This window comes from Synchiropus splendidus, chromosome 18 (assembly GCF_027744825.2).
Source record: "Synchiropus splendidus isolate RoL2022-P1 chromosome 18, RoL_Sspl_1.0, whole genome shotgun sequence".
NCBI classification, from domain to species: domain Eukaryota; kingdom Metazoa; phylum Chordata; class Actinopteri; order Syngnathiformes; family Callionymidae; genus Synchiropus; species Synchiropus splendidus.
Genome location: NC_071351.1, coordinates 6,974,051 through 7,095,946, shown reverse-complemented (window position 1 = coordinate 7,095,946; position 121,896 = coordinate 6,974,051). Strand labels below are relative to the sequence as shown.

Below are 121,896 nucleotides of genomic sequence, written 5' to 3'. Positions count from 1 at the left end.
GTAACACATGGCTCCCATACGAAGGGAAGAATCCCAGCTCAATATGAGGGGGGGCAACTAAACCTCCACAAGAAGAACTGTAACCCCATGGTGGCTCTCTGAACGTGGGCACAGTCAGCTGTGGACCTCCCCCCGATCCAGCAGCTTCAGATGGTGAGGGGGACCCTGGAGAAGTGGAAACACATCACTTTCTCGTGACCTCCTGACCTCTGCGGGTGCCGGTCCTGACTACTCAGATGCTGGTGTCCTTCAGTGGACCCACGTGAAGAACTGCAGCCCCTCTGACAGGTTTCTCCCTGCACGCTCTACATCGCTCTGCCTCTTGTTGCCATGGAGACCATCTATTGTTGTTGCGCCTCGCTTGTGTATCCTGAAGAAGCGTGCGGGTCGTGAAACAAAAGCCAGAGGAGACCAAACGTGACTGGATCTGTGGGAAAGATAAATACAGGCCAGCCGCGTCCAAAGTGTCGCCCTGACAAACACAGTGGAGTAAACGGCGACGGCGAGGACGATAATATTTACGTCTGTGCTCCGGAGATGGCACACTTACCTGCTGCCGGTCCATTAAGGCCGAGCTGTTTGCCACGAGGCGACGTCGCGCTGTGATTGGATTTGAAGAGCGTCGTCTCCGTGCCCAGCTATTTGTGGCTCCGCTCTGATGCTTCAATACATCGGACGCAAGTCTTTGAAGAGCTGACTTCCATTCAGCTGAGGAGGAGCTGGGAACATGGAGGGTGAGCTTGTTTGAGAGTGAGGACCGAACGGCCAGTGATCTGACCTTGAGCTGCTCACGTCGTAGAAAAAAGGAGCGTTATTTCAAAAGGTGAGCATGATCCACAGAGCGACGCCCACTTCCTGAGAGCGTCTCCGCTCAGTAAATGAAGACAGAACACCAGCTGATGACTTGGTTTCGTACTTGTTTTTGACGGCACAGAATGACAGACGACAGATACAGACACGCGAGCGTCCCGCCACCATGTCGGGCTGGCGACTGCCCTGCAGTGTGGGGTCGGGTCGCAGCAACAATACACAGAGAGAAGGGTGTTAGCGACGGCAGAGCACACCCAGCTAACAAGGCATAAGGCTAACAGTCTGGGCTACATCACAGTTTTTCCACTCGTGGTTGGCAGTTTTGTCTGGTCGGCGTAAATACTGACTTGTCTGCGATAAAAAGAGCTACCTGATCTGTGGGGCGCGTCCCCCACATTAGCAAGGAGAAGCTAACAGATCGACATTCTGAAGTCCGCCTGGTCACGTGGTCGTCACCCCATCTTTGACGCGAGTCACTAGAACTAGCTGTCTGTGACACAATGAAGACAAAGAAACGGACTGACAAACGCTCAGCACATAAACCCGATTGGATCCATGAAAGTCTCTGGGTCCCCCTGCCCCCTCAGCTCAAAAGCAAGGTGTAACAGGAAGTGAAAGTCCGTAGCGTTGGCAGGTGACATCACAAATGGGCGTGAACTCTGGAGGGGCGAGTCAGGCCTGACTTGGGCTGCTGCTCTGCTGAAGGACAGAGATGATCCTGGAAGCCCCTCACTCCACCTGGCTGGAGGTTGGAACAGTGCTTGACCGAAGGACCAGGACAAGGTCTTCTGGCGTGCTCCGTGGCGGGTCCTTGGGTCTCCGCTGCGTCACAGAACCCGTTGCTCCTGACTTCCCTGAAGCCTTCCGTAGACTCTTAGGCACGCGGCGTCGCTTAGGTCCGGGTTGGCAGTGTAGAAAAGAGGGTGGCCCAACAGGAAGAGCAGAGCGTCCATGGAGACGGAGGTCACATGACCATCCACCATATCCACACGGACCATCCCAGCTGAAAGACAAACACAAGTCGATTAAAAGTCAAAAAGAATCCCAGGCAGTTTGCTTTACGAGCCGCGGCTCTGCCTCTGCTTGTTTTGCGAGTGCTCCGGGCCTGTCACCCCGAGTGGCTGGGATGGATCACCGCAACAACTGCGACAGGCCTCAGGGCAAACTCCTGCCTTCACGCCTATCTGTACAGTGCATCCGGACTTGATCCATCATGCACACGTACACACAGCTGGCTGTAAACAGAAGAGGCGACGGTGGTTAAGATCTGCTCTGCTGGAGCAGCAAAACAGTCTCAGGTTAAACGAAACAGAAGCCGCTTGCTCAACAAGGACAAACTCAGGAAGCATCTGCCGTCCATCAACAATGAGTCGCATCAGAAGCAGATGTGTCCTGATGTTGCACGTGGGCTTTCCCTCACGTGTCAAAGGTCAAGGGTCAAGTAGGGGCAATCAATGGAGAGGCCATCCCTCCTGCTGCTCAGCAGCTAATGGGAGTGGACCTGAATCCAGCTGAAGAAGGTAAATCATCCATCTGCAATATCCTCCAGCTTCAGTCATGACTTGTGACGTCTTCACACGCCAGCAGAAGATCCGGACAGGAAGTCAGACAGGAGCTGGACTTCCTGCTGGGATGGAGCGAAGCTTTGCAACAGATGTGCTGAAGCGTAAACAAGGCGTCCCCACCCCCCGGCGAAGGAGTGGTGCCAGCCATTTCAAGTGAATAAAAGCATAAGAAGAGGAACGAAGGTACAAGGGTGAAGGAGAGAGAGAAGCTGGGCTCAATCCCACCTGACAGAGACAGTGACGAAGAGAGCGCAGGCAGGGTGGAAAGGTGTTGGACACACAGAGGGAGACAGGAGGAGGACAGCCATAAGGTTAATGGATGATGGAGACGTGGTGGGAGAAGAGTGAGGTCATAATGTTCCTGCTTATTAATGGAGCTCTGAAATGACTACACTGACACAGGAGCGGTGAGTGGTTGAAGGTCGCGCAGCGGGCTGCTGGCACCGCAGCTTCAAAGTCAGGTGAAGGGGAGCTAAACCGCCACAAGTGCGGACACATCGCCGGCTGAAGCACACCAAGATCACGTGCTCCTCGGGAGGAGCTCACAAGCGCGCGTAAATCTTGAGACAGTAAAAAATGTTTATGAGCTCGGGAAATTAAACACAGCCTCTTCAGAAGATTGAAACAGCGCCAGCAGTTTTCTTTCAGAAGTGACAGCGATAGAGCTCTCGCAGTATGACGTTCACCATTCAAGTGTTTTACACCAAACTAACCACTTTATTGGTCCCGTGTTTGAAATAAAAACACCCTCTATAGTTGAATGATATGCTAATGAACAATATTATATGAAACATGTTTTTTTTATCAATAGAATCCCAAGCACATACGTACAACTCAAAGGTCATTTCCCCAAAATGAAATGTTTTCAAACTGTATTTCTGAGATTCTGTTTTTGCTCCCACACGAGGTTAAAAATACAACTCACCAGCGCCATCGTGGGTGTAGAGCGGCCTCTTCTGGGCGTTTGCAGAACTCCACTCCAGACACGACGCGCCTCCATTCATGGTTCCTCCGCGGCGCCTCTCCTCCCTCCTGTGGGCCGGCAGTGTTCTGGGGTCCAGGCTGGGGAAGGGTCATCCTCGGACTGCGCACGAACAACAAGCATCAGATGCTAAACCTTCCGATGTGGCTCCCGCGCCATCGGGGAGGTAACTGTGGAAACAAGGGTGCCATGGCAACGCGGTTACCGGGGAAACCAGCGTCACCATGGAGATTGCATCCCAGCGGGCTCTTTGTGAGAGCAGTCTGGTGCCGACTTTCCCCGCATCACGTGTGTTTACACTGTCCAGTGGTAAAGATGGCGGCAGGGTGACTGTTTTGGAGGCGCACGGACACATACAGTATTTAAATGTTGGAATATAACACCATCAACTCACGACGACTAACACAGTCAGCTCCGTGCGTCTTCAGGGAGCAGCTTCACCTGCTGCTTCTCCAGAAGCCAACAGGTGTCTCGCCTCACACGTCGGTGAAGATCTTCTTGTTGATGTTGACACAGTTCTGCGAGTTGTTCTGCTGCTTGAAGGCGGCGTGCTCCTCGATCACCATGTACTCGCTCTTGCTCAGGGAGGAAGAGGAGCGGCCTTTCTTCAGCTCCTCCGCCTCCGTCAGCGGCTGGCAGCTCCCCACGTGGAGGTACTGCGCCTGCTCCTCCCCGTCCGTCTCGCGGTGGTAGAAGTAGTTGAAGTTGGAGACGATGACGGGCACCGGGAGGGCGATGGTCAGCACGCCGGCGATGGCGCACAGAGAGCCCACGATCTTCCCGCCGATTGTCACGGGGTGCATGTCGCCGTAGCCCACGGTGGTCATGGTGACCACAGCCCACCAGAAGGCGTCCGGGATGCTGTTGAATCCAGAATCCGGGTCGTCCGCCTCGGCGAAGTAGACGGCGCTGGAGAAGAGGATGACGCCGATGAAGAGGAAGAAGATGAGCAGGCCCAGCTCCCTCATGCTGGCCTTCAAGGTCTGCCCCAGAATCTGGAGCCCCTTGGAGTGACGCGAGAGTTTGAAAATGCGAAAGACTCGCACCAGTCTGATGACCCGCAGGATGGCCAGGGACATGGCCTGCTGGCCGTTCCCCTGGCGCTCCGCCAGCTCCGTGCCCAGCGTGATGAAGTAGGGGATGATGGCCACGATGTCGATGATGTTCATGATGTTCTTGGAGAAGGTGGCTTTGCTGGGGCAGGCGAAGAAGCGCACCAGCAACTCGAAGGAGAACCAGATGATGCACAGGGTCTCCACCACGAAGAAGGGGTCAGAGAAGGGGCTGACCATGTAGGGGAAGGTGCCGTTCACCACCGGGGCGACCACCACCGGGTCCCGGTTCTCGTCCCTGAACTCTGGCAGCGTCTCCAGGCAGAAGATGACAATGGAGATGAGGATGACCAGCACGGACACGATGGCGATGCCCCGCGCCGGGCCAGAGCTCTCCGGGTACTCGAACAGCAGCCACACCTGCCTCTGGAACTCGTTCTCCGGCAGCGGGCGCTCCTCCTCCTTGATGAAGCCCTCGTCCTCCCGGAACTTCTCCATCGCCTCCTCGCCCAGCTCGTAGAAGCGGATCTCCTCGGAGAAGATGTCGATGGGCACGTTGACGGGTCTCCTGATGCGCCCGCCGGACTGGTAGTAATACAGGATGGCGTCGAAGCTGGGTCGGTTCCGGTCGAAGAAGTACTCATTGCGGAGCGGGTCAAAGTACCTCATGCGCTTCTTGGGGTCCCCCAGCAGCGTGTCCGGGAACTGCGAGAGCGTCTTGAGCTGGGTCTCGAAGCGCAGCCCGGAGATGTTGATGACCACGCGCTCGCAGCACTCGTGGTCCGGCTCGTAGCGGTCCAGGGAGTGGTGGCCCGGCAGCGCCGCCGACTCCTCCAGCGTGTTGTCACACGCCGCCACCGTCATGGCGTCGGCCTCGGTGTAGCCCGGGTTCACCAGGGTTCGGGTGGCGCTGGGCGGGGTTGACTGCAGGAGGCTGAGGTGGTCGTCCATGCGCGGGTGAAGACGCACACTGGGGCGGCCGCCGCGAAGCAGCCGCCACAGCCTCGTCTCCTCCGTCTGTCTTCGCGCTCCCTCCGCTCTCGCTGCCGCTCCCGCCCACTCTCACCGTTATAAACAGGCCTCCACCCGCCCACTCCGCGCTGGAGCTGGGTACCAATCGCAGGCAGCACCCCCCGAGCCCCCTCCCCCTCGCCCCGTCCCGCCGCGAAGAAGGTCGTCGAGCGCGCAAAAGGACAGTGGAACCTGAAGACAGCGCTGCTGCTCCGCCGGTCTGCGCGAGGCTCAACATTGAGATGTGTCCAAGGAAGCGCACGAAGTCGACCTGCAACAGACTCTAAAACTCGTGCGCACAAAACACACTCGCATTTGAAGTGAGCCACATGTGCACAGGCGCACATCACCACCACATGTCTCACCGCCCGAACACACGCCGAGGTGGTGTCAGGAGGAGGAGGACGAGAGCAGCGTCACACACACACACACGCACTCACGCGCGCGCCGTGAAGTCACCCAAACGGACTCGATCATCAGGTGCCACCACTGACAGCGCCGAGAGGAAGTCAGCGGAGCAGGAAGTGTTGATGGAAAGTGAAAGTGAGCCTGGTGACACTGAGGATCACATGTTGTGACTGAGAGTTCTGTGGCGAGTCTACAGCAGGACAGCAGATGGAGAGCTGATGGCAGAGAGTGCTGGGAAGGAAGTGGCAGCCAATCTCCGGTGACGGTGAGCGATGGCTGTTTTGGACATCTGCTTCCTCCTGATTCAATCAGGGCCGCTCTGATCAGAGAAGTCCCTCATCACGGCTGTCGCGGGAAACACTCAGCGGATGTTTGGAGAACTCAGAAACGCAGAGGGGAGATTGTGAGAGAGAATCACGGCACGTTCCCCTCCTGCTCACCTCCATCTCAGTGACATTGGAGGGCAGCCTGTGGAGTGAGGGTCACCAACATCTCAGCCATGTTGGAGGGCAGCCTGTGGAGTGAGGGTCACCAACATCTCAGCCATGTTGGAGGGCAGCCTGTGGAGTGAGAGTCACCAACATCTCAGCCATGTTGGAGGGCAGCCTGTGGAGTGAGAGTCACCAACATCTCAGCCATGTTGGAGGGCAGCCTGTGGAGTGAGGGTCACCAACATATCAGCCATGTTGGAGGGCAGCTTCTGGATTGGGGGACACCGACATGAGGGTTCAATGGCAGACTCGGAGCTTGAGTGAAGGAACGTCAGTGTTTATTGTGGTTAGCTCTGTGTTTTTCATGAGCTCCATTCTGTTTTCCAGGTTCTCACATCACCAATTGACGCCTGGATTGATCTTGTTTGTCTCCAGCAGCAGATGAAGCACCAGCCAGCTACAGGTCACAGGTCAAGGTAGGTCAGCAGGTTTGGGACAATAAATGTAGAAGTCCAACAGAGAGGGGGGCGGGGCCTATATGGAGCGGCTCATCTGCGAGATGAGGACCAGGTTTGAGGGGGAGGAGCCTGTTAAACCTCTGTGGACTTCAGTTACAAACGGAACACTGCTTCCCCAATAAAGTTCCATGTAGAAACATGTTTGTCTGGAGCAAAGGTTTGGGGCTGCAGAGCTTCAGTCCACGAGCCAGAGACTGGGAAGGCAGGAGCTCATGCTTGGTATCCAGCTGCGGTGTGAGGACCGGGACCTGCACTCCTCCAGTTTCGGTGCTGCGGACTCAATTGCCCGGGTGTGGCCTGAGGGAGCCAGAGGAAGTCTAAATTTAGAACAATGATCAAGTGAGACAGAGATCTATTATTCACAGGGCTGTGAGGACCAGTCCTCCGGAGCCAGGTGCTGCCTGAACACTGGCCTGATGAAGAAGAGGAAGACAGCGTGATGATGAAGGTGACCAGTCACAGAGACCCCGCCGGCCTGACTGGCCAGGGACATCAGAGCAGCTGCTCCTGACACGGAGGACCATCTGGAGAACAACGGCCAGGAGCTGCAGCAGGCGTTGCCCCGGCAACCGTTATTGTCTCGTGATGACTCGCAGATGGGAACCAAACCAGGTCACTTCCTGTGACGTGTCCTGAGAAGAGGCAGTCCACCACTCCTGCAGAGCCCCTGCCACGCCACTGGGGTGGTGTGTGTGTGTGTGTGTTGGACCTCCTCTCACGTTGCCATGGAAACAGCTGCTTCCGCTCTCCCATGGGTCGGGTCAGGTCAGTCGTCACCTGAGCGGAGAAGGAAGGAGGACCAGACCCGAGTCTCACCGCGTCAGGGCCTTGTGACCTCCGCTGTGGAGGCGCAGCAGGTGAAGAGGCTCAGGCGCTCGTGAGTAGTCCAGCTGGACCTTTGAGCAGCAGACGTGGCAATGACTCAGCAGAACTGAATGATTCTCTCATATGGACTGAACACAGAGAGACAAGCGAGTGAACGTCTGTATGAAGAAGTGGGATGAAACCTTCACCAGCTGCGCGCCTCAACTGTCACCGTCCGACAGACTCGGGATCAAATGCATTTTTTAAGAGCGGCATCTGAAGAAGACTGTGAGGATGGGGAGCGAGCGGAGCGTGGGCCCTCCCATCCATCACACTCAGCTGCCTCCGTCTGTCTGACGCTGATGCTGGACGCTGCTCTGATCAATTATTCACGTGTGTGTGTGTGAGATGGCCTCACCGCGTGACTGGCAGCATGGGTCCCAGGGCCAAACACGGACTTCTAAATCCCCAGCACAGCATGAGTCGGACCCTGTCTCGGCTCCTCCTGATGAGTCGGCATTTTCCTCAGACGTCTCAAGCGGCGTTCTCTAGAAGACGGAGGCGAAGCCAGCGGAGCAGAGGGCGCTGCTGCCATGACACGCCATCATTCCCTCGGGCTGGAGGCGGCGAGCGCGAGGAGGGAGCGGCTCTTCATTTCAGAAGTGGTCGTGGTGACCCGATTCATGGAAGCAGGGACTTGTTGCCGCCCCCAGGGGGAGACACGAGCGACAGGTTTGGGTTATTTTTGAGGAGAATTCAGGCCAGAAACTAGTTTGTTCAAGAATAGATTTTAGGTCTCATTGTTCCGGAGAGAGGTGGACGTGATGAAGCTCTTCTGCGACTCAGTCCGTGGCCATGGTTCCTTCGCATTGGGAGGTGCCTCTCGGACACGCAGCGGAGAGTCTCAGCGACCATCAATACTCACTGGATTCTTATGATCTCATGGTTCCTGTGAAGCTGATGTTGTTTCCTTGGTTCTAATCCAGAAAACTGTCATGTTGGACTTTTATTTTGGTTTCATCTTGTCCAGTCTTCCTGCGCCTCCCCCCACTCTGCCTCTGTGAGCTCCACAGGTGGTGGCCCACACCTGGATCAAGCCGCTGCTGTGTCTTTGCTCCTCTGTTTCTCTTGTGATCTGTGGTCTGCTACCTTCTGCCACGCCCTTCTGTTCCGTCTCTTGCTCTTGTGATATCAGTTGTTTGCTCTGACTCTTTCTCCTCTGTCTTCTGACCTGCACCTTCTCTAGTCTTCTGCTTCAGCTGCGTGTGTCAGCATGCTCCATCTTCCTGACCCTACTGTTCGCTGCTCCTTGACTTGGTTCGCGTGTTCCTCTCCAGGTTCAGTGATGACTCGCTCTTCCAAGTTGCCTCTTTATTCTCTGGGTGTTTATTAAACAGCTTCACTTTCTTGCTGAGTCTCAGTGGGCTCCACAGACCACAGGCACGTGGATTCCTCTTGGTACGGTTCCTCACAAAACCCCCCTCAAAGTCTTCTAAAGGTGTGGACTCAAAGTAGAAACACTGTGAAAGTACAATCCAGATGGACATTTTCCATGAACAATTCCTTTCAGGGAATCTCATGGGAAAGGGAAACGTCTGAAAAGGATCATGTTTCAGACTCATTTCAGTCGATGACCGTGCTGTTTGTGTGTGTGTGTGCTGAGTACCCGGGTTGGCCGAGAGAGGGCAGTGTTGTCCCTCAGCTGGGGGAAAGTGACAGCTCTCCCCTCTGACCTTCAATCCAAGTGAAAAGGCGTCTGAGGGCTGGGCCTCATGAATAAACCAACGCCAGAAAAAAATATTGCGTCAGGATGGCGACTTAATGTGTGGGGCCAGTAGCCGCCGTCGCCATGGCAACGCTGGCCAATAGAAGAGCCTTAATAATGCAGAGGACAAGAGAAAGAAGCTGCCGATCAAAGGCTGAATTATACAGCGCCGGCTATGGTTAGAGGGAGGCGGCTCGCCAGGAGAAGCTCCGTCATGCAGGAGAGACTCAGAGCGGAGCCACGGATGAAACACAGCCCTCACTCGCCGGCCACAGTCACTGTCACGCTCGGCTGAGCCTTGACTCTCCCTCTTCCCCTCAGTTGCAGCAGCCTCCCGCCACGTGTGCGAGCGAGGCGACATGTTGCCGTGAGACGCCGCCGGGAACCAGATGCAGGGCGGCTGCGTGAGACCCTCAGGTCCTCACTGAAGTGGAACTCTCCATGTTCTTCATTGAGCCACAACTGTCAGGAGGAGGCAGGAAGAGGAACTGAGCTGGAGCGGCACGAAGAGGCGCGTAAGTGAAAGCAAACTTCACGATGAAGAATTTGCCGTGCTTACAGCGCCTCCTCACGCCAGCTCTTTTCACTGACCTTGAAAGGAAGCGTGAAAAACACAAAAATCTTGCAGCTGTGTGACCAAAAGAGGCCGCGAGCAGCGCAAGCTAAACGCAGCTAGCACTCGCGGCTAAAACGGCTCAAGACTTTTTCAGCTGTAAACCTGATGAATGATATTTAAATGGACAAACCTTGTCGTGTGTGGGGCGCCACACATCGATGACACTCTCCTTCAACCATTGGGCAGAAAGAAAACGGGTGCTGAGCTGTGCTGTTAGGACTTTTCATTGCCACACACAACAAGCCACAACAGAGGAGATGGGCGACTGAATGGGGAGAGCTCAAGTGTGCTGTCTGCGCATGCGCGGAAAACTCTCACTCCCAAGTGGACCAGGAGAGACGCAGGTCAACAGACGCTTCATGCTCATGTTTCTGCGCGAGGGGCTGTTGCTCCCCTTCACCACAAGAGGGCAGCAGACAACACGGGGTTACGAGAGGTCACCAAACGTCTCAAACGCAGAATCAAAATCGCCTCCAATCTCCGTGAAGTATAAAAAGGAAAGTGAAGGCTTGCTGTCGCGCGGCGGGGCGTTGTTCCGGAGAAGCAGCGCGCGACTGACCGCCTCCCCACTAGTACCCGCCCCCCTCAGATATAGCCAGACGCCCGCCGGGGGGCTCCATCGTCTTTAAGCGTGATGCCAGGGAAACCAGTCGAGAAACCCCCAGCCAAACAGGCTGCTCCGAAGGAGCCGGAGCCGGAGGTGGAGGCTCCCGCCGCGGAGGAACCTGCGGAGGCGCCGCCCGCCGGGGTGAGCGCGGACGCCCCCGCTGCAGATGCCAGCGCTCCAGGTATCCGACATATTTACAGGATGCGCACATGATAGAAAAGTGTTGTTGTTTGACGAAGACATGAATCAAACCTTTAATTCCGATTTGTTTTTGTGAAAAAAAACTTAATTTGAAATTTAAGAAAGCTGGAAGTTGTTTTTATTTCGCACTGCCATGTTGAGGATTGAATTAAGTGAATATATATATAAAACAACAGCTCGCTAGTTTTCAAAGTATGATGTCTGGGAGAAAGGCGCAGGTAGTGACGTCACTTCCGAGTTCATGCGGCTCACCTGTGCGCGCTGTTTGCGCCCCGAGGAAGCGGTTTCTCGTCCAGAATATATCAAAGTTCCCGACCATGTGCGAGTTGATCAACTCCTGAACAAGGTTTTTGCAGTGTCTGATTCGATCAGATGTCCCTGAGTTCAGTGTTTATTCAGAAGCTGAGCGTGTGAGGCGTGAGCCCACATCACACTCTTGACCAGACAAGATCCATGCCGGGTCTGGTACCAGCAGAGGCGGCTCATTTATCGCTTTTGTTGGTCACCGAGACAACCTTCACCTCCACCTTGTGTCTGTCAGACCTGGACCTTGCTCAGGCTGAAGTCGGGCTCCACATCTGACCCCTGACCTGCTGTCACGGATCATCCACATTCATCCACACGCTGAGCAGCAGAATGTTTGGGCTCCTGCTGATGACACGCTTCTCTATTTATAGCTGTTTTTTCTCATGACCGTGGTGAAGCCGTGTTTTGGCCAGTTGAAGTCACGGTCACCCATGAGCCTCTGTCATGGCCGGCGCTCCAGCCACACATGCTCAAGTTCCACCCAAAGGTTTCCACTGCTGTGTTTGTGGCCCTGAGCCCGAGAACGGATGAAAAATAACCAAGCGATTTGGATTGGAACGCTCCAAAACGTCGCATGGAAATAGCAGAAGGAGGGGTTCGGCTTAACAGTTCAGGCAGGGCGGGGTGCGGATCAGCACCTCTAAATCGGACACCTCTGTCTCAGTTAACCAATGGAGGCCCCGAGATCAGGCCCCAGATTGTGCGCTGTGCTGATCCTGCAGTGTCGGGGTCACATTCGATGAACTTGCTGATGAAGCGAAGGCCTGTGCGCCGAGGTCAGAGCGCGAGCTCACCTTCTCCTGGTCTGTTCTCTCCGCCAGCTGAAGCCTCCGCGGTGGACAACCCCCCCGAGGCCCCGGCCCCCCCGCCTCCTGCAGGTACTGCCTAACATCTCACTCAGCTGGTGGCCCTGATCTTGTGGCTGACAGAGCGATGACATCACATGATGGAGAGGGTGTGTGTGTCCAGTGCCTTGCAGCGCTCCTCTGGACTTGTCTGTGGCTGACGTCAGCCACTGCAGTCTGACCCTCACCTGGAAGACACCGGAGACCATCGGAGACTCGGGCCTGGACGGCTACTCCGTGGAGTACTGCAAGAGTGGCGGTGAGTGTGAGAGAGCCGTATACGGCCGCCTGTCGCCGCCTCTCCCGACGCCACTTTTAGAAGAGCTGAGCTTTCAGCACGGCAGGTGTCGACAGGCTGTGAAACGCTGAGCCGTCCTCATCACGACTCCTCTGTCCTCGCAGCGTCGGACTGGGTCCTGGCCAACGAGGAGCCCACGCCCACCACCCGCTACTGCATCCAGAACCTGAGCAGCGGCGACCTGCTGCTGGTGCGCGTGGTGGCCGTGAACCCCGGGGGCCGCAGCCAACCCTGCGCCCTGGCAGAGCCGGTGCCGGTGCGAGAGGTCGGAGGTAAGACGCGCCGCGCCAAGCGGGTCCCACGTCTTCCTCCGCAACAGTAGAAGGTGTGAGGAAGCCTCTGGCAGATGTCGACTCAGCTCACGTGTCCTCATCAGTCCTGCGGCCGACGACAGGAGCTGTCGCCTGCTTCAGGCCCAGCAGACCTGTGCCGCTCCTGCCCGGTCATGTGACACGTCTGCGGGAGCAAGTCCTGCCTGGTCATGTGCTGGGAGGCGTCTGGTCAGGTGACACGTCTGCGGGAGCCAGTCCTGCCTGGTGCGCTGGTGTCACTCCGGGTCACTGGGTCCATCGGAGCACACGAGGCTCAGATTTGGCCTGTGAGCCCACCTGCCTACCTGTCGACGTGCTCTCCCTGTCCGCTGAGGAGACCTGATCCTGGAAGGGAAGGAGGTGCAAATCTCCGCTCTCAACTTGCAAGTGGATCTGCCCACTCTTCTAATCATTATTCCCATGTTCCGGCTCCACTGAGCTCCGGGGGCAGGGCTCCGCGCTGGTCCTCCCAAGGCAGGGAAACAGGAGCCGGACTGAGGGATTTGAGGACTTGTAGCAGTGAAACTGAGCCCAGGGACCCTCTGAAGTCGAGGGTCTTCAATTACACGCCGCCAGCGGCTCGGGCCGTGCGCTGGCGGCGGCGGGACATTGTTGGGGAAGTGAGCTGATTTGCAGGGATCAGTCCGGAGCCAAATCTGGAAGCAAACCTCATAGCTGCAGTCCCAGCGGCCGGAATGTCCCCAGATCCCGACTTAAGCTTCCAAACGCCCGGACAAGGAGAGTGGTGGGCGAGGCGGGTGGGGGGGGGCAGAGGGAGCCTGGTCCGGACCATCCCATTTGATCCGGTCCAGTGGCTCCACCTGCCGCTGCTCTGGTGATAAGATGATCCTGGAAACGGTCCCTGTCCACGTCATGACCATGTCGTCCTCTGGTGTGTGTTTCAGAGCGCCCCAAGATCCGCCTGCCCCGGGCCCTCAGGGCCACATGCGTCCGGCAGGTTGGCGAGCAGATCAACCTGCTCATCCCCTTCGTGGTGAGGCTGCGACGGAAGCCGTCCGGCGGCGGTCCACCAGGGGCAGCACTCACCGTGTCTCCCTGCGTCCCTGCAGGGCAAACCCAGACCCGCCGTGTCCTGGCTGAAGGACGGTCAGGCTCTGGACACCAAGAGAGTCAACGTCCGCAACAGCGATAGAGACAGCATCCTCTTCATCCGCTCGTCGCAGAGGGACGATTCCGGCGTCTACCAGATGTCGCTGAAGGTGGACGGCTTCGAGGACCAGGCCCAGCTCACGCTGCAGATCGTAGGTGGGTGGTTCAGTCACTTGACCTATGACCTTCGCTGCCGAGCCGAGCAGGAAGGACTGACTCGCTCAGCTGTCCAGGCACCTTCCTGATGCAGACTGTGACGTCCTCAGGTGCGAGACCTGAGCTGTGACCTGCTCCTCTCCACAGAGCTGCCGGGTCCCCCGGCCAGCATCAAGCTGGTGGACACGTGGGGCTTCAACGCTGCGCTGGAGTGGACTCCTCCCAAAGACGACGGGAACTCCCAGGTGACGGGCTACACGGTGCAGAAGGCCGACCAGAAGACCGGGGTGAGAGCTGGCTCTGCCGTCTGGCGCCTCCTGCTGCGTGCTGACGGCCGTGTGTCTGTCCCGCAGGACTGGTTCACGGTGCTGGAGCACTACCACCGACTGACCGCCACCGTCTCGGACCTCATCGTGGGCAACTCCTTCTCCTTCAGGGTGTTTGCTGAGAACATAGTGGGGGTCAGCGAGAAGGCGGCCGTCACCAGAAACCTGGCCCACATCCAGAAGACCGGTGAGTCTGGCCGCCACGCGGTGTCTCCGGGGTCAAAGGTGACGGACCTCTTGCGTTGTCAGGTATCACCTACCAGCCGCCCGAGTACCAGGAGCACGACTTCAGCGAGGCGCCCCGCTTCACCACGCAGCTCACCGACCGCGCCGCCACCGTGGGCTACACCACCCGCCTGCTGTGCTCCGTGCGCGGCAGCCCCAAGGTCAGTGGTGGTGCTAACCTTTGACCCTCAGAGCTTGTGGCCTTCACGCTTTATTGCTGCCATACTACTGCAGCCCAAGATCGAGTGGCTCAAGAACCAGATGGTGATCGGAAACGACCCCAAGTACCGGCAGCTGTCCAACCAGGGCATCTGCTCGCTGGAGATCAGGAAGCCGTGCAGCTTCGACGGGGGCATCTACACCTGCAGAGCCAAGAACCAGCAGGGGGAGGCAGCCGTGTCCTGCAAGCTGGAGGTCAAACGTGAGTCCCTGCTGACCACTGCTGCCTCTGGCTGCTCACTGACCGCTTTCTCTCACAGAGGTGATGCTGGGAGACACTGAGAAAGGAAAGTGAGGTCAGTCCACTGCACTGCAGGTAAGAGAAGGGAGGGGAGAAAGCAGTACACTCATAAATCCTTACCAGTAAAGCAGAGACTTCTTGTTGTCCAAAGGCTTGAAGACCTGCTGAAGCAGGAAGTGAACTTGCAGCGGGACTCACCTGAAGCTGGAGGTGTTGGCTCTTGTGGCTGAGGAGGAATGGGGACAATAAAACAGTTGAAACCATGAGTGTGTCTCCAGTTCCTACCTGCTGCTGCTTCTGCTGCCTGTGGAGAGAGAGAGTGAAGAGAAGACAGACTCGCCTGTCAGGACCAAACTTCAGAGATCAAAGTCACCGTGCGTTACTATTGTTGCCATTGTCGGGAAGTGAAACATGACCATTCGCTTTCTACGTCTTTAGGCATGTCGTCGTGTGAGGGACACGCCAGTCACGTTTCCAACACGCGGGCAGCTCAGGTGTCAAGCTGCCGGCTACACGGCAGTAAATAACAGAGACGTGAGGAGAGAGATGCACGTTTCTAGCCACCACTTTGAGTTAGTGTCTGCTATGGATGACGGTATTAACCCTGCTGTCCACCAACGCGCAGAAATCACCGGTTAAAGAGAGTGAAATAAAGTCGCCTCACAAATGTGTTGAAAGTGCGAACTCAAAAAACTATGTCGCAGTTTTTTTAAATCCTCTTGATAGGTCAAGTTAAACAACACTTATGATCGATGTTTAGACTTTCATAGATTATTCTTTCTTTGGTGCAGGAAGAAACGGTACAGATGTGATGTACTAATGTTGCATTTTCTCCTGAAAGTCAGAAATAAAATGATCCTCTGGCGCGGACTGGCGAGGAACAGCAGCCACTTAAGTGCAACTACTGCCAAGTGGCCAACAGGAGACGTGACACTACATTACTTGTTGAGGGAGTCATCAGTAGTTGGATTACTTTTTCAAAGTAACTGCAGCAACACTGTTCACACCTTTGTTTAAAATTATTATTAATCCTTCAACTGGTTTCGTCAAGCTTCCACCTATATTCCACTTCACTTCAACAATTTAGAAGGAAAATAAAACACTGACTCAGGAGTTAGCGTAAAAAACAATGAACCAAATGTAGCATCTTCTGCCTTCTGACATTTGGAGACATAACATCAAAAAAACAATCTGACATGGGGGTAAACCAAATGAGCGCACAATGAGGGGCAGATGAGAATTGTTCCCAATAAATTCTGATGCATATGGAATAATATATCAAATGTTTTATATCTTCTTAAATGTCACTGGGTAAAATAGAAACGAACAAACAGAAGCAAACATGAAAAGCTCCTACTGAAAAACAATACAAGACAGACTCAGATCGGCAGACTCAACTCCACTGCTGACAACACCCAGTTGTTTCGTGGCAAAAACACATCATGTGACTACATGCATTTACACACCACTCTCAGGTTTCGAGGTGAAAACATAGAGCACACAATTGTTTGTCATGTCAGCCTCACTAGCAGACGGCGACACGTGTGTGTGTGTAGTTGTAGTTCACTAGTTCTAGTTCTTCATGTGAACTTGTGACGGAGCAATGCTGTGTTCAACAGATGGAGCTCCAACCTGAGCCTGATGGAAAGGCTCTCTGGTGAGGATGAGAAGGAACGAGGCTGGCAACGTGAGGAGATGGAGCTGGAGATGGAGCTGGAGATGGAGCTGGAGATGGAGCAGACATGTGGACACGCCGCAGCAGCAGCAGCAGCAGCCCTCATCCGGCCTGACTGCACGGCGGGACCCTCTTCCAATCCACCCAAGAGGAGGGGGACTTCAGGTCAGTGGCACCATCTCACTGACCTGAGGCTGCTCTCACCAAGTTCTCTCAGGACACAGTGAAGCATGTGAGCAGCAGCAGCTTGAGAGGACCCAGGCTCCAGGTGTGCTCCAGCCTGAGCCATTTCACTGTGAACCACTGGAAAAGAGACTCTTGGGAAACAAGCAAGGTCCTCAGCTCAGCTCCTCACTCAGCAGCTTCACGACATTGTCCGAGAACTCGTCTCTGGGCCGCCCGGCGCCGCTAAGCAGCACTGGCAGCAGGTCCGGGTGCGGCGGCTCGTAGCTAGTCGGACAGTGGAGCTCATTGAGGATGAACCAGACCAGGTCCGGGTCCAGCCGGGCCAAGATCCGGAACACGCTGCAGAGACGGCACAAGTCAAACCCGAGTGTCATGGTGTGGACGGGGCAGGCGGTCCCTCACCTGAGACAGGCCTCCTGCAGGCCGGCCGGCTGTCTGCAGCTCAGGTAGGGCAGACAGGTCTCACACACCTGCTCCAGCTCCAGCTCACCTGCAGACACGCCAGAAAGGGAAGCAGCTCAGCGACCACAGAGCAACGGGGCGAGGGCGCCCTCTGGTGGTGACGCTGAGTGACGCTTGAGCTCCTTCCACTCACCGAGATCCAGTCTCTGGCAAAGCGAGCCGAGCCCCTGCAGAACCGCCAGCTGTAGCTTGTAGGCCAGCGTGTGTGTGTAGACGGGCCCAGCCCGGGCGCTGACCGGAGCCTGGTGGAGCAGGGAGCTGCTCACTTTGGGCAGGATCTCTTTGGACACGCGTCTCCGCAGGAAGTCGCCACACGCGTCCCCCAGCGAGCACAGAACCTGTCGGGTCAGGTGAGGTTTGCGTGGGTTCCACAGGCGGTCCCGAGCCCAGACTCACCCTGAAGGCTCTGAGGATGGCGAGTGGATCGTCGGCGGTCAGCCTCTGCAGGAGGGCAGGCCAGCAGCGGTGGACCATCGGCAGCAGCTCCTCCTCCTTCTCGCTCAAGAGGCACACGCACAACTCCAGCACGTCCAGAACCTGCAGCGACTCGGGTCAGGCTCAGAACCCACACTGCAGCACACCAGCTCCCTCTAGTGGTAGGCACGAGTCATCACCTTGAGTCGCACTCGGAGGTCAGGGTCGGACAGCAGGTGGACACAGCGCTCCATCACATCCTTGGTCACACTGAGGTGAAGAGGAAGCTCGCCTTTCTTCTCACCATCATCGTCATCATCATCATCATCATCAGGAGGAAGCTCTGAAGGAGGAGGGACCTCTGCAGAGACACGCAGGCGATAAAAATACACACATACTGCTACAAACAAATAAGACAGGTGGAAAGAGTAAAGGCTGCCAGAAGAGGGCGCCCCTCGCTTGGCTCCAGCATCTTACCGACATCTTGGTCATCCACACCTTCCACCCAGCGGCCCTCAGCCAGGTCCTTCTGCTTCTGGTACTCCAGCAGGAACTGCTGCACATCAAAGTGGTCCAGAGGGGTGGGGGGCGGAGGGGCGCTGGAGGCAGCGGGGCAGGGAGCGGGTGGGAACCAGCGAGCTGAAGGAAGGACAGGGTTCTGTTGAGGTTCTTATGTTGAGAATGAACGTAGAAATAACTGGGCAGGAGGTCAGGAGAAGAAGATGACACCTCGACTGACCCAGAGCCTTCATGAGCGCCAGCAGCACACAGCAGAAGAGCGGCGCCGTCCTCTCGTAGCTCAGGTCCAGAGCCGTCAGTACGTCCTGCACGATGTCGCCCACCAGTGGGAGCAGGTTGCGGTCCGAGTGGACCAACATGACCGTCAGCACGCGGGGAGCCTGGACCAAGACAGGACAGTGAGGTCCAGAGTTTTGAACAGGGAAAGTTTCTGGGGGTCAGCGGGGTCACCTCGGGGTGCTGTGAGAGTCTCTGCAGGTTGAGCGAGACGTCATTGAGCAGATAGTCACAGTTGAGGTTGATCATCTCCATCAGCGTCTGGTACCGGCAGGACCGAGCCACGTCCCACAGGCAGCTCAGCGCCGCCTGACTGACCAGCAGTGTCTCCTCGCCTGCCTTCTCCAGGACAGGGTAAAGTGATGTCATCAGCAAGGGACGGAAGTCCACGCCCAGAGCTTGAGCGCAGCAGGACACACCTTCCAGCTGCAGACACAGCTGCCAGATGTTGCTGTTGAGCTGCAGCAGAGAGCAGGACGAGGAGGAAGAGGGGAGGACCTGGAGAGGACCAGCTCCAGAGTCGGAGATGGAGAGCAGTCTCACTGAGCTGTGGGGCTGAGAAGAAACCATGACAACATCATCATCATGATCACCTCATCTCACATGACCGCGTCATCGCTTTTCCTGTCTCACCTGCTGGTCCCAGGGGTCCTTCTCTCGCTCCTGAGCCGTTGTGAGCAGCTGCCAGTTGTCCACGCTCATGTATTCGTCCAGGACCATCTGCACCACAGCAGTCAGGTCCTCCAGCGAGGTCGAGGGTCCAACGCCCGCCGAGTGTCCTGCAGCGCCCCTGACTAGCTGGTTCAGAACCATGGCCGCCTGCTTCCTGTACGACTGAGACTGCCGGTACAGGTCCAGGAAGTGGTCACTGAGCAGGTAAATGTTGCCATGGTAACCTGAGGCCGTAGAGATCAGGACAAGCTACATTAGAACTGCTGACCTCAAGAATGCGATCGTGTCAGAGTGGTGAGGGTCAACAAGGTCACCTAAGGTGCGGCAGATCTCCATCAGCAGAGAGAAGATCTTGTCGTCGGTGAAGAGCAGGAAGTGTTTCCTCTGCGTGTGAGCGAAGGAGAAGTCAGATGTTCCCGCTTCAATGGCTGTTCCCAGATTTCTCTCCTCAACGATTCGAACGTCTTTCACGTCCAGCTCCAGCACCTGAGCAGAGCAGCAGGTCACATTCCAAGCAGCAAAACACCAGAACATTTTGGGCTTCAGCAGAGCACAGGTGTGTCCTACCTGCATCAGAGCTTTGGAGATCCTCTCCAGATGTGCAGCAGAGTTCAGGACCATGGACACCAGAGGCCCGAGGAGCTTCAGATAACCCAAGAAGACGTTCAGGACAAACAGTTTCTTCTGATCGTCAGACGTGCGCATCAGTCGGGGCAGTGAAGTGCACAGCACGTGGAGGTTCTCAGACAGGACGTCTGTGAAGCTCTGGCTGTTGCTGGAGGCCTGGTTTCTCTCGGACACGTCCTTCAGAGCTTCCTGGCAGCGCTCCTTCACCCTGGACTCCTCGTCGTTGACGGCCCCCACCAAGGCTTCAAGCAACAGACCCACACACTGGCCCAGCGAGCGCTGGCACCGGCGCAGCAGGGCGTCAGCCAGCTCCACTGTCTGCAGACGCACCCTCCAGTGACGATGGGCCGAGGTGCAGGAGATGATCTTCTTCAGCAGCACCGACAGTTTTTCAGCCGTGCTCTTCACCCACCCTACAGAGCGCTGGACCACCAGCTGACCGATCCTGCCGAGCTCGGCTGGAGGAGCCTGATGGGAGTCACAGGTCTGGAGCTGGACATCTTCCAGAACCAGGCCCACTGAAGACGTCCAGACCTGAGGGAGGGCGAGCATTCAGATCAAGCAATGATGCCAGACTTTTCCTTGCTGAGCATTACCTTCATGGCTCCGACTGTGACAAGGTGTCCTTGCCGAAGGTCTCCTGTGATCATGCGGGTCATGGTCGTGGTGACCCCAGGCAAGAAGGAGGCCATGGTGCCTCCGACAGCCCGTCTCTCCTCTGAAGACGCCACAAAGTGATCCTGACCGCAGTCGCACTTGAGAGTCAGAATCAGAAGACACTTGAGCGCCGCCGTCTGTATCTCTCGACATTTCTCCTTCTCCGCCAGACTCAGCAGCAGCGACACTGCGGCGCCGAGCCCCGGCAGCATTGCGGGCTCAAACAATTTGAAAAAAATGTCACCATATGCCGCGTGGAGGAGCGCGTCCAGACATCGGAGCACGCTCAGTTTCAGCTCCTCCGACGTACAAGCGGGTTTCCCCACATCTGTGCGGCTGCAGACGCACATGCACAGCTCCGACATCAGCTCTCGAAGAGTCTCCCAGCTCGCGACACACGTGCGCTCCAGCACCTGACTCATGGCCTCCACAGTCACCTGGACCAGTGCATTCTTCTCTTTGGAGCCGGGGGTTTTGAGGACAAAGCGTAGCGGGAAGAGAATGTAGTCTTGGAGCTGCTGCAGCGTGGCGTCGTCCACTTCCTTCAGCTGCGAATGCAGTCTCTCCACATTGTCCACGGTGGGCTGACGGGTCAGGAGGACACAGGCCGGTCGCAAGTAGGCGAATGCAATCTTTGGATCGCTGATCTGAGTCATGGCGGGAGGCATCGCAGCTGAGCTCTGCAAATCAGAAAAGTCCATCACACGACGACATACATTTGTTTAAATGGGCGTCGTATCACTCTTGAGTCTTGAACGACACACAAGCTCAGTCAATTACAGGCAAATATCCGCCTAATACACCTCGTTTTTACATAGGTTTGGTCAAACAGCTACGCAAAACACATTCAATGTGGTCCAGTTAAGTAACATATTACACTTCAATTCTCACGAAAATAACCATCACATGCGTCCTACCTACCTGCAAAACAGTCAGGATTCCTGGAATTTACAGAATACACCAAAAATAAAACGCTAAAGACACGACACAAAGAATGAAAACAACTTCATGGCTCCGAGTTCTGACGCCATTAGTCTGCCACTGCGACGCGACAATATGACGTAATCAGTTAGCGACGAGCCGGTTGTCAAAATAAAAGTGCGCCGCAGTTTCATAAATAAATTTTAAAAAGAGCTTAAAATTAATTGACTGGTTTACAGTGAACTCTCATTAATCGTTTTATTCCGTCATTTCATTCCGTCCCTCGTAAAAGGAAGAGAAATAGATTTAAAAAAAAAAAGTAAAATTAAGTTGCTGTAATAGCTGTTGTCCGGAAGATGGCGCAAATCTTCCATTATTGATCTCAAAGGTAGCAACAGCTTTACGCCCCTCGAAACCCATTGATCGATTTCAACATTCTGAATTGAGTCGCGTCTCTCTCTCTTCAGCCTCCAGTGAAACCAAGAATGACTGGCGCCTCAACATAAGGGGCCCCATCACATTAAAATGTGACCCTGAAACACCAAAATACATTGAGCTTTACAGCAGAACCTCCAGTGAGAGATGGACACTGAATATCTCTTTCCATTCCCAGCATCGAAAGCTTATATACTTGTCTAAAAAAATAATATTTATATATTTAATCTCCTTGAGTTCCAGTTCCATTAAGTTGCAAGTTGTACTGCAATCTGCATCAAAAATAAAAGCCTTGGAATAATGAAAAATTGCTTAAAAAGGGGTAACTTGACACTCCATTTCCAGATGGGAAATTATTATTAACTTTAAATGCTAGTCAGAAAAAAAGGGATTCATTCCTTTTCTGGGCTGAGAAAGATTTGACCCAATCCATTCCTGCCTCATCGAAGCCATCGACATGGGTCGCTTCTGCGCTGACATTCTTTCACCCTTCTCTTGTCTCTGGAGGCTGTCAGGGCCCATCATGAATGGGGCGACTGCACGGCTTGGAACCAAACAAGCACAGACCACAGGACGCCTGCGAGTAGACGGCGAGTCAAAATAGTTTATTACACAACAGGGTTTTTAGTTGAGGCACTGCCTCACATTGAGTTTAGGCACTGAACTACTGCACAGCTGCGACAGGCGCCCGCTCCACTGACAAGAACACGAGTGACGTTACAGTCCAACAGTAGATCCTGGTGTCCACTGACACAGCCACCATTTACAATGTTCCACCTGTTACGATTATTAAACAGACACGTTTGTCAGGAACAACCGGCAACCACTGGTCAAGGTGAGTCTTTCGATGCACGTGATCTCTCTCTTATGGCAGGAAATACAAACTTCTGATGCATTATTTCATTGTTTTAAATGAACCTTCCTGTTGTTTTTTTGTCCTTGATAATGCCTGTAACGTTGACCTGATCGAAACAGTGTCCTGAAAATGAATGGAATATATTTAAAAATAAAAGTACAATAGTATAGTTTTCCCGATTAATGGAATACCAATAAACTCACAACCCCATTTTTTTTCCGCAATAGCACAACCAGAGAATTACATGGGAAATTTCGATGAGTGTCTTCCTGCTGATGCTTGTCGCGAAATGACCGAGAGCTGACGTAAATGGCAATTTTTGTGTAGATAAGAGCTACGTCCTGTGTTGGGGGAAGGTCTGAGTGGCCGCAGCTTGGCCTGGACATTTTTTGATCAGAAATGTGTGACTGTCCGCCCCAAAAAATGTGGCCGGGGCAGCGGGTTAGTGAAATGTTGTTCACACAAAGCTGCTGCTTCCTTCCAAACAGGACATTTGAGTCGCAAAATCGATGAGCGGAGTGTAGCAGCGGCTACAAATGGACGGCATGGGATGCTAAATATGAAAGAATTCTTCCGAAATCAAGTGTGATGATGCCCACTTCAGTCTCACAGGTCTGAAGTCACGCTGTCCTACCTGGAAAACAACTATGTCACCGTGGATTTCACACCAGCAAGAGAAAAAGAAACACGTCGTGAGTGGAGCGACTTGCACAACACCAGTAAACAGCGGTCACCACCACACACGGGTCGCTCCGAAGCAACACAACAACATGACTATCCAAGTATTCCACCTACCAATACACAGAAAAGGCCTATTCACGTGAGGTCGGGCTCGACGTGGGCCAAACCTGTCAATGCTACATTTTGGGAAACAAACTCTCCTCTGTTGAGCTGCGGTTCCATTGTAGCGTGAACGTTTGCGTCACAAAACCGCCACTTTATTGACACCACCTGAGTCTGTGTGTTTAGTCGGGGACCCTGAATGTATTTAGAAAAGTGTTTCATGAAGCCTCATCTGCCCAAAGACACACTGTGCACCGAGGCGCTTAATGCTAATAATTCAGTGACCAAGCTTGAAAAAGGGAAACAGAACTGGACTCTGCTGAAGTTGCTGCTGTGCCGTCGCTTTTTCCTGTTTATTTTTCTTGAGCCAATTAAAATTAATGATCATTTTCCCCCAAAGCTCAGCCGGGCTGAAGAGCCAGCTCTCCAGCACACGCACACACACGTGCGCGGCGACACAGTTGGCTGGAGCAGGCTCATCAGTGTTGGACGAAGTTCTGGTCCCAGACCGGCGCACAAACACCAGGGAGTCTTGGTGTTTGCCAGCGTTTCTTGTTGGGGTTGTTAGCTCTGCTGCACCACCACCACCACGGCGCCCCCCGCCTTCTGATCATCCTCAACTGGGGTCCCTCCCTGTAAACATCATGAAGACCTTTGTGGCTGACTGGGAAGTCAACGCAGCGTCTTTGTTTTTGGGGCATTTCCCACCAGGCTTCACTTCACTTGACACTGTTTTCATGCTCTGATTTAAACTTTGCTTAAGCCAGTACAAGTCTCTGATTCAGTCTTGTTCATGGAAATAAGACTAGATTTGGGGCGTCGTCCTGAACCTCCAGTGTTGATGGTCGTGGCTTCAGTAAAGCAAGTGGTCAAGAGAATCATTCCTTTCTTTCTTGGACACAATGTCATATGAACGAATGGGATGTATCTTATGTTCAGTTCACATCCTCACGCAGCCATTGACGTCTAAAAGTTGGAATGAATTTCAATAAGTCAGAGGTCGATTATAACCCCCAAATCTCCTGTCATTTCCGCTAGCAAGTTAAAACTTAAATGTAAACTACTGATCAAAAAGTGATTTAGGAATTCCTTGTGACGGCCAACCATTGGGTGAGTTTGGATCCACAATCTGGGACATGGCTCGGTCGCTGTGGGCCGAGGTGACACAAAGTGATGGCAGCTGTCGACACGTCTGACCACAGTCATCTCAACTGAAGGAAACACAGTGACTGTGGTCGTAGAAAGGCTCATAGAAATGGATGACTCAGATGAGCAGGTGGGAATGTTAAAGGCCATGGATGTCGCCAGTATTGTCCTGTCAAACCTGCAGTGTAACAAAGTTGTAAAAGTGAAAGCTTCTGAGAACATGTAGAAAAGTGTCCCACCGCAGCAGCTGCAGGCAGAAGAACCTACAGTATATGGCCCTAAGTTCCTTAAATATCCAGAAAGGTACCCTGCTTTTATTAGGAAAAACTCTCCTCAGTGAAAAGAAGTCTCTTTGTCAAACACAAAACACTGTTTTTTGGCTTCGATCTTCATGTGGTGTCCCCCCCCTGAGAAGGACAGCTCTCTGTCCATGCTGCCCGACTGTCCTTCATGTTGCGTTTGCTGACCCAGAGAAGCGGCTGCTTGTTGAATTTAGATTGGTCTGAGAGGAGGCATCCGTCATGACAGCGTCTCTCGCTGTCACACGCTTTCTTGTAAGCACAGGGCTTCCACTGCGTTGCTGGGTCCCTGGGCGACGCCGCCGATGACAACCAGCATGCTGTTGGTCTGGAGCAGGGCCGAGGAGCAGCGTCCCGTGGGCATGGCCGCCACGGACTCCCAGCGCCGCTTCACAGGGTTGTAGCTCTCCACCGAGCTCAGTGGCGCCGGCTCGTTTCCTGCAGTTGAAGAGAGCACAGTTCACTTTGTTGCTGATAAAAGACATTAGGTTTGAATAGTTGAACCGTCAGATGGGATGCTACAGGGCAGATCCCTGAATAACATCACAGAAAACCACAAGACAAGACTATGTTTGTGCTTGTAACTCGTGATGTGCTGGTGAGGCTTCATGAAACACTGTCGTCTTTTTCAGAGCTCAGTTGGTTTCAAAACAATGTGAAATGTTCGTTCAAAACCCAGCATTTTCGGGCAGAGACTGCCATCTAGTGGGCTCTGAAAAGGGCAACTTGAAGCCTCACAAACCCTCCACCACACAGCACGGAAGTTGCTGAGTCCGAGATGCATTTTCCATCTCATGCCACATTGTAGTTGTGGAAAAAGACAAATGAAGCAGCTCAAACAAATGGATTTGTCTGGCTGTATTCGCTCGACCAGACATGCCACATGCGGCAACATCTGCCCCCATCTGAGGATTATTTCCCCCTCCTCTCATGAAAGAGCTGAAATGACTCTGGGATGTTAATGCAATATTCAATAGGAGCCTGTGTCTGCAGCTGAAGGGACGGTTCCTGCATCACAGCAGGGGGTAAACAGGTTTATTTGCTGATACCATGAACTTCAGAGACGTTCTTAAACACTCAGCTTTAGTGGGAACGTTTCCTCCATTTGTAAATCCAACTTCACAGACACAATGTTTTGGATTTAGCATAAGCGCACAGCCTTATACGTCAACGTGAGTCTAAACTGGGCTGAAAGTTTCACGACTATCTTGGAAGTAATTCAGGTTTTTGACTGTGGAAGTGTGGGATGTAACTCAATATCGTAGTGACCAGCAACAGGACTCAAAATCAATGACAGGTTGGATCTTCAACGTCAGCGTGGCATTTAAGCCACAGTGTGGCCCAGGTGCACTTGTCCTTGTCCCCCTTCATCTCGTCCACTAGAGAGTCACTTGCAACCTTCTTTCCCTTCGCAACTTCCAGTCTCTCTAATCCTGTCTATTACTGTCACTCACACAACACTGCCAAGACACACTCACTTCTTTGAGAACATTTACAGCTGAATTTCTACTCTTCTAAAAACCGTGGTCCCCACAGACAGGTGTGATGCAGCAGGACAAGAATAAATCCATCCAGCTGCACGACATTCTTGATGGGTCCTGCTGGCTGGATCTGTGGGTTTCCCCTCTAAAACTTCTTCTCCTTTCAGTTGGACTACCTGGGTGAGCTTGGTATCTTCGGTGGAAGTGTGATGTTAGACATGACATCTGACAAATATGAGCAGCCTGAATCCTTCTATCCGTCTTTGAAAAATCCTCCGGTTCCCTGTGTGAGTTCCACAAACTTTTGTGAGTTGTCTATTCTTTTGACTACAGTAGAAATGATGACATTAGTTGGGGAAAAACTTCTCCTGTTCCTGCTCAAATCTTTCTTCATTTAATTTTGACTCTTAAACCGCTAAAATATGGCTGAGAAAGTGTTCCTCCATCGTCCACTAGATGGCACTCTCTGCTCTGACACCTTTAGATTGGAGCAAGTGAAACTCACTTTTTTTTTTTTTTTCAACTGAGAGCGCCCCCTGCTGAGCTCTGAAAATGACCACATGTGAGCACAGAACGTAAGGGCCAGGGTTACTCTGATCGAGGGCCATAAATGGCGCCCGGGGCCTGACTTTGGACACGGCTGGGCTACAGCAGAACACGACGCCTTCAAAGCATCTTTCTTCAGCAGCAAACGCAGATCATCTTGTGATACCTATTTTTAACTGGGTGGTTGAAAGGGAGCCGGACACAAACCAGCTGTGACTCACCCACCCAAATGATGAGTGCAGATCAGACGATGAGTCAGATTGCTGTCACTGGCTCACAGAGAACTACTGAAAGGTGGCGTCCTCACCCAATATATATATATATATATATATATATATATATATATTATGAACCTGCTCTGCTCAAGTGGACATTTAAGTGGACATTTGGCTTTGCCTCGAGGCTCAGTTTCACTTTCCATCCATGCACAGACACTGACCCAAACCGCCGACCGCGATGACCCGTCCGCCAAGGCATCCCGCCACGAAGTCTGCTCTCTTCTCTCTCATCCTTGATGCGCGGCCGGGCTTGATCCAGACACCTGGCAAGTTCAGAGGACAGAGTTTCTTTGTTAGACATTGAATGAGGATTTGTTTCTCACCAAATTGTTCCATGGAAACCTCACATCTCATTTTTTTTTAACGGAGAGCACCACCTACTGGGCTCTGAGCATATGGACAGTGTTTCAAGAAGCCATCACTTGTTAAGAGGGACTGAGTGGATTTTTATTTTTATTTTTACAAAAGGAACAGTTAATTTCTTTTCAGAGCACGAGTGACATTTGTGAAAATAAAAATACAAATATTACAAAAGGGCAAATACACAAGAGATTACATACATATACATACACATATTACAAATACAGGGATTTAATGTTTTAAAACACAATTTCTAGTTCAAATTGTGAAGCAGCTCTCTTCAATTTTCTTATGGTATTAATCGGTCATATATAAAATTATTCTCAATGTTGTAAAGATCAAGACTCTTCACTGTATGAACCCAGACTGGCAGATTCACATGCCAGCAGCTTCACATGGACAGAATATCAGGTGGAATATGAGTGCGACAGATGTTCACACAGACCTGAGATGCCTTTTATGAAGCCCATGTCCAGTTTCTAAAGACAAATAGCCTTTCAAACACGCCATTCCAGCCTCTCCTGACACACAGCAAACTGTACGAATGCAGGTTTTTGGATGGAGAACCTTCTGTGTAAATGTGTTTTTGGAAGAGTCCGGTTGCAGCCGGGATCCAAATGTCATTCTTTACTTGTAACGCAATGACATTCTTGCTCCTTTACAACTAAGCACCGTAATCGGGTCACGTCTACTAAAGTTGGATCAGAAAGGTCAGTGCAAATGCCATCGTAAATGGCCGTCATTATCGCTACTTGTGAGCACAGCTAGCTGTCCGGCCATTCTCATGAGAAGTTTTGAAAATACTGGAGATGACAATGTCTTCCATTGAAGGCTGCGGCTCACTGGAACCTGATGGGTTATTGAGGCTTCACGAAACAGTGTTTTTCAGGGCTCACAAGGTGGCGCTCTGTGTTTAAAAAGATTGCAAAATGGCTGTTGCCCTGTGAAGAATATAGGGGTAAAGGAATGATACCCTTTACTTTTTTAAAGAAAAGAAATACCGTGTATATTGTGTATGAAAGACAAATAGTCCCAGATGACAAACTTCGGCGCGAACACGGCCACGAATCCTCATAAAAAAGGACAGGAAACAATGTAAAAACGTCAAACTTGAAGCTGTGGGCCGAGGCTTCTACTTTAATCTCATTGCTCCTCACAGCTATTAGAACCATGTTTCTTAAAGCCTGGAGGGCCTTTTCAACACCTGTCTTCTGTCTTGCAGGATTCACTTCACGGCGACTCCCCTGGGCAGCTGCATGTATGAAAAGCACTTGTGTGTGAAGGAAATCCCACAGCATTAACAGGGCGTTGCGCGTGTGCAGGTTCCGCCATAGCAGCTCCTCACAGAGCTTGTCAAGCAGAAAGCTGCCAGAAGAGCCAAGCGTTCTTCTTAGACACTTTGATCCGTACGGTGCAATGAGACCCAAGGAGAGCGAGCTGAGAGCATGGCTGGACCAATAGGTGAGGCTTTCCTCTTCTGCAGTGATCAGAGCATCACGGCGGTGCGTGAGCGAGCGCGAGCCACGTGTGTGTGTGTGGCAGGTCTGCGTCCGCTGGACTCAGCTGGAGGAGCGTGGTTTATTTCCAGCTCTGAGTCACCGCTTCTCTGTTGTGCTGGAGCTACGTAGCAACAGCCTGCTGCTGGCGAGGTGGCACACCTGCTCCGCTTAAAGCGCTGTTTACATTTCCCCCAGGATTGAAGAGATCATTCCTCCTTTCATGACAACAGCAAAGTAACACAGCCCGTGCACTTACGATCCGACTATTTTTGGCTGCACAGTTAAATGTGGCTATAGCAGCAGCACATGTGAAAACCAGCCCCAGCACGCGTGCAGCATCTCTGCCAACCTGCGCAGCGTGAAGCCTGACATGCTCCGTGCACGTCTGTGGGACTCACTAAGTTTGGCCTGACGACACAGCGTGTGTCCCAAAACCTCCTGGGGTCACTGCTATTCCATCGAGGCATATTCTGGGCAGATATTAGATAGATATTTGCGTATTGCTGAAGAAAATACTGATAAAGAATTCGCAAGAAAATGTTCCACTTCAGAAGAGTCAATTCCAGATCAGCTCTGACAGCGACAAAACAAGACTTTTGACCCATTAAAAACCAGTTTGCAGCACAAGTTGACCAACTTGTCATAGACCAATAGACAGAACTGAAACAGCTGCAATATGATGCGTATCCCCAAACTGGAGTGGTGATACGATACTGTAAGTTCAGCCATATATGGTCATAACAACCATTATTTGAAGGGTCAGGAAGAGGGACTCTCTCTGCTGGTTCACTTGGTGCAACAGTGCATGATGGCACCAGCAATAACAACAACATTTCACACCGCTTAGGAGAAAATTAAACAAACATTTCAAATCTACTTCTCTCCCCACAGAAAACAGCTCAGCGTGTTACTGGTGAAACAGCTGATCGAGCTCCATAAAAAGCCCCTCAGGAGCCTGGCTCCGCCTCTTCTGACAACAACATTTCTTCTGCTGCTAACAAAGAGTTTTTGGAGTTTCCCTGCATTTCCCCACTCTCCCAGGGATGAGATCCTGTGCTCTGAGTTTGCATCTTCAGGTGCAGCATGGAAACACTGGCGCGCTGTGCAGGAGAGCTGCAGTGCAGGAAGGGAAGTGTGCTGCTGTGGGCTCGATTCCAAAGATCGATGCACTAATCCGCCTGTCAGATGAGGATAGAGGGGACGTGAAACCTCGGAGAGCACCAGGCGGGAAGGCCAAGTGTAGAGGTCGGCACAAGGACAGAACCTTGTGGAGCAAGTTGTACCTCTGTCTGTGGAGAATATGGCCGCTTGTGGAACTATCAGACTTATCTGCTTGGTCAGGACAGTTTGACGGCCTGGAGAGGAGCCAACACACGAGCTCTAGCCTTCTGGACTCCTTCCAATGTCGTTGGATGTTTGCCCTGGTGGCGGTGGACTGTTAAAACATTGGTCTTAGTCCTCCTTTTATTTCAATCTCATCTCCGGAGCAGACTGAAGAACACTTCTCATTCAGTCCGAGCAGACAGACGGTGCATGGACTCTTTGCCATGTGAAAGACAGAAGCCACACCTCCAAGTGTGGGCACCACCTCTGGAAGAATAAGCAGCATCCAATTCATGTTTTTCACACAACTAGTATGTTGAGAATTAATTCTGCCTTTGTTGACATCAAAAGACAAACAGAAGGCCCAGGCTCAGAAGAAACAGGCTTCCAGCGGCGCACAGCTGGACGCTCTGCCACGGCGAGTCGGTTGGGAATGCAATTGTCTTCATTCCATAAAACTCAGTCTATAAAGCTGATGTCATCCAGCCTGGTGCTAGAGTGTGACTGTGTGTGTTGGTTACTGATAAAGGAATTTGGCGAGACGGAACACAAGATGCTGCAGAACTTTAAAGACGAACGGTGTTCATTGGTAGCAGTTTGAAAACAAACACAACAGGACACAGAGCAAAGGAACGGATGGGAGCAGAGCAGGCAAATTTGAATGACACCACCTGAAACTCGGCTGTGTTGTTAACACCAGACACAAAACCAGTCGGAAAAGCCTTTTGATTCCAGCAATCACTGGATGATATCTGGGCGAAAAACTCCAGTGAGGCTGACAACAGCATGATCTGGAACTGAAGTGGGAGCCTTTCGTGTCAGCCATCTTCTCCAGTTCCTATTTTACTGCCCGGATTTTCTTCCTTTGGAGACAATCTGTTACAAAAGGCTTTATTACCAGGCTCACGACGTGCAGATCAGGAGACAAGGCTCCTGATCTGCATGAGGCTCAAAATATGAAACTGGAGTTTGTGACTGGCTGCTCTGTCAAATGTGTTTCAGAACCTCCAAGAGCCGTGATGGCACTGACTTCAGAGGTCGATCTGCTGCGGGTCTCATCTGAATTTTACTCAGATTTTTGCAGTTACAATGAACTCCAGCAGATCACTGTTATTACTGATGACTGTTTGCCTTAAAGTGACTGTTTTCTTGCCTCTGGAATAAAAAGTGATGTCCAGTGAATCGAGGAGATGAAGAAGTAGCTGTAGGAGGAAGCTGTGATGCAGCTCCACTGGAGCCTAACAACAGTGGAGGGACAGGTCTACTGACTCAGAGCGCTGACCAACATCTCCAGTCGGTCACAGAGGACTCACATTGATGGGGAAGAGAAGGGGATTCCAGCCAGAGCCGCAGCCCGCAGTGAAGTGGCTCTGCTGCCAGTCCTTCTTTAGCTCCACCACCTCACATGGTCTGAGACACCAGCAAACAAGCTGGCATTGACTGAAGTGAGCTGACCACAGGTGGACTGACCTCTATGATCTAAAGACCTGAGCCCCACCCCATCAAAACTATCCAAGCCTCGTGACGGCTTCACTGACAGCAGGAGAAGAGAGCTGCAGTCAAGGTCACCTGCCATTCAACATCCAACACACTCACAGTGGCGGGTTCCACTTCAGAGGTCAACATCTGATATCCACCAAACTCTAATGTTAAAGTTGAGACTCATGGTCCAAGTCAGACCAGATATAACTCACAGTGAGCTCGGCCTGGTTATTGAATTGACGGGACAGTTTTCACCACTGTCACGAGCGACATGCCATGCGATATTAACAAACAAGTACAGAGCCAGCAGAGCTGCCAAACACGGTAGTTTTCTCCTCACAACATGTTCAGAAAAACGCTGCCCGGGCAGTTTCGGAGATTGGACTGTCACACATTCCGCTCTTTACTGTCCAATTTTTTAACCTGTGTAAATACATCATCTTCCAGACAAGTACGTCAGAACAACTTTCTGCCAAGTCACTCTGCATGTCGGATTTAAGCCCTTTCAATGTACAACATTCTCCTAAACTCAGTTTTCCCTCCACATTTGTTTCAAAAGTGCATCTTCATCCTCCTCCCTCTTCACCCACAGCGCCGCCGTCTCCACGTCCTCATTGACCCTCCACGAACTCTATTAGCTTCCGTCCTCTTGCAACACAATACCCAAGCGCACCGCCTGCCACGATACATTAAACAGAATATATGACAAGGGAATGACTCTCCTTGCACAGGCTGGTGAAAACAATACACTCCGTTTATGAGCATCCTCCACATAGGTTCCCCTCTTGGACAGCAGGGGGCAGTAAATTCACTTCATAAGACCACAGCATCTTTTCATGCCTTCATTTGTAAGGACAGCAGCATTTAATATTGTTTATTCTCAACTTAAGCTCTTACAACAGAATGCCACTACACATTTAAGATTTTTGAAAAACAGGATAGATGTGTTTATTTCACACTAAAATGTATCACAGTCAGAGCCAAAGGTTCCTGCAAGTGATACACAGACGAGGCTTCATGAAACAGTGTCCTCCTAGCCCACTAGTTGGCGCTCTCTGCTCTAAAGCCTTTGGGATTGAAGAACCATTTCCATCAAACCTTGGATCATTTTCAAAAGAGAGCGAAAAGAGAGACAGTGTGCCATGAAGCCATCACCACTTCCAGGTGTCCTGTCCCCCCACAGCAGTTCTCGGTCGTTCACCAGTTCATACCAAGTTTCTTCAAGTATTTCTCTGAGCTTATGGCTCTTTCACAGACACCAAGTGGCCTTGACAAGAGCAAGCGCTTCTTTATAATCTCCGCACACAAAACCCAGCTGCCTTCCGGCTTGAAATGGTTTTATCATCCAGTCGAATTGCATCTTCATTGAGCCATGATTCAGGGACGTCCTTGGTGACACGGTGTTTCCAGGCTGAACACGGGCCGATGGTTACGGAGGAAAAACCGACAAGGCTCTAAACACAGCGCACCGAGCGTCCAGCGCTCAGACGTGATCGACACAGCATTGTGTTCCTCTGTTTCCAGCCAGAAGTGTTCATCGCCATGGCGACCGTCCGCCGCGCTCCAGTCGTCTGAACAAGCACCACAGGAGCACTTTTGGTAATGAAGCTCATGATAAGCGGCGGCTGAAGCAAGGAGGATCATCGAGGGAGAGACAGCGAGGCAAGTGAGCCGGCCTGAATTGAGTCAGCAGGTTTAATCAATGGGGTTTCACGAACATCTCATCTTCACTCTTCGGCAGAAACTCTATACCAGAGACGGACGTGAAGAATATTCATTGATGGCTGTTTACATCAGCCCCATCTGCTGAACTGAGTTGCCTTGTTTCCCTGAACCTCCCGTCCACCTGTCTCTCTCTCTCTGTCTCACGCGTGTGACGGAACATTAGTCCATTGATGTTGGACTCATTGTTCACTCAAATAAATAAATCTTTCTTATCAAATGCGAGGGCGGCAGCATGAATACATGATCTTAAATACACGTCATCGGAATGCGGAGCCACTCGTTCTGCAGCAAGCAAAATCCCCCACAAGATTTAAAGATGAGACGGGATAGTTCAATGAAGATGTCAGTCAAATAAATGCATCCTGTTCGTGAAATAAGAGGATGATGGAAGTGAGCGGCTAAACGCTGAGCGGAAGCCTCAGCCTGCCGGTGGACCGGGGTGTTTAGAGGGAATATCTTGAAGGTGAAGTGTGGGCTCACTTCAAGATATCTGCTGGCAGAACAAAGCCCCCCAGAGAGGGGGATGCATGACTGGCACATTATCTGAGGAGCGAGGCCGGGCGGAGGATGGAGTCATTGCTGTGTGAACCCTTCAATCCAGCTTTTCATTTAGGCTTCAGGCGAGTGCTGCATGACCTCAAGATATAGAGGGGGAGACTTGAAGAGCATTTCCACCCCCCATCCTCTGGAAGAACACACCATCCAACCTTTTCAGTCTCTCTGGCCAACAGTGGGGTTGAGGCCCAACAAAACAAAACAAACAAATGTGCACTTTAAATGCACGTCACTGAACTTGAATCAGAAAACTAGTGAAGATGTGTTTTGTGAGCTGAAAAGTAAGTCATCGTTTCAGTGCAAGTGTGTCTGCTCGACACAGATGTAGCGAAAATTTGCTGACGTCGGCGTCATTTAAGCAGAGTTGGCATTTTTTTTCCCGCCAAACTCTATCACTTTCTTCCTATCTTCTAAGAGGATAGGAAACCACTCTCTTCTTTCTTTCATTTCTGTTTCTTGGTCTTCATTTTATCCATCATTTCTCACCACTTCAAACATCTCAATTGCTGCGTGTTATAAGTAGCATCTTTAGACTCACCCAGACTGAACCGTGTGTTGGAACACGGCAAACAACATTAGCATCAGGGGTAAAATTCCACACCCCCATGCAGTTTGAGGGTTTTCTCATGTGACCATCCTTCTCACGACTATCATCCGTCTCAGGAAAAAGCCCTGCGCTTGTGAGCTTCTACATCCCCGAGTTTAACAGAGGGAGAATGCCATTTGTTCTGCTTCCATCACGCACACAGCACTGCACCTCTGTCAGGTCATCAGGACTAAACCATCCCAACAGTTCACAGTTTCAGGGGTGGTAAATTGACCCCATCAAAACTATCCAAGCCTCGTGACGGCTTCACTGACAGCAGGAGTGGAGAGCAGCAGTCAAGGTCACCTGCCATTCAACATCCAACACACTCACAGAGACGGGTTCCACTTCAGAGGTCAACATCTGATATCCACCAAACTCTAATGTTAAAGTTGAGACTCATGGTCCAAGTCAGACCAGATATAACTCACAGTGAGCTCGGCCTGGAGGCAGACGTGAAAACTGCAGTCGTACTTCTGACAACAGTAAAATCATCAGCGGCAGTTCACAATAACATTCATTACAATTTGGTTTTGATACAAACGCATGTGCTCAGAACTAAAAAAGCCATCAGAGCTGCGTATTTTCGTTTTTTTTAAACAGTTGTACGGTCCTCCGAACCCACTGCCGCTGCTGTTTAGTAGGCGGAGATGAAGATAAGCCACAAAACTGGAGCCATCGGCCGCAGTAGAAGGGCGGGAAATGACGCTGTGACCGCGACTGAAGATCGATGAGATGCAGCAGATGAGATAGCTTTGTCACGTGTTAGCTTTGCAATCTAATAAAAACAAACGGCTGAGACCAAAACCTTGTCTCATTCCTCAAAGCTACTGCATGCGAGAGCCAACCGTTTTGGAGAAAGTAACAAGACGCCCACGCGCTACATTCAGAATGTACTCATTATAGAGGAGTCCAGTTCAGTCTCAGGCAACTGCTCGCTGTGGGGAAAACAAGCGACAACATTATCTCGCGCTTCAGAGCAACTCATTACTTTCCGCAGGGAAAATTAGAGACTCATTTTTCTCACAGTGACTCTCTGAACTGTCAATCAGAGGGTGCCCTGTTCTGCGCTGACCTTTCTTCAGTTTAGATCAGATACTGGAAACGCAAGTGAAAACTAATCCAGCCGCACAGGAAGAAAACCATAGCACATTTTCATGAGAGTTGAGAGGCATCACTGGCCATATAGAGACTGTTCAGAGACTCCAGCAGGCCCACACCCATTTCTGCCCCTTTTTCCTTCGTGAATACATTGGAAATTTAACACTCCCAATGAAAAACAATTTAACAGCTCCGTAGCACAGCAATGTTTAACTAACTTAATATAGTTTCAACAACTACTTCAACTCAGAATTTACAGGTATAAACAAGTTCAACATGTCGAGACAAACTGTGGCAGCAACTTCCTGTTCTGAAATCTGTGACACAATACATTACACAATAACAAGTCAAAAGTTTTCAAACAATGAAACGATAAACAGGGAAGAGGAAACCCCTCCGGCAGTGTCTGGTGTCAGGGCACGTTCATGCACCTTTTGTCACTGGTTGTCATATATAACAGAAGAGAATGAAATTGCTACAACACTTGGATTAAAATGAGTTGAAATAATGGGAGCAAGACCATTAGGAGATTTGGAAACCATTAAAGGAAATGAAATAAAAAGCAGCACAGAGTCAGCGGTGGCCAGTGCAGACCGGCACCATGAGACTCTTTATGACCAGCAGACGTGTATCCCACACCAATTGTTACTTTCCAACTGGCATTTGGGGCAGAGAACAATATAGGAATATTGTCTGTCATATGTCATATGACAGAACACCACTCAGTTTCATCCAGGTTAGAGCCAAAGGTCGGCCCAGGATCAGCTTCTGACAGAAGGGGAGGCTCTGCAGAGACCACTCACCCACCAGCTACTTGCTCATCAGCTCCCCCTTCAGTTACGGCTAATGGGCCATTACTTATCACGCCTGTTTGATGTGCGTCCAGCTGTGAGAAGCAGAGGAGCAGCAGAAATGGAAGCGGAGTCAGGAACCTCCTGGGATCCTTCTGCCAGAGCAGAGTGAGGCGGCACAGACAAGGAAAGGCGGGTCAATAGCACATGAGCCACCGCTGACTAGTACGTTCAAAAACCCATGGAATTTCCATCTACTACTGCTCCTGAATATGAAGGACAAAACGCATTCTAGCTCCCAGAAGCAGCAGTCTCTCGCCGTGGCACCTCAGCTGCAGACAGGCAGTCAGAAATAGCACCCTTGAGTTTGTCTGGAAAAAAAAAAAGGTTGTGGAGGAACACTGTGTTCAAGATGATGTGAAACAAAATGATTCTGCTCGGCTGTGAAGGACTGGAAATGCTCTCTAGTTTTTCCCTTTCTTCCCAGGCACTGAACCGCCTCAACTCGCGAAGGTTGTCACACAAAAACGGGGAGGAAGGGAATGCATTTGCTGGGCAGAAACACTTTTATATTTAATGTATAAATGGCGAGAACAAACACAAACAGCGAGTGGAAGCAGGGCTGTGATGCACTCAACATCAGACACGACATTGGCACCACGTGCTTGGAGCTCTTCTCTCCTCGGAGGCATCAAGGAGCCTCGCAGCCACAATCTGATGCTGTGGAGCAGCAGCAGCTTGCATGTCCTCTTTCTGAGAGCCAAAAAAATGTCTGGAATTTTGATCATGTTGGCAGCAAAACAGCATGTCACCTTTCATGTTTTTATGTTATTAACATGTTATTAACATTTTACCTGGAACTAAAACAGATCATACAATAGGGCAACCTCAGTAGTAGTAGTGCCCATATACGCTGATATTGCACCATCGCTTTCAAAAGTAAAGTACAAATGACAAACAATTCTGAATGATCCAAGTCTCAACACTGGCTAGTTCTGGCTTGTCACTTCAGGAGCTCAACAGAGCATCAGTCGCTCTTGGAGCAGAGCTTTCTCATCATGCGATCTGATGCCAGTAAAAACACGTTTCATGTGCGAGTACTGTGGGGGCCGGCAACACTGAGGGACAGATTTCTGGCTGAAAAGCTCACGTTGCCTCAAGGTGAGTCCCACTCCCCTCCTACCATAAGATGTCATCGCCTGAAACGACTCCAGGGTCTGTGTGGCTCCACCAGGACTTCGGTCCAAACCGCTATTAACGGCTATATATTTCTTTTCTGCTCCATTATTCATGGACAAAACTTTATGACAATCCTTAGGTCGGCAAAAATGAAAAAGTATGAGATGAATAGAGCAACAGGAGGAGTTCACACACCAGTGTGCAGAACACAAGACCAGCAGCTCCTCATGCATGGACAGTTATATGAATACATGTCTCCACCGCCCACTTACCCTGCGAGGTCAACCCCACACTGAGAAGAGACCCGGCACTTGTTTGTGCTGGGCTTGTGTGCAAGGCTTTACCCCTGGTTTCTAAAGCTAACCTGTCACGTCAGCTTTACGTTCACCAAAAGCTCCTCCCACTTTTGACTTTTAAGCCATGACCTTTGTCATGTGACCTTTGGCCTTTGTCATGTGATTACAGCTGTTGGATGTTGAATCAAATGTCTCAATTTTCCAATGACTAAAAAACATTACAAAGTTCAACAGTAGAAATGTATTCATTCATGCAGCATAAACCCAACAGAAACAATGATAATGATGAAAAAAACAGGCATGAACATGCGAGCGGGTGGGCGGGAGCATGTACCAAGTAGGAACAATTCAAACTGGTGGGCTGATCACCATGGAAACTGATGAGTCCACATCACCAAAGGAAATAATGATTTTGGATATTAAAAACATAATTGGATTCATTCCTTAAAGTGAGCTCAATTCATAGATGGGTTTTGTTTGCATGGCTGCAGGAGAGAACTCCTGGGTCTTTGTTACTGCTGAGGTGTGTTGGGACGCTCGTCCTCACCTCCAGTACACGTCAAAAACATCTGATAAATGACAAACATCTCATGTAGTCAAACACAATGCAACAGCTATTTCATTGTCACTCACTTCCTCCTCTTCAATGCAGCTCACACCATCACCATAAACAACATCTTTATGACCATGAACAGCAACTGACCACCTGCCGAGCATTCGGGAGGCAGTAACCAATCTGTTGTCCTCACACTACGTACTTCTATTATTTATTCATTTATTACACCGCTTCCTGAATATTTTATCACAGTGAATATGAGCTTGGTTAAATATTGAAGAGCCAATCCTTGGGTTTCACCCATTATTCTTCAGCTCCCTAAAATTCACAATAGTCACGTGGCGCTGAAGTCAGGAATCCACAACTGCTGCCTTTGGATGACAAGAGGGAAGATGCACAAAACAGTAGGTTTGCATCACCAATATATGACTGTTAAGTCAGAGCAGCTCTGTAGTCACTCCAGCGATGGTCATGATCAACTCACATCCATCCTCTCTGCTCTCTTATCCCATGATTCTATTCAGGTAAAACCCTGACACACAGAGACAAATTCACAGCAGTGACTTCCACAATGATCACTACCACCCACCCACACAGCACAGGAAACGAGAGCCTCCAGGCCTTCCCACCCCGCGGGAATACCGCAGGAGCGCGGCACTTACCTTGATCCAGATCATACTCCTCCATGGTGTTGACAAAGTGAGGCCGGGAGTAGAAGTTGTGGGGCCCCGGCTGCTGGAGGCCGCCCAGACTGAAGAGACTTCGCTCATTTGTCGCGCAGCAGGAAAAGGCCCTCCGGCTGGGGATGCAAGCGTAGCGCGTCCAGCTCTTCGTCTCCAAGTCGAAGGACTCCAGCGCTGTGACTGGCATCTTTCCCTGGCGACCACCTGGGACGAGGCGCAGAAATGATGACTCAGACATGTATATGACTGACTGAACAGCATGCCTCGCCCACTTCTCCTCCTCCTGGTGGAATGCAGAAATGTCTGACCATTTTGAAGCACCAAGGTCATGTTTTGGGGTGCAGTGAACATGCTTCAAACCAGTGGAGGAAGTGAAAACACAGAAACGTACAGTAGCACTTGGAAACTGAGGACTAAAGGTGGAGGAGAAATGAGTGTGGAAGAGGGTCAAATGAAGTGGGAGGCGTGGAAATCAATAACAACAGCGAGACAGACTCAAACCGAGTGGGATGGGAAGCATTCAGAAATGTGAGAGCATGAGGGCTGAGTGGATCACTGTGGAGATGCACAGAGCCTCTGCAGCTGCTTTAAAATCAACTCTTCTTTTGTTGCATGTTAGGACCGCGCTGTACTCTTGAAGATCATCCAGGGTTGGAACCATCATCAAGTTCACTGAGACGTCGCCCACAGCGCTCTTTCCACATCACTGATCTTTTGAGGAGCTGTTTTGCACTTGCTGCATGCGCCAAAATAAATCAAAACTTGGGAGTTACAGGGCCTGGATATTGTTCTTCTCGACGCAGGGTTTAAAGGACAGCTGCATCATTAAGTCTTGGTGCTCTGATTTGTGTTTTCTCATCTCTTCGACGGCAACAAACAAGCCTCCTGTGCTTTGTTGATTCGTACATTTTCCAGTTTGTCTTGACAGCCGCTCTCCACGAGCTCTCGGGGCTGTAAACAGCAGTGGGGAATCTCAACATTTCAGGAGCCATCAATACACGCGCACCACGATCCTGGCAGAGCGATGCCTCTCAGGGAGTCAGTGCGTATCACTTGCATCAAAACTTCTCTATTGGATGTCTCAGATCACGGAGAGCAACAGAGACTCCTTGTGAGTTACATCATGCTTTATGGTGTCTGATGCGGAATTTAAATCAGTTGAAGAGAAGGAACGGATTGAATTTACGAGCCGTAATAAAGCAGTGGTGATAGCATCAGCGAAGAAATGACACACTGTGGAACCACACAATGCTGTTCTAAAAATGTGTTTCCAATCCCTCTCAGTGTAATGTGATGCGATCAGGCCTTGTCTGCCTGCCCACACTTGCCATCACAGCGTGTCTACTGCGCTAAGCAGGCATCATTGGATTTTAACTTTCTGGGCCAACAGATTTTTTTCCCCCTCCTTCATCACCAGCGTTCAATTCTAAAGAGTTGTGCTGAGCAGGGCGCTCCAAATGAAATTCCCGGAATTCGTTTTTGTCATTCTCAGCAGGAGGATACATCACCTCCAGGTGACATACATTCATCAAAACCCAAATCATTTGGTTGCTTCGAGACAGTCTTCTATTAGAAACTATGTGAGATGAATGATCTGCACTTCAGCTAAAGCTCATGAGGCCCACGTCTTCAAATAAGAGATGTCCCTCATTCAGGGACACTGACAGCGCCACCTTGCCCTGACATCACTCCACAACGGTTGCAGTGAATGCTCACTTATATATGTTGCTTAACAGCAAAACAGCACCACTGCAGCAGCAAGGGACAGAAATGTCTCCTGTTGGGATGATGATCGACAAGTAGACTGCGGTTGCAGAAGGTGAAACCCAGAGACAGACGCTTCCTTCCAATCTCCTTTCTAGATGAAGAGGCAGGGAGTTGGGAAATGAGTTTTTGCTGTCTAATTCCTCCAGTGCTGCATCGAGCCTCCCCCTCCACATATCTGTCCTTTAAAAGAAAAGAAATGAGGCGATGTTAAAAGGTTTCTGCAGTGAGAGTTGTTTGCTGCTAATGAATGTGGGGCCTCTCAGGACGTCTGCCTTCGGTTTACAAGCTTCATTTTCAAAACAGGTCAATCTGCCGTCAAGCGCCACCTTGATGTCTGGCAGGGTTTGGTTTTCATGCTCATGTCTACGATCATGTTAATAGAACATCATTCCCTGCTCTCACAAAACAAGCCTGCAACACACATCTATTCACAAGACATCACACATACTGCGGCTGTGTAGCGGCTGGTACCTTGCGATACAATACAAATACATTGTGGTATATTGCGAGGCTTTAAGTTCAGCAGTATATTGTAATATTTGTGAACAAGACCCATCATTCTAAGGGGGTAAATTCTGAGCACATTGTTATGTTGTTCAGTTCTATATTGTGGGCCGACAGAGCAGCTTGCTTAGATCAGTGAAATAACTCGGGTGTAGAGAAAGAAAAATGCCACAAATGCAGCAGCATATTGTATGGAGCGTCAAGTGCCAGTGCAATATTTTATATGTCAACAAAGCGCAGCTCCGTCACTGTGAGGAGTAGCCACGCAAACATGCTCCTCGGTGAGATCCATACCCATCAGGTAGAGTTTGTCGCCCTTGACGAAAGGTGTGGCTCCATATCGGGGCGTGGGCATGGACGTCAGCGGCTGCCACTGGTCCTTCTCGGCCTCATAGGTCCTGACCAGGGCCTGCGGTGTGGTGTCCACTCCCATTCCTCCGAGTGCGTAGACCTTTCCATCTGCACACACAGGACAAGACCACTTCAACTTCAGCCACACCCTAAAGTACGACAGGATTAGGATCTAAAACAAGCTGTGGCGTCTTGTGGGTGCTTCACTTCAACCCAAACAGAAGGTTCTCTAAGACAAAAAGTAGCCTCCACCACAAGACATTTGAAGGTGCACATTGTGTTAACCAGTCGAGAGGCAGGATTCAGGGTCAATAAGACGACTGTGACAGAAACAGAGTTATTCAATGTGAGCAGGAGAGAGGAATAGAACTATCCTGAAACAATAACCAACTCCAGCTTTGTGGAGAAGTGATATGTTGGGATGAGGGACACAAACAAACAAACTTCAGAAACTCCCAAGGACCATTCACTCCGTCAGTCTCATTCCAACATGCACATGAGAGAGAGAGAGAGGATGCTTCTCATGTGAGGCGACCTGTGGGGGAGGAGGGGTGAAGCAGGGGGGTTGGAAAAGAAGGGCATGAATGAGTGAGACTTCAGCTTCAGCAGTTAATGTGTGTGCTGAAATGCCACGGAAAAACAGAAAGCAATGGAGGATGTGCGGATGAGACGGCGGCGGGGGGGGATTCTCAGTCAGCCAGACAGACGACACCTCCGCTTTGCTGTCGAATCAACTGTGAAGAATAAAGCAATAATAAATCTGTCACTCAGAAGCAGGATCAACACAAGAGCCACCGCTGCACTTATTAGCAGATATGAGTGTGAAAATCCCATTTTTAATATTAAACAGTAGCAGGGACATGTCAGAGTCACCAGAGGCTTGAGCTGCAAAGCTCTTCGGTTCGTTTCTGAGGTTGATGTGAGGAGCCGGGTCACGGTTGGAGGCACCGCTGGCCTGTTTTTAGGTCTTACTTTTCCCACTCATTCTGATGAGTGCAGCAAGAGGAGCTACTGAGAAGGTCTCTCTAACTGACACATGTGTAAGACTCAAAAGACAATAGCTATTGAGTGAGAACATGCCTCGCAGAGACATACGGAGAGTGATGCAGTCTTCGGCTAATTCCTCACCTCCAACAATCCAGGAACATCGTATTAGGTCTGGCTCTCTTAAGGGTCACCGAAGTCAAGAAACTTTGTGGATGATGTTTGACCATTTCAGACTGCATATTTATGCCCAGTTCCACAGCCTTGACTCTTAAGTCTAGCATGAGGCTCCACTGAATGAAGAGAAAGAACCTTCTTCTCTCGATTCTGCTCCCGTCCACTGCATTCATCCATATGTTCTCACAAAACACCAGTGAGAGGGACAAGAAAGAGACAACTTGATGATGCAAGTATCTCACAAGACAACGGTGCACGTCCACGTGGACATTGGTTTGATATGAGTGAGTACATTTCTGGGAAAATGAGCCTCACAGGCAATTGAGGACGTCCACAACTCGCATTCACCAAGAGCTGCTGTGCCAAAACAAGTCAATAAACACATAAAAAATGTGCAAAGATTCTCGTTCATGTTGATGTATTACCTTTGCATAAGGAAGGTGGACCCTGATCCAAGGGGTCAGACCAAAGCAGTGGCAACACTGAAGCCTAAAATCACCGCTCAAGCACAGAAATGAAGGGCCATTTCTTATTTCAGTCCCCATTCAGGGCCACAGAAACAACCAGAAATGGCTGAGCGCAAATGGGTCGCATGACGTGTTGTACACAGCTTGTCAAAATAAATAAATAAGAAGTCACACGGCCGGCGCTTCTGCAGCTACAGTCCATGAAGTGTCCAAATAGCTGCTGATATCCTCATCAACAAAATGGCTGCTGAAGCAGCACTGTAAGGATTTGACAGCTATTTAATCACAAGTGCTCCTGCAGCGGCTCCACTGAAAGATCGGAGAACTCCCACAGTGAAACCGAAAGGTCACCTCGCTCTTCCACATAAAGATTAACCAGTCGCTGATCAATGGAGCCCCCTGCCTGGCTGAGGCCGCGCGACTTTAGAAGTAGCTGTCACTAAAGTGTCCACGCCTCTTCTCTATCGAACTGCATTGCCACTTTGTTCCTTCCCTTCAGGCCCCTTCCAGTATTGAAAAAGGGTTGATCCGCGACACAGTGACAGACGCTCACACAGAGGGGTCGGTCCTGACATCACATTGTGTCTTTGGCGAGCAAAGGGTCAATCGATGAGCTCCAGCTCACAGAACACCTGGAGAAAAACACACGCTCCAAGTGGATTTATCGGCTCAAGGGAAAGTGGTCAAATGTGGCCTTAAATAAAAGAAGAGGCTGGAGACAGGAGGCAGGCGGAAGGTGAAAACAGATGCTTTTGAGCAGTGTTCGTGGAGAAAGCACAGACCTGCCGCTGCAGCAGAAGCGGCCACTCAATTTGTGGAAGTGTCACGGTTCTGTACACAGGCGACGGCAAACATTCACTTGGAAAAACCTCGATTAAACTGATGCACCAAGTCTGTGGACCCTGTGAAACCTACAGTCATTTAAAAATAGTTTTTTCTCATATCAAAGAGATTCACAGACAAACAAACAGAAAATAAAAAAGGGCTATGTAATAATAATAACAACAACAATAATACAAGTATTTCACAATGTTTTGTTCAAAAAGTACATTCATTTTCATGGTCCTTTATCACAATGACAGTCACCTGAAGTGTGTCTCACAAATGAAGTGACGCACTTCCATCACGGCAAACGCTGGAGCTGATACAACATTTACGAGGAAATTAATCCGGAACATTTCAGTATTAAATATTCAGCTCATTATCTTTACATCACTGCTGTGTGCGTGTGCCAGTATAAATTACACTTATGAAGGGGGGGGAAGTTGGGTTGACCATAAAAATGGTCAAATAAATAAGCAAAAATTTAAAAAGTCAAAAGTAAATGTACATATATAAATACATACACTTGGCCTCAAAATGAGTCATATCCCATGCATAAAGCTGTGTAGTTTAGATTCTTCATTTAGTCATTTAGTCAAGTCATTTTTGGTTTTCTGTGGTTTTATCAAGATGCTCCCATGGCATAAACAGTTTTTTGTTGACCAATGAAAGGTTGTCTGTCTGAGATCTGACCTCTAGCAAAGGCCAGTCCAGCATCCAGGTGTTTCTCCTTTAGCAGCGGTGTTTTCCTTGGCCTCACAAGACAATGTGAGATGATAAAAACATCATGTTCTGTTGCAACTTCACCTGAATAAAACAGAGGGGTGAAGAGCTTCATGGCGGAAGAAGCTTGACACAACACACCTCCATTGCACCTGAGCCCCGCCTGCACCCATCCTCCTGCTGATGTTTTTGAAAGCACAAACAACCGTAGGTCATTGACCTCTCTGTACGGGTCAAATGAATTCTGGGTAAAATCCAACAGGGAACGTTGAGCGCTGCTTCCGGACCTTCAGTTTTCTTCACTGCTGTCATGATTTTCCTTCCACTTTGCTCACACGACTGCAGCCGTTACTTTGGCATGCAGACGTGTCAGAGTCTCCGTGAGATGAAAGATGAATACAGCGCTGAAGAAGCAGCAGCAGAAACACTTTTCATCTGAGGCAGGGTTTTTGTGCCTGTTCCTCTCACAAAGGAGAGAGTAGGACAAGCACAAGAGGAAAACAGAGAACTCATTAGACGTCTCTTAATAAAATCTAAGGCATCTTATTGATATTGGCAGCCACCCCCCGCCCCCCACGGGTGAGGAAATTGAAAGTCAGGGCAGATTTATCGACTGGAACATAATTTCGCCTGCTGCCATTTGACTTTCCGTTTTATCGCAGGAGTTGAAGCCGTGAAGGAGCAAATTAATGGCAAGGTTTTAGTGTCGGTCAAGTTCTAACCAGCAGCTCCAACACAACACAACACAAAGCCTCAGAACAACAGGCTTCAAAAACAGCTTTTGTTTTTCAATCTCTTTCAATCGGAGAGTCTGCTCAAAACAAGTCATTACCGAATCAACACGGCGATGACAGCAACACCTGTCGCGGTGGGAGGAAGCTGGACTGGCGCTGCGAACACCTGGGGCTCAGCTGTGCGTCCCACACAGACTCAAATGAAGGGCACATGTTGGTTGCGTAAGCTGCCTGAGAGCTTCGAGCTGGCAGATGGACGTGACGATAAGACGGAGAGACGGGTCTGCTTTGGTCACATGACTGAAAGCTGGAGTGGCAGCCCTTGTCACGGCACGTTCTCACAGCAGTTGACACCTTCACTCCTGCAGCTGTTTGACAAAGCCGAAGCTCGGGTTGGCTGCGACCTCGGCCTCACTGCTCAGTGTTCCACGGACACTTCCTGCTCTGATCTGAAAGCAACGTCAACACCATCTGAGGTTGGGGATGAAACTTGTGGCATTGTTTTACAGCAGTGATGTACAGCTCTTGTGCCTCAGACCACAGTGGACTGTGTCACAGTCGGGTTGAGTTGCACTAACACTCACTACACTCCGTCCTCAGTATAGCTATTAGTTATATATAGTTATTGGGTAATTTTACTTTAAAACCCCAAATATTTACAGTATTCATATTTAAAGTTTCTTACCGCATTGACAGCTGTTCACACAATTTAAAGTAAAGCAGTGAAAATACAGATATTTTCCCTCATGACTATCACTCTGAACAACTTACAGTATTGCTCAACGCAATGATCATTTTTGCGATGCCATGTAGCCCGAGCATGCAGTCTGTTGTCAGCGGTCCTCTGAGTCCTCACTCACTAGTTTGTGTCAAGATTCGTGACCAGATATCGACCTGTCTGCTCCCTTATCCCTGGCAATTGAGTCTGAGTCTGGTTCCTGCGTCAGTCTGTCGTTCTACCTGTCTCCGGAGCATCATCAAGTTCCCTTCTATTTCTGGACTTGTGAGGACCTGCTTGTCAGATGACATGTGTACAAGACATTTTCCACCCAGATGACGCCCCACCTTTGCCCATCTTTGAGCTCAGTGTCAGCTCTTTGTTCACTCCTGCCAGTCGCTGAAATTAAATTCAAGCAAAATCATTTTAAAATAATCTTTAAAAAAAAAATCTGAAATATGCACCGTAATATTTCTCCACAAACTAAACTAGGTGAAATATTCAAATGAGTCCATCATCCATCCATAAAACATTTTGCAGGCCATTTTCCAGTCGACTGATTTGCATGTGAGAGGGGAAGGAGCGAGCGAAAGCGGGAGAGAAGACCTTTCCTCCGTTTAAATAAGCAGTGACCAGTGAAGTGTCTCTGACTCAGACTGCTGCACTCGTACATATATTACCACCGGAAGTTCAAGTGGCATCGCAGTTTTAGCAGCTGCACTGGACTGGAATTTGAGCAGTTGCGGTCCAGAATTTGGTCATGACCAAAACCTAAACACAAAAATCATCAGGAAGTATTTGACATTGTGCAGTGATGCGAATGATCCTGAGCAGCACAGTGAAAGTCGAGACGCGGTGAAGTATTGAATGCCTCTCACTGAAACAGCCCCTGCACCGAGCTTCAGTCTTCAGAGATGAAAACATCTATAGCTGACCTACAACACACCATCATGGTGAAGCGGATCAAGGCAGTGGACCATTTGCTGAGGCTGCTGGGAGCTTCCCAGAGGAGACGCATGTCACCATGCGAACACAGCAAGACATGAGCAAGAGCCTCGTGCCACTGAAGGCCGTGGGCATCCTGTCCACGCCTGTTTGTTATGATAGGCAATGTTTCTGTTTCGCATAAAAGGCTGTAAAAACACATGAAGATCAGCAGTGAAGGTTTATCAAATATTCATCGCCAAGGTAACTGCCAGTGATCAAGCTCTGACTGCCTCCTGCTTAGCGACAAGAACATTGCGTTTCTGACGACCTCATCTCCAACACGAACACCTTCAGTGGTGTGGTGCTGAGATGGCTGGCTGCCATCACAGAGTCAGCCTCTCCACTCCCTGCAGGACAGACGCACCGCTCTGTGTTCCCGGCCCTCACACTCCTCTCAGGCCTCTAGTTTCCAGTTGAGAGATTGTGAATCATTTCCGTTACTTGCTCCCAGGGAGTCATTCCCAACAACAAGTGACCTGTTGCTGTCCCACCAGGAGCAGCAGTGATTCATACAGGACACTGTTCCACAGATATTATTTCACGGTTCAGTTCCAGGGCTCCGTTTTGCTGTCCTTATAAAACACTTCCTTCCGGTGATTAAATACTTGCGTAAATACTCATGTGTTAGGTTATGGAGTGACTCTCAAGGCTCCTATGCTGAGACTTGTTCCTGTAATGGAGCAGTTGGACCAGCAGAACTCGTCACTGATCCGCGCTTCGGTTCCAGTCCCAGAGAGGATTCTGCTGACAGCAACTGTTCTTGATGCTGATTATTTTTAGTCACCTGTCAAGAACTAGAAAAGTCATATAAAACACACCCGTTCTGCACTTTCCTACATCCAAGAATAGTCACCCTCTCTGTCAAAACCTGCCTCTCAGCTTGTAAAAGGAGTGGTGGTGTGTGTGCGAGGAGTCAAGGTTCCATCACTTCTGAGAGTAACTTTTTAAATGAAACATAAAGAAGTTTGGCCTCAGCTCATTCTCAGTCGGGGGCTCGATGGGGTGCACTTCCTCACAGTGCAGACGGAGTCGAAGTAAAAACCAGGAGCCCATGTTAAGAGTGGCCCTAATACAGTAGCTATAGAGAAGCAAGTCACAATTCAGCAGCCCACTGATTCACATGTTGCATACCTGGCAGTACTTCTGACTACAGCTCAGACAACCCAGCCATGTTTTCAGAGGAGATGAGCAGTGAGCCAGGAGCCAAGTCGTGAGGTGACACAGGTCTATAGGACGTTATAGCCGCAGGCATGACGGCACTTCAGAAGCCTTCAGTCCTGACCTGCAGTGGCTCTCCATCTGCCATAGCTTATCGTGGCTTTTCATGCCGCTCTCACCTTGGTCCTCTCCTGCCTCCTTCCATGATGGATCAACAGAGGGTGTCACATTTGTTGTCTCAGTTTTGACATGGAGAAACGCATCGAAATTACTCTGTGTATTCCAAACTCACCGAGGGCATCACAAAAGCTCCGACGCTGAGCAAGCCGTGGCCCCCGATCCTCGCCTCTGCTTGGATCATGTGTCAACAGTCTCTCCACCGGCAACATGTCCACATCTCTGCAGGGCCTCTGAGGACCAGGGGGAGCTGAATGAAGCAGCGTTGTCCATGTCAGTCACCACGAGACAGGCCTTGATATGAGGCAACGGCCGAGTGGGAGCGAGTCCAAAGACAACAATAACAGCAGAAAAGCCTCACCCTGAAAAAGGCTGGCAAGTGGTAGATGCTCCATCAGTGAGCGTCACACTTTTACTGGCATCAAACCACCATGTGATAAAAACAGACGGCTTTCTCCAAAACAGAAAGAGCAGTCAGGCGGTAAACCAGCAGTGGCAGTTGCCCCGCGCACCTGAGTTTCCTCATGCTGAGCAAAGACAATATTCCTCCTTTCCCGCTGGCAGCTTGTTGCTGTATGCATGGCTGCACCAGCAAATGTGTTCCGTCGCTCTTTGGCTCTTTCTTTGCTTCATTACTCAGAACAAAAGAAAATGACACATTTGTTGGCTCTACAAACATTTCCACTCCCCATGTTGCACTGGCTGGACTGGATGGAGGAAGCTCTACTGAGGTAACAATGAGGAAATCACTGCTGCCACAGTCATACTGGTGCCGCCTGCTCGTGCAGAAACCATGTGAAAATTCTTCACTTTTGCATTAGTCCATCCATCCATTCTCAACTACTCTCAACACGGAGAAGCAGCAGCTCTACTCCGAGTCTCTCCCGAGTGACAGAACTCCTCACCTTATCTCTAAGGGAGCCACCTACTGAGCCCTTTGTGAAGCTACGCCAGACAAGTCCACGCAAACAAGTGATGGGCTGAAGAGGCTTCATGAAACAGTGTCTCCATTTTCAGTGCTCAACAAGGGGGCGCCCTTGGTTTAAACATGATGCAAGGTTTCATTGAATTGGTTGTGTTTAGAGCAGAGCGCGCCAGATGAAGATGACTGTTTCATGAAGCCTCATCCACTACTGCAAACTACCCCCAGACGTCCAGAGCCAGAATCATCCGAGGATTGTCGATTTATCTGGCTGCTATTTTTTCCACTGTGGGTTATTTTCATGAGTCTGATCTGTGCTCCGTCATCCCCAAATAAGAGAAGCACCAAGACGTCTTGTTTCATGCTGAATCATGCAATTCAAACAGCAGCTCATACGTCATTCTCTGAGAGAGGAAAGGTTTTATCGATACTCGTCTGCCTGCACCTCCATCCCATGCTGGCCCCACTTCTATATTTAATGATGTGATGCCACACTGAGCCTGGATCAGCCACGCACGCAGCCACCAGGCAGCCGCAGCCTCACCACCAGCAGAATGCCACTGTTTTGGTCCCAGTCAGGAGGAATGTGCAACCACCATCCCTTATGGAGACAACATTAAAGATAGTTCATCCCCCAGCACACATCAACACAGTTAACAATCACTAGTTAAAATACATGGCTCTCAGGAGACACCACTGAGTTGCTTTCATTATTTCTGTGCGCGGCCTCTCACTCCATCTCCTTCCTGCAAACATGCTGTCTCATTAAGGTCCATTCCTCTGCAGTGGGAGGAGTGGAGATTCATTATATAACCCCAGCTGGACAAGAGGGACGGCAGGCAACAACAGAAAAAAAAAAAAAAAACCTGCTTTTGGAGAGGGAGTTGTGGGTGAGGAGAGGAGCGGTATCGACAAGCGGAGGGTCACACGCCCACACACACTTTCAGGAACCACATGAATAATCATGCAATTGATTCACAAACCTGCCAACACTGCTTCACCTGGTCCATTATATCTTTTCAGTCCAAGTGGTGGAAGTGCTTAAGAAGCACATGCTTAATGAAAGAGAGAGTGTGTGTGTGTGATTTCTCTTGTTAAACAGAAACTATCGACTCACCCAGCGGGGAAACACAGAAAAAAAGTAGTTCCAGATACAATGAAAAAAACCTACCTATCTATCACAAATGTGTCATTTTCAGTTTCTGGAGCCAAGCAAAGGTGTCCAGATTTGTGAAAAGCCCCTGCACAAGCTTCGAGTCTGGACACACACAATCCCGGAGCTTTCCCCGACCTTGGTCCCAGCGGAGGGGGGGGTGTTCCTGGGCCGCCAGGGATTTGTGCCACTGACCAACCTGCCTTGAAAAACTCAAACCCCTTTGAAATGAAAGAGAATGTAGAATCGTTCAAGACCTCCACTGCAAGGCTTAGATTTCTAAAAGAAAGTCATGTGTTAGTGGTTGTAAACTGTTACATTCTTAAGCCGAAAAAAACAAAGGAACAATGGGACGACATTCCATGACAGCGAGTCAATAGTTTGTGTTTGTTTGAAGGTTTCCCTGCAGAACCGATCTAATCTGGGAAGCTCAATAATCTTCTCTGTCAGGAGCCACAGTGTGACACAGGCTCCCCAAACAAGACAGGCCACCAGTGCTCATTACATCAGGCACCAACAGGAACCCACACACACACACAAGGTGAAACATCTCAGTCATTCATGTCATGCAAATGTGAAAAGAGCTGTCAGAGGTGTTGTTGTAGGGGAATCATCAAGTCAGTTCTGATAGCTCAGGTGTATCTTCCTTGCTCTTCTGGAAGTAGATCAAGTACGGTAACTAGGTCACATGGCCAGCACCATGAAACGATACATGAGTCCAGCAACACCAGCGGCAACAGTCAGAAGACATGAACAGTGTCTGCTTAACTCTCTCTGCACTGAAATCTGTGGAGTTGTCCAGCCAATTCAATGAAAGCTCCCATCCCATTGAAACCAAGAGCGCCACCTACTGAGCTCTGAAACTGAGGAGACTGTTTCATGAAGCCCCGCCAGCCCCTCACTACCACAAACCACGGAGAGCTCTCCTGACAGGTCACTTTAGCATGAGCAACCTCCACATCTGCTGCCTAGTAAGTGAGTGTGTGTGTGCAGGGATTTACAATGGCTGTGTTTATTACAATTACCGTGTACTTACTTACCAGCATGGAGATTTATCTCTGGCAGCTCTTAATTGTGTTTAATGTTCCAGCGTCTGTGTGTGTGTGTTTGAAGCAGAATATTGAAGCAGACCTCCGTTGGTCTGGGAGCCAGAGCATCGCTCCTGCTTATCTTTATATTCGAAGCTCCAGGGGCCATCAATACACGCCGAGGGCTTCAATGAAACGGCCATTTATTTAGCAAACTAGAATCGCCTTACACTTCAGGACCGTAGCGTACGATCCATCTGTGGATGATGAGCTTTTCCATACCGTAAAGACTTTTCTCCTCAGTTTGTTGGAATGTAATCTCAGTTCAAACTGAATAAACCACAGGCACAATTGGTCACTGAGAGAGCTAATGGAAGAGACAGCGATGAACTCTGCGAGGCATCTTGGCCACACAGACAAAGTTTCCAGTTGGTGCCAGGGAAGACCACAGCGCTGCACTCGCTTGTTTGGAGGCAGGATTTGTTTGTATCTTGGTCCGGTTCTGAACCCAGACTGCCATATCACACCACATCGTCATCACCAAAACATCCAGGATGAAGGAGAGAAGAGAATAGAACGTTCCACCGTGATGTTTAAGATCATGTGTACAGACCAGGCCTGTAACTAACTGACTAGTCACATGACTACCGTAACTCAGCAGTAACTCGTTGAAGAACTCGGCGACAATGCCAGTTTTTAGTCATGAAAATAACTCGTATTTTGGATGAATATTTTAGTGCCCCTGGTCAACAGAATGCCACAAAGCAGTGTTGGATAAAAAAAAATATTGGCAGAACTGAGCAAATTGTATCCCTGTGCACAGTATCTCTGCTGTGAGCCGATGCCAAAAGGCAATGCACTGAAGAGTATGATCAATAATGACATGTCCTGTTGTGACCTCACAATCATGGGAAAGAAAAGGGAGTACACATGCGAAAAGAAAGGATTAAATAAAGCTGAGGAGGTGGGAAAACCACAAGTGCTCCTTGGGGGTAACAACATGAGGCTAATGGCTCACGGAACAAAAACGAAAACATTGGCTGGAATGGGACAGAGCACCTCCCAGAAACCCTTCATGCATAAGCCACGGCTTAAGAACGCTGGATAATTCAAGATGATGTGGGGTAACACTGTGATCAAAGCAGCTTTTAAACTCCACAACTGTCATTTGGTGAGTGGTGTGTTTAAGAAGCTTCTCACCTCATGACATTTCTTAAACTGACCCAAGACTGGCCACCTGCAGGGCAGGACTGCTCTGCAGCAACTGACTCCCGGGACAAAAATCGAGCCATTTTGTGGCAGGAAGTGTCCAGTAAAACCAGAAAACATGCATCATAAACATCATAATGTGGTGACTGTTTCTACACATCGTAGCTGCCTCTTCACTTCACTTCAGTCATCTATTAGAAACATGAAAACGTGCAGGAAGAACTGTCAAGACACAGACTTTGATTAAAAGCGCGACTGGGCTCTTTGCTTCCTGTAACTATGGTGACGAACTCCAAGGTCCCACTTAGCAACTTGTAGGTGGAGAAGCTAATGAAAAGACCTGCTCATCTGAATACAATGTGCCACGTGAATCTGCTCCGCAGAGAGAGCAGGGGAACAGATTCACTAAAAGAGCGGTTTCTAGAATGGCCTTCATAAAGTTAGCTCCAGTGTCTCGGGAACCTTAGATAAGTTTGGTGAGCTTTAGCTCACGACGGAGTCTAAATATCTCTACATGAGTCTCAGTGGCGTCTCAGTTGCAGCAACCAGTCAGATCTGTGCACTGAAATCTCTCCCTTGAACATCACGAACTTTGTCATTGACATCACTTCGATGTTTGGGATGTACATTTGGTATAGAATGACAAGTGAGAAATCCATTCCAAGTAACTTTCCCTGGGTTTCGGAAAAAAAAAAACGGAAAAGAAAAGAGCTGACTTTCACGTTTCTGACTGCTTTCCACCCTGCGGATATTTAAAATAGGAGCCAGTCCAAAGGTGCCATGTCAGCAGGTGGGAGTGGAGCACGCAGCGAAGCACTGCCACTGTGCGTCCACTGCTTCTGCTTCTTCGCAGCCAGTCCTGACACAGTCAGGACGCCTGGCCTGGTCTGACCTGCTGCTGCTGCGGAGTCACTAGTCTTGATTTTAGGTGGAGCCATCGTCCATCACAATGTGGATGGACGACTGTCTGGAGAAAATAACAGAGGTTACAAGTCGTCTCCAAAGGCTGCGGGGTCAAGCCAGTGCTGCACTACTGCGGAGTGTTTGGGGCCCTCCACTGTATCTGATGATGATTCAGAGACTGCCGTGTTCATCACTGACTAGATGACTTTGGCTTGTGTCAGTTAGTGAGCGACCACCAGAGAGCGCGATGAGACGTCCATCATCGATGTTGTGTGACCGCAGGGCCACAGGAAGTACATTCACTCTGACCACACACTTCACAACACATGGGAGAGGCAGTCGCAAATGATTCAGCTTGGAAGCGCTGGTGGACACACACACACACACACCTACAGAGGAAGAAAAACAAAGTCGCTGCAGCCGATCTTCAGGCGTTTTGATGCTTCACAGAGAAATACAAACACTCAGCAGATGATGTTTGAATTAAAGAGCTCCCTGCTTCAACATATGCCCTGCAACTGAGTCTGCCATGAATATCCCCAGTCACTTTGCAGAGGATTATTTTCACTGCAACAATTGGCATATGAACAAGCCTCCCGTCATCCCCAGCTGGAATAAGAATGGAGACCTCACCCACCTCGTTCATCTCACGCATCCTTTCATACATCAAGCAGCTTAGACAGCAGCAGGCTTCCATGAATGCCCTGTGGCCTCAGAGTGTGGGGGCGCCGCCTCCTTCATCGGTTCCCAAGTGTTCAAGCTAACCTGTGATGTTTCCTGTTTTCTGTATTTCCAGGCTTGAAGGACACGTCGCACCTGACGCCTGACACCACAAGCTGGGGGCACGGCGCAGCAGCATTGGCGCTTCAATCCGACTAATCTGGATGAAAATAATGCCTTGCTAATCCACTCTTTATTTGACTACACCTGTCATTTCCAAGGCAATATTTGGACTGAAAAAGCAGCAGCTGATGAACAGATTAACTTGCACAGGCTCCAGTCTAAATCACAAATTTAAATATTGTACAATAGAGAAAACTGCCACAATGTCATGACAGCACAGGGTTATATACTGTATCCTTTCATTGTGTCTGAAGGTTCTCAATATAAATAACAAAATATAAAAAATATAAAAAACAAATGGCTCATATATGATGGTGCAGAAAGCATGACAGGTGAATATGTGAAATGTGGCCGAGCTGAGCACCATCAGTTCGGTCGGTGAAGTGGACAGGAATTCTGTTAAACTCTGATGGTTCCTGCCGGAGAGAAGCGTGACTCCCATGCTCAAGTTTGAAGGTGAAACAAGGGGAGTTGGAAATGTCCTTCCTCAGCAGCTGGGTTGGACTGTGCTGAGAGGGCAGAATGTGTTGGCGTAGCTGTACTGCTTACTGGAGCAGGACTACCTTTGACCCAACACCAGACATGCTCAACATGCAGAGCCATCGGACCTTCACTCCGACTCTCACTTCCCTGTACTTCACTACACTGTATACTGTGACTCATAGTCAGCAAATGCATTTCTGGGACACAAAACTGTTAAACAGCTAAACTAAGCCCAGAGTTGCACTCGATAGCTCGACACAAAGGACCGCATGACTCAGGATATGCTCTTAAGAGTGTGCGTACCCCAGGTAGCTGGGCCAGGCTCCCTGCCATCCAATTAAGTAATACACAGCAGAACATGAACAAATCTATTGTTCTATTGAGGTGTTTACATCGCTCTGTACTTTCCTTTTCTAGCTAAATCAAGAGTCACCTCCACAGTCGTGGTGCTCTTTCCCACTTGCCTTGAAAGATGAACTGTAAAACAGCAGCTTCAGTAGCTCGGCGGCTCACTGCCGGCAGCAGCAGGCAGCAGGCACTATTGAGTGTGTTTTAGATATTGTGAAGAATGGGGCACACCAACCCGGGTGCCCCAGTTTGAAACAGCAAGTGACTGCATCACTCACTCTTACACGTTGTTCCTGACAGCTGTGAAGAACTGTAAGCCACTGGAGGCCTGGAGAGAGTGAAATATTACATAAGAAGCTCTAACAGCATTGAAATCATGATGCGAGGGTGGTGATGTTGGTGCACTGACACACGTGCAGCGCTTCAAACACATGACTCTCCTGCCGAGGCGTGCCATGATTCCAGCAGGCCTCTTCCATTATTCATCTGCTCCTCACTGCCATGGAGAAGTCATCCTCTTGAACAACATCAACTGTTTCAACTGCAAATCTGAATATGATGTTTGCAAAGAACTTGTTTTGCATCTGACCAAAAGAGGCAGTGACACACTGACGGCAGAGTGAAGGAACTAGCTCAGTGAAAACATTCAGCATGGAGGGGCAGAAGGCTTCTAAACCCAGGGCATGGACTTCAACTCACTGTTTCACTGAAGACAGATGGGGAACATTCCAAAAGGTCATGAAGCGGAAGTGGTGGAGGAGCAGAGCGTGTGTCATTCCCACCGAGAAAAGAGACTTTAAAGATCACAGAGGATTCATCATTATAGTTAAGGGAAAGAAGTTGCACTTGGGTGTCTAGATCAGTATCTAGAAAAACCACTGGCACTGAAGAGGCTCATAAGCAAAAGCATGCAGAGAGCCAAACACTGTAAGCACTCTGGTGTTGATAACACCGTCGATGAATTCAATAATAGCCAGTTAACTCAGGTTCCACAGCGAACCCAGTCTCATTCCAAAGGGTTTCCACCACTCAGCCGCAACATGAGGACCACGGGGTGAGTTGTTATGAAGAAAAACTACTCATTGACAATGAGTTTTGCAGAAAGGAAACTGAATGAACGTCATCGAAATTCACTGAAGTGCCTCAGGTGATAAATATGTAAAATCACACATGGAAAAGCTCATCCCAGCGGGCGTGAAAAATGAAAGGGAGACCATGTGACGGTGTTTTCACACTTTGACATTGGCATTATCCCCAGCAGGATAAATGGAGTGAGCCAGTGAGGGAATAATAAAAGGATTATAATGCAGCGCAGGAGAGATGAAGGTGGATGAAAGTGAGGGCTGTTAATACAGGAGATATTCGGAGTCTGCTGCTTGTGTGGAGGGGGCATGAGGTTTGTGCGTCTTCGTGTCTCTGGAAGCGCTTTTAAAAACACTCATGCTAATGAGATAGAAGAGACATTCTGCGAATCAGTAATGCTGCCTTCACTGTGCGTACGGAAGTCGGACTGGTGCGTAGCCACAAGAGACTGAGAAGTCTGTGAGTATAGTGAGGAGGACTGGGGTTTGGCTCTGACAGATGAACCTGAAGGCATCCGGGTTATTACAAGCTGTTCATCAGACCGAATAACGCAGGAGTTTGTCCAGATGCTGTGCTGTTTTCAGTTGGAAGAATGAGCAGCCAAACCCCAGAACAGGACAGAGACTTTTGCTCTCAGAGGCAGCACCCTGAGCGAAGCTGGTGACAAATGAATTTCTAGGGGCAGAACTGAAAGTTCGCAGACACATCATGCACAACACACTTGTTCCTTTTCGCTTTTCAGTTGGTGCCTGCTTCATTGGTTGAATGAACGGACAGAGACCTGAAGGTCAGGTTTGAGCGGGAGCTGAGTTAAGTTCAGGAAAGCGCTGTATATATATATATATATATATATATATATATATATATATATATATATATATATATAAGAGTGATTTGCCAGGATGATGCACTGGTGCAGAATGTTATTTATGTGTTCAGAAATCTCCTTGGGAGTCCATATTCCCGACCTCCCGCTGTTTAATCTCACTTCAAAGCCGGTCATTTTGAAATATGCCAGCTCTACCACTGAGGGAAAGTTGGAGGACCCTGTGACATTCTACTTTGAAGCTTCACTTATTAAAAAATCAAATGTCTTGGTGGAAGGGTGTTCTCTGACAGGGATCCTGCAGAAATATCCAGCTGAATACGTTAGAACTATACAGTTCAACATCACTAAAGAAAGTCATCAGAGCTATATGGACACAAATTCTCATCTGAGGGAACAGCATGGCATTTCATAGCCAACTGAGGGACCGGGCTCTGGTGCTCTTCATAGTGTCAACACGTCTCACCTACAGTCAGAGGTCATCTGAAAACAGATTTCTATTCTGTCTGTTTTACTGTTCACTACACAGTTGCTACTTGAATGTAGGTCACGTATGATTCATTAAAAACATTTTGGAGCCTCAAACAATCCTGCTGGGAGAAGACACCCATACTTGGAGGTGCTTCATTCGGTGGTGCTTTTTTGGCAGAGAAAATGGTGGAGTTTTACAACTCTATCACGCAGCATCTGTGTAGCAGTCCTGGGTGGCCCCACACTAACCTCCAGTGGTGCGAGTCTCTCAGCAGCGACTCAGTGTCGACATGAGCATCCTCTTTTCTCCCACCGCTCCTTCTGGCTCCACTGAACATTCCAGTAGAGCAGCAGGATATTTCTAAACAGCTGCCAGGTTCTTAAAAGGCCATCATGAAAAAAGATCACGCAATATTTGCCAAAGCTTGAACCCATTACGTCTCGAATGGTCCAAGAGTGAAGCTGCCGCAGGAAAGGTACATCTGTGTGTAGGTCATTGGGTTGGTCACCTTCCACACTTCCTGCTCTGTGGGAAACTACACTTCAAAATGCCAAGGATTCTTCTCGTGAACTGTGTTTCAAACCAAAAGGTTTTGCCGGATGAGAGCTTTTATATCGGAAATAAACCTTTGCTTATCCTGCCCCGGAACTTTGACGTTGCTACTGGCCCAACAATCTCTTTCATCGTCGATTCGATGTTTTGAAGTGAACGTGTCAGATGATGTTCTTCCTAATGGTGTTGGCTGAACCTCAGAACTGGCTCGTGCCTTTAATCTCGCCGGGGTTTACGGTGGGATGTTTAAAGACAGCGGCATAGATGGAGGATAAAAAAAGATCCATCTACATTTAAAAGGCTCCGGTCAGTGTTCAGTGGATTCTTCATTATGTGTGCTGCTAAGCCTCGAGCTTTGATGATTCGCGCCTGTTTCTGAACATCTGAACACCTGCCAACTTTGACCTGCGCCATATAACGCAAGCCACATCAGAACATGTAACATTACTGACAGATTTTTGCAGTTCTTCTAACGCTCAATGATGTTAATCATTTGGAAACATGAGAGTCAGTGCAACGACTGAACGGCTTTCACCACTGACTGCAGCTGCTGTAGTCATCCTTGACAGGCTTGTTCTCCCACTTGGCTGCAGTACAGCTGTGACACTAAATGCTTGGCGTCATGGTGAACTGAGTCTTTGAGTCAAAGGAAAATTGCAGCTAATCACATGATCCTCATGACGGTGTGACTCCAAATGAAGAGGCTGCGAGTAAATCTCCTGCAGAACGAATGAAAATATGATATTTATGATGAACTATCTGAGCAGGATACATCAGAGCAAAATAACAGGCCATTCCAGATCAGTCTTCACATGAGGGAAGCTCCATCTGACCAGTGCTCAGTGACCTGTGGCACCAGATATGCATTTCATTTTGGATCTATTTGTGGCACATGTGGCAGGGACAGACATATCAAAGGGTCATAAAACAGCGGCGTTTTAATTTCAGAACCATTTCGCAGCCTTCTACGTCCGTGGCAACATGTGGAGCTCGACTAACACACTCACAGCAGGGAGTCCTTACAACTCAGCTATTATTAGCATATATCTTACTTGAGCTGATAAAAAAAAGAACAGATTTTTTTTTTCAGGAGGAAACAATTCCCTCTACTCGCCTTGGTTTCTGGATATAGAGCAGTGAATACGAATTCTACTCTTATGTTAAATGATAATAGAGTTAGAATAAAACAAGAAGTGTGCTGTTGCCACTGCTGCATTACACTGACTGCGGGTTAGGGTGAGTAGTAGCAGTAGTAGCAGTTGGAGGAAGAAGTCAGAGATGGGAATGAGGTCGAAAAGAAATGAACAAAAAAGAAAATAGTGTCATCCATGAAATATATTCTCATGCAAAATGTGTTTCTTCAAGATCAGAATCAGAAAAGCTTCATGACCTACAAAGTTTTATTTCATATATATAAATATATATATACATATATAAAACCATCTAGTCTCCTCAAGCTGATCTGCTCCCTCTTTAGAGTTGTTGCAGAAACAACTCTAGTGATCAAGGCTGTCCTTGCCTTTCAACCCACCTTCTGCTCATCACCTGCAGGCTTGTCTCTTGTACGGATGTGAAATTAATTGAGAGCAAAAAGCCAAATTTCTGAGCTCAAACTTTACCTCTGCACTTTAGTCAAGTCCTATGAGGCTTCAGGGGAAAGGTGCTGTCGACAAGTCAAAGACAAGACAAAGCAGACTTGTTTGAAACACCACACGTCACATGCTGAGCAGCGCTCACCATGAAAGAAAGTTCTTCGGTCACAGGTTGGTAGGGGGGTATTTAGAGGACGTGGAAACATGGGTTTCTCACTGTCAGGAGGTCAAGATGAACTGTCACTATTCCCACACTGGGCCATAGCGGTATCACTGCAGAGTGAAGACAGGAAATACAGTGGCCTCAAGCTAAAGTCATCGTGTTGGGCACAGGCTTTTGAATTGACAGGATAAATGACATGTGAAGACCTGTGTGCAGAGACTGCGGCAGGAAGATGCTGTTGTCACTGTCACTGCGGAGGTTAATCCATCAGACTAGCTTCACAATTTTATCTATAACCATGTAATTATTCATATATTTAGGTTGGGAATAGTGAAAAAGATTCAGATTTTTACATTTCTAACAACACAACACAGCCAACATGAAACAGTGTCCTAATCTTCAGAGTCCACTAGATGGCGCTCTGCTCTAACATTTTTGGATTTGACCAACCACTTCAATGAAACCTCACACCAGTTTTAAACTGAGAGCGCCACCTACTGTGCTCTGAAAATGGGGGCACTGTTTCATGAAGCCTCATCAACCCATCACTGCCAATATGGTTATCACTCTTAAGCCTTTGCAGCAAGTTTATCATACAAAGTGAAAGTAAAAAGAGAATATAAAAAGTGACCGATAAATTCTGTCCATAAACAGTTTCAGAAGGATCATTTGTTTTGTGATTCTAGTCTAAATATGTCTTGACCACATGTAGTCTGTTGTTTACATTCTGAAGTAACAGTCAGCACAAGAATGAAAAGGACACTTCATGAACTGTGGAAGCGCGAAATCTTAAAGTGTAAGATGTAAAAGAGGAGCTTGTGTGTCATTGGGATGCCCATGGAGAAGATCTGTGCCTGCGGCGCCACCCGCCTGTCAGAGGAGACTCACACAAGCCTTTTGTCTTGTTTGCTCTGCTCAACAGCTCTTTCATCTTCCTCCTTCCTTTCTTATGTTATCTTTCACTTTCCAAAGGACGGAGAACGACACGAACGACAGGCTTCAAAAATCCATGCTATTTTTGAACCCCATACCAACTATATTTCCACAGATGCAATTTCCTGAAACGTACACGGCTTGTAAGCATGTTCCACCACCGACCAAGACACATCGCCTAGGACGTGAAAAACAGAAGTTTCCTTTCTTTCCATTGTTCAATAAGAAAGTCATCTTGGTTTGACTAAATGTCCCACAGGCTGATGTGTTCTTTTCCCTGTCGCCTCTTTAAAAACGGAATCTGGGGCTCCAGGCTTCTTCTTGGGTTCCATCACACTCTTGAGTCTACAGCTCCATCTGTGCGGCCTGAAAGTGGGTCGCTGGGTGCTTTTCTGCATCTGAACATTGTCGGTGCTCATCTACCTCCAAACAGCCGAGCGCTCGAGTGCTCCACGACAGCTATCAAAGGGGACCTAGTATTTTTGTATCCATAGTGTGAGCCAGTCAAGTGTCTCCTAAACAAATGCTGATAGGTGCAGCAACTCTTTAGGCGAGGCTCACTATTGTCTTGAAAGATCAAGTGTGTTTTTGCCTGCGAGAAAAGGGAACATGCTTTTGCCATTCGTGAGTCCAGTTCGAGCTCGGAGGCCAATTTGCAAATATAATATATTCATTTTTATTTTGATATGAAGCTACTGTATCAGTCGACTGTTGAGATTCATAGTCCAGCTACACTGAACCAACATGCTGTCACCGTGACTGGTTTATGCAATGTTGAGGGACAGTGAAGAGGCTTTAAAGCAGGGGGAGGCAAACTCTTCCACAAATGCTGGTGCTGTGCAAAGCAGTGGAGTGGGATGGAGGATTCATGGGCTGTCGTCGCCAAAATATCTTCAGAATATTGCTCCAACCAGAAGAGAACTGCGAAATGATCAGTCTGCTTATACTCTCAAATTATATTGAGATATATACAGAACAATGCACCTGTTTATATCATCAAAACAGACCGTAAAATAGAATAGCAGCTGACAGGTGAGGGCCATTGTTTTATTTATTAAGATGGTTCATCATAAATATACAGTCCCCCAAAAAAACCTCTTCATAAGAGGAGGAATGCAGTACTTTTGGACCAGCTTGGAAAATAACTTTCTCCCACAAGCCTCACTTTGAAGTCTAAAAGTGTCACTAGTGTGGAGGGGAAAATTGTGATGCTGCAGGAGGCCGACCACTGCGGGGTCAACACTCATTCCTCCGGTGGTGCAGCGCTAAGGCAGCAGCTTCAGCGAAGCAGGGAAGAATCATCATGACAACTCTCTGCTACAAGAAACTCTCCTGCGTCGGCTGGAGCTCACAGGGAAGAATGAATGCGCTTCAACATTCAAGATCAACATGTCAAGCTGCGTCATAGTTGGTGGTGATTCAGAGCTGCAAAGACACAAATTCCTTCCCTGTTAATGACGGCAGAACACAGGAGCGATGCTCCAGCCCGCAGATTTACAGCTGATCGTTCTCTCGGTTCGGTCTAAAAACAAACACGGCAGCCACACACCAGTTGCCTAGCAACAGCAACGCTGGCTTGCTCAGTGGTCTCTGAACTGCGTGAGGAAGTCAGGTGACAGACAGGAGCGCTGCGCTCCCTGGCAGCGGCTGGTCAAAGGATGGAAGAGGCCGAGCACACACAAGATCCAGGAATACACAGCCCTGCCTGGAGCCTCACCCAGAGAACCAGCACCCTATGTTGGGTGACATGCTGCGAGATGAATCCCAGGTCTACATTAGGAAAGTAAAATTGACTGAATACAAACTAAAGTCAGCTGAGCTGAGATCGAGTGCTTCTCTAGTAGGAGGCCAGAAGGCCGATCCACAAATTCAAATTGTCTTACTTTCACCCCACCATTCAAACCCAGTTTCTTATGGGCCTCTGCTTCCATGTGAAAGACCTACAGTATCATGAGATGACATGACCACACAGCGGTCTACTCAGTCTCACTCAGCCTGGCCTGACCGGGCCACATGTTCTGCATCACACATGATGTAACTCCATGAAATTCACATGAGCAGCCAGCTGAAGTTGTTTTGGTGGTGAGACCTTCAGACACACACACACTTCTGATTTCAGCAGATGCACAGATGACACGATGGGTGACTCATCGAATGCGCCACACACTCGAGTCCGACAGCGGCGCTTGCCAGTGGAAACGAATCACGCCACTCGCCGACAGAGATGACGATGAGAATTTCAAACATTGAAAGTGTCAGAGATTAACAGCATGTAATAAGTCATCCGAAAACATGACCGAGTGATGGTCCCACACAGACCAGCCCACAGGAGATTCCACTGGTGATGTCATCAAGGCGCGTCTCAGCTTCTGGCACACAGCCTGCTTTTACTAACTGAACGTTTGAATTCAACATAAAGCAACTTCATAACCAACATAACTCCAGCGCTGGACCTTCTTCTTCCAAAGACATGGGACAGTCTCGAACTGCCCGTTGGTGTTGGCGTGTGTGTGCGCCCTGCGATGGACCGGCAACCTGTCCCTGTCCAGGGTTCCTTCGCCCCATCACCAGGTCTAAGCACTGCTTCACTGAAGATGGACGTATGTTTAGGCATAGTGTCAGGAGCCATTTAAAAATGACGCAACTCCGACATGAGAAAAACCTTTCACCAGAACGGCGGAATGATAGAAGGTGCTGCACCTCACTGGTCACGCTGGTGGCTGTTGGCTCAGCTGCACACATGAAACACACATGCAGCTTGTGCAACTGTAAAGAAACCACTCAGTTTTCATTGATTCTTGTATAGTGCAGTACATTATTCTGCAGTCCGACTTGTTTTGTCAGGGTGTAATTCAATTGCTGCTTTGCTGCATTGCTGAAGTCACAACTGCAGACAGAGCCGGCCATGAGGATGTGCCAGATCATTCCTAGCAGTCAGGAACCAGCAGTGGGACTCACTGTGAATGAGGTCCAACAGTGACTAGTGCAGTGTGTGTTCCCAGTACTGGCCTGATCCAGTGTATGTCAGCTGCCATCTTACGAGAGCGAGGACTGGATGTGCTGGTCCTGAGCCGAGCAACAGTCCAGCACAGGCGCTGTGCTCTTCTCCAGCAGTAAACCCCACTGAAATAGCAGCTGAGCTCGTGTCAGCAGTTCCACCAGACATCACCAGCCAGTGGAGTCGCGACCATTGTCCTCTGACCAAGAGGCTACCATGCAAATGCAACAGAACTGTGACGGCAGAGGTTACATGGACTCCGTGTTCAATAGTCGCAGCGCAATATAATGTAATGTAATATAAGAAACTCATGCATGGGAGGGATGTGCAAGTGAAAGCTGCCTTCTCACTTGGAACCCTTCATGAGTCACACTCACTACAACATCAGCTTCTCATCATTTCAGCACTGAAGGAAATTCAAGTCGACTCATCCACAATAGCTTTAAGTCTATTAAAGCACGTCGGCGTGGCTCACAGAAGTAAGGACTGGACATGCAGAGCAGAGTTTCAGCTTCTCCTGTCTTGTTTAACCTCTCGATCCAAAGCAACCACTTCCCTCAATATACACAGCTGCTTCAGGACTTTGGTTCAAGACACGCTCCATTTTCATTTCATTCAGATCAACATCAACTTTGTCATCGGTACATGATATTCCATGTTTATCAACCATAAGAAGATTTTCGTTCCATCAAACTGTGCTTGCTCTTTTCCCCTTCACTCTGTTACCTAGAAAGGTCATTTCGCTCCTCCACTTTATCATGTCAGCACTGGCAAGTGTCCAGCCCCAAATGTAAACACAGGAAACTCTTGAGAAGAGACACTTTAACAAATGACCTTCGCTCGGGTTTAAAAATATCCACCTGAAAGAGGCGAAATCATTTGAGCACAGAAATAACTCTGTGGCCAGTCTGAGCTCTCCCACGCACATGCTGCTTTATCTTCTCATGAATCTGACCTTTTCATGTTCACTCTCACACCAACAGACTGAAAGCATGTGCCAGGTCAGCAGGGGGCAGCGTCACGAGATGCTGACTGGAGTAGCGCTCTGAAACAGGCCAAACTCCACCATACGATGGGCCACAACTCAAGACCTGGCCTTATTGACGTAACCCTCTTGTATATCAAGAAATAAGAGTCTAACTGTAACTGAGTGTATTGTTCAGTGTGATGGGACCAACGCTGCTCAAGATGCTGTCATACCATTTACAGCAGAAATGGTGGGATAAGCTGAACTGCAGTCAAGGAATTCTGCACCGATGCAGCGCAGAATGGGTCATAACATGAAGAATGACATTTGAAGTAAGTAAATATGAAGTCACCAGTAAGAGTCCGTGGGTGGTGCCATCCTCCTGCCACAGAGGGAGCGTGCTCCACTCCAGGAGAACAGTGCTTCATGAACGCTGTCATAACTTCTCCTTAGAATGAAATATTAAACACTGAATTCAGGCTCTTGTCAGACTCCAGAGTTTCTGGTATTCAGTGTTAAAGAATGCATAAAATACATTTCAAAATGTGTGGATTTTTGTGGGGGGCCAGAAAGGTCCCTGACTCTGGGTCTAAACATCAAGCAGCTCTCAGGTTCTCATGGAAATACATCGAATGTTATCCGTCATTAACTACACGTGAAACATTCTGCTTTACTCACTCGAACACACTTTTCAAGTACTTTTCAAGCATGGCAGCATTATACTCTGAGCATTGGGTTTGGACCTGTCTCATCATGTGGCTCATCTAGCAAGCTGAAAGTGACGGAAGTCCTACCTTTCTCCACAGCTGTGACGCCCATGGACGGCTGGCTCAGACTGGCCTTGGGCTCCCACTTGCCTTGGTCCGGGTGGTACATCTCCACTGTGGCCAGTGGGGTTTGCTGTTGATTCATGCCTCCCAGCACCATCACCTGTCCCCCCACTATCACAGCAGATGCTCCCGCTCTGGCGGTGGGCAGTGGGGGCAGCTGGCTCCACGTCTGGCTTTCCACGTCCAGGACCTCCACGCTGTCCAGGGGCATGCCCGTCTCATTGCAGCCCCCCAGCACGTACAGCAGGCCTTCATGGTAGACAGGGGTGCAGTACACCCGACGCTGTGACATGGGGGGGAAATGCTCCCAGTGCAAGGACTTGATAGGACTCACTGCCATCTCCGGAACAGGCATGTCTCTGTGTCGGAGAGGAGGGGGTGCATCATCACACACACACCACACCAGGGGGAGCAGAGCAGCGTGTGAGGGGAGGCAGCACAGGAGAGTGGAACCAAAGCAGGTGGAATTGAAAGCTCGTCTCCCTCTCTGTGGCCGCTGGAACCCCCACGAGGTCAGGGAAAGGAAAAGAGGAGGAGAGTGACAGGTAGGAACAAGTGCCAAACTCCTGGCTCGCTCTCCGTCCAGTGGTTTTACTCCTGTGGCGTTTTGGGAATTACGCCGCCAATGGCACGTCCCACTCCTCTGCTCTCCTCCACAGCTCACCGCATCCAGCGAGGAGTTCTTTTCCACATCATTGCAGGCATTATTCTAATCCCACCCAAGAGTTTTGTATTTAAATAAAGTGTCCGAAGGGCTTAACACTTAATCCCACAGCGAGCACAGTGAAGACTGGAGGCAGGAAAGGAGACCGGGGCGAGTCCTAGACTCTTGACTTTGGTCACAATCCAGAGAGCAGCATAGGAGGCAACCTTCTCCAGACAGGCCAACTCTGGATGAATGAGAGGTCCCACTTCCATGAAAGGCCAGGCACAGTCCGTGCTCTGAAGTGCTTCCAGAAGTCCGACAGACGTGGAGGGTCCCGTGGCGTCCACTCACCTGGGAGAAACACAGTGAGTGAGGCCATCAGAGGAACCAACAAAAATACATCAGCATCTCCAGAGCCCAACATCACGCGCAGTGCACTGCTCAGTGGAAGACTGGCTCTGAGAAAATAGAGAAAATGTCAAAGACCAAGGTGACTTCCAGAGCAATTTAGCAAGTCTCTCTGTACAACAAACCAACGTGTCCGCTCATGCATCACACATCCACTAGCACAGGCTGCAAAATTAATTAAGGAAAAGACAATATTTAATGAAGCCAGCCTCAGAGAGGCCGCTGACTTGACAAGTCAGACTCTAAGGTTTCCTGTTTGAGGAAGCCCGTCTGGTCTCACGTTGCTGCCTCATGAAACAGTCAACGGGGGTCGAAGAATATCACGATGGAACATCAGAATAGAGGCGGCGCTGTCGCAGTGAGGCTCTTCACTTGTGCCTTCTCTATTTTGCCCTGCCACTCTGGTGCTGTTATATTTAAACTGCCGCATAAATAATGACTGAAGCCTTGTCCTCCTCTCTCACAACAGGCTGAATATACCATCCATTTTTGTCCTTGACTGGCTTCCTCGCCCATATTTCACAGGTTCAACAGCAGATTCTCCCAGCAGGAGACTCGGCGATAGACTGAGCAGGCAGCTAAGGAGTGTGACGACACTGAAATGTGCTCATCGCAGTGACACAAGAGTGAGACAGTGGGCTGAGTGAAACGTCCACCCACAGGAGGTGGGTGAACCAGCAGGGCTGACAGCAAGGACCATGACATTTCGCAGGTGGGTGCAGGGAACACTTGTTTCCTCTTCACTGGCAGGTGACTCGCACACGGAGGGAGAACGTTTAATGGCAGACAGCTTCTTTGTCTGAGCCCCAATTACTGGTCAGAGAACTGAGGTCAGAATGACCTTTAAAAGTCAGGAAATGGAGGATAACTTTGCGAGAGCTGCTGATGGTCTCAGGGCCCTCTCCAGGACTTTTTCCCTGGTGTGGCAGTGTCTCCAATGGAGCTGGGGGAGTTTGAGGAGGTGAGGGGGGCACATGGACAACAGAGCACATAGCAGATCATTTCAAGATCCTCCTTAAGAGGTGTCGTCCTACTGCTAGAGTTTTACTTGGCGGCTTTTCAGAAGAGTCACGATTTACAACCAGGACTCTGAACCAAACTTACACCCGATTATAAGGACCCAGTTAGTTTGAACTCTTCATGCTTAACCTCATGGGGTGGACCCAAATGTCCCCGCAAAGTCATGCGGTCCACACAAGCATGGTGTTTTGGAGGATCTGTCCACACAAAGTAGGATAAACAAGCCCACACATTCACCACCGTCTTCTTGTCACTTTAGCCAAGTCTCCACATCAAGTGAAGATAGTGTCTACTCAAGTCAAGCCAAGTGAAGCCAAGTCTTGCCTCACCACAGTGTGTCCAGTCTTTCCAACAGCCGTGACACAACGTTGCCCTGACTTTCATGTGTAATTTATTGTGGACGAAAGAAAACATCCGACAAACTGAGGAGGGGAAGTTGAGTGAAGAGGTTTTCTCACCACCTCATGTTTTTGGTTCTTCTTGGACACACAAAAATGTTCCTGGATTGGCTGTTTTTATCAAGTCGCTTTGTGTATGAAGACATGAAAATTCAATTGCACAGAGTTAAAGCATGCACAGACGTCCCATGGCTGTGCTCAGCCAGGGCACTGGTTCACTCCCATTATGTACTGTAGGAAGGAAAATGTGTGTAATCCTCTTTGCTGGTGTCGTCTAATTACAGCTGCACAGACTGGCGGCACACAGATACAAAAGGCTCCTCTGAGCTTCAAAATGCTGGGACAATACAGAAACTGAATGCTTTCTAGTGCAACGTGAAACACGGTTACTCACAGATTCATGAGGGTTTTTTAGAAGCCCCTGCTGGAGCCTGCTTGAAGGCCTGGAGAGAGGCCTTGTTACGAAGCACCCGGCAGAGCTGCAGTGCATGAGGCTGTCCAGAACAGCTTAGGACCACGGACAGCTCTAAATCCATGTTACACATCAGTGCGTGGCTCATGAGAATAATGACTTATTGAAGCAGGAAACTAAGAAGCCCTGGGTACTGAATTCAAGTCAGAACAAAGCGAAAAAAAACAAAGTTTCATTGGTTGGCACCTGCGTGCCAAGTAGACATGCCATTTTGCCTCATTGAATGTGGCAAGCTCTGGATTTATTCCCTTCTATTCCCAGGACAGCAGCAGGACCTCGGGAAGTCAGGCCTCTGTGACCTTGGATTTCAATTGTCTCGCTCCCGACACACTTTCTGTGCGGGTTAGATACGCCCATGCGGACTGTTTCGCTGGCCCCTGGAGACTTTCCAGTGCCTTGTGCGTGAAGAACGTGTGCCGTTGCATCAGAGCAAGGACAACAACAGCTTTTGTCAGTGAAATAAGAGGAAGGCAACGCAGCAGGACGAATGACACGTTAATATTTGGTCCTTTTCTGCGTGGAGTTCCCGACACTTGGCTTCACTGCACAGCGCCACCATCCAGCAGTGCAAGAGCTGAGGATTAATGCTGAGTCAGAACTGCCCGAGCCTTCATGAGGCAATTCACTTCAGACCAACCAAAACCATTTAAAAGATGACAAAACAGAGACTGGCTCAGCAAAGTTCATAGACTTACAATTACATGGAAATGCTCATTGTTCCAGGACTGCTTCCCTGAGGCAAACTGAACAGCCACTTTAGAAAAACACAATTCTCTACACTTTAGTTTCATTTGAAGCTCGAAGGAAATGCAAATTCCGTTTATGGCCAGTGGAGCAGAAACATTTATTTCTCATTATTGGAGGCGCATCTTCCTCAGTCCTCCTAAACAGCCCTGCTCGACAGAGAGTGAGGGAGTGCTGACATTGCCACTCTGTGCTTTGTTGTCTTTGTGCAGACCGATACTACTGTAGACAGACAGACACATGTAGGTAAAGTGAAATGGCCTTCGATATTGAGAGAGAATGAAGGAGAGCCAGTGTGTTTTCAGCTCCAGAGAGAAGCCTCCTGGGAAAGCTGGCCGAACAAGAGAGGTCAAGTTTGTTTGTGTTTCACTTCATGAAGCCAGAGAGTCTGAAGCGAGACACGACAGAAGAAGCTCATCCACACCAGCTGCTTGGAACCTGGGCTACTTCCAAGGCTTTCTGTTTCTCCTGCCTGTTTAACCTTATAAGGGTGTGTGTTTCCTCCATATGCCCATCGTCTCACTGCAGCCCAGACCCACTCCGGAGGCTCCAAAACGACTCTCATTCATTATTCAGAGCCGACTGTCAAAGGAATAAGAAAACCTTGTCTTTTTGTTCAGACATTCCTGTTTTGGATTCTGGGCATTTGAGGTTTTAGCTAACACGGTTTTCCTTTTAACAGTTGACGTAAAAAAGGTTTTCATTTTTCAGCAACTATCGCTATAACTCAACAATAACCAAGTGAAGATTATTCATCATAAAGTTGAACGCTGTTTTGCTGGCTCTGACTGATAAAAGCATCAAAGTTAATGCAAAACGTCCTTATACAGTTCATGGCCAATACATTTAAAGACAAATGTGGATCAACTTTGAAATGAGTTTGAAGTGGGAGGCTTCAGAGACACTGAACTGGTGCAGTTATGGGAGTGGACTGCAGGACACAGCATACAAAAACAAGTGTTAATATATTTGATGTTTCTTATGATGCCTGAATGACACTTTCAACTAGAAATAAAAAGTCTTTCCAAGTGTAGTGAAGAACTCAGGTCGGAACCTGGCGCACACTCTCAGAATGTCACAAGACAAACCAGTGAGACGCTTCTGCTTTTCCATTGTTCTGCACTCACTGAGTCATTCCTCACTGAAACCATGGGTTTTATTTATTTTTATTCAACCGGATTGGTCGTGAGTTGAAAACATGACGTGGCAGACTGTAACGGTCTCTATTAAGACACTGATATTGATGTGAAACATGACGTTGTTCCACGCTCAGCGCAAAATTGATCGTGGAAATGAATGTAACAAATAAAAATAATATTTTAAATACACACACAGACTCAGAAATCAATGTGAACAATGACACTTTGCGGTGGTGTTTTGCTCTTCAATAGAAGAAAGGACCCAGCGTAAACAGAGCAGAGGGAGAGCGCAGGATGGTCACAGTCAATGAGGCACGTAAGAGCTTGAGGAAGAGGTGTTTGCAGGGGAATTACAGCAGCACTCGCTGGGGGCTGAGAGAGAAGCGCGGGAGAGCTTCCCCATCAGTCCCACTCAGAGGAACAGCAGGCTCATGCGGCAAAGATTGCCCCAGAGGTTAACTGTCCAATCAGTCGCTCCGCTGCCCATCACTGAGGAGACAGCTGTGATGACAGCATCGAGGATAAAGGCTGGTGGAGTTACACAAATGAGAAAGACAGCAGGTCGCAAGTGTCGCAACCTGGTGTGTGTCTGTTGCTGGTTAGATTTCCATCTGCAGCATTAAATCCTCTGGGTTTAATCCTCTTTGTCGAGCCTCTTGCTCGTACTGCGACGAGAAAACTGGCATGAGAAAAAGCCAGAGCTACCCCGAGGTGCATGTGACAGAGAACCTCCATGGAACACCACCGATAAATACAGGCACTGAAATACTGAAGTCAACAAAAAAAAAAAACAACAACAAAAAAAGGGACAGGGTTGGAGTGTTGGTGTCTCCATCACAGCCATTCATCACCATTCGAGGCCAGGTGTCACACTAACCTGGACTTTCACACCTGGTCCACCGAGCCCAGACACAGGTCGTCAGACACGTCCCGGGGTCATGATCCACAGAGAACTGTGAGCGTCACCACCAGCCCCAGGCTGAACACAGAGCACTCGGTTCACGTCAGAGGGACGGTTTCTTTCTTCTTTTCTAGATCTTTTTCTGACTGAGCCATATACAGTATGTCCAGCTCTTTTGAAGGTCCCCAATGTGCCCATTTCGGGGACTTTGATTTTTGCAATATTAAAAATTTATATTTAAAAACATAAATCCAATAATGAAGTAAAAGATAGTCTGAGGCTGCACAGGTGGTGGAAGCAACAACGGACCAGAGAAAGACATTTCTTGCCTGAATCCTGGTTCTTCTTGTGTTGCCGTGGTTATAAGGGTTTAACACAGCACACACATCTACCGCCACACACACACACACACACACACACACACACACACACCTTATACCAGGGACGGAGAGGACACCCGTCTCCGGCTGCTGTGATTAGAACAGGAATGATGCTGGCGCACTTCTCGCCTCTCAAATCTCTGAGCTCTGCCACTGGGGTTTCATGATAATATCTGTGATGCAGCGGAAAAACAACAGCATCATATCAAATAAAATGAAAGAAGGCAGAAACTTGTAGCGTTTCATAACCTTTTTCGATCGGTTTTTAATTAAGAGTGGAAACAAATCCGATCTCAGCCCAAGACTTCTGTTGGTATCAGCATCCCAAATCTGGGAGAGCAGGCGTGTGCGGAACTGTGTCTTATCAGCACATCTCTGCTCTCCTTATCTCTGGCAAGTTGCTATGAAACAACGGAAGCTGGAGCTGAAGGAGTCATGAAGACACCTAACATTTGTTTAGTTTGCTACACATCAGACTTCATCACAAAAAACGCATCCTGGCGTGAACACATGAACACATTCCTGGCTCTTTTATTTCCTTGCCACACAGGATGGCAACCTCTGCAGCCCTGCACTGGAAGACTAGTCTCATTGAACAATGCTGCTTCTCTGTCCATGTCTGTCAAAGTAAATGGCCTCCTTGTATTCTCCGCAGTGACTACGGGGGATCTGGGGACTTGCAGCACAATTCCGCTAAATCTCCAGCAGCAGCCGCAGCCATTTCCCGACAGCTTTTCCTTAAATAGATAGAAGGCGAGGCTGAATTAAGAGAGGCAGCCGCAGTGAAAGAGTGGGGAAGCCAGAGAATAAACAAGGAGGAATCCTTTGAGGACGGCGATAAGAGCGGGCGAAACACACTTTCAAGGGGGAATATACTGTACAATTATATCGGGGCGACAATTTCAGATCATTTGCTCTGCAGCGGAACAGAACAAATAAAGGGCAACTAAAGAGAACGGATACGACACGATATGCTCCTGCCCTTATTTCTCCACGCCAGAAAAACACTCAAAAAGTAGATGTGGAGTTTCCATGAGACGACAGCCCAGCGCATCCTGTGGACCTCAGGACAGAAATAGTTCCCTGTGCTTCTGTAATTGGCTGCTGCAGACTGCTGAGCGCTGAGTCCCGACTCTGTTCCCATCACTGCAGCAGGAGGCTGTTTCTTCGCTGTTGACACTATTCAAAAATAAAGAAATGAATAATAGAATAAATGAAAACTCTCTCGGGACCATGTGATATTTGGTAACTTCATGAAGAAAATGCTAGAAAATAATTAAGAAAAAAAAAACACCAATATATTAATAAAAACTAAACACAACCACAGCTCCAAGAGTCCAACATCTCTTCACTGAAGGTGCATGAACTCACTGGCAGCTCATTCATTTCGTGAGACACCATCAGGCAAACAAAGGGAGAGGATGTTTCGGCTTTGAGGCGACGTGCTGCTTCCACTACAGGTGCAATTCCAAGCTACACTTTAACATGGCAATGCCTTTCTGAGTAACCGGACAGTCAACCAGTGTGTCAGTGCAGACCTCAAAGACGTCTCGCATGATTCATACGCCAGGTTCCGATTCGGAAGTCATGAGCAGATGAGGACGGTTCCATGTGTTTCAGCCCTCAAGTGAGATGTGTCAGGTCACATCCATTTAGGAGCAGCACATGATTGACTGGTCCACAAGTGTCCAGAGCAGGTGGAAAAAAACCCAGAGTGGAATATGATGATGGAGTGTCTCCTCTGTTTGAAAGTGCAGTGAAGTGATGGCAGCTGACAGCATCATCAACTTGCACTTGTACAACACGCTCTACACGTCTGTTCCACTTGTCTTCTCTGCATCAATGTCCTACAGAAGCACCACGTGACCCTTGTTTATGCCGCCATGTTGGCTTGTCAGTTGCATGAGCGACAAATGCGTCGACACTCTCGGACTCTCCACCATCACTGGGTTAGGTTTTCTCCTCAAGCGCGGCTAAAGTCCTGTCCAGTTATTGTTCCACGTTCTCTGTCCATGTCAAGGCATGTCATTCCACTGTCATGACTACAAGTTCTGGAAAGAGATCACCCAAACTACCATGATCTCGCTCCTGAAAAACACTATCAAAAACAAGCTGCTTCCTGTTGGACCTGGACACGCCACATTGCAGCCGAAAAGAAACTCGCTAAAGAAGAATGTATTAAGCTCATGTGACAGATGTGGCATCACCCACCCATCTCTGCTTCTGCTGCTGGGAGCAGCAGTCACATGACACCATCAAAGAGCGATCCATTTCAGGGAGATAAAGGATCTTCAACCCTATTGGCAAGCGTGGAATGAAAAGCACATTTCTACATGACGGTCGACGCCCACCTCGGAAAACAGCCGTTGTTCTCTTCCATTCTCTGTGGAAAAGGAAACAACAGGCAGTGCTTCCTGTCTCCCAGGATATGTGACTGATAATTCAGACACATGAGCAACGCACCCTGGATTTCCCTCCTCCCGGTTCGATGGACCGCAGCAGATCTTCGGATCATCCCCAGCTTAGTTTGTGGACTGGATTTATATTTCCAAATGCACATTAGGTCATAATATTTTCGTTTACATAACGTTTTGCTCTTTTTTTTGGAATGGTAACTTTCACAACACATGAATGTTTACGTGTATGTTTAACTTCCCAGGTCAGAACCTCGTTCTCCCGGTTCGATCATGGAAGTTGGCCGGGAGCTGGGTTTGAACCGGCAACCTTCTCGCAGCTGCAGGGCTGCAGCTCAAAACCTCATGTATAAATGAGCAGAGCTAAAAGATTCAAAGCCACGCTGCAGCCTCAAACATCCTGCTGCACAGGCAGGCCAAAACTCGATAAGATAAACAAACACGGTCACGGCATCTGACTGAGCACTATTCTGTCTTGTTGCACCGAACGCCGCTGCAGAGAACATTTGTATCTTCACTGCTGAATACAGATGGAAGAAATGTGAGTCCCGGCGTTTCCCCCCCCCCTGCACAGCAGCAATGACATGACTCCTCAGCAGCCTAATGAGGAGAGTCATGTCACAACACATGCACATTTAATTCCACTTCTCTTCTACACACACGTAACACGGTAATTGAAAGTGGACTTGAGCGTCCAGCCTTCAGCACTGCACCACCCACTCGCCTTTCTGTTCTGAAAAAACAAGCGAAAGCTAGCCGCAGGTAAAACCAATGCCGATGCAGTTTGTAGTTTTGGATGAGCAGCCAAGTTCTGGTGTTGAAGACCGGAGCCTTCAGCAGCTAATAGCCTGAAAGGAGGAGCAGCATTCAGCTGTTGAACACGCGAAGTTTAAAGGGAATAAAAGTCATTTATTTTCTATTTAACACTTTGCCTTTTGCCTTTATTTATCATTGTTATGTTTTCGATCTGGTGTTGTTCAGTATTACTGCTATTTAATAGGTCGGCGTAATTCATTGATTTAGCTGTGGGAAAAAAAAATAAAAATCGGTATCGGCCAAAAACACCTGACGGCGGATGCACCCCACTGCAGAATGATGCAACCTCAATATGCTGACCCCGCAGAGCGTCAAGTCTTTTCTGGGACCAAGTCAGGCACGGAGTCATCTGAATCCTGCTGTCTGAGACACTGGCGTCAGCATTCCTGCGAGGCAGCCCTCGGCCTCTGGCATGGCGCCAATGTCACGGACGTTACCGCTGCCCATGCACTGTGAGGAGCATCTCTAATCCCCTGAAGGCAACGTTAGCTCCATCTCACGCTTGTTTTCCCCAAAACGTGACTTTCTAAGTATCTACATGCCCCCATTACATTTGGAATATTTCCAAGCTGCACTGACTGGATGAAGTGGACAGAGAGTTCCCGTTGGCTTGAAGAAGCCCTGCATGCCTCACTCTTCTTGCCTTGTTTTCAACTTTCCCTTGACTTTCATTCAAGATGTTTTTTCCCGTGACTATTTCTCTGTGAACCATGGGAGCGTAAGTAAGTCTGACACATGGCAGGCGACCTCTAGGTACGCGCCATTAGAGCGATTCAACAGGCCGATAATGTCAGATTAATTAAGAAGAGAGCCAGATGAAACAGCTGGACACAGCTTTGTCAGAGCAGATGTGATTGACGGTAAGAAGATTAAAATAAAAACCTGCCTCAGATTACACGGTATAAAGTAGCTGTCAACAGTATCACATGTTCTACTGGGCTGCACCCCGCGTCACAAGGCGACAGAGGAGCCTCAGACATCACTGAAGGACATGAGCTTCCATCTCTTCTGGATGTCACACCTCACTTCTGTCCCCTTACAAAAGCCTAGAGGACGACACAACAGTGATATCTTAACTTCAAATTTGAACTGCTAAAAGTCAACTACTGTGATTTTAGAGTCACATTTGTAACTGTAAAATAAGTCAGAACGTTAGTGTTTGCACGATGGTTCGCAGTGTGTTGAAATATACAAAGCAAACGTAGTAAAGTTGGAACTGGGTCGCTTGGGGTTTCAGTGAAAGCAGTGTAATAAACAGCTATGGTGATGTTTAGCAGCATGAGCGACATATGACCTCATTTCATTCCTTTTCCATTGATGCAAAATGTGGGGAAAGACCAGTGAAGTTGCGGCGAGTCGAGGCTGTGAAAACAGATGAGTTCAAGTATTTCAGATCAGTCGTACAGAGTGATGGAGCCAGTTTAAATGAGGTGAGGAGGACAGTGCAGGCAGGGTGGAATGGGTGGGGACGACTGTCAGGTGTGGTCTGTCAGGAGCAGCAGCTGCAGTGGAAGATGCTCTGACACAGGGGCAGAAAGCAGAGTTAGACGTGGAAGAGATGAAGATGCTCAGGTTTTCATTGGGAGTGAATAGGATGGGCAAGATGAGAAGGCTGTATGGAGAGAAGGTTGGACTCCAGGTCAGGGAGGCTAGACTCAGATGCTTTGGTTTGACATAGAGAGAGAATGAAGACTGCAAGTTGCATGTGAAAGAGGACGCCGAGAGGCAGGAGTGACTGAGGAGGATGCATCAGAGACATGGAGGAGAATGATGATCTTCCTTTCTTTTTTAAGTATGAGCGAAGCAGGAGGGGAACGATAAATTGTTTTCACTGTCTTCTCTATTTTTACAGATGGACGAATTTTGTGAGTAAAACACTGTTTTAACCACAACATTTTGGATACTCTAACCTGCTTCAAGACCAGTGCTTCATTATTTATTCATTATTATTGTTATTAGAGTGGAGTGAAAGTGTCCAAAAGGGTGGTGAGGCCAGCAGCGCTGTGTGGTTTGGAAACAGTGGCACTGAGGAAAAGACATGAGGCAGAGCTGGAGGTAGCAGAGATGAAGATGCTGAGCTTCTCTCTGGGAGTGAGCAGGATGGATCAGGAAGCAGTAGATCAGAGGGACAGCACATGTGGTCAGATGTTGAGGAGACCAAGTCAGAGAGGCCAGATGGAGGTGGTTTGCACATGTATGGAGGAGAGACAGCCAGTACTTTGCTAGGAAGATGTTGAGGTTGGAACGGCCAGGCAGAAGGTGGAGAGGAAGGCCAAAGAGGAGAGTGATGGAGGTGGTGAAGGAGGACATGAGGTTTGTAGGTTTGAGAGAAGAGGAAGCAGAAGGTGAGATGGAGGAAGATGATCCGCTGTGGCCACCCATGAAGGGAGAAGCCCAAAGAGAAAGAAGGAGAAGAAGAAGAGGAGGGGGAGGAGGTTGGAACTGCCAGGCAGAAGGTGGAGAGGAAGGCCAAAGAGGAGATTGATGGAGGTGGTGAAGGAGGACATGAGGTTTGTAGGTTTGAGAGAAGAGGAAGCAGAAGGTGACAAGGAGGAGGATGATCCACAGTGGCCACCCATGAAGGGAGAAGCCCAAGGAGAAAGAAGAAGAAGAAGAAAAAAGAAGAAGACAAAGAAGGAGAAGGTTGGAGCTGCCAGGCAGAAGGTGGAGAGGAAGGCCAAAGAGGAGATGGATGGAGGTGGTGAAGGAGGACATGAGGTTTGTGGGTTTGAGAGAGGAGGAAGCAGAGGACCGGGTGAGATGGAGGATGATCCACAGCGGCCACCCATGAAGGGAGAAGCCCAAAGAGAAAGAAGAAGAAGAAGATTAGAATGGAGTGAAAAGAAATTCCCACGTGGTCACAGAAAAAAAGGCCACAAAGTCCCATGTTGCAGTACAGCGTGGTTAGTTTCCAGTCACCAAGGTTGATGGCAGGGGAGTCACTGTCATGACATGTGGTCCCTCTCTGAGGAACGTGATAAGATTCAGCGGTGGTGGACAGGATCCGAGCAGCAGCAGCAGCAGCAGAAGGGCTGAGCAGCTGGAGACCATGAGACCACGCCAGACGCTGCATGTCCTCATTAGGCTCATTAAGTCGGAAGATGAACCACGGCAGGTCAGACTGGAGCAGCAGCAGGAGTGGGAGCAAGGATGGGAGCAGGAGTCGCTGGACGGGGCAGCGGGATGGACTTGTCTTCTGACCACTCTGGTGAGGACGCTGTCACTTATCCAACACGTGAAGGGTCGTGGGAGGCAGCAGCCACCACTTCTACACCTCGCCTTTCTTGGTGTGTTGCTCACCAGCAGGCAAAAAAACAAACCTGCAGCCGACTGACAAGTCCCACGGCACCCAACTGCTGTACAGAATCCATCAACCCAACCAGAGTATTTGAGCTGGAAATCACCTTTGTGGTTTAGTTCGCATCACAGTCGTGGTTTAACATCAATACACACACATGAAGAAAACAGTCTCGACACACACTGGCCCCATCCAGCACAACATGAATCCCCCACACTCCCAAAACAATTCGGCTCTTGTGGCTTTTCCTTCCAAGGCTATTGAAAGCAAACACCAAGGGCTGCAACACCTATTGCAGTTGGTTCGAGCCTGGACTTTCTCAAGTCACCGGAAACTCCAATGCGCCACGGCTGGTGTAAAACTAGACATACAGAGCGGTCTGTATCACCAGGTTATGACACTCTGTTGTGCGTTTCTAAGCGATAAAACTGGACGGTCAACACACATTTGCCTCAGCCAGTTCAAGCCGTGACGTGGTTCCACTATAGAAGCCGTTTTATGGAGGAGAAAGTTTGAAGAGAAGAGCCCGTCTCTTACCGTCCGTCGCGCTGCAGTGCGTTCCTGGCGTTCGGAATCCAGCAGCGGCGGTTCACCTGCTCCTCACCAGCCCCGCTCCTCCCGACAAGCACCCTCCCGGCTCTCACTCTCCTCCGCCTTCTCTCTGACGCTGACGCTGCTCAGTGGCCGCCTCAGCGGCTGCCTCGCACTTCACTGCTCCGTCGCGGCCGAGAAAGACGCTCGGAGGTCGGGCAGGTGTCTTCACCTGAAGAAGTGAAGGGAGAAAAGTGGCTTGCGGGAATTCTCTGCTGCCACCAAGCGGCCTGACAGCTGTATTGCAAGCGACGTCGCCGTGACCTTTTCGTTCATACAAACCAAATTCATAAATCTAAATGTCAAATAAGTCTTACAAATGTTGAAATACGTTTATGAACTTAAATTTAAAATGACATAATTTAATTTATCAATTTTGATCTGCTCACAGAATTATATGGTCACATATAATATCTGAACAAGACTAAAGATTTAACATTTTGTTTTTATTTTTTATTTACTTTATAGTGCAGTCGTTTAATAACGATAAAAACCACAATAATATGAGATTTAAATATTTGAAAATAAATGTAATATTCAAGCTCTGCTCACTAGAGATGACATGGGGCTTCACCACTGGAAATGCATCAATGAAATAGAGCAGAAACATCACTGACACAACTCTACAACAATAAAGAGGATGACATGCAAACCTGAAGAAGCTTGGGTAAATGAATTTATTTCAGTGCCACATCACGCATTTTTTTTGTTCCATCATTCATCTGTGAATTTTTTCACACAAGATTTTCATGTTTATTTTATCCAATATTTGTTAATGTTGTGACTGGTTGCAAGTCAATCTAAGGCTCTGATCTCATAAGTCTAAGCCTTTTATATATCAGGCTGAAAAGGCTTAACACAATCCCTTAGTGAGAATCCAGACACGACGTGAGGCAACTTGTTGATTTTGGGAGGAGCAGGCAGCGTGATGGAACGCTTGAAATAGCAGCGGCCCCTGAAACAAAAAGGTCACTTGAATATCACATCATATTTGTTGCGTTTTAAGTTCAGAATGGGACGTCAAAGACACACTCATGGAACTGCTGAAACTCGAGCCCGTATTGTGGGTCCCACTGAACCCAAAACAGACGGGTTAGAATCGGCTCCATGTTCCAGGCAAGATCATGATGAGCGAATGAAAATGTGACGGAAATGACCTGTAGCTTCTGTCAGCGAAGTCTTGAGTGACGTAAGTGTAGAACTGACAGTGGGGATCACTGGTGCAGGACTTTTGGCAGATGTCTGCGTCGTCCATCAGCTCAAAGCCGATGTCCGAGCCCCGGAAATCGATGTTGGGTTGAGCCTGTTTGAGCCAGCCTGTTAGGACGAGGACAGAAGCGAGTCGTAAGCAAAACCACAGTCCTTACAGCAGCAGATCCGCAGCAGAGTCCTGTCTTGGTGCATGACTGAGCCACACAGTACAGCGGGACGGTTGAAGTATGATCAGATCACTTCCAACTGTACATATTTGAAGTCAGGTGCGCGGGTAACCAAAGTGTATCTATTCATACATCGGTCCAGCTGGCAGAAGCGAGCCGGCAGTCCAGACGTGACCCCCTCCTTGGGCCGTCTCACCAGTTCATCTGGATTTCTCCTCAGGGAGCAGGTCAAAGAATCACTGTGGAGGAGGACAGGAAGCAGAGACGGATCTGAACACCTCCTCAACTGCTATCAAGTTCCAGGACTAGTTGAGAGTGGAACCCAAAGGCAGAGACTCAGCGCAGGATAAAGGATCTCACCTGGCATAGGTGAAGTGCGTGCAGAGGGGATGAGCTGAGCAAAGAGCCTGGCAGTGTCCAGCAGAACCAGCAGGCAGGGACTCGACGCTGTTTCCCAGCATGTCCATGTTGGGAAACTGTTGTCCCTCACATTCTGCACACACATTTGGTTCAGCACAGGACATGTGGTCACCACCAGTCATGGTCTGCGCTTTGGTCATGATCGATGGATTCAAACAGCCATCGCAAGATCACTTCCCTGCGAAATGAGGGCCCTGTTTCATGAAGCCTCAGCGGGACATCGCCACTCACCGCTGACTGTTTCAGAGGGCGGAGTCATGTGCAGCGCGTGGGAAAACCCGCTGACGACGCCGATTTTTCTCTCAACGATGGGGGTTGTGGGTACGTCCATGCTCATTTTGAGGTAACACTTGTACCTGGAAATATTCATTGAGATACAGTTTGTTTCAATGTCTTTGGTGCAACGGTAAACAAGGCAGTCTGTCCATCAGAGAGAAGCTTTTCATGGTGACGGCTCCCCCTGCCTGCACTCTCCTCTCTACCTGGATCTACAGGCATCTACTGATTTGGACTTGGAAGCAGGCGTGGAGCCGTTACTTGTATTTGTCTGGGGTGAAGCGCTCAGTGAGGAACGTGAAGAACTGGCAGTTGATGTCTTGATTGCAGGTCCGCTGACATTCTTTGTAGTCGTGAGTGAACAGCGTTCGGTAGTCGGCACCAGGAAAGTCGACATTGTGGTAGACGTCCTGCAGACAGGGCCCTGGAGGCCCCCCACGGAAACACAGCGAGTTGCTCGACCATCATTGCTCACTTCAGTGGTGTGAGAACACTGTGATACTGACTTGGCCGAGTGCTGCAGTGCCTGAGAGAGAATCCCGACGTCACACCAACCAGGTCTGTCTGCACATTGGGCTCCTTTGAGGGAGTGGACTTTAGGTAGCAGTAGAAGTGCCTGCAGAGAGATGTGTACTTTTGTACTTTATACTTGCTTGTGTAACATGTGTCATTCCCCTCCCGAAAAAGCAAATACCCCTGGAACCAAGTCCATCAACACTTTAAAGGTCACTTTCAAACTCTGCTCTAGATGTGAAATCCGTCTCATTCAGTTGTTTTACAAGCAGAACATAAGCTACAGTAAAAATACGACAGAGATCACGGCATGGAGTGATAGAGGAGGGACAACCCGAACCTGACTAGGAGCCATGGAATGTTTTCGATTTTAACATCATTTCTCTTCATTCTGTGTTGGCAGATAAATAAAGGCTTGTTGTGGGCTGTCAAAGATGAACGAGACCAAGCCAAGGAGCTGTGGTATGAAGATAGAACTTATAAGACACGCTCAATAAAAACTGTTATTATGGGATGCTACTGTAACAATAAACACTCTTTATAGATTCATTCATGATAAACCAGAAAAGAGTTTTTTAATTCTTATTAACAACGTATATTCAGTTTAAAAGGACCCGAACTTCGGCCCCCGGGCTGCACTTTGCTCAGGTGACGCTGAGTTACGTGCTGTAGGTACCTGTTATCTCTGGTCCAGTCCGGCCGGACAAAGGTGAAGAAGAGACAGGCCGGGTGCTGCGTGCACAGAAGCTGACAGTGATTCTCATCAGCAGCATACACGAACTTGAGATCTGTGCCGGGGAAGTCGACGTCTTTCAAGAGTTGGTGCGAGCATCCTGAGCACAGATAGAAAGATAAACGTGCTTGACACACACACACACACAAAGATGTGGCTGTGGATAAGGAAGTCTTTACCCTGACTTGTGGCGATGCCAAACAGAGAGAGGAGACTCGCGAAAATCGCTGTGCGACTCATCCTGCAAGTGTGGAGCTGGGCAGCGGGAGCTAGTCGCCGCAGTCTCTTTAAATGACGGCGGACTGGTCAATACGACGTTGCGCAGTCACTGTTTGACTCCAAAGGTTCGGCCATGTTTGCCTTTTCTCATTCGGTCAGTTCAGTACTGCTGTTACACATCAATTTCCATCTGCTGAAAACGCAGAAATAATGCTAGCTTGGCGTCACTCAGGTGCCACTGGCCTAGGGCTGCGATTGGTCAGCACCACAGAGCATGCGATAAGTCGTGCGGAGGGTTAAAGAGTTTGACAGTAAAACAGAGACGTTAAAAAAGCAGGGGACTTGTGTGCGACCCTCCATAAAGCTTCCCTCAACCACATCAGCACGTCCTGTCACATGTCAGTGTGTGTGACTGGGTAGATCATGGTTTAACACGTGCTTCTATTTACAGCAGAAAGTAAACAGTCTCACAGCCTCAGACTTGGAGGGGTGAAGCACTTGGAATGGAACCTGATGGCCAGCGTGGTTCCAGCTCGCGCCACCGTGATTCTGCATCCAGACACCCAAAGTGTCTTTCAGGGGATCAGAGCGAAGCCTTGCCAAAGGGTCGACCCTGGTTACCCCGCTGGGATTCAACCCGCCACTCCCGCCAACTCCACAGTGGAGCAGCTAGTCGGGCGACGCTCTGTCCTCATTCTCACGGCTCAGTGGGTTTGAAGGCATTTAAAATGAGGACACTGTTTCGTGAAGCTTCAGAAGCTCATCACGATTCACCAAGGCAACGCATGTGAAGCAAGGCATCACCCTGTGGCCCTTCAAAATCATAGCTGTCACGGCCCACATCCGTCCTCACACCTGGCTCAACTCCAGAAATAGCCTTCATTCTTTGCTGTTCTGTGTCGGAGTCAGAAAGAAATCTAAACGTCAACAACAACCAGTGACTGCGAACACTTTATCACTCAGTAAGGGAAAGCGATTACTTGTGTGAGCCACGGCTTCCTGCCAATTGTGGCTTGACTGAAACCGTTATGAAAAAAAAAACCCAATTCTGACTAATCTATGATCACTTTTCTGACATTCTGTGTGTGTGTGCATGTGCGGGAGGCCGGGGAGGGAGTTGTGCGATCGCAATTTCCTTTTTATAGTCAGTGTTTTTCCATGTTCAGAAGAACTGTAGAACTTTAATATTCAGACCCCTGACACTAAAGAAGTATAATTCACCAGTTGTGTTAGCAACTAGCGATGGGCTCATGAAGCGTCCCGAAACAGTGTCCTTGTTTTCAGGGCTCAGTAGGTGGCGCACTTTGTTTTAAAGTGGTATAGTTGTGTTGAGACCATTCAAGCACCCTGGCTTTGGACACACAAAACACATACAAAGTATCACGTGTGACCACAAATGCCTGCCTGTTGACCCACTAGGTTTGTTGCTCGACAAAGCAACTCAGATTTGTTCTTGTTTCACTGAAGGAGCTTGAAAAATGTGGGTGAAACTTGACATGACATCAAACGGTGGAGTTGAAGAGAGGCCCACTCAGCCGCTTGGAGCTCACACCCTTAAAAAGCTGAGCCACACTTGATCTCCATCAGTGTGTTCAGTGTCGGCGGCCAAAGATGAGCTTCCTCCTGCTCTTGCTCTTCATCCCGCGACCAGAGGCGGCAGTCCTGAGTGGCAAGTTAAATTCTTCTTTTTTCCCTGTTGCAGTTGTTTAACATCAGACATATGATGGAAACTTATTTTGGGACGTCCCAGTTAGTTCGAGCCTGACGCTGGCTCACCTGACTACGGCGAGTCTTTACTCTGAAAGTGATTTAGCTGCATGTTTGTTTCGCAAATGCTTTTCACTCCAGCCTCATCCAACCTTAAACCATTCCCTCTGGTGATATACACATTCACATACATGTGTACGACATGAATATTTTATTACAGATGAATAGACAGTTGTGTTTTTGCCGAGTTTAGGAATGAATAAAATAACTTCATCTTGATTTCCAGTTCATGTGGCCAAGACTAGGCATGAAATGAATAAAAAAAAAAAAGGAAAAAGGTGGCATTTTTTAAAGGTCAACTCGTGTGTGAGCTATTTTTATTTATTTAACAAAGCAAATATCTATATTTTGTTGCACGGAAAGTGATGTCTAGGCCGTCAACCTTTTATTTTAATAATTGCAATATTAAATACATTTTAAAAATCATTTTTATATTTATTTATTTATTACCATATTTATTTCCATTCATCTGTCCTTTTTCCGCTTTTTTTTTCAGACAATAATATACAATTTGCAAAAGATTTCAATTTAAGAAATCTAATTGAAATGCTGTTTCATCGCTAGTGTTTTCACTTTTGTTTTTTTTATAATTGTACTTCTGATTTTAGTTTATGCTACGTTCACAACCCTCAGAAGTGCAGAAGCCGCCGGCAACTTCAACGTAACCTGACGAAAATGAGCTCATTGCAAATGATGAGACTTTTTTTTTTCCATCAACAATATTGTTCCATATTTTTTTATGAATCCATTTTTATTTTCATGTATTTTTCCTTCATTGACTTGGCACTTACTTTCTAATTTTGTCGCTGTGTGTTGAGCTACGGACCGAGCGGCCACAAGTGAATTTTGTAATCCACCTCTCAACAATGAAACGGGTCATCGTAAACAGACTTTAAAAAAGTATGGCAAAAATACAAACAAAAATGGCAGGTAATAAGGTCAAGATGGGAAGAAGTTGAGACAAAAAAGGAAGAAATAAAAGCCCAAAAATATTATAAACTTAGCAGGTGATTTTGATGATAGTGAGTTTACTGGAGTCTGTAAGTGGCGCAGCAGAAGGATTGAATTGCTGCGTAAACCCAACAACACCTGGCTGATCTCTCCTGGCTCCAGGAGACAATTGGGTGATTCTGGAAGGTGGCAAAGATCCATGTGAAGGTTTCGTCAAAGTCTTCCACCATAATGAATGGGGCTACGTTGGCGACAAATTCTGGAGCAGGAGCACTGAAGAAGTGGTCTGCAGAAGCACCCTCTGCGGGCAACCAGTGGAGAACGCCACGGTGGATGAGTTCCTCCCGGCAGGCGCCGTGGTCCGGCTGAACGAGGTGGAGTGTGTCGGGAGCGAGGCGGACCTGCTGCAGTGCAAAAAGCCTGGCTGGAACATCAGCAAGTACAGGAAGAAGACTGTGAAGAAGATGAAATGCTCAGGTGCGCCTTCGCTCCTCCACTCTGGAAGAAGGGAGCTGAACATTCTCTGTGTGTTTTCTCCTCATGTCTTGCATCAGAAAAAATCAAGCTGGAACTTGAGGGATTCACATGTGCAGGAGCTGTCAAGTATTCCGGGAAGGATGCGTCGGGTTACTTCTGCTCGGACAACTGGGGTAAAGTATGATATGGTGCATCCATGCGCCGAGTGCTGCATGGATTTGCTCATGGATGGCTGGAGATCTGGGGTGTGTGTGCTTGTTAAATGTGTTATTTAGGGATGGGAATTGATCTAGTTCCGTTTTTAAACTTGTTGATCTGTGTCGCACACATGACAAGGGAACTTGAGTCACTGTCATGTAGAGCTGAGGAAGCTCCACAGGCTTCCTCTCTGATCTGGAACAGGAGCCTGAGCCATGGAACGGTGGACGGAGAGCCACACTTCTGTTCCACTGAGGACTTTAATGGCTCCATGTGAGCAGTTTCAAACATCTCATTTGATAGATCTGCTCATGGAGCTTCAACGGCCTGATGTGAATGACCTGAATATCAACATGAACACCAAGCTTTTGACTGTCAGGAGTCTCAGAAATGTTGCTGTTGAATCTCTCTCCCTTCCGCCTCCTCTCTCGACTTCCGCCTTCTACTGCAGCCGAGGCCATTTTTTCCGCAGTCAAGTCTGGGATGGGATTTGAATCTTGCAATGTGAAGATATATTTTACTTCCCAGGAGAATTTCCGGCCAATCTACTGTGTGAAGAGCTGAATTGTGGCAATTACAAAGAGATTCCAAAGACAACGTGGATGGTCCTGAAGGGGTTTGCTAGCGCAAGGAAGATGTCGCTCAAGTGCCATGGCACTGAAAAAAATCTGTGGCAGTGTGCAGAGAAGGAGAAGCCCCGGTGCACGACCCCGGCCCTGGTCATCTGCGCAGGTACCAGGATGTCGCTGCCAAGCTGTTGCTCACAATAACCACTGATCTCAACAGCTCACAAGAGGATGCAGCTGAGAGGGAATACATCCAATGTTTGTTCTGGCCGACTGGAAGAAGAAGATAGGAATTCCAAGTGGAAAGCGCTGCCGTTTAACAGGACAACACCGGAGCTGGGCAAGTGGTGCCAGGAAATGAACTGCGGCGGTTTGAGTCCAAGCATGGACGGCAACAGGACACACCTGACCTGCGCTGGTAACATCCGCCCTCCTTTTTTTCTTAAATTTGGTGGTTAAGACGAGCGTCTTCCGCAGACCAAATTCAATTGGAGCTGTCGAATGAGGACCCGAACGACAAGTGCTACGGTGAAGTTCGCGTTAGCTCTCAAGTGAACGGGAACACACTGCCTGTTTGTGCATCCAACTGGAAAACCGAGAATTCCCAACTGGTGTGCCGGGAACTGGGCTGTGGCACGGTAGGGTCGTGTGGTCTTTTAGTATATAACATCAAGAGATAAAAACACTGAGACACGAAAATGGAAAACAGACAAACAATAGAACAGCAGATATTAAGAATGAAAATGATGAATTGAATGGAATGAATACCTATGGACCGTAGAAAAAAACTATAACCCGACCTTCCTTCCTCGAAGCTACATTTAGAACAGATAGAAAATGTGAGTTGACTCAGCGATTAAAATGTTGAATGTATTGACAGACCAATGCAGCATATTAGAATTGGTCGCGTCACCAAGGAACCAACTTTACTGCCTCCCACCGAAGCATGACTGCACACCCTTGAACTCTGATCTTCAGGTGGTTCTTAAGCGTGACAAAGTGGGAAGAAACGTGGGAGGAATCCTTGACAATGTCAGGTGCACCGGTGAGGAGTCGTCCTTGTGGCACTGCATGGCCGACCGAGCGGACAAGCCTTTCCTCTGCCGCGACACCCCATATGTGGTCTGTTCCAGTGAGGACATGCTTTTTATCTTTGGTGTCTTATCTTGCTCAGGAATATTAAAACAAAAACAAATCCATCTAACTTCTTTGCTTTGGCGATGCAGAGAGCGTCGACGTTCGACTTGTTGACAGCCCAAGCCGATGCGCTGGCAGGGTTGAGATCAAGTACGAAGGCAAATGGAGGGCTGTCAGTACAGCAGCGTGGAAAACCACCAACAATGATAAAGTCTGCAACTTCCTAAGATGTGGAAACGCAATGAAAGCTCCCAGCCCCGAGATCTTCGGTCAGGATTCCGCTTACTTCATGGAAAACGAAGTGACCTGCTCGGAAGATGCCCAGCACATATCCCAGTGCATTCAGCAAAAGCCGTACAAACTTGAAAAAGATCCCAAAGCTGTTGGAATCACCTGTGAAGGTGAGGCACATTTTCTTCCAAAACATCCAGTTTATTTCAGTCTGTCAAAGGGGCCTTGTCCTGCTATTTCAAATCTCTGTCGAGGAGCTTGCATCTTTGCATCCAAACATTTGAAATGTTATCAGGTTCCAGTCAAGACGCATTCGCACATGGTGGGCGCAGAGGTTCAAACTAATGGAAGTGGCTCTGGTTTGTGGCTTACACTATGGAAAACCCTGCGAAGCCTGGGTGCAGCGTCAAAAACAACCTGGGCCTTCGTATCGTGAGGTCGCCAGTTGGGATGCACCAGGAATTCTGCAGCGACATGGCCAGTGGTGTCATGACGCCAGCCTGGTCACTGCGCCATCTGAGTGCCACTTCAGTCAAATGGCGGTACACGCGTAATAATCCTCTGGTATTTTGGTTGGGTTTGCGGTATCGGCCAAGCCGTGTCATTTTGGCACATCCCTACATCTGGGAAAGGCCTTTGCTCATCTTCTGGTAGAGAGGAAAATAAGGGCACCTCATCCACCCTGTGAGTCTTTTCAGCAGGTCACATGGATCGCACTGCTTGCTGCCCATCTAACATGCATCTTGAAAATAAATCCCTCCGAAGTGGACTAACATTATTCAGTTACACTCCATGACTCTTGAGACAGGGCAGAGCATCACAGGGTCCCTTTAGTCAGCAACTCGCTGGGATGTCAAAGTGCTCACTATCCACCAAACTCCTGGAAACTCACCTGTCTTCACTCCTGTGCATCAGGCCACCGGATTTATTTTGTGAAAGGTTCACAGTCATGCGCGGGACTGGTGGGCATAGAGCAGAACAAGAAAACCTTCTGGCTGTCTGGCTCAAACACCACCTGGACTGCGGACGTGGCAGAGAAGACTTGTGAGCAGATGCACTGCGGACATGTGGACAACCGACATCCCGTCCCAAGACATGAATCAGACAGCGATGCAGAAGTGGTGTCTGACGGCTGCATGAACCCAAGCACGTCTCTTTTTGAATGTGAGAAGGCCACGCTGCCTCCCGACCACAATGACACCATCGCCCACGTCAGGTGTTCAGGTGAAGCTCATTTCATTTCATTTCATCCCTCTTCAAACAGGAGCTCACCAACACCATGTTTTATTTGTTGCAGACCGCATTGTTGTGAACTTGACTGACGGCTGTTGGGGACAAGTCAGTGTTTGCATTAATGGAAAGTGTGGCGGCGTGTGGTCCAAAACTTGGACGCCCCTGAAGTCGGAAATGCTGTGCAAAATACTCGGTTGTGGGGAACGGACCTTGGATCCTTTGAAGCTTCCAACTCGAGGGGTTTTGGCATATCAGAGCGTCCACGTGTCCTCGGTGACTGGCGTCTTCGACAGGCTAAACTTTATCAATTACAAACCTCATGGAAGGACAATGGATGCACCCGCCTACGTGGTTTGCTCAGGTGATTTCTCAGTGTGTGTGTGTGGCTCCACTTCACACAGACCACAGAAAAACAAAACGTGTTTAGCGCATGTCATCTTTTTGTGTTTTGTGGGGACGTTTCATTGCCTCTCATCCTAAACCTACTCGCTGAAAACTAATGGCTCAATTCAGTTATAATGGCCGATGTATTTGGGACGTTTAATCCTCAAATTGAGGCTTAACCTCTGGCAAAAAGGTCCCCACAAGGAGGCGTAAGCAGTGCTATAAGCTGAACATGAATTATTACTGATGACATCTGCCCTCTTTTGACATGAATTTCGTCGATCAAAGCTAGAAACAGAACAACAACAAATTCCATCCAAGCTCATTCAACGTCTTTTGTTGAGCGGCCCGAACCTGGCGGCGGTGGATCGATGGGGCTTCATGAAACAGTGTCCTCATTTTCACAGCTCAAAAGGTGGCTTCATTGAAATGGTTCTTCAAAGCTCTCGGAAGAGAGAGCGCCACCTAGTGAGCTCAGAAAATAAGGGCACTGTGTCGTGAAGCCTCGCCAGCTCATGACATCACTACACGCTGTTTTCCATTTGTCCCATTCACTGAGTGACCGTCGTTGCAGGCAGCGTGAAGCCCAAGTTGTTCTCGCAAGACAAGTGTCGTGGGAATCTGAAGGTGCGCTACGACGGCCAGTGGCTCCCTGTTTGCAAAGATGCGTTGAAATCCCAGGACACCCAGGATGCCATCTGTGGAGAGCTGGGATGTGGGGGCAGACTCAAGGTGCTGGACCATTTCAGCCTGAAATCCAAAGACAGCCAAGTGATCTGGGATATCAGCTGTGCGGGAAATGCCAAAGCATTAAGCACATGCACCATATCCAAGGACCAAAGGTCCTGTGACGTTGCCGCCATCCAGTGCTCCAGTAAGAGTCGGCCTCACAAATTCCACGTTCCATTCCGTTGAATTTATTCTCTTCTTGCCAGACTGGGGAAAGATTGAGCTGCACAAGGGGACCAGCGAAGCTTGCAGTGGAGCTGTCTACGTCACAGACAAAGACAACGTCCTGAAGCCAGTTTCCTCCCACGGCTGGGGAGATGCTGAAGGCCAGAGGCTCTGCGCTGATCTGAACTGTGAAGGCTACAAATCAAAGCGAAAGGTTGCAGCCAGTCCTTCAAACAACGTCAGATTTAATTGCAGCCAAAAAAAACCTCAAAGTATCTGGGACTGTGAGCAACAAGGCGGTTCTCCGTCAGGAGAGCAGCTTTATATCACCTGTCAAGGTAAGTGTTGCTGGATGCCACGTTTTTGATCCGTTGGTTCTATAAGATGATGTCAACCTTTCTCAGGACCCAAAGTCCACCTCTCTCAGACATGTAGTGGCAGCGTGAAGATCAATGACGATGACATTTGTTCCACCAACTGGAAGCCGGATTATTCACACATGGTCTGCCAGCAAATGGACTGCAGCAATGCAATTGTTGTGCCGAACACCAGGCAAGGACAACGCGACAGGAAGTACCAGCATGTCAGCTGTGGCGAGCATGCGGAGAGGCTGGACCAGTGCGATCGCATCAAGGAGAAGTGTGATGATGCGCTGGTCAACGTCTACTGTGCCAGTAAGTTTTCCATTCACTGGCAATTCAATTCAATGTCAACCTGGAGCCAGAGGCCCAAACAAGAAGGGCAAAGAGTGTGGAGTTTCCAACATGGTCCTCGATGTTTGGTGCGACTGAAGTCATGAGAGGCTTCAGTGCAACGTAAATGCTGTCCGTGACTAAGCTCAGGCAGAAATGATAAGAACAGGAAGTGCAACCTCAGGGTTTCTGCAACATGTGAAGGATGAGCGTAGCCACGCCTTCAGAAAAATGACCTCTTCTTTTGAGATGAACTCTCACGTGATCTTAGTCAGACAAAGTGCAACATCTGAACAAACAGATGGCACTTGACGCATCATGACCCGAGTCCGCTGAATCTACGAATTAAGCCTGACTTTTCACATCTGGGAAGTTTGAAAGCTTTAAACTGCCTATAAGTGGGATTAAAAGAATGCCAATATGTTTGCAGAAAACGTGAAGTTCAGAGTTACTGAGTACTGCGGTGGCCAGATTGAAGTCAACTACCAAAATGTTTGGGAAAAGGTATGTTCACGGACTCCGCTGAGCCCAACGCACAAGAACAGTTTGTGCAAGGTCATTGGTTGCGGTGCCAACAATGAAACTGCAGAGAGGAACGCAAACCTCCCACGGGTAAGTTCCCCCTAGCTCCCTCAGCTTTGGGCTTAAATCGAAACTTATATTTGCTTCAATTTCAAGTCTGAAACCTCAAAGTTGAAAACACAGTTCACGTGCACAGACAGTCATGAAGACATCCACCACTGTGTCGCACCGGGTGACTGTGCAAACTCCCTCCCTGCGCAAGTTATCTGCAATGGTAAAAACAGAAAATATTTCAAGGAAAAAAAAAAAAAACAAGAAACAAACTCTTCCTCGTGGGCTGTTTTTGTGTTTGAAGGGTATAAGCCGACCCCTGCTCCGACAGTGCGCATGGAAACTTGGAAGCTGGTCCTGATCGGAGTCGCAGTGGTCCTGGTTGTGTGCTTCTTGGTTGCTGCCTTGGTTCTGGCGATGACGGGAAAATTTCCCAGTCTTTCATTCAAGTTTCCTTGTGAGTGTGTTCCATCAAACTGTATGTGTGGAGTTGTGACTCCCTGGAAGGTCTGAAACTTATCTGAAAATAGTATTATATTAGAGTTTTTTGATGTTTCATAAGGAAAATAACAATGTGGTTCCAGCTTTCCACTGCTTCAGTGAATGCTTTCCCGAGCCTCCAGTGTACTGGAGAAGTTATGCCACAAGAGGCCAGTGTTTCCCAACCCTCTGACTTGACTTTATCCTTCTGTTCACCATGTCAGACTCAGTGAAGAAGAAGAAGAAGGAGAAGAGTGTGGAGGAGAGCGAGAGTGACAGTGGAGACTACGACAACCTTGGCAGTAAAGCCAATGAGATGGTCATATTTGCTCATGAGAGTGAGTGCAAACACAAATGTCTGGGGTTCGATGCAGCACTCGATCTTGGTAGAATCACTGGAAAAAATGTCAAAGAAGTGACATCACAGCAGCGGAGAGAGGCTGCATTTGAAGCGGTGATGTTTAGATGTTGACTAATGCTTGAACTACTTCCACGTCTAAAGACAACGTTCATCGTGCTTGGCCAGAAGTTTCATTGAAACTTGAAACTTTTTCCAAAACAAGTAGTAGAGTACTCACCAATACCAAAAACGTACTCCATTACACACGCGATATCGGTATCGGTGCATCCCTATTGAAAACAGATTACACATACAACTATAATGTATGTCACGAAAATCTTATCTTAAGATCGACACTGAGCTGAAAGTCTTAAAAACTACGCACGTCACCTGAGGAGAACGTGCTTCACAATACCTGAGAACAGTAAAGCTATTACAATGCTGACTTTTTGGGGTCAATTTTTGCTGCGTAGACATTTCACTATCGACAACATGCAGGCTTTTTTACTGATTCTCTTTCTGCCTGACACGCTAACGTGTGTGTGTGTGTGTGTGTGTGTGTGTGTGTGTGTGTGTGTGTGTGTGTGTGTGAAGACGAGGCGAGCAACGCAGGCAGTGCTACCTCCCTGCAGTACGATGATGTGGCAGACCATGAGGAGATCCAGCCTCTGACGGCCCAAGCCAAGACTGATGTGCCGGATGAGAACACTTCGGACGTCAATCCAGGTCCAGGAAAGTTCGGAATCCCGTGCCATTGTGTTTATATGCGCCAGTGGTCACATGACCCTGGCTTTGCTTGTGAGACGCTTTGACATAGTTGAGCCGACCACACAATAAGAGAAATCCCTCTCATGAAACTGAGGGTTCGAGGTGCAAAGATGGAAGCGTCCTGACCACACCAACATGGTGGAGCTGCAGGATACTTTAGATCTTCTAACAATGGCTGCTTGTTGCTTTGGGTTGAAACATGAATGAATGTCTTTCCAATTTAAGCGTTGTTGTTTCATGCTTTTGTTGGTTCACAGTTTCTTCTTCATGCCTTTTAACAGATGGCAACCGTGAGAAGGATGAGTCTTCACTGGACTACGACGACATCGATGGAGCCCCTCCAGTGAACGAGACTCGGGCAGAGGTCCACACCAGCTCGGAGAGCAAAGCTGAGGGCACCAAGGACGGCGCCGCTGGACTGGCGCAGTGGGACGATGACTATCTTGTTCCAGGGCAAGAGTAGTCGGATGAGGGTTCTGACTCCGACCATTATTGTTCTCAGGGATCTTTTTTGGGGGGATAGCTCCCAGCAATTACAGCCGTGAAGACTGCCATATTAAATCCATTTGGAGGACTTTCAGGTCTCAACCTTGAACCTTTAACCTCAACCTTTTGTTTCTACGCTGCTGCGTTTGCTTCTCGTGCCGCCACTGTAAGAGCCAGCTGCTTGTTCCCTGCTTTTTCCATCCAAACTCACAATAAATCACAATAAAATCGTTTGAGTCAAGAGTGAAAGAGGTAAGACGATTGAATATGCTGCGTTTCAGGTTTCCCCGATAAAGCAGCCGTGGTCCCAGTCACCAGCAGACGCTCAGACTCTGGACATGGCTCTGATGTTGAGTATCAAACTGTATGTCACGTTTCCTTATATAGTTTGATACACAGCACTTTAAGCCGCTTCCTGCAAGTCGTCCAGCTGAATGGCTGCTCTTCACGACCCGCTTAATGACTTGGTAACTGCCTGGTGATTCCACTGAAAGACTCTCTTTTCCTCCTTGACTCTCACTGACTTGTTGGCAGCCGCCGGACTCCAGTGTCCGGGCTCTTCACCGTATCACCTCGCAGCTGTATCGCTTCCTTCATTCTGAGAACCATGAGCTCAGACTGAGTAAATATAGAAACCTTCTATTCTAATAACAACTGTCAGGATTTACTGCTCGCAGACTGACTGCTCACGTCAAGCTCCAGCATACGTATGACTCGCCCGGAGGACTCGGCGTGAGCATCACTGTGATGAAGCCTCTGGGTGGGTTCACCAGGAGAGCGATGCTTTCAGAGCCACAACAGCCAAGGTGTTGTGGTAACAAGATGATCCGTGGATTTCTGGGCCCAGGAGGTGTTGGCTGATGGGCGCGCACAGTGTAAACAGTGGGATTACGCTCACTGAAGAGGGGGAACTCATGACAGGAAGCTGCCCCTAAAAGACAAGAAGTGGCTCCTTTTCTCACCCTCCAGTGTCCGACACACATTAGGATTAGCTTCAAAATCGAAGAAATTGTCGCCCTCTTGACAGAAGAACCCGTCGGCTTCAGATGCTTCCACCTTCATGTGATCCCTGACACATTCTCCTGCGTGGTGCAGACATGTGAGAGCAGCTGCCGATGTTGACATGAGCACCATCGTCCATTAGTGGCTGACAGACATGTCAGGGTGGCTTTCAAGAGGCTGACACAGTATTCCGGAGCGGACCCGCAGCGGCTGGGATCAAGAAGCCAACCACCCGGCGGGACTTGTGTGATGCGAAAACATCATTTCCCACCATGGTACGTGGGATGAAGCTCAACCAGAGAGGAACGAGAGGACAGACGTAGGGGCCGCTCAGGGGTCTGGGTCGGTGACAACACAAATGAGCTGTGGTGACATGAGGGTGGTTGTGGGTAAACTTAGACTTTCACTGGTGCAGATGTCTCTCTGATACCCCGCCGAACTTTCCCCGGGATATTAAAGGATTAAGCTTCCACCCATTAACTTGTACTCAGGTCTGTAACGTCTGTCATGACGGAGATGTTTTGAGCCACTGTTTTAGATCTAATGATGTCGCTGCATACTCAGCCACGCTCACTCGTCCCGAGGGGAGAAGCAGCCGCAGGCTCGGGCCAAAACAAAGTCTCACAAAAGCGCACCTCTCTGACAGAAATAACATAGATTCAGTCAATGAAGAAGAAAAATCCATGTCAAAAATCTGTTTGCAAAATTAAGGGAACTAAAATTAGAGCAAAATGTGTCCCGAATTTCTGTCTTTATTTCATGAAGAAGCTTTTTGAGACGTCACTTGCAACACAAAACTCACTCTCACTTTACTCGCTCCTCACTCTTGTTCCAATACCTCATGTTGAAGGAAAAAACAAAAACATCGAACTAAAACTCGACCACCTGTACTTCATAAGAACAAGAAGCCAAGGATCCTTAGAGGCCTACAGCATGTAAAAGTAAATTAAAAAAACTGAGGAGGCAGAAAATAAATATGAAAAGCACAAACTGACATAATGAAGAGGGTGAAGAAGGACTTTCACAGTGGTAAAATAGAGCAGAAGGAGACCTGGAATATTGGAAAACAGAACTCCCAAATGCATCAACACCAGAGGCACCAAGACAGAAGGAATGTCAAGAAATATGTCAATATTTCAGAGGCTTAAAAGCTGATTTGTCAGGTGACCAGTGATGGAGAGATGAAGAGGTATTTCACCAGAGTTGTGGAGATTTTCCATCACAGTTGGAAGAGGCGTATTAATAGTTCTCCCGTGTGTGATGATATGCGGGGAGCTTGTCCAGTGTGTGGCGTCACACATCTAAGTTCATAACACTCAAGTGAGACGTCCTGCTGAAAAAGAGTCCATGCCCTTCTGTTCTGTCCGCCGGTGTCATGCTCATACACCTCCAGTGACTTGTGTCCACTCATTTGATGGAGACAAACACATGGGCATTTGCATGTCACTGGCCGGAGTGAGTCAAAACAACGGGGGCGCTGGAGTCCTGCCTCTGCCAGTGGATGGATTTGCACCGTCCATCCATGTGCCCTGGACTGACCTGGTGCGGGACATGATGCTGTGTTTACTGGTGTTGTGTTGCTCAGTCAACAGCACAGCGATGGTGCGACCAGATAAAGAAGGATGGTTATTCGCTGTACACTTTGCTCAGGAAATCCTGCCATGATAAGAGAGCTGCAGTGGAAACTTTGCTGCTGATCTGTCAGTAGATCTCAAAAATGGTATGCAACAGAACAGTTCAACGGAGATTAGCACACATCCTTTTTACACATAACAGACATGCCAGGGGATATTTGAGCCCGTAAACGCCGTGGCCGTCTGGATGCCACCAAAATGCACCCATTAGTTTGACATGTGCAGGTGGGCTGAAAGACGACCGGGTTTATTGTCATGCACTGAACACGCTGCGGTGCAGGCCCAAGGGCATCGAGGCTCCTGCGCCAGTTTGGACTGGAACAGTGAGCCCTTCGCCACCTGAGCGCACCTGCGTCCACTGGTCCAGGTCCACATCCTTCACAGCAAATGACCGGTGTCCGTCCTCAGATTGAAAGAGTGAGTCCTTGGTGAAACATAGTGATGGGCCCATGGGGCGTCATGAAACAGTGCCTCGTTCTCGGAGCCCAGTAGGTGGCGCTCTCACTTTGAAGTTTGGCTCTGAAGATGAGGACAGTGTTTCATGAGTAGGGCAACGATTGCCAGTGTGATGTGGACATCAGCGCCAACAGGTTTGGCAGAGCGTCGAGTGCTCACAGTTTTGCCGGGTTTCAGGACGATCCATGGAAGCATGGCCACTGTTTCAAGTGAGTTTTTCGTCATGAGAAAAGCACATCAAAGGAAGCGACTGGTCGTGCAGTGTATTACAAACATAGATCCAACTGTCTTACGAAGAGCATTCTGTTGCCATGCAACGGGTCACAGGTCCCATAGCTTGCACTCACTCATGCTTCCCCACGTGACAGGAAGTGTCTCCTACTCTGGATTCAGAACAGTGAATGTTTTCTGTGGTTGTTTATCAGGAGAGATGTTTGAAGTGAGTACAAGACAGTGCCATCATGGCTGAAAGTCTAAAGTATGTAGTATATAGTATGTGACTGTTCCATCTGGAAACAATTCGATTTATTTACAGTCACTATTTTGTTTTGATTCATCCATCAGTTTCATCAGCTCCTCCGTGTGACGACTTGTTTTGAGGACTTTCACTGCAAGGTCTGGACTAGAAATGATAAACAGTTTACTCGTTTACTTTGTGTTTTATTGCTCATTGTGTGTTTGCTCTCCTGTTCTTCTTGCATTCTTTCTCCTGGTTCGGTGACACTTTTTGTTTGGATTCGTTCTGTTGTGGGCTCCTCCCAGTTTTTGGTGACGCTCTGGATTTATATTCAGTTTTCTTCTCCTGGTTCGGTGACGCCTTTTGTTGTATGTTTTTGTATCTTGTTACTAAATAATTGTATTGACTCGCTTCACCCTATTATGACTCTTTCACCACTGCACTTGGGTGCCACTCCGCGTCTTGACTTGTGACACTTGGGGGGGGGGGAAAGCATAACTTTTGCTTAACTGAGTAAAATTTGTTTGTGACTTAACTGTTTTGAGAATTGCATGAATCAGACACCACATGAAAAAACTTCTGAATTTCAGTTTTATCTTCTGTATTTGAAAGAAATATGAATCTCAGCAGCTGGTTATTTTACATGAGGAACATACACAGACGTCCCAACACATGCACAGATGTACAAAATAATGGAGGCAAAACCAAGTGGGTTTTTTGGACAAAGCAGCTGCTCATGATGCCTCATGAAGGAAGACAAGTAGACAAATAGAAGAGATGCCGGCGGTGGTGGAGTTATAGCCCTGATCCTAGAAACCAGCCTTTCATTCACAGGCGTCCTCTAGCAGAGCAGTGTCGGCGGATCCTTGCAGAAGTGGCCTGGCCAGCGGTTGGGAGGAGCTGTGGACAACCTGGCTGCCACCTGCTGTGGGCGCTACGCACGGTCTCTCTGCAGGGTCAGCTGAGCAGGTCAGGGGCACAGGTGCTTCAGAAGGTTCGCCACCTCTCAAGAGCTGTGAGATATGCTGGGGTGGTCGTGAGGAGAATCAGACGCGGGTGTCGGTCACACTGCGACCCAGGCCGCTTGACAACTCCTGGTCTGGTTTTGCCACCTCCGTTTGTTGACGCACCTGCTTGCTTGCCTTCTCTGCTGCGGGTTGTTCGCCCTTCAGCCAGGTTTTCCCCACATACTCTCTGACTTCGCCCGCTGTACAGCGCTTCTCTGCACTCAGAGCGAGGAGCTTGCTAAATAGCTCCATAGCTTCTGGAGTGAACTTCCTCCACAGTGGAGGAAGCTCTTCCTCTGCATAAGAACGTTGCTCCTCTTTGCACCAGTCTGCAAATTCCTCGTAGAAGTCGTCTGTGTCAGCACAACGCTCCCAAGGAAAGAAGCCGGTGAGGATGCAGAAGATCAGCACCCCGAAGGCCCAAGTGTCCAAGCTGGGCTCCACACACAGAGGAGGAGCAGTCACTTCCTTCTGGCCGTCCAGCAGCGCAAGGGTGCAGAGCTCTGGAGCCATGTAAGGCAGGGTCCCTGTGATGTAGCGGATCATGGTGCCCCTCTTCTGGGCCAAGCCGAAGTCTGCCAGCTTGACCTGACTGCAGTGATGGTCCAGCAGGAGAATGTTCTCAGGCTTGATGTCGCGGTGGACCAGGCCACGGCTGTGGATGAACTCCAGCGCGCTGGCGATCTGAAGCACGCAGCGCTTCACCGACGCCTCTGGGATCCCCACCTTCAGGAGTGAGACAGAAGGACGTGACCACGGACAACTGGGTCTGCAGACTGGGGAGACTGACCTTGGGCTGGATGACAGCGAACAGATCTCGTCCGATGACCAGCTCCTGAGCAAAGCAGTAATGCTCTTTGGACTGGAAGGCGATGCCAAACAAGCCCACGATGCAGGGGTGGTGGGACAGGTGCAGCGAGATGCAGTACTCGCGCAAGAAACCCTGCAGCTTGGTTGACGCTTTGGGCATCACCTTCAAGGCCATGGGGGTCCCTGCACAGCCACAAAGAAGGTGCAGCCGTTACAGATGATCTTCAGCCTGTGGACGCAACATTTCACTCAGCCTCGGCGGCAGTGTTGCACTGACTTGTGTTACCTTGGGTTAATCTACATTGTGTTGCGCTATGTTGCGTTGTGTTATGTTGGCGGGACAAACATGCATCAACTGCAAGTAAGTCAGTCTCCAAAATACTTCACAGCAATAGGCGGTGATCAAGTCATGCAACCTACTAACAGGTGAGAAAAGTGGCATAAAAACACATACATAAAGGGAGTGAACCGTTTCTCACACAACATTTTCTGTGTTATTTACGATCCGAAGCCATTTCATCCTCAACAGGAGTCACTAGCAGTACATGTTGAATGGTTTGGGAGCGTGTTGTTGGCGCCGGCGCTGCACAAGCATGAGCTTCCTCCCCCTCCCAGGCCGTACCCTTGAAGCGATGCGTGACCAGAAGCACTTTGCCGTATTTCCCGCGGCCGATCTCCTTCACCACATCAAAGTGCTCGCAGATCTCCAGGTGTCCCAGGCTTTGAGCCGTGATCTCCATCAGCTCATCGATCAGGCTGCCGTCAGCCAGTCCCAGCTCCATCATCTGCCCAGCCGCACGCAGCTCCTCTGCCTCACCTTGCTCCGTCCACTCAGATAATGTGCAGGCAACAAGACAGGCAGAGGTTCTGCAGCTCAGCTGCTGGGATCAATGTCCCGCTTGTCACTGAGCGGCTCGACCCTCGATCGCTACCATGAGGACAGAGCCCACGTTGACAGCTGATGACATGCTGCCTCTGCAAAGGGCACGTTCTCTCCCTCTCTCTCTCTCTCTCTCACACACACACACACACGCAGGGAATGATCAGCTCCACTAGAAAAGGCATTACCTTTCATGTCAACTTGCTGAGATTTATGCTTTACATGAGCGCACTCACCATGAACGTGAGACCGTCGTGGTCCTCCCTCCAAAAGACCTCCGATTCTGGAGCCTTATTTAGGCAGCAGTCTGTCCGAGACTGTTGTGGTTTGCTTGGCTGGGACTGGAAATGATGACACGAGTCAGAGTCAGAATGAGAGTCAGAGTCTGCTTTATTGCCAATGTCAGTGAGGACCCCACCAAATAGGAAAGTGCTTTGGTACATCGTGCAATAAAATAAAATAAAATAAAATAAACATTATGCAACATGCACCTTACTTTCTTCAGTCTTTATCCTCTTCTCTGAGGCATCAGGTTTTGATGGAGACACATTTATTGTTGACCCAAAACTCAATTCTGGATGAAGAAGCAACGTGACTTGGACCCAAGAGGTTGTGACCTCAGGCCACTCCTTCTCTCTCGGTGGCGCTGTTTTGAGTTGATCACATGTGATCTGATGTCCAGAAACTGAAGTGAATCTCTCGGTCCCTCTGACCAGTTTGATCCTCCAGACCTGAGCTCTGATCACGACTTGATCACGTGACTAAAACTTTTCTTTTTGTGAAGAAAATGGAAGCGGGAAGTGACTCTTTCCACGAGGCCTGTGTGGAGAGTCTCTTTCACCAATGACTCTTAATGAGCTTAATGACTTACTCACACTTTCAATGCACAATCCCAAGCATGTAGCCCTGGCACCCAGCAGTTGCTCGGAGCCATGCAGCATCGCCGGTCCCTGAAGTGGAGGCCATGAATGCACTCAAGCCGTGGCCCTCTTGCAAACACGTCCCTGAGGAGCCTGCTGCAGCCTGGAGCCCCTGACGGCGGCGCCGCCTCCCGTGCCACTGTGTGCCCTGGCTTCAGTTTCACTTCAAGTCAAGTCCCTCGACGCAGAGAGAGCAGGTGTCCACATACGGAAGACACTCACAGACACGTATGTTGGGCTTTTTAGCTGCGTCGGCGTCTGTCAACGCTGCTTTTACTGGATAAACCCATGAGACTGCGGCGCAAAAATACCCTCCACAGCCTGAGCTGTCCTCCTGACTAACCAACACGGAGAACAAGGTGTTGAACGGCGATGGCTCAGATCAGCAGGTGAAGAAGCCCATCCTGATCTCCACCAAGTAAAGGTCCAGTTCAGGCTGGTGTGTTGTTCACTCCAGAGCTCAGTAGGTGGCGCTCTCGCTTCACACATGATGCTCAGTTTCATGGATCCATCCAACCCAAAGCGGAGAGCGCCATCTGGTGGGCTCTGAGAACCAGGACACTGTTTCAAGAGGCCTCGACACTCGCTGAGGGAAAGTAAAAAGGAAAGTATTGTTGGGAAAATGTCCTTTCCTGCATCCTGTTGAGGCGCTGGGCGTGGCGCCCCCTGGCTGCCATCGGGGGTTACACTTTCATCATGTTACGCTGTCATCACAAACACGCATTCGAGATAATTTACTTCCCCCAGATGGAGCCCAGGAGCCTGAGCGGCGCCACAGTACACACACTCAGCTCCACAGTGACCGAGAGTCTACGTCTCAGATGCTGGTCACCTTCTCACTGAGCGTTTGGTCGATGATGTAACTCATTCCAGGGTCGAGCAGGTCAGCAGTCGGGTCCCTGGCAGCTTCTGAACTTTCATTCTGTTCACGTTTTGCGCCTTACATGTTTCATTGTCATGAACTGAGTGAGAAGTAAATACTGTTACTGTGCAAAACAAGCACATGTGGCAACACTTTAGAGCAAGGTAGTGATCCAATGCTGTCAATATATTTGGAAAAAAAGAGGCCAAAACACGCCTTCCTCACCAATAAATAATACCAGAACATTGGAGTGAAAAAAGTGTATTATTTGGAATAGGAAAAAAACATTTCTTGTGGGAAAAAGATTTTGAAAAAGTAATTTTATTTCATTTTTAACAGGATGGAAACAAATGCATTAAAGCTGTTTTGCAGAAGGCTAAATCACGGCAGGTACATTTTGGCGCTCACGGCCCGAAGTGCACCCCAGCAACGTTGATCCGAGCAGCTGCCACTTCAAAATCCATCTGCAGTGCAATGGTGCCGGTGTGAGGCTCGAGTGGTGGCCTCTGGTGCGACACAGCTGTCGAGAGCGGAAGCCAGGAAGAGGATCCGCTGGGCCCCAGATCAGCCTGAACATCGCGGTTCGCCAGTGAGAAATCAACACTTCATCAATTCCGAAAGGGAACGCGCCTTATCACTCACCATCTGTGATCACAGAACATGACATCAGAAGTCATGCAGCGTGTCAGCGCCTCCAGGATGAGCTCCAGTTGACACAACCAGCAAACAGAGAAATGTTTGATAAAACCATTCTGGTTTGAATTGTTTGATCCAATACGACCAGATAAATCCATTCATTTTAAAGCTCATCTTCCTAAGATCAACGACAGAATGAGAGAGACATTTTTTTTTTTAGTTTATTTAAAAAAGGTTTTTTTCAAAAGCGGCTCAGCAACAAAACAGATGCATCATTTGTAAACAAACAGCGCCGCCTGTCGGTGTCTGACAGTGAGCACACTGTAGGCCTCATGGCATCACGACCATATAAGGCCGTTAGAGGATGTGAATCCACACTTTTGGTTGCCAATACTGCCCTTTGATTCTGACCTTCCAAACCCAAAGTGGTATTGGTTTGTCACAAACAACATTCCAAACACGCCTGTCAATGCGCGGACCGCAGCATATTCACTTTGCTAAAGATATCTGGGCAGTGATGGTCATGGAGGAGACGCTGGCCACCTCAATATAGACGGCTGGGTAACAGTGAAGGAGGCTGGTGTTGACAGACAACACGTAGGCGGGCTGAAAGATCTGGTTTCTGATGGACAGGCGAGGAAGAGGAGGAAGAGAAGTGTAGCCACCAGGACGGAAATACACACTGGACGCGGCTATTTCAGGCTCATCCAACTTTGGCCACAGTGGATGGTTTATTCTAAGATGCACTGACAAATGAGTGCTGTCCTTTCACCCCGTTCTCAAGCCATAGCGTCTAGATTTTTTTTTTTTTAAATACGATGGATTTTAATATCAAATGAGAAAGGATTCAGCGGGTGAAAGGATGAACCGAGGCAGGGCTTCTGCATGGGTCAGTCAGAAGGCCTCACTCTCAGGTGCAGGAACTGAGGACGACACTTTTAGAGAGAAGGAATGAAAGAAAAGAATGAGTCACGTCTGGTGCCTCTGTTCAGTCTCCTTGAGTCGCCACTTTGTGAGGAGTTGGCAAAGACTCTCTCACCTTCATCTGCAGTTATTTATCTTTTCAATTTTCCATCATGAATCCAAATCTATATATGTAAGGAATAACAACAACAATCTCAGCTTTTGTCAAGCTTTGATCCTGAAACAGAGGCTTTCACTTGTGGGGTCCAACAAAGGGTCCAGTGTGGTTCCACAATTGGAAATCTTGCCTCTCAGAACAGTGTGTTTGTGACAGCGTTTCTTCAGGATCCTGCGGCATGAACGTGTCCTGCTCTCATGTCGTGTCCAGCTCAACGTGTTTCTGAACCCTGCAGTGGGGTGAAGAGAGGTGTCAAGTGGACACACACTATCTTTGTGGGGACCTCTCACTGACCTTCATTCTTTCCCCCAAGCCAGGACCCCGAACCAAACTTAAATCTAAGTATAATAAACAACTTTTACTGACCCTCTAAACCGTGGGAAGACAGTTCTCACAACAATGGCAAAACATGGCCTCCACCACACACACACACACACACACCACACCAAACTCAAGGTGTTTGCTCATTTGTTTTGATGTTGACTGGCGACGATACAGTGAATGTTTAACAGAAAAGAAAAAAAAAACTTTCAAGAACCACATAAACAGGAAGAGGCTTGTTTTGAATGTGAAACTCAACGGCTTGGTTTCAGAAGAAAGAGGAAGTAGGTTGGATTAACTGGAAAGGGGCCGCCTCGCTTCAACAGACACCCGCCTTTTTATGAGAACTGGGTTATTCAATTCAGGTCACACAGCCAAAACTGTTACGTCAGAAAGTGCATGGTGGGATAGCGGCTCTTGCTGTAATACCACTGTTATTACATTTGTAAGTTCACGTGTAACTACTCTGACTATGGGAACACAGTTCTCTACATTTACTCAACACATTTCTCTGTTGCCATACACCTGTAGGACAATGCAATAATTCAAATTATTCTACGTTTTTTTTGGGGGTCTGATTTCAATCTACATATATTACTTTCAATGTGACCTAATATTATGTCCCGAGTCACCACCAAGCGGCGCTATAATGCCAGACAAGCCAAGGCTGCGCTTGCACAGGCGTCTGCTGAAATAAAATTCAAATGCGGAGAATAGTGGGAGGACGCGCTGGTGTTTAGGAAAATAATGTTGCCATGACAATATCAACAAAGCACTAAAACACACGCACGCAGACAACTGTCCTTCAAGACAAATGATCAGAGAAATAACAATAAGAGCTCCTCCACATCCAGAGGAACCAGCTGAGGTGGCTCGGGCATCTGATCCAGATGCCCCCTGGACGCCTCCCTGGGGAGGTGTTCCGGGCATGTCCTACCGGGAGGAGACCCCGGGGAAGACCCACGACTCGCTGGAGAGATGATGTCTCCGGTCTGGCCTGGGAACGCCTCGGGATCCCCCAGGAAGAGCTGGAGGAGGTTTGTGCGGATCAGGAAGTTTGGGCTTCCTTGCTCCGAATGCTGCCTCCGCGACCCGACTCCAGATAAGCGGCAGAATAAGGAGCAGCATACAACTGACAAACCATAACACACAACATACACAAAGAGAGAATTGTAGGATGCTTTTCTCACCACCAGAGGGAGCTGTGACCTAAGAAGAGACGCGATCACAGGTTTCAAAGGCGCAGATCCATATGTGTAATGGCAAGACATGGTTTTTGGGGTGTGTTAAACATATGAAAAAGAATATGTGAAGGTGTGAAGGAAGTAGCACTGACTCTCTGACTTGACCTGTGTGTGGTCACTGATGCATGAGCGTCATCCAAGACGCTCGGACTTGAGTCACAGACGTGTGAGAGGATGGCAACAAAAAAAAAAAAGTCAAATTGGGTTACTATCCTTGGATAAGAGGTTTCCGTGGTAACAGATATTTGGCGAGGAGTCCCACAGCATTCAAGCTAAATATACACTCACTCACTGAAGCTGGCACGCGCGGCGCTTACAGCAGTCCCCAACACAGCGATGTCCAGATATGGCCACGCTTCCCTGGCACTGGGTGGGGCGCGTGCGTGCGTGCGTGCGTGTGATGCTGCCGTCGCTCAGTGTCGTGACGGAGAGGCGAGTGGGTGTGCTGTTACTCACTGTTCATGCAGAATGGAACCACTACAAGAAGAATTCACTCGGGATTTTCAAGGCTGTGATACTGCAACTACATTTTTTATTATTATTTTAAGGAAAAAATGATCACGCAAGATAGAAATCCTTATCCATGAAAACAATCCAAGATGGCTTCTATGAACATAAACAGACGTTTTGGAATCAATAAAAGAAACATACAGTGGTGCCTCGGTTTTCGAACGTCTCGGAATTCGAAAAAAAAAAATTCGAGATTTTTTTTTTGCTTTGGATTTCGAACGAAAATCCAGAACTCGAACGCCCCTGAAAAAAGCCAAAAAAAACCGTAACGTGCGCAGTTAGCTGACCCACGACACGCTTTGTTATTGTGTGTAACGCAGCCTCTGTATGCAGACGTGTCCCGTTAGCTACATTTACTGGCTGTTTTTTCTTCATACTGAGGTGTAAAACCTTTCCTGTCTCCACACTGGACCGTGGTAGAGTGTCACAGGGGAGGTGCAGGGTTTGATGTCCTGTTGTGGGCTGGAGCTGGGACAGGGATGAGGCGAGTCTGGGACAGAGCGTGACTTGGTTTATGACTTTGTCACAGCCAAACTGCACAGAAGCGCACATTCAGAGCTGGACACGCACCGGGCACCTCTTCACTTCTGGAGAGACGTCACTCACTCGGCAACCCCTCCCACATGCAGCGGCCACACACATAGAGGAACAGCCACCTGCAGCAGACACTCTACATTCACTCCTACAAAAGCCTGTTTTAAGGCTTGGAACGCATTAGTTCTTTTTCCATTCAGTGTAATGGGAAAAATCGATTCAGATTTCAGCCATTTGGAACGGATTGTGGTCAAGAACCGAGGTACCTCTGTATGTATGTTATTCTCAATGTGATTTACGGATCCGGATCCGGACGGACCTGCCTTCATTTCCTCCATATTTCTTCACGGTTCCTCAAAGCTTACAGATACGGGTGAAAGGGAGCAGTACCACCAGAAACCATGGGGGGCAGTGTTGCTCTAACTACCTGACATGTAGCGCTCATGAGACATGGGAATTCTCCTTCCACCTGTCGCGATATATTAAACAGCCTCACAGACCACTGCCTCCGTTTCCCTCTTTTGTCACCAAGTTTGTTTGTTTCTTTAGTTAGTTGTTGTTATAAACTATTGACTGTGTGCTGCTCCCCCAGTGGAGCTATTGGTGAACAGCAATCCCAACATGAGGAACACATGGGAGCATCTTCCTCCCAGGGGTGAATGGTAAAAGTGCTTCAGAGGAGAAGTGTCTTCGTGCTGGGGCTCTATCAATAGCAGACCTGCTGGCACTCTTCTCAAGGCAAGAGCTGCTCGGACTGTCTTCAGGGTCTGGGGCCGCCCTTCTTTCATGGGACCTCTCTGTCATTGGCAGCCCAGTGAGAACACAAGGAGGCCGCTGGAACTTCTCTGGAAGCAGAGAAGGGGGAGCACGTGGTCAGTCTCACGTGCTCCGCTGAGGCCCCGACGTCCTGGGGACAAGCTCAGGCACATGTGGGGGCCCTCACAAATGAGTGAGGCCGGGACATCCGACAGTCAAATATCCATCCAGAAACAGTCACCTAAGCTTTACCCCGGAACACATCGGCCTCTGAGGCCACTTCCAGGATGGACCTGGTGGAAACAAGCGCATGTCCGTGGGAGCCATCCACAACATCGGCGCTACACGATCCACTCAAGGTTGCAACAAGACCAAGCCAACGTCCCAAACGTGTCCTGAATCTTGGTGCTCTCTGAGGCAATAATGCGTGGTGAGAAACGCCGTTGTGGTCATCTCCTGAAATCAGAGTTGCCACTCCAAAGGCAAGACAAAGGTCCCTCCCTGCTCTACAAGAGGCTCCATAACCTCATGGCCCTCATCACATGCTTCCAAATTTACTCTGACCCCAATTCCATCATGCCCTTCCAGTTCTATTTGGGAGTTGGGCCTCAGCACTAATGGGATGTGACAGATTTTTCAGGGCTGTGCTTTGTGAAAACAAGAGCTGGTGTGGTCCTGCGTCTGGACAGACCATGGGAAGAAGAGAGGGCTGTGGGCTCCAGCCCTCCCTCTCTTTCTCTCACTTGCTCTGCCTCTTGCTCGACCACCACCCCTTCTTCACCACCTTCACTCACATTCTGGGTCATTGTGGCAAGCATGCATCCATCCATCCAACCATCCGTGCATGTATCCATCATTCATCCATCTGTCTGTCTGTCCATCCATCCATCCATCCATCCATCCATCCACATATCTATGCATCCAACCATCCGTGCGTGTATCCATCATTCATCCATCCATCTGTCTGTCCATCCATCCATCCATCCATCCATCCACATATCTATGCATCCAACCATCCGTGCGTGTATCCATCATTCATCCATCCATCCACGCATCTATGCACCAACCATCCGTGCATGTATCCATCAATTCATCCATCCATCTGTCTGTCCATCCATCCACGCATCGATGCATCCAACCATCCGTTCATGTATCAATCATTCATCCATCCGTCTGTCCATCCATCCACACATCTATGCATCCAACCATCCATGCATGTGTCCGTCCATATATCCACTGGATCATCCTTCCACCTGTCCGTTCTTTCATTTTTTCATCCATCCATCCACGCATCTATGCACCAACCATCCGTGCATGTATGCATCCATTCATCCATCCATCTGTCTGTCCATCCATTCACACATCTATGCATCCAACCATCTGTGCATGTATCTATCCATTCATCCATCCATCTTTCTGTCCATCCATCTATCCAGTCATCCATCCGTCTGTCCATCCATCCATCCATGTATCCATAAGACACGGACAGAACAGATAGCAGGAAGCGCAAGACGAGGCGCGAGCAACAGCAGCAGCTCTATGCAACTATCCGTGCATGTATCAATCATCCATCCATCCGTCTGTCCATCCATCTACACATCTATGCATCGAACCATCCGTGCATGTATCCGTCCATCCATTCACCCGTCCATCCATCCACCCGTCTGTCCATTGATTTATTCATCCATCCATCCACGCATCTATGCATCCAGCCATCTGTGCCTGTATCCATCCATTCATCCATCCATCTGTCTGTCCAACCATCCATCCACCCATCCACGCACCTATGCATCGAACCATCTGTGCATTTATCCGTCCATCCACGCATCTATGCATCCATCGCCATCATTTATCCATCGTCATCCATCCATCCATCCATGCATGAATGCATGTATCCATCATCCATCCATCCATAAGCCAGCAACAGCAGCTGAGCTCATTTGAAATCCCAAGACAAACCCTTTGGCTACACGTGTCAGGAGCAGCAGAGACGTGTTCCGCGGCGGTGAGACACCAGTCCAGGTTTGCATGTGCATAACGTTCACTGCTGTCCCTTCTGTTTGCTGAGCCCAAGGATCAATGCAGAGGAAAGTGATATTAGTAAAGACTGACAACATTTATCCGAAATAAAGGATCATTTTGTGCATTTATAAATTCGACTCATGCTGATGCACCTTGCAATTATTGCCTCACTATGAGCTGAAGGTCATGGTGTCTTCGTGCTGTAATGTGGCAAACACAATGGAGCGCACACACACACACACACACACGAGCAAGAATTAGGTTTGGTGGCTGTAACGGCCAGCGTGAGTGAAAAGAGCTGTGTGTGGCGGCTCTCTGTTGCGGAGCCTTTGTGAAAGTTTGCAGAAACACAAAGAGAGAAGCAGAAGGAAGGGGAAAGAGGGCGACAACTTTTCTTTCTTCTCTCCTCGCCGGCTCTTATTTGACTTCAAAGACTCCTCTCTGCTACTGAGCTGCCCAACATCATCCAGACAACTTTGTCAGACAGCTTTTTATCCCCCTCCTGACGCGCGCACTGTGCTTTTTGGGTCAGGATGAGGAGATGAAAAGAGCACGGAGACTGAGATGCAACGGTCAGGACCTGCTGGTTTAACAGCGTTTGACAGCACTGCTACTCACTGAGTTCACCCCATGCTACAGTTCATTGGAGGTGAGAAGGAGAAGCCCGTCTGTTTGCATGAAGGCTGCTCCAAAAAAATAGTCATGGACTATTGGAAAAAAAAGAGGAGGTCATCGCTTTCCCTGTTGAAAACACGAGTTTATTTCGCTATGAAACGTCTTGGAAAGAAAGAATTGTTGCTGTTAAGACAAGTGGCGAGAGCGTTTATGTTTGAAAAATGCCCTCTGGTTGTGAGGTAGCCTGGTATCTGCTCTCTCTGTCAGGCCACTGAGACTCACTGGATGCCAGACTCTCTCCTCCAGGAGCTGTCACCATCGAGAGCCACTTCTGTTGACAGCCACTCGAGGACCCTGCCTCTTTATGGTCCACCTATCTGCCTTTATGAGTGGGCAGGACCCGACGGCCAGTTCCTCCAAACACCCCTCACTTTTCCCGGTCGGCTCATGGAGGAGCAGCAGTCAGATAGACAAGGCACCCAGACCCAGGAAGAAGCCCAGACTCAGGAATCTCCTCGGACTCTGAGCCAGAGACATGGTCTCCCCGGGTCATTTCCACAAGCCGTGATGAGATCAAGCGGCAGACCCTCCCTTCAGAAAGAATGGGAGCAGAATGGGCTGGAGCCTCCTCTGCAGCACCCCGGAGCAGACCGTCGCAGGGAGCCATTAGTTGGAACACCAGAGTGCGCCTTCCCCTGATCTTCATGCGACGCTGCCCAAGCGTGTCGGCCCTACAGCCGGAGCCGTGAGAGATCCTGCGTGATCTCATCAACACCGTGGCCACGGAGGAGCAGCAACCGGCTCCTATTGATCCCGGGAAGTCCAGGGGAGCCGTTAGAGAAGCGTGTAGCAGGCCTCCGTCCAACTGGTGGAGCTTCGTCTTACCACTGCGAAGGCTGAGAAATCCTTCCATATGATGAGGAGGCTCTCAACACCCTGCTGCACTGAGCCATCTCTCAGACTCCAGCGTCTCCACCAGAACAGTATGGGAGCTGGAACGTGAAATCATTTCAAGCATCAGTCAAGAATAACACTTTATTCCCATCAGACTCGAGTGGAGACGCACCCAAGTCACTGACTATTTTGACCCGCAGATGGGACGTTCGTAGCTTCTTGATGCTGCGGCTCAGACGTGTGATGCAGATGCTGCCAACGTCTGCCTCTGTCACCACAAACGTAAAGGAGATTGGTGGGATGGAAAGGAGGAGCCATCATGAGAAGCTGTCCGTCCCTCTGGACCACACTGTGACGGTCAGAGTCAGAGGTGGAGCCACTTGAGGCTCTGTTGAAGTCAACGTTTTTGAGGAGCCAAGCTGCAGTGGCTCCAGTGGAAGATGAAGATGAAGATGAAGATGAAGATGAAGACGATGATGATGGCTGCTTCCTCATGAGGGAGGGAGGGAAAATGTCTGTGGCTCCTCTGACACCATGATCACGTCTGGCCAATGCACTTTGAATGAGTCAAAGTAAAAAAACATGACCGACATCGACACCACTAAAGCATCACGAGACGCTCGGTGAGGAAACTGAGGGCGTCAGTAAGAGGCCGTGTGTCTGCTGAGCAAAGCAGAGCCACCGCCCCCATCCACCCTCTGTAGTGTAAGCTCCAGTGGCAGCAAGCTCACCAGCACCATCCCCCATTTTCACATTGCTGCTTCAAGGTGATGCACAAGTCTCATGATACAGTGAGGTCGATCTCCACGGGCGGTGAGGAGCAACACAATTTTCATTTTCTCCGGAGTGACACGTGAAGCACCAGTGGGATGATCAAAGACATGGAGAAAGTTTGTCTCCGCAGAGCCTGTGTCTTGGTTCCGGGTGGCAGATCACTGAAGTGACCACAAAGACTGGTAACAATGTGCCAGTGAACAAGGTGCTTAACCCAGACGGAGACCAGTTGGAGTTCCTCCTTTCAATGAAATAAACGAAAGGCCGAGCCCTGTGTTGAAGGAGGGGGGCGCCCCGAGGAACAATCAGTTCAGACCCCACCAGGGGTGAAAGGGACAAGGTCACTGGATGACCCCAGGAAAACCAAAGAGCCGTTGGGGGGGTTTGAGGTTCGGACTGGGATGGATGATGACGGAGAAGGAGCGGGAAAAAGAAAAATGTGCAGTTTGACCCGAGTGGCCTGTGTGAAAGGGCGAGAAAAGAGAGGCTGGAAGCTCAGCGGGGGGAGGGGGGGCTCCAAGGATGACCGCCCTTTAGTTAACACAAGACCTCACCGCATGTTCTGAGAGAGAAAAGTGGGATGTGTCCCGTTGAATTAGCAGTAAATCGTAACAGCAGGTTCATGAAAGAGGAAATGTGCAGGAAGACTGAAGGTGCCTGACCCAACATGGGAGTCCATCACTTGTTTCACTGCCTGACACCAAACCATTAAAAAAAAGAGAGAAAAAATGAAAATAAATAAATAAAACGACGGAAGAGGGTTAGGGCCAGTGAAGGAAAAAAATAAACAATTGTCAGAATTCTGACTTTGATGTGACTTTAATTTAATGTCCGAAGTCAGAATTCTCACTTTAAAGTGACAATTCTGAGATTATAGTCAGAATTTTGAGGAAAAAAGTGACTTTAAAGTGAGAATTCTGAGCTTAAAGTGAGAATTCTGCAGGAAAATTCTGACTTTAAAAGTCAGAAGTCTGCCAATTTTTTTTCTCCACTGGCCCAAATCCTCTTCCGTAGTTTCCAAATATAGTTTGTACATATATCATATCATATCATAGTATAGTGCATCTTTCTCCACAGGCTACGCTGAGACTGGGGCACCATCCAAGCCTGTGTGGTCAGTCCAGGATCTCCATCAGGATCAAGTACAAGCAGCGGGGTGAATGCTCGAGCACAGGTCCGAGACTCTTGGATTCTAGCAGAGATAAAAACACACAGGACGGACTGGACATCCCAGTCCTGGAGGCTGAGCTGTGCTTTCAGCTGTAGGACACAAGGTCGTGAAAGGTGAACCAGCGTGGAGATCCACTCGCCACCTTGGATTTTTGGTGTCATTTTAGCACACTGTGCTGTGTCCACTGAGCACATGGCGGCAAGTGTAACCAGTTTCACCCGCACTATCCCACAGCCTGTGACTGAACCAGGCCCAGTGGACTGTGCAGTGAGGATGCTCATGGCCTTATGTTTGTTCTGACACTTGGAGCTGCGCATGGTCCAGCTCAACATGGACTCACTGCTAGTTCCCGCGATGGTTCACCTTGTGATGGGAGCCTCTGCAGGGATGATGCTGAGCAAGCGTATGCGCACCTTACAGCCCGTCCCCAGGGGAACAATGCTACTTACTTCCCCACGTGGTCCCCGGATATGTTGGGGCCCCATTCGTGCCCCGCCTCCCAACGCCCTCATTGAACCCATGGCTGCGTGCGTGCACCAGCCACCACGGCATCACCACGATCACCCCGGGCTTTTAATGGGAGCTTGAAAGGCAGGGGGGAGGCTCCTTTGTGTGTGTGTGGTCCCTGTATGGCTGTTCTTATGGGGACCAATTCTTGGAAACACACCCACTCGTGGGGACCTTATGGATTCGTTGGGACATTTTGCCTCAATTTGAGGATTAAAACGGATTTTGAACGGTGTATGTATGTTGCATGACCAATAAAAAGATAGAAATGCCAGTCCTCTGGAAAGGATATATAAATAAATAACAGGAAACAAGAACAAAAACTTGATCCCAATGATAAATAAAAATAAATAAATGAAACAGAAATAATCCTTATTTAGAAAAGAAAGCTGTCGTAGAGACTATAGAGTGAATTGGACCGATCCATGTTCTCCCAAAATGGGACTCCACAAACTCATTGTTTTGCTGAAAGTCCTGAGGTGTTTCTACCACCAGGTATTAGTTCCAGCTCTGGGACTAGATCTCGTCCATCTCCGGTCTTATGTATGACCTCAGTGTGCTCTGCTCACGGTCCTCACTACAACACTCCAAATCTGAGTGCGTCCACATGCTTGAGAACACATGGGCTCGGCGCCTGGGGCTCCAACTGCACGCCTTTACTCGGTCACGCCCACAAAGAGCGTCATCATTCGGGAGAAATCATGTGTTTGGAGGGACAATACACAGTGTCCTGTCTCCATCCTTTGCTTCCTCTGCTTCAGGCTGTGTGAAAGGTCTGCGTGGTTCGTGGAAGGTTTCTGTGCGTATTCCTGGAGACTCTGCCTTGTGACTGCCACGTTCAGTCCCTGGAAAAATCAGTGACGTCTGCAGGTGGCAACCAAAAACTCTGTTCATTCCTCATTCAAGCCAAATCATTTTCTAAACGGAAGATACTGTCGACCCACTCACCTGTCGGAAATCTCCGTTCGCACCCAGGTCTGGATGTTACGTTGGGCAGAAATGGGCCTTTGGTCTCCAAAAAAGTCTCTTTCTCTTTAAATGTCTCATATAAGAGGAGCTGCTGGGCAACTGTTCACTGCTATAAACAGGATCGAATGACCTTCTACAGATGTTCTCATCATAGTAAAGAACTCACACAGCCATGTCTTTCACAGAGTACTGACATCTGTCGACCGACTTCATCCTCCTATCGGCCTCCGTGTACCGACTTCATCCTACTATCGGCCTCCGTGTACCGACTTCACCCTCCTATCGGCCTCCGTGTACCGACTTCATCCTCCTATCGGCCTCCGTGTACCGACTTCACCCTCCTATCGGCCTCCGTGTACCGACTTCACCCTGCTATAGGCCTCCGTGTACCGACTTCATGCCTCCGTGAACCGACTTCACGCTCCTATCGGCCTCAGTGTACCGACTTCAACCTCCTATCGGCCTCCGTGAACCGACTTCAACCTCCTATCGGCCTCCGTGAACCGACTTCACGCTCCTATCGGCCTCAGTGTACCGACTTCATCCTACTATCGGCCTCCGTGTACCGACTTCACCCTCCTATCGGCCTCCGTGTACCGACTTCACCCTCCTATAGGCCTCCGTGTACCGACTTCACCCTCCTATCGGCCTCCGTGTACCGACTTCATCCTCCTATCGGCCTCCGTGTACCGACTTCACCCTCCTATCGGCCTCCGTGTACCGACTTCACCCTGCTATAGGCCTCCGTGTACCGACTTCATGCCTCCGTGTACCGAGTTCATCCTCCTATAGGCCTCCGTGTACCGACTTCATGCCTCCGTGTACCGACTTCATGCTCCTATCGGCCTCCGTGTACCGACTTCACCCTCCTATAGGCCTCCGTGTACCGACTTCATCCTCCTATAGGCCTCCGTGTACTGACTTCACGCTCCTATCGACCTCCGTGTACCGACTTCATCCTCCTATCGGCCTCCGTGTACCGACTTCACGCTCCTATCGGCCTCTGTGTACCAACTTCATGGTCCTATCGGCCTCCGTGTACCGACTTCACGCTCCTATCGACCTCCGTGTACCGACTTCACGCTCCTATCGGCCTCCGTGTACCGACTTCACGCTCCTATCGGCCTCCGTGTACCGACTTCACGCTCCTATCGGCCTCCGTGTACCAACTTCACGCTCCTATCGGCCTCAGTGTACCGACTTCATCCTACTATCGGCCTCCGTGTACCGACTTCACCCTCCTATCGGCCTCCGTGTACCGACTTCACCCTCCTATAGGCCTCCGTGTACCGACTTCACCCTCCTATCGGCCTCCGTGTACCGACTTCATCCTCCTATCGGCCTCCGTGTACCGACTTCACCCTCCTATCGGCCTCCGTGTACCGACTTCACCCTGCTATAGGCCTCCGTGTACCGACTTCATGCCTCCGTGAACCGACTTCACGCTCCTATCGGCCTCAGTGTACCGACTTCAACCTCCTATCGGCCTCCGTGAACCGACTTCACGCTCCTATCGGCCTCAGTGTACCGACTTCATCCTACTATCGGCCTCCGTGTACCGACTTCACCCTCCTATCGGCCTCCGTGTACCGACTTCACCCTCCTATCGGCCTCCGTGTACCGACTTCACCCTCCTATCGGCCTCCGTGTACCGACTTCATCCTCCTATCGGCCTCCGTGTACCGACTTCACCCTCCTATCGGCCTCCGTGTACCGACTTCACCCTCCTATCGGCCTCCGTGTACCGACTTCACCCTGCTATAGGCCTCCGTGTACCGACTTCATGCCTCCGTGTACCGACTTCATCCTCCTATAGGCCTCCGTGTACCGACTTCATGCCTCCGTGTACCGACTTCATGCTCCTATCGGCCTCCGTGTACCGACTTCACCCTCCTATAGGCCTCCGTGTACCGACTTCATCCTCCTATAGGCCTCCGTGTACTGACTTCACGCTCCTATCGACCTCCGTGTACCGACTTCATCCTCCTATCGGCCTCCGTGTACCGACTTCACGCTCCTATCGGCCTCTGTGTACCAACTTCATGGTCCTATCGGCCTCCGTGTACCGACTTCACGCTCCTATCGACCTCCGTGTACCGACTTCACGCTCCTATCGGCCTCCGTGTACCGACTTCACGCTCCTATCGGCCTCTGTGTACCAACTTCATGGTCCTATCGGCCTCCGTGTGTGTGTCTGTGTGGTTTGTTCCTGCTCAAGAACATCTTCATCGATGGCTTGACTGGAACCAGGCGACTACGTGCTGTCCACCTTCCCTGACGTGTACAGCTGCCATTATCCAGCTGCACCTTGTTGACGTGGCTCATGTGAGTCACTGGGCTCCGACTCCTCCGACCATGTGAAGGAGACAGAAAGGTCAGACTGGGACCAGGCCATTACACCAGCGCATTAAAACCTTTGTCAAACACAATTAACACTGTGCAAAGTTGACTCAGAGCTTCAGACCATTTCACAGCGCTGTTTACCTTGTGAGGGCAAACATTCATTCATGAGCAGATTATAGTAGAAAGGTTTGCTCTTGCCGTCGTAGTTTCACTTCTGGTGAATTGATGGAACTGGTTCAACCTTTTCAGACAGTCACCTGAAGCACCAAGAGCAATGAGGAACCTTTGGCCGATTTGCAAGGTGTTTATCCCTGCTGGTGAACTCGCACGTTCTGATCCCACGTCGTGAAATATGGACGCGCGTTCAACCCTTCACCCTCTTCCGCTGTCACAGGGCTCAAACTATCACTATCACATCTACACAGTATTAGCACAGCAGTCTCTGAGCCGCGGGTGCAGTGGTGTCGACTGAGCCGTAGAAAGGCTTCAAAATACATGAGGATCACTTGTAAACTAGTTTGGAAAACAGGATCCAGCACGGAGACTCGTGACTCAAAGTGGAATCATGGACTCCTCACAGCTTTAATTGACATCAACACGATGAAAATGTCCTGAGCTCCGACACCACAGCTGCTTTCAGCTGCTGTAAAACTTGACCTCTGATCTTCGTCATGGAGATCAGTGACTCCATCTCATGGTGGACGCTGTTGGACTTGTGCGTGAGCTTCGACTGCCCATGGGTCTCATGACTATATCACCCTTGGACAACCTGTGACGGCCACAGATCTGTTGGGTAAAAAGGATTGTTATAACCCGAGTGTGATGCAGGAGCTGACCAATGCATGCGTCCAGATAAACAGGAACAAATAGGGCTGTGTTCATGTGAAAGTCAAACATTCCACCGAGTTCCTGATGTTGTCATGAAGAGTGAAGGGTGCAGTTATTATCTTGTGAGCCAAGGTCACCAACTCCACATTGACGTCACGATGTTGTGGTGAAGTCTCACCTTCAGCGTGACAAGTCAATAGAAATGAGCCGCGTATTTTGACACTGAAATGTGAAGGGACGTCTGATGAAGATGATGAAGGAAAGGAGTCACAGTAGAATCCCTGTTCCAAAAATAGAGTCGGGGAATCAGCTGTTTTGCTCACCGTCATGTGACGTGTGGAGCCATCACGGTGCTGGTCGGGTGTGTGATGCCGCTGACATTTGTGGCAGCGGTGATATGCACAGTTCAGGGCTTTGTCTTGTGACTCCACATGCTGAGAGAGTCACAGTGTCCAGGCCCCACAGTGACGTCAGCACGGTCGTGCGGTCACATCACCACCTCGGCTCTTCCCCAAATAAGGAAGGCTCCATTCCTATAGGGGGCGGTTAATAATAGAGCAGCGGGCAGTTGGTCACTCAGGAAGCACACAACCTGGTGACTGGAAAGTTCTGCTAGAAAAGAAAAGTGTCAGTGGCTCAGGATGAGCGGTGACTCCGTGTGGTCACAGTTGTTGGCGGCTTCCGGTGCTGAGCCACTCTTACACACAGGGTCACCTTCAAAACGTGCTGCCATGAGCCAAACCCCGTCACACGCACACACGCACTCAGTGAAAGCAGAGCGAACGTCAGCAGCTGCAGCCCACTGCGGCTCTTCTTACCCTCAGGATGCAAAGCTCCGCACAGCCACCAGGGCAACACCTGAGACTCCCCTCTTAATAATGCATCGGTGGGAGTCTCACTCGGCAGATTGGGGGTGACACGAGGTGAAGCTCGCAAATGAGGGGAATCCAGGTGGCGCTGTAATGCAACCGACTAAATGGAGCAGGAGAAGGCGCAGCATGGGAAAAGAGAGGATTCCCTGCAGCCTCTGTGTGTGGGAGAGGGTGAAGGCGGGTGGAGAGGGATGCCCCCACCCACCCCGCTCCTTCCTGCCTCTGCAGTAAGCCTCGCCCATTCAGCAGCCAATCCTGCGCCAGCTTGAGTCGGGGAGGGAACTGATGGGGGAAGCCGCGCCGGAGATGGCGATTGCCTGCAGTGATGGGGCGTGGGCGCGCATGTGTGTGTGTCTGCAGTGTTTATTTCTTTCCCACACGCCGGCCATAAATAAATATCACTACACGAGCGTGTGCGCGCGCTGCAGTTTCCACCTCAGATGGTGACCTGTGCGGCTGTGTGGAGTGGGTGCTCACACTCGGGCATGAGAGAAGCACAGAGAGGTCCAAGATCTGAGCCAACAGACTGGGGTGTAAAGGCGCTCTCTTCAAGTGTTGAATGATTCAGATCAGGATGATAACCTTACGTGCTGGAGCGGGTGGGTGGGCGGGGCCCTGCATCCTGCCCTGCACCAAATAAACATGGACATAAAACAGATGGATAAGGTCAACTATTTTGTCCGTATGTTTGTGTGTGAACTTGTACTGCGTAACCTCTCAAGCGCACATGTGGCATCATGGAACACTGACTGCATTTCACCAAGTGGTCTCGAGGACTCTGAAAGGAAGTGCAAGTCCATGATGTTCTGGGCGGCTTTTCTCATGCTCAAAATGGAAGACATTCCCGGGCCGGCCGTGCGCACCACCCCCCGGGGAAATCTGGCGATAATAAGTGTCTTCCAGGGCGTCATGCCTCTGCCTCTCTTGCGGAGTCTCCTGAGAGCCAGACCTGTCAGCGTCTGTGTGTGTGTGTGTGCGAGTGTGTGGTGGGGTGGCGCCTTTGCAGCGATTAAATCCTTATTATCGTCCATCGAAGCAAATGACTAAAGTGCACTATGAAGCGAGGTGGGAATGACCGTGGGCAGTTAGAGAGCAAAGGTGGAGGTCAAAGGTTAAACTGGTGAACTGCTACTCTCTTCTTCTCCCCTCTCCTCTGCCTGCTCTGTGGTCTTGCTGTGCATCCTCTTTTATTTTCTGAATGAATGATCATTTAAATCCTATCAATAACATTCCAGTGACTCGCATTTCTTTTTTTCCAGAGTAAAATGGACTGTTCCTTTCGACTGGCAATTCAAGAGTAAACTACAGCCGCCATTTTGATCTGTGTGCAATGAGGCATCCGAGGAGTAGAAAGAAATGCCAGTGTCGGTGAGGATTGCTCATCTAAGGCCATCTTCCAGTTGGTTTAACTACAGGCCGACTCAAACAAGAACTCGACCAACCACCCTTCTTCGTCTTCTTCTTTCTCTTTGGGCTTCTCCCTTCAGGGGCAGCCACAGTGGATCATCTTCCTCCTTCTCACCCTGCTTCCTCTTCTCTCAAACCTCATGTCCTCCTTCACCACCTCCTCCTCTCCACCTTCTGCCTGGCAGTTCCAACCTCAACATCTTCCTCTACCAATGCACTGTCTCTCTCTCTCTCCTCTGTACATGTCCAAACCATCTCCATCTGGCCTCTCTGATTTGCTCTCCTAAACACCTGAGCACATGTGCTGTCCCTCTGACCTTCTGCTCTCCATCCTGCTCACTCCCAGAGAGAAGCTCAGAAGCTTTCTCCAACTCGACCACCACCCTGTTTTTAGAAAAACCATGAGGGCGACCCTACTGAAGCACCATTTTAAAACCCAAAGGTCTAGAGTCACCACAAAAGATGGGAACGCTATCGAGGTTCTCGTGTTTCGGGTGGTCAAGCGGGCTCTTCCAATGTTGATGCAGAGGTCACATGGTGAAGGTGAAGGCTCAGCCATGGGCTGCAGCTCATAAGGTCCCACTCTCCAAGCTCTACCTCAACTAGATGCTGTGGAAGGAGAAGCTACAGCATCAACACTGGAGGATCTGATGCCTCAGGAGTGGCTCAACATAGCTCAGGTTGCACCTTGTTGCTGGTCTCCAGCTCTAACTGTTGGTTTACCTTGTGAATGACGCCTCTGTAAAAGTATGGCGATGGGATGAGGTCAGACTTCCATCACCATGGTAACAGTAACATCCAGCAGCATAGGGCCAGTGACAGATTCATAGCAACAAAGAGCCAAATAAACAACATTTTCCTGAGTGCAATATGCCGGATCTTCTTACTTTTATTGCGAGTACTGCGACAAATATTTCACCGATAATATTTTCCCATGAAGTGTTGCGTGGCTGCCAGTGAGCAGGCGGTGCAGAGCGGCAGGAAGTGGGTTAGCAGGCCGGGCCCCTGGGCCTGTCACAGTCCTCTGGCCTCATTCCTTCTCTCTGAGGCTGCCGCAGGAGTGGTGCGTGGCGGCCTGAGCTCCACATCTTTGGGGGTGAACTCAGTGACCCGGCCTGGAGTGATGCAGGCTCATCATTATTTATTAATGGGACCATTAGGGACCTGTCAGAAAGCCAATATGAGAGAGGCACCATCGATCATTGTCGGAGGATGGGCACCGCTCCGTATCTATGGAAACGTCTTCTGCACGTCTCCTCCTCCAGAGAAGAGAGTTTGTCTGGCTGATCTTCCACTGAAGATGATGACGCGGAGGGTGGAATCAGAAGAATCCACGTCACCGCTTCCTGTCACCGTCATCGCTCCCCGAGACTCACGCCGACGGGATTTGACTCGCTCCTCAGGACCATGTGGGATTGTGGGGAGGGGAGAGGACGGACCACTCCAGGGAGAGCGAGCTGCTTCCTTTGACGTGAGCAGCCTCTTACACAAGGATGCTCTGCATCACAGCTGACGTGACCAGTCTCCTCCAAGCGTGTCTGACTTCTGCAGCAGTAACTACATATTAATGATCTAGAAATATTCCGTCGGTCGAAATCTGACTGTGTTTTTATTGCACTGTAATAGCTGGTCACTGTCTTGAGAGGTTCCGACCCAACAGACTTGTTCGACTCAAGCTCCTTGTCCAGACTGAAGGTTCGCAGGTTGAAGGTCATGAACTGGAACCATGGTTTCGCTTCTTCATCCTCACCAAGTGGGAGACATGATCCTGACACTGTAGACTTTGTGTGACCTGTATCTGTATTTTTACCTCGGATTTGGAGTGATACGGATCCGGGATTCTTTAAGACTGGGACTTTTCTTGTGGCAGGATCCTGCGTGACTGTGTCAAGCTGCTTGGCGGAGGTTTGCGCTCTCTGAGTGCATCGAGAGCTTTTGATCCAAGTAGCATGGGCTGACGCTTGGGTGTTGAAGTGAGAGAGGAAAGTGATGGCAACACGCTCTCATCACTCCTGTGGTGAATGAGGACGACTGCTGTTTCTTGCCATCATCACATGGACAGCTCACATGCGCGGCCCCTCCTCAGTCAGTCACCTTGGCTGTGGAACTGCCCAAATATCGATAGCAACATCACGTTGAGCTTTACCGCACATGTCGATGCCTTTTGTTCGTCCAGCATGTGATGTGGAGATGATGTGGTCGCGGCGCTTCAAGGAAGGCTGTGTCTAAGCAAGTCAGGGTCTCTTTCAAGACCAGAGAAAAGCTGCCCTTCACAGGGGATGTGGCCAGCGTGGCCTGGGCTCCCTGGAGGGCACAGAGGTCGCACAAGACTCTCGTCCGTCCTTCTGGCCTTTTGAATAAATAATGAAAGAAGACCGGATGTGGTCCAG

General features: G+C 49.2%; 7 protein-coding genes across 8 annotated transcripts; 2 read left to right on the top strand and 5 right to left on the bottom strand.

Annotated features, from left to right (window-relative positions):
* Window positions 1-902: 902 nt before the first annotated feature.
* LOC128749503 (potassium voltage-gated channel subfamily A member 3) lies at window positions 903-5,439 on the bottom strand. The gene is made up of 2 exons (XM_053849169.1): window positions 3,301-5,439; window positions 903-1,813 (listed from the first exon to the last, which is right to left on the bottom strand). Exon 1 carries the CDS (start codon window positions 5,358-5,360, stop codon window positions 3,834-3,836), a length of 1,527 nt encoding a protein of 508 aa, XP_053705144.1. The 5' UTR covers window positions 5,361-5,439; the 3' UTR covers window positions 903-1,813; window positions 3,301-3,833.
* A 5,125-nt stretch (window positions 5,440-10,564) lies between these two features.
* On the top strand, window positions 10,565-15,049 carry LOC128749504 (myosin-binding protein H-like). The gene is made up of 12 exons (XM_053849170.1): window positions 10,565-10,750; window positions 11,898-11,954; window positions 12,046-12,180; window positions 12,324-12,491; window positions 13,436-13,524; window positions 13,601-13,796; window positions 13,944-14,083; window positions 14,150-14,309; window positions 14,372-14,508; window positions 14,582-14,768; window positions 14,827-14,882; window positions 14,939-15,049. The coding sequence occupies exons 1-11, from the start codon at window positions 10,597-10,599 to the stop codon at window positions 14,859-14,861; spliced, it is 1,458 nt and encodes a 485-aa protein (XP_053705145.1). The 5' UTR covers window positions 10,565-10,596; the 3' UTR covers window positions 14,862-14,882; window positions 14,939-15,049.
* Window positions 14,588-21,364, bottom strand: tti1 (TELO2 interacting protein 1). The gene is made up of 14 exons (XM_053849168.1): window positions 21,217-21,364; window positions 20,235-20,975; window positions 19,579-20,172; window positions 19,326-19,497; window positions 18,973-19,235; window positions 18,514-18,894; window positions 18,284-18,443; window positions 18,022-18,183; window positions 17,745-17,905; window positions 17,527-17,667; window positions 17,264-17,468; window positions 17,071-17,158; window positions 14,928-17,007; window positions 14,588-14,844 (listed from the first exon to the last, which is right to left on the bottom strand). Exons 2-13 carry the CDS (start codon window positions 20,961-20,963, stop codon window positions 16,821-16,823), a joined length of 3,243 nt encoding a protein of 1,080 aa, XP_053705143.1. The 5' UTR covers window positions 20,964-20,975; window positions 21,217-21,364; the 3' UTR covers window positions 14,588-14,844; window positions 14,928-16,820.
* Window positions 21,365-22,245: 881 nt separating this feature from the next.
* LOC128749496 (kelch domain-containing protein 8B-like) lies at window positions 22,246-79,441 on the bottom strand. The gene is made up of 6 exons (XM_053849157.1): window positions 79,224-79,441; window positions 66,015-67,047; window positions 41,742-41,906; window positions 39,156-39,380; window positions 27,202-27,303; window positions 22,246-25,173 (listed from the first exon to the last, which is right to left on the bottom strand). Exons 2-6 carry the CDS (start codon window positions 66,403-66,405, stop codon window positions 24,977-24,979), a joined length of 1,080 nt encoding a protein of 359 aa, XP_053705132.1. The 5' UTR covers window positions 66,406-67,047; window positions 79,224-79,441; the 3' UTR covers window positions 22,246-24,976.
* A 490-nt stretch (window positions 79,442-79,931) lies between these two features.
* Window positions 79,932-82,933, bottom strand: LOC128749954 (coagulation factor XI-like). Its single transcript, XM_053849986.1, has 9 exons — window positions 82,778-82,933; window positions 82,542-82,698; window positions 81,859-81,968; window positions 81,614-81,776; window positions 81,308-81,432; window positions 81,017-81,149; window positions 80,789-80,895; window positions 80,435-80,594; window positions 79,932-80,232 (listed from the first exon to the last, which is right to left on the bottom strand). Exons 1-9 carry the CDS (start codon window positions 82,836-82,838, stop codon window positions 80,109-80,111), a joined length of 1,140 nt encoding a protein of 379 aa, XP_053705961.1. The 5' UTR covers window positions 82,839-82,933; the 3' UTR covers window positions 79,932-80,108.
* A 1,364-nt stretch (window positions 82,934-84,297) lies between these two features.
* Window positions 84,298-94,223, top strand: LOC128749598 (deleted in malignant brain tumors 1 protein). Of its 2 annotated transcripts, none has more exons than XM_053849346.1 (19): window positions 84,298-84,486; window positions 85,698-86,012; window positions 86,090-86,185; window positions 86,739-86,942; window positions 86,997-87,194; window positions 87,254-87,414; window positions 87,755-87,908; window positions 88,003-88,314; window positions 89,060-89,368; window positions 89,442-89,738; window positions 90,336-90,635; window positions 90,697-90,993; window positions 91,060-91,329; window positions 91,778-91,959; window positions 92,026-92,143; window positions 92,225-92,377; window positions 92,625-92,738; window positions 93,335-93,466; window positions 93,790-94,223. In XM_053849346.1, exons 1-19 carry the CDS (start codon window positions 84,429-84,431, stop codon window positions 93,969-93,971), a joined length of 3,852 nt encoding a protein of 1,283 aa, XP_053705321.1. In that variant the 5' UTR covers window positions 84,298-84,428; the 3' UTR covers window positions 93,972-94,223. The 2 variants fall into 2 exon arrangements, with proteins under 2 accessions (XP_053705321.1, XP_053705320.1); XM_053849345.1 differs by having other exon boundaries at window positions 93,335-93,472.
* A 4,366-nt stretch (window positions 94,224-98,589) lies between these two features.
* On the bottom strand, window positions 98,590-100,145 carry si:dkey-8e10.3 (serine/threonine-protein kinase SBK1). The gene is made up of 3 exons (XM_053849704.1): window positions 99,983-100,145; window positions 99,341-99,543; window positions 98,590-99,276 (listed from the first exon to the last, which is right to left on the bottom strand). The coding sequence occupies exons 1-3, from the start codon at window positions 100,143-100,145 to the stop codon at window positions 98,590-98,592; spliced, it is 1,053 nt and encodes a 350-aa protein (XP_053705679.1).
* Between the last annotated feature and the right edge of the window lie 21,751 nt (window positions 100,146-121,896).

What these genes read in the sequence shown, in the direction of transcription:
- LOC128749503 (XM_053849169.1), bottom strand. Translation starts at nt 5,360, where the DNA reads ATGGACGACCACCTCAGCCTCCTGCAGTCAACCCCGCCCAGCGCCACC.
- LOC128749504 (XM_053849170.1), top strand. Translation starts at nt 10,597, where the DNA reads ATGCCAGGGAAACCAGTCGAGAAACCCCCAGCCAAACAGGCTGCTCCG. An exon ending in GGCCCCCCCGCCTCCTGCAG is followed by an intron (nt 11,955 to 12,045) that starts GTACTGCCTAAC and finishes GTGTGTGTCCAG; the next exon opens with TGCCTTGCAGCGCTCCTCTG. An exon ending in GGCCCACATCCAGAAGACCG is followed by an intron (nt 14,310 to 14,371) that starts GTGAGTCTGGCC and finishes TTGCGTTGTCAG; the next exon opens with GTATCACCTACCAGCCGCCC.
- tti1 (XM_053849168.1), bottom strand. Translation starts at nt 20,963, where the DNA reads ATGCCTCCCGCCATGACTCAGATCAGCGATCCAAAGATTGCATTCGCC. An exon ending in GGAGATCTGCCGCACCTTAG is followed by an intron (nt 19,236 to 19,325) that starts GTGACCTTGTTG and finishes CTACGGCCTCAG; the next exon opens with GTTACCATGGCAACATTTAC. An exon ending in GACTCTCACAGCACCCCGAG is followed by an intron (nt 18,444 to 18,513) that starts GTGACCCCGCTG and finishes GTCTTGGTCCAG; the next exon opens with GCTCCCCGCGTGCTGACGGT.
- LOC128749496 (XM_053849157.1), bottom strand. Translation starts at nt 66,405, where the DNA reads ATGCCTGTTCCGGAGATGGCAGTGAGTCCTATCAAGTCCTTGCACTGG. An exon ending in CGTCACAGCTGTGGAGAAAG is followed by an intron (nt 41,907 to 66,014) that starts GTAGGACTTCCG and finishes CTGTGTGTGCAG; the next exon opens with ATGGAAAGGTCTACGCACTC. An exon ending in CGACAAACTCTACCTGATGG is followed by an intron (nt 39,381 to 41,741) that starts GTATGGATCTCA and finishes GCCTCGTCCCAG; the next exon opens with GTGGTCGCCAGGGAAAGATG.
- LOC128749954 (XM_053849986.1), bottom strand. Translation starts at nt 82,838, where the DNA reads ATGAGTCGCACAGCGATTTTCGCGAGTCTCCTCTCTCTGTTTGGCATC. An exon ending in GCACTGCAGCACTCGGCCAA is followed by an intron (nt 81,777 to 81,858) that starts GTCAGTATCACA and finishes GGGGGCCTCCAG; the next exon opens with GGCCCTGTCTGCAGGACGTC. An exon ending in TTCGCTGACAGAAGCTACAG is followed by an intron (nt 80,233 to 80,434) that starts GTCATTTCCGTC and finishes TTTTTGTTTCAG; the next exon opens with GGGCCGCTGCTATTTCAAGC.
- LOC128749598 (XM_053849345.1), top strand. Translation starts at nt 84,429, where the DNA reads ATGAGCTTCCTCCTGCTCTTGCTCTTCATCCCGCGACCAGAGGCGGCA. An exon ending in CCCATATGTGGTCTGTTCCA is followed by an intron (nt 87,909 to 88,002) that starts GTGAGGACATGC and finishes TTGGCGATGCAG; the next exon opens with AGAGCGTCGACGTTCGACTT. An exon ending in TGTTGGAATCACCTGTGAAG is followed by an intron (nt 88,315 to 89,059) that starts GTGAGGCACATT and finishes CCTGTGCATCAG; the next exon opens with GCCACCGGATTTATTTTGTG.
- si:dkey-8e10.3 (XM_053849704.1), bottom strand. Translation starts at nt 100,145, where the DNA reads ATGATGGAGCTGGGACTGGCTGACGGCAGCCTGATCGATGAGCTGATG. An exon ending in GGTCACGCATCGCTTCAAGG is followed by an intron (nt 99,544 to 99,982) that starts GTACGGCCTGGG and finishes GTGGCTGTGCAG; the next exon opens with GGACCCCCATGGCCTTGAAG. An exon ending in TCGCTGTCATCCAGCCCAAG is followed by an intron (nt 99,277 to 99,340) that starts GTCAGTCTCCCC and finishes TCACTCCTGAAG; the next exon opens with GTGGGGATCCCAGAGGCGTC.